Below are 144,179 nucleotides of genomic sequence, written 5' to 3' on the forward strand. Positions count from 1 at the left end.
ACAAAGCCCTCCATACAGCGAGTGTTCAATATTTGTTTTATGACGCGCGTGGTCATTTGTATTATGAAATTCACTGATCAATATCACTATTTTGCAATTACTGACGTTCCCACTTTCCGAAATCGTTATCACCACTGAGAGTATTGTAGACATCTTTATTCCGAGAAAACTTACGTAGGTAACCGATCATTCGTGTTTGTGTGTGTGTGTGTGTGTGTGTGGGTGTTTTTGTTGTTTTTTTTTGCCACGGAGTTTTGCAAGATGTTTCTTGCATGTATTCAAAGTTATCGCTGATGTCATAAGAGAGAGTGTAGAGGCCAATGACGAGTCAATTCAAAACAGGAGATATAAAAATGAGCCCTGGTGACGACTGTAAAATTCCGCACGTGTAAAAACCTGCACTATTCAAGGACGACTAGAGAAATTAAACGCGAAGATTGTGGGGAAAACCCTTTCACTCGGGTCGGTTGTCGGGGTAGCGATGGTCGAACAATCACGATTTTAGTTCGAATGCAGTCTAGCACTTGGCAGCACTTGAGCTGCACCCCAAATATGTTCTCTGCAACCTAAAGAAACAAGAGATGTCAAAGTGGCACACTTCTTCAAAAGTGCTTTTCGCACCTGTCACGAGGCTCACGTCACAAGTAAACAATTCGATTTTGTTGACGTCGGGGTAAAAAGTAAAATTAAATTTACAGCACCGTGTGAAGAAATGACTTTCACTGAACTTTGAGAAGATGGTGCTTTAAACAGGGAAGCTCGCGTACAGAGTTCAACGAATTATTGACTCATTTTTGATAGTAAGTTTAATTGCGTCGAAAGAAGGAAACATCAGGAAATAACCCCAATCAGAGATGGTGATTTGTTTTCTCGTAGTAAAATGGAACACACTGAATGTGAGTGCATATATGCATATAAAACTGAAATATAAACGTGTCTTCCTGAGAAAAGAGCACTTGATTATGAAGAAATATACTTTCAAAGAGATTTTTCACAAATGAGGCTCAAGTGTCAACGAAAGCATGGCATTAGGAACAACTCAAATGCGATGGGAAAAAATAAACATAAAATAGACATGACTGAGAGGCGATTCCTTGCGTAGGGTTGTGAAGAACCCCGGCTGTTGTGCTTAAGGTCCTTCAAGCTGTTGTTCAATGAATTCGGGAAAGGCGGGGTTTACTTAAAAGGAAGGACTGTACTCAAGCCAGTGTAACTTGGAAGAAGAAGAATTCTAAGTTTAAATAAATTCCCTAAGAAAGGACGGAACTAATTTATTATAGGTGTGGCGAGGCCACATTTCTTAAAACAGTATGATTGGGAAGACTTGGAATTCAAACTGGAGCATTCATACCGGGCATATTGAAGAGAATATCAACCTCTCTAGGGGGGGGGGGGGGGGGGGGGAGGAGTGGCAATAAGAGAAACCAAATATTGAAAGTGCGCCTCTCATATCAGATCCGCTTAGCAACAATTCAGATGCCTATGACCAATGCCTTTGCAATATCTCTTGGCTCTCACATCTGCTGTAAAACACGTCCAAATTTTGGATAAAGTTTTAGCTGAGGGTAGTTCTTTAAACGGGACTTCCATTTTAGGCTTGTATATTAAAGCTAACATGCAATTATTTTTGAAGCTTTTTTATCTTTTAAAGCATTTATACATTCTTAAAAAGACATCAGCATAGCACTGGGTCAAGTTTCCTAAACGTTTTCCTAATAAAACAGATTCACCTATAATGCAGAGTCACAAAAACGATGCAGTACCATAGCTGTTTTTTTTTCATCAACTTTTGTATTTTCATCCGGATCACTCTAGGAACCTCTTTTTTGAAACCCCCATTTGTGGTTTAGAGGTTACAACAGAAAGAAAAAAAAACACAAAAAAAATATTTAAATAAAAATTGTATACAAAAGTTATGCTAAATTTAGTATAAAACAATTCGTCTTCGAAAAATAAATACACTAGTATATTTATTTGTGGCTTTCTGTTATGTTTGCAAAAGCTAATTCAAAACTTTCTTTCAATTTCAACCTATATTTTTCTCGAAAAAAAATAACCCTTAAAATATTTCGTACTGATCAAGCACTTCGTTTTCGGGCAGACGCAGTCAGCTACAAAATGGCAGAATATGCTTATCATGTCACTTCTTTTCACTTCAGAAGCTGCATACGAATTCTCCAAATATGGACTATCTTAGTAGGTTTCTATTTTTTTATGGGACATGATAGTAGAACAAATAAAAAAACATGCCTAATGTCTGAATGGTTGTTGAGCGTTCCACAAAGAAATCTTGTAGGGGCATACATAAGAGTTGCTTAGTAACGTCCCGCCATGAGTGCTCGAACAATTGACGGGTGATACAAAAGTGTCACGTAAGCTTCACATCGTCAGAAACTGTAAAACTATTTGCTAAATATTAAATATTTAATAAAGTCCTGCCACTAGCCAAGTAACAATTATCACATGACTTGCTCAACTTGCCTGAAATATAACTTTCCTATTTGCAGTGAAATTTCACCTACGTTTGTGCAAAATAATCCATTAACTCCACGGAACATATTTTCATCATTGGCAATTATTTAAAAGCAACGCATACAGTCGTAAGTGATATGACAATGCCCCAAAGAGGACGTGGTTTTGAAGTCACGTGCTTTTAGGCACGTGGCTCTATAACGATAAAAATTCCCATGTTCTCAAATATAGTGCGAAAACAAGATATTTCTGATTTTTGTCGAGTTTTTTGACAGCTGTTCCTTTTTTATTATCTTTGCACCACCACGTTAGAGGATTCCCGGCAATCCTTGAAACAACTTATCCTGCCGTACCATATTTATTCTTTGTTATACCTAAAACAATGCCACTACAACCACTCCCCCCTCTTTGTAGGCAAACTTTTGCAAACTAACGACTGATTTGGGCGCATCTTTTCCTGTGGAATAATCTCAGAACTCAGCGGTTAGACCGGTGGTGTAGGCAGATTGTATATGATGTATTTGAAATGGAGGTAAAGAAATTGTGCATGAATGTTTGTCTTTTTTTATGCGCTTCATGTACAAGGTGTCCCCCAAAAACGTTTCAAAGTTTTTGTTTTGTTTTTTTCACCCCGAAAATGAATTACGCATTGTCGGACGCTCGTTCTGAACCCAAATGTAGTGCAAGTGGTCCGAACAATTTGTCACTTTTAGCACTAACCATTATCTTATTCAAAATTTGTCCTTTTCTGAAACCTTCACTGGAAAAATGGGGCACATTTTTGCCTGTTTTCTGTAACTCATGGGCCGTCGACCGCCATTTCCCCACTAAACATCTTAGAACCTCAATTATAGCTTTGAAGAAGCCAACGTTTAACGCTGAATCTTTGGCATCTGGTTCGGATCTCCTGCGCTACATTTGGGTGGAGAATTAACGTTCGACTCCGCATAGTTTATTTCTGCAATAGAAAACACCTCGTTTTTTAATTTTTTTTTGCAGGACACTTTGTATATATTAAATTATGAAGTCGCGCAATCTGATAAGATACATTTTATAGTATTTAAAAAAGGATGAAATAGATTCCATCTTCAGCCACTCCGAGAAAAAGAGTCAACTGAGCAAACACTTAAATTATACGAAGGCGAAACGAAATATTTTTATAGCTTCCTAAAAATTGGTCGTCATTGATGACGTTCTGTTTCGTTAACGTATTAAATTAAGTTTTTATAGTGAAATTACTCTGGTCTTCTAGGGAAGCCAAACAATCATTCAATTCTGCATGCCGAACCGCGTGACCCGTTTCTCATCCAGTGATCGTCGCAACGGGCAAGCACCGCACCGGGATGTTCCAAGGCACGCTGTCAGACATCGGGGCCTTCGGTCAGTGCATCGAGACGGTGATACACGACGACTATGTCAACGAGAAGGTCAGGGCGCGCTACTGCAATCTGTACATGAAGTTCGGCAAAGATCTCGCCATCGTCGAACATCTGGACAACATGCTTCGCTTGTCTCCGAAGGATAAGTTCACCTTCGATTGTTTCGCTGGAAGTCAGCCAGGTAAAAGTCATCAAATCGTTCAGCATATGGGGCATGATGTTGGGCGGAAACTAGGGGCTTTAGTTTTGGTGATTCGGTTAATTAGCCTAAAATATTGTGTGCAGAATGAATATACATGCTGCGCAGTTTTTCGTTTCGATCACCATTTACTTGGCTTGTTTTCTAACGCTAATTTTATTAAATTTATTGTATACAAAATTATTAACGCACTGACTTCATTTTCATCTTTATCGCAAGTTTCTTCCACATTACGCAATCACCAAATCCACGACCACATAATTTAAAAGTGAATCTAAACAGTGTTAATATTAACAAACCAATCTTATTTTTAAATATCCGCGGTCAACAAATCTTGCAAAACACCAATAACATGCCTGAACTCAGGAGCTGGGGTCGGGGCAAATGGTTCGCAATGTTTGCTTATACCTATGGTCATTTTACGCCTCGTGCTAGACTTTTGCATTAGGACGTCCATTTACTCATTCACATTAATTCACGACATACCTGCAAAACATGGTCTTCGTTGTATCTATGGTTTTCCGCAAAATGTTCGAATGGGTTCGTCTGTGCACTCTCAAATCTCATCGCAAGAGCTAAGAGTTGCGGAATAAAATTATTCAATATGTCTTGTATAAGCGTGGCGCTCTCTGTCTACTTGGGTAACGCGTCCTTGTCTTCAATACTAAGCGTGCAAATTGCATCAAAACAAGTTTGATGGCATTTTTTTTTTTTTTGCTGCGATAACGATAAAACATCGACCTATTCAATCATACAAATCATATGTCACGAGGACCATAAAAAAATGACATTACGGCTTTTTTCCTGAGATTAATGATCGCCAATTAAGTATCTCTACAGCCAACCTTGATCCATTGGGCACCAACGATCACTACTCTAATCCTGACATACAAAATGCAGGTCGCCAGTGTTGGGAGTCAAAAATATTTGACAATCAAACTGGATATTAGTATTTAGGTCATCAATTAATTATCTATATTACATTTTCGGCCCGAGGTTAGTTGAAGTTTGTTTGTTGCGAGCTCAGGTGTTACATAGTGTGGCTGTCTAAACTAAGTATGCATATATGCATTTTTAATGTTAAAAATGCTGGAGTTCAAAAATGAAATTACTAGCGCCTCTTTCTGGCTGTCTCTGAAACAGATGACAAAACAAAGATGTAGTATAATGCTCTTATGGAACATTAAAAATGCACTTGAACTCAAAAATAAAAAGGTACGCAACATTTGATTATAGAACATAAACACCAGGAGCGCCGCAAGAATATTTACATCGAATAGGGCGGTGTCATCCTTAGATTGACTAGTGGAAAGGGAGCCGGTGAGTCGCAGCACTTCAGTAGACTTCAATCATTAGGAATGATATTTCCCTGTTCTCTCCGAACTATTCACTGTTAAGACAAAGTTAATCAGCATATTTATAACATATTATCAAACAAATGCAGTGCATACCGTCAGCAGAAGTAAAATAGTGCATACGCTCAGCCCATTTTGATGCCGGTTTCCCGGGAACGCTCCTGGTGTCGGTTGCAGAAAAGGTTTTAAAGAAGCTCCGAGCAGTAGCGAGTCCAGACCAGGATGTGGCCCAAAAGAAACAAAGAGTGGCGGTTGTGCCTTACATGCACCAAACGGCACACAATCTCAAAAGAATAGCAAACCGCCTAAACGCTCGGGTCGTTTTTTCTGCACCCGAAAAACTTGCCAAGTTGTGCAAAATGACGGACCCTTACCGCAAACCACCGGTTGGCTGCGTGAAGAAGCATCGCAGCCCATTCGTAGATTGCGCAGAAGGCATCGTTTATGAGATCCCGCTGACGTGCGGTAAAAAGTACGTTGGACAGACGGGAAGATGTCTAAATGACAGATTGCGCGAGCACAACCTAAAAGTGAGCGGACAGCGTGACGGTCATTTGTCGATGCACTGCCATGACTGTGGGTGCAAACCTGAATTTAATTTGTGCACTGTCATCAGAAAACATAGAGATAAGACGGTAAGGGAAATTATAGAGGCGGACCTGATAAGAAACTACGGGGATCGATGTGTCAGCGTGGCGTCGATCGATTTGGCAGACAAAGAGATACAGTTCTTGCGATCAGTGGCGTGGCTTGGGATTGGTTGAATGGCGCGATGATGCAGAGTATTTATACCTTTGATTCTCTGACGATTAAACCAGTTGAAGTTAGCGCATTGTGTTGTCTCGTTCCTACCCTTCGTCCCTGTCGTGAAGCGCTATTATGTTCTCCAAGTTTCAGTACCAACTCGCCCAAGAATCCGCATTACTCATTTTGATGTACTTTGTTTTTAATTACATAGAGTCCTGCATCTCCTTTCAGCATTAGAGCAGCGGTGAGTAAATGAAATGCATTAAATTCTAAAAAAATATGGAAACAAAAACAAACTTGTATAACTGTTAAACACATCCTTCAATATCCTACCTATTCGATTCTTCTATAGTTTTTGAAGAAAAACAGCGCAAAAACATTTTTATGGCAAAGTAAGGTCGGATTTTGTTCTGGTTGTCCGACCTTCCCGATATAAAAAAGTTCGTGTATAAACATTTCTCGACTAATTAAAAGGTGACTGTTATATATATCATGTAAAATTTTTAACCTATACATTTCTCTGGGTTCAACTACTGATTCCCACTTTAAATTATACTGCATGGTGATGACACTTGCCCCGTGTTGGTAATCATTTAACTAGAACGAATCTAGCACACTGAGGCGGCGACTGGAGGAGCAGCTAATTGGACGTCGCCAGACAACAGTGGGTGAGTCCCTTTCCCGTTTTCTTCGAGGTTCACCATGACCAGAGGGAGAGTTGGCTCGAGGACCTGCGGCAGGGTTTTCAAGCTCTTTGGAACGCGCATGTCTGGAGAGGCAGATTCAAGTATAAATTAGGTAAAGCAATTTGTTTTTCTGCTGGCTTTTTGGATTCGCTTGCCTGTAGCCAATTAATCTTTTTTTCTTCTTTTGTATAAATACTGGTCATCGTGGAATCTGGAACGTGCGGGTTTGGGTCTCACCCGGCTTTTTTTTTTTGTTTTCTCTGTCGCCCAACAGGTCTTTTCTTGAGGAGTATAGCTCCTTTGTTGTTGTTTTTTGTTTTTGTATGCTACGCGTCTGTCTCGGAAAGGGGGACAGATGTTGCGCGAACAGCAAGTATACTTGCAACATTCTTGGTGGGGAGGTGTTAAGTAACGAAGGATTTTGGTTACAAATAAGTAAGATTTGTTTTAGAAAAAAGTCTATCTTTCTACAGTTGCCTCGGCATGGTTTTTTATCTGCCTATGTTTGTGTGTGCATTTTTGGGCGTCTTCCGCCCACACGCGCGGGGGGGGGGGGGCTTCGAGCAGCTGTGGAGCTCAGTGGAGAAGAGTCGGACCCCGGTCGTTAACAAACGGATTGGGTTTCAGTTTAGGGCGCCGGAACACCCGTTTTGGGCTTCTGTCTGCACTTGTGGCTTTTAAGCGAGTGTGCTTGTGTCCGGCGTATTTCGTCGCTTAGTGTAGAAACTTCGCTTTTCATTGACGCAATAACTTAACTTGGTGGCGCAAGTCAGACGGCGAAGAAAGCATGTAGTGACTCTACAAAGAATTTGGGTTTGACCGTTGTGGTGTCGAAGGGGGGTCACGTTGACAGCTCGCTGATCATTGGGTAAGAGTGTACCACGTGACAACGGGCAAATTTGAAATGATTGGTCCGTCTCTGGAGGAAAAGGAGGCCCCTACGAGTCTAAAAAAGGGCTACCAAGAGGATTCTCGAGGATTCGGCTTTTGAGATCAGGCAGATTCGGCCCTTGAGACCCATTAAAACCCATACTAAAGTATGGGTTTTAATTTTTGGGAGTTTTGTAATGTAAATTACTGTTGACTTGTTGTCGTTTTGTTTTGCAAATAAACGTGGCCACACTGGCCATCGTAAACCAACCAACGTCGTAATGTGTCCAGTGGGATCGAACAACTTTTAGTTTTTTTGTTTTTTTTCTTATTTGACTTCCTGGGGACTTCCATCGGGCGAAAATCATCATCGGTCATCACCATCCTGACCGGCCCCCTACTCCCCCTCGGAAAGTTGACTCTGATTATGAATTTTTTTCAAGTTTTTTTATTAGAATATTGCGGTGGAGATACCACACAACTGCTGCATATTCAATAAATGGGCGAATAAACGTAAAGTACAAAGTACCTTTAATTTTGCATGAACTTTGTCGAAAATTTCGTCGTATAGAACTAAGCATGCGTGCAACCTGCAGAGCTATCATTTCCACATAAGCTATCCACATTAAATCGCTAGACAGAATGACACCCAAGGATTTTACCCTTGAGTTAGCCTGAATTATATCCTCAGTTATTATATAGGTAGAGCCAGTGAGCTTTCCTTTCGAGTAAATCTCACTTGAACACATTTTTTAACGTTCAGAGTCATATTTCAATTGTGGCACAAGATTGAAATATTGTCGAGATTATCCTGTAGGAAATTTACATAATTCCAATCATTAATTACTCTACAATAAATGCAGTGGGCTGCAAGAAGTCTTATATTTTATTGTATTTCATTAATACCATATATATATAAATACCAGGAAGAGCAAAGGTCCCAGAACAGAACCCCGGGTGACGCCAAATGTAACACCAACGTGATCGGACTTCTCACCATTTAGCACAACGCACTGCTTTCGTTCTCTGAGGTAATCCTGAAGCCAACCTAAAACATAATTATCAATAGCAAGTAAGGCAAGTTTGTAAATTAACAATTCATGGTATACGAGATCGAAGGCTTTTTGGAAGTCTAAAAAGAAACAGTCTACTTCATGTCCAGTATCCATGGCGCCCGCCAAAAGGTGAAAAACGTCAACAAGCACAGTGACACATGATGCTCCAGGTCGAAACTCGTGCTAATTGATTTCGGATAAAGAACATTTTTATGTTCGAGTGAGAAATAAGATTAGTATAAATCACGTGTTGCACGTTAAAAAAATAGGTCGGTAATTTTCCACGCAGTTCATGGATCCTGATTTGTATTAAAAAAATCGAACACCAACCAAGCCCTTCTGTAGGGACCCAACGTTTCAAGGCCAATTCGGCCTCTTCTTCAGGGGCGACTACGGCTATGGCCGCTGAGGAGCAGTGTCCTTTCCTTTTTCTTCTACGGCGTGTGTCTGGTCTTCTTCTGCGGCTCTGCGTTTTTCAATAATGTGACGAAGCCCGTTCACATAGGCGGATGGTAAAGCCCCTAGAGATCTATTGATGTTCTGTGGCGTTGTTTGAATATGCCATGATTCTAGGAACAGTCTTTTTCGAGGATCTGTTTTTCGAGGACTTGCGGTACGTAGATGACTGCTTCTGCGTCCTGGAAAAATCTGAATTGGACAAATTCCTGGCGCACCTGAACACCATCGAGACGGCCATCCAGTTCACCGTGGAGCTCGAAAAGGACGGCACCTTACCTTTCCTGGACCTGCTAGTAAAACGGTAAAAGGAAGAGCTAAAATTCTCTGTATACCAAAAGCCGACGCACACTGGACGCTACCTCCAGTTTCAATTCAGCCACCCAGCCAATCATAAGGCGTCGGTGGTTAGGACACTCTTAACCAGGGCAAAGACCATCTGCTCATCAGAAGAGGACAAAAGAAAGGAGGAACAAACCGTCATTGCTGACCTTAAAAAAAACGGCTACACGAGCAGCTTCATCCATCGCGTTGCCCGCCGTGTAGGCCGAAACCAACGACACGTGCAGCAACAGTTAAGTGAGAATTTCCGCCCAACCTCCCGCATCAGCGTTCCCTACATCAACGGAACAAGCGAGGTACTGGCACGTGTGCTTGCGAATGAGGGTATCCAAATAGCGCACAAACCTGTCTATACCCTTGGACGACTCATGCCACGCCCAAAAGATCGCCCTGGTAAAGAAAGGGCCCAAGGCGTTATATATAAGATTCCGTGCTGGGTTTGCGCGGCCTCATACATCGGCGAAACGAAGAACTTTACAGTGAGAATCCGTCAACATAAAAACGACGTGCGCAAGTTCGATCACGAGCGTAACGCGGTCGCTGAGCACTGCGACGTCAAGGACCATCGCATTGACTCCGACAACGCATGCATCGTTGACGTTGAGACAAATCCTCGAAAAAGACTGTTCCTAGAATCATGGTATATTCAAACAACGCCACAGAACATCAATAGATCTCTAAAGGCTTTACCACCTGAAAATGTGAATGGGCTTCGTCACATTATTGAAAAAGGCAGAGCCGTAGAAGAAGACCAGACACACGCCGTAGAAGAAAAAGAAAAGGACACTGCTCCTCAATGGCCGTAGTCGCCCCTGAAGAAGGGGCCGAATTGGCCTCGAAACGTTGGGTCCCTACAGAAGAGCTTGGTTGGTGTTCGAATTTTCTAATATTAATTACTCCCAACCAGACAGATCTCTGTCAAATGTTTACTTTAAATCCTGATTTGTGTATCGGTACCACATTTGCGATTTTCCAGTCTGCTGGAAGCTTTTGATCCCTTAATGATTTGTTGTAAAGCACATATAAATAGTTTGCCATCTCCACGGAACAATTCTTCAACATAAGTGGACACATATTTTCAGGCCCGGATGATTTGTTTACATCGAGTTTTTTAGTAATAGATCTATAGCGTTGTACGTAATCGCTACGGGAGACATCGCATTTCCCATTACAGATCGCACAGTAAGGTAACAGATCATTGTAGTAGCCTTACAAAAAACAGATTCAAAGTAATTATTTAGACACGGAACTTCACTTTTCTTGTCCACTATCAGCGTTTCGTGTAATAGAAGTGGAGGAGCAGACGCGTCGTCCTTCTTATTTACCTTAAATGCCTTCCAAAACTCTTCAGGCTGCAGTTTTAGTTTTGCGTGTAACTTTTCGCAGTACTTTTCTTTTGCTCTCTTAACTGGCGTTTTAAAAAGGGTGTCACTTTTTTCTGAGCTCGAGCTGTTGGCTGCTCCCCCGTTATCTCTAAATCGTAAATAAGCTCTTCGTTTTCGCTTAATTATTTGCTTTACTTCTTCCGTCAGCCAAGGTTTGTCTTTAGTTTTAAAATATTGCATTCCCGACGGAACGTAATTGTCAACAAGCTCGTGAACTTTGAGCTTACAGATTTCCAGAGCCCGTCAATGCCAATACCATCTGTTTGTTTTAAGAAAAATGCTACAAAAACAACCAGTTAATTTCTTATGGCATCATAGTTTCCTTTGCCATAATATTACACTCTCCTTTCATGACACTTCCCTTTATGTACCGTCGGGTGAGCTAGAGCTGCTGTTACCACTTTGTGATCTGAAATACCAGGTATTACGCAGACGTTGTCAATCCCACCCGGCAAATTGGAAAGTAGAAGATCTAAGATAATTAAAAGACGTGTGCCCTCTGTGTCATCTTAAGTAAAATCAAACATTTCTAGAACGGAATTAAATTTAGAATGAAGTGAGCTGCCCGAGCCATGGGCCTTGCCATTCTCCCACAGCGAATCGGGGAGATAACAATCTCCACTCAAAATAATGTATTCCTTAGAGGCCTCAAGAATTATATCAGTTCATTCCTTGGAAGTTTTGCTGCGCTCGGTTGGGGGACGATACAAAACAGCTACGAAATATTTTTCCAATTTACCAACATTTGGCACCACACTTTTTCTATGTTAACATCCGGAATGTGTATTGGCGTGGTAGGGATATTCTTGTCCACAAGAATGAAAACACCTCCACCATGTATGTTTCTGTCTTTCTTGTATACTTTACAATTATCTTGAAACACATCGCTTGAAACCACAGTGGCATCCAACCAAGACTCTTTGTAACTAAGACAATCACTGGTTTAACTGTCTGAAGTAAGCCCAAGAATTCATCCACCTTATTTTTAATACTGCAGCAATGTATAACCATTACTGTTCCAACGTCACAGTGTCCGTTGGCAATGCTTTCTTATTCCGTTTTGATCTGTTATTTGAACCGGAACAGCCAAAGTTCACAGCGTGATTTGCAGAGTCATTCTGGATGGTGCCATATTGCAAGGATGATAGTATACCTGATGCTGAGAACTTCCGTGGGTTTTCTTGGCTGTTATTGGGCGACATCACAAAAAGTTTCACACTCAAGCTCAAACATAAAGCATTTCTCATGAATATATAGTCGGTCCATTCGAAGTTTCAATCGACAGTCCCGGGTTTTTGCGAATTCAACTAGTTTTCTTCTTGCCAGCCTGAACGGGCCTAGGAAAATCTTCAATAACGGCGAAGCCGCTATCTTTAAATTTATAACCGGAAGCCAGTACTGAGTCTTTATGCTATAAAAAGAGAAATTCCACTACAACCCGCCTCTCATTATTTTTATTGTACGCGGCGATTCGATGCGCCCTATCAATGGTTTGGGATCTAGTTTTACTTTCATTTTGTCGGCGCAAATCTTCACGATAAGGGATTTTGATTCCGCCCATGTTTCTTTTTCTTTATCTTTCAGTCCAAAGAATAGGAGGCCTGATCTGCGTGAGCGGCTTTCTACATTATTACAGCACGTTTTTAGAAGAGAGAGCTCGGCGTGCGCAGCTTCTAACTTAGAATCGTTGTTTTTGCGTCACTAGCGGATCAGCCCGAGGGACAGCGAGTTCTTTTTCGAGCGCGCACACACGTTCTGTCGATTCTGATAATTCTTTTTTGGCATTTGGACGCTCCTCGGAAAGTTCGCTCACTTTCTGTCTTAGTGCCTCATACCTTGTCTCCAACTGTTGAACAGTAGTTTGAAGGGCGGTTACTAACACATTCAATTCAGCATTAGTTGGGCCGGGGTTTCCAGAGCGCAGCTCTTAGGCGCCCGTTTCCGGCTTGAGCAGCGTCGGCATCGGCGTCGGTGTCGCCGTCGCCGCCGGCATAACCGCGCGGTGCATTCTGGGTAAATTTCCCCGCTAAATTTAGCAGAAAAATTTTTCCGCTAGATCTAGCGGAAATATTTAACCGCTAAATCTAGCGGAAAATTTTCCCCGCTAAATCTATCGGAAAAATTTGCCCGCTAAATCTGTCGGAAAAATTTCCCCCGCTTAATTTAGCCGAAAAATTTCCCCGCTAAGTTTAGCGGAAAAGTTTTCCCGCTAAATCTAGCGGAAAAATTTCCGCCATAAATTTATCGAGAAAATTTCTCTGGGGGGTCACGTGACCCCCCTCGAGGTCACGTGACACCCCAGGTCACGTGACCCCCCAAGGTCACGTGCCCCCCCCGCCCCCCCCCCCCCTTCCCCGAGTTCACGTGACCCCCCAGGTCACACGACCTCCCCCCCTCCCTACCGTTCCCTACTCCTTCTCAAGAACTGCGCTCTAATTCGGCGTTACAGGGAGTTGTAAACGGCTTTCACTTCTTTTTCTTCGACATCACCGCAAAGCATTAACAGATCTAGAAAACGCTTCAAAGCTGCTTTCAGGCATGCCAGCACTACAGAAAACAAATCATCGTTTTTTACAGAGTAACATTAAACCGTACCAATCTGTATATAACAGAGTAGAGCGGCAGGCTAGATGACCTCATGGTGGCAGTGCAGCCATGCCCACAAGCCCAGGGGTGCGGTGTCGCCTAAGCCATAATATTGCGTCTAATTTCGCACAGACCACTCCGAAAGCCATTCTCTGTATTCTAGCGACCTAAAGGGGTGAATGATAAAGCAAAACTTATGTTTAGAAATAAAAACCAATTGTGCGATGTGGTTTTCCCGGCACTCAACATCACGCATGTCATGCGTGATGTTGACTGTCGCATCACAGATGTCGTATCAAGGCCGTTTCGAAACTGCTCGGCGTCATCCTGAGCTCCAATAACGGTTTTTCTAGCAGTGAAACGTTTACTTATGATTCGGCGTTATATAATTTTAACTACGATTTGTACACAGCTAGTCCAAAAATATTTTATACTGCGTCATTCGCCGAGGTTCATTAGATCCCAGTTATTTCATCTCTTTCTACTTTGGAAACAAGAAAAAAAAGTATGACAGGAATTTTTAGTCACCGATGAGTAATTATAACTACTATTCCTAAATTTAGACAGATGTGTTTAAAGCTAGGACCGACGCGTCATAGACAACTTCCTACAGTCCACTTCGAGGAACCAGCCTCAATACGCCTCGCAAGTGGGCTCATTTTCGTCTTCTGCGCATGAAAAAGGAAGTAGCGGTGACGCCAGAACGCCGAGCCCTGATTGGCTGATCGCGACCCCCTATCGAGCGTCGTCTGCTCCTTTGCAACGTCGTCTGCTCGCAACGTCGTCTGCGTCTGGCTCACCTTTCCTGCGACTTTCGGAGTGAACTCGACTTCGCCTTTAAGAGAGGGCAGACGAAATAACTCGAGCGGTACGTTGTTTTTGTCTAAAAACTAACAGACGCGCATTAAGGAGGGAAGTCAAAGGACTCACTGGCGAAGTGTCCCGGGGCGCCGAGGTTTGTTTGCTTAGAACCGAGAGGTGGGCGTGTTAGTGTCCGCAAGTTCCTTCCCAAATACTTTTTCCCTCCATTCCGGTGCGGCGAGACCCCTCACTCTTTAACGGCGTCGGCAAGTTGGCGCAGTTAACGTCGTCTGCTTTACGTCTGGTAGTGAAAGCGATGGCTGCTTTACCTTTCCTGCGTCTGTCGGAGATTCACTGCTTTTTCACCGGCGAGAGTCACCGTTGCCTCGGGAAGCAAGGAGATAACAAGAGGAAGAGATTGACCTCATAATCCAAAATTGAGGACAGCGATCAAAGTATAATACGGGAAGGGTTCAGAAGGGTCGCGCGGGCATATTCCATTCAGCACGCCAGCCGGTCGTGGGCAGACGGTCGCCGAGTCGCGGAGTGCCTGCTAGGAAAACTGCCCAGCTCGTTTGGTCGCGTTCGGTAGAATCGTGGCCGTTGGAGCTTTTCCCGGGTGTTTGTGGATCCAGCGTTCTTGTTCGTCGTGGTCTGTTTCAAGTAATTTTTATTTTTTTCTTGCTGCTTGAAGTCGGGACGCGTGAGAAGCGCAGGTAGAAAAATAAACGTCCGTGGGTCGTCGCGATCGCGACGCTGTCGGCCATGCTGATTTGATCGTAAGAAGCTTCGGAGCTGCCGTAGGATTTCGTTTTAACCTGCGCAAAACTTACAAAAATTTCGTTACATGAATACGAATTTGTCCTTAAGTTTTGTCTTACGCACATTTCTGGCGTAAGATCGCTTCGTCAATCTGGCCTCTGCGCTTCCGATAGTCGTAGGAAAGGTAAGACAGACGCAGACGACGTTGCGAGCAGACGACGTTGCAAAGGAGCAGACGACGCTCATATAGGGGGTCGCGATCAGCCAATCAGGGCTCGGCGTTCTGACGTCACCGCTACCCCCTGCGCAAGAAGCAGACGAACTTGCCCTCCGCATACACTCGGCACCACACATCTAACGAAAGCAAAATATCCGCTGAGCTGGATTACTAGAAAAACGACCTTCGTAAAAGGGGCACATTACGTGGTCTACGTAAGACTGGGTGGCCTTCAACATTCTTCGCCCATTCTTTTGTTTTGTTTAGTTTAATATCTCATTTTTACGTGTCATAACCTTTTCGGCTTCGGCGTAAATTAGGACCTACATTGCCCCAAGCTATTTCTTTTTATTATTAAAAACCGTAGCTGAAATTTGGGCAGCCTGCCACATATCACACACACAAAAAAAAAAGACTCGTTATATATTGCGCAAGAGATAAGGCTGTAAAATAGACGATGTTAATAAGAGTGACGTCAATTCATTAGTTAAATAAGTGCTTTTGGTAACAATCGGTAGATTTTGTTGTAGAGCTGATCACTCTTACCGGTAAAATCACCGGCTTGTCATGATGTAAACCTTCAGGTTTAATAGGCGTTCGAACTTTCACTTTCACTGGAGATCCCTCTTCTAAAGACTTTGACGCACAGCTATTCAATTTGAGACACTATTCGCAAACATATAAGAGTTAATTTACCAGAAAATGTTTGCGTCAAAGCATTAACGCCTCCGGTCTGAAACGACGCATGACGTGAGCGTTCTAAACACTAGGCTCGGTTGCGTTCTTTATACATCACTAAAAGCTTTTTCCACTCTTTTTCTATCCTATACTCCGCGACAACTTTTCTTGGCAATGCAGTGGAAGGTACGTCCCGCGTCCCCTCTCCCATTTTGAGTGTACGCAGGCTCTCCTCCTCTCCCGTTCCGGGGAGAGGAGGAGAGCCTGCGCAACACTCAAAATGGGAGAGGGGACGCGGGACGTACCTTCCACAGCATTGCCAAGAAAAGTTGTCGCGGAGTATAGTTCCCTCAATATTTCAAACTGATAGTGTTTTTGGGAATCATTATTGTAAAATATAGCGCACGGACGCTTTTGGGGTGGATGTTCTTGATATTGTTACGACTAAGGACAAAATCTCGGCATGGTTAGACACCGCTCTATTGTTTCCTGGGTGACAGTCTATTTGACAAACTCTCCAAAACCGGATGCATGGGTTGTATCACGCCCCACTACGTTCTCCGCTATACCAAAAAAATAAATTTTCAAAATAATTACGAAATAATACAATGTAACAGACACTTCACTGTGGTAGCCTAAATGTATCTTTCGAATTGCTTAATGTATTGTGTTATTTCGGCATAACGCCTGCGTCAAGCATAACCTCTTCTCAATCATGCCTTGCAACTTTATCGTGCTGAAGTATTTATATTTCAGCAAAAGCTAGAATAGGGATAATATAAGTGGACGGTATAATGACGTTATACATAATATAAGCATTTACTCAAACATGCAAATCTAAATATTGTTTGCGGCTTTATAATTAAGGTTATGGAATTTTACTTCAATAGGAACTATATATTCGCAATCTGAAACAAATTATGAAAATTCGCGGAACATGAAATGATCGAACATTTAAGTAATAATCTCAAACTTCCATTTAAAAAAAAAAAAACAAAAAAACATAACATCACACAATACTCACCGCGTCGGTATCAAGCTAAATAAATATTCACAGTTTAGATGCACAAATTAGCCACCACCATAATATGTTTTATAGTGTCTAGTTAATTCTAGTGATGCGCTTTTTTTGTTCTCAGCTTTCTCACCAGCTTTAGCATAAACGTATATTACTTCCTGACAATAGCGTTGCTTTTGAACAGTTCGAGGTGGAAAAAAGTGAGAGAAGGATAGCGATGGAGTCGCCTTGTCTATTGCGAGTAATGACGACCTTGCACCAACTGGAACACTTGTTTGTGGCACTTAGGCGGAGGTTTTCCCAGTTTCGAGCACTTTCAAAGCAGGATAGGTGGTCCAAAACGAGCCGCCAAATAAACTTATGTTCGCGGTACATCCCAGTTGAGACATATTGTGCTACCTCCGCACAAAGAAGCGTTTCTGCAAAGATTGTCGATATTGATATGATAACATATGACCCCTTTATAATACTTCAGGTCGACAGATGACTCATGTAAGTTTACTATAAGCAGCTCATTTTTCGATCATACCTAGTTTATCGCGAACGGTAGGTTTGGTTCTAAATGTCATCTAAAACCGCTGAGAAAAAAACCCCCCAAAAAAGAAGATATCAGAGACTACATTGGGTTTTCGCACATTTATTCTTGATAAAAGAAGGAAAAGAAGTTCGAAATACTTTACGTTTTGTGAACATCAGTTTAGAGGGGTTGTATCCTACTAAACGGATGAACACATCACTTCGCTTTACCTTAGGTCGCGGCGCAGCCGGCGCTACAAGATTATGGAACCAATAAGGCACCGTAAAAAGCGCACAGTCGTGCTGTTTGTCATGTTTCTGTGAGTGTTTTGTCATCGCTGAACCAATCATCCACAAAAAAGGTTTAGTGACTTACGCTTTTGACGATGCTTGACTAGTCTATTACAGGGTAAGGTCGGCCGCGTCTGGAATTTAGCTGAAACTAAGTATTACACTGCTTAAGAATGAGGGCCAATAATCTTTTTCAAGAACCCAATCAAACCCTGGCTGTAGCGAGTTATTGACAAACGTGTTACTTTGGGGCCGGTTACGCCCGATTTGGTGAATATTGGTTGAGAGACGTTAATGGTGTCCTTAATTAAAATACACAGTTATGCATTAGGCCGGAACACCTTCCCCTTGAAACATCACGAACGACAACCTCACTCAACTCTCCTCATCTGGTACATGAGTTAATGATTTGCTCTCTTGCTTCCACGAAAACGAATGGATGACGTCTTCGGTTCTGAGGAGGGCAACCACCAGCTGCCACTTTTTCCGTGCAAGCCAAAATGACGTCAATGGAGCTTTTAACCTCTGCGAAATCCGAAGGGAAAGAAGAAATGAAAACACGCCCCTCCGGTACATGCGCTCCGCCTCAGAAATTACTTGTACATTTCGAAGCGACCCGGATTCGAAGGCGTGGCTTTGCATAAATTCTCTTTACGGGAGAAGTTGTTAAAACAAAGTAGTTGCGGTATGTATTGCCTCTTCACAGCAAGTCAAACTGAGCGATGTACTTATAGGCGCTAATTTATAATAATTCCAGGGTTGGTCGGTGAGAAATCTGGCATTCAGATTGCGGAAAAGGATTCTGTATATTTAGTGCAAAGCTTTTAATGGTGACATGAGCTTCGACCAATGGTAGAAAAAGCACAACTCTGCTTGAACGCAAGAACGACATTACAGAGTTACGATCGCAATTCGACAAATTTCTGCGTCTAAAATTGTCGTAGTTAGGTTCAATCGCTCGTGAGCAGAGAACGCTACTTTAGTCACATCATTGATATCTGAGTTGTGGGGAACAGGGTGTCGAACCGAAATTTTTATCGGTACGGTTCCGGTTAGGATTCACGGCTTTCGGTTCAGCTGCGGTTCAGTTCCGGGGAGCAGAAAATAGCGGTTCGAACCGGTTTGAACCGTAAAACTGAGAATATATTTCCCGCGTTTCTTTGGCAATAGGCCCTACTCAATAATGAAACGATCGAGTATCTATATAGCTTTTTATCATTTGTAGAATCCACTTTTATTTTCAGGTACCAAAATAAATAGCGAAATTTAATTTTGATAAAACCGCAAAAAAAAAAAGCTAGATTAACATACATTACTCAACATCTTTTTTTTTTTACCTAAGTCGCATATATTTTACCTGAATCTGAAGGTTATCAGTTTGGTAGGTCGCCTAAAATACCCGTTAATGCTACAACCAAATACGATATAGCTTCGCCAATACTGGAAACTCCTCCGAAAACACATAGGAGCGGCGGCGAACGTGACAGTGGCGCCTCTAGCGGACTCGGAGTCTACGGAAGCAGTCGTCGCAATGGAAAAGTATAGGCTCCGCGACGTCCTCGAGCTTTACAAGCCCCGTATCGTCACCCTAACAGCAGAAACAATTTATTACGGTCAGTTCGCTTGCAAAGCGGAATCCACTGATCGCAACTGCAATGACAATCGAATAACAACGCGCGAAAAACAAAGATAGAGCAGTTTATTTAGCGGTCTCAAACGCCTCCCACGGGATCACACGCGTTTGAAACGCGTCTGGGAGGCGGAAAAAAGGCGTTAAGCTACTCGAACTACGCCGTAATCGTTAAAACATGCAAAAACGACATGTTAATATTACCAGAGCAAGCGCACGAGCTGCTGGAGCATAAAAACAAAACAAAAAGTAAAGATAAAAATGAACGTGCAAACACTTACCGATCTTTGCAGAAAAAATGGTGTCGCCATTCCCGACGAAAATAAGAAGAAACGGGAAAGAGAAGCGAACAACGGCGAATAAAAGAAAGAAGCTAGCAAAAAACTATTTCAACGACGACGATCGCTGCGGTGCTTATAGAAAAAAAGAAAGAAAAATGGAAAGCAGCAAATGAATAGCTGGTGGTCGCCACCGGTGTTGAGTTCACGACAAACAAAGCGGAAGCAACAGACGAAACTAATAAAGAAAGAAGAAAGCGACCCTTTTTTTTTTCAGCTGCTTGTTGTACATTTCTTTATTTGCTTTCGCGGCGTAGGTACGAACTAAAAACAAAACAGGGGAAATAAATAACGTAGTGCAGCTCACATTGCCCGGTAAAAAAGAGTCGCAGAAATGTTTTGGTCGCAGGCAGCAATCTTTTATATGTGCTAGCAGTGAGTAACCTTTTTTTGCTTTCGAATTTCTTTTTTCAGTGACTTTGGCGGGTTGTTCGTTCGCTCGCTTGACGAAGCAGTTTAAAAGTGCATTCAAGTACTTGTTGACGTAAGTATCCGTAGGTTGACGTAGGAAGCAGAAGAAAGATTTTCCACCACATCGCACAAACTTGTTCTTACAATGCTAGGCACCACATCGCACAAACTTGTTCTTGAATGCGGCCGGTTGATCAACAAACGATGACCCGTAGCAGACGTGCCGGCCGGAGTACACAAATAAAATTCGAATCAAAATGGGTAACGAGCTTACACTTCTTAATATATTTAATAAATATCAAAAAGCACGTATGACGATTTTGGATTAGAAACTCAATCGAAGGCGAAAATAGGAGGTTATCGCAGACGACAGGGGAAGAAAACAACAACAAGAGCAAAGTTGCAGACGGCCCTCAAAATGCCCGGGCCTAGCGCAGACGAACCGCGGGTAGTAAGCGCCGAAGCGAAGGAAAGGGAGTAAAAACTAAGCCAAACAAAGCAAGGATACGCGATTGTTCACACGTAGGGCAAAAAAAAAAAGGCAAAAAGCAAACAAAAAATATACACAGCAACATGTAAGCAGGAGGAAGAAATAACGCGGCAGAGTGGCGTCGCCTCAAAAATATAAAAGAAAGAAGACTCAAAAATGGAAATAGTGGAGACGGTTCAACGGGTGTCGGCCTTTATCGTAGAAGTAAAGAAGCAGCGAAGCAGCAGATGTTGGTCGTCCCCGCGCTAACAATCGGAATTTGTGCACTGTAAATAACGTGACTGAAATCATCTTTTTTCGCGGGGCTACGACGCTCTCCCCTTCTTCTTTGCAAGCGCGAGAAGTCTGCTTTTTTCGTAACTCCGCTTTTGTTAATCTATAATCGCGTCAGATTTGCATATGCACAACGCCTTCTTTCGGAGAATACTGACATCGCCGTAACGTACGTGGTTCGAAATTGACTTCTGCTTCTTCATCCGGAGACGATCTTAACGGGATTAGCCAGCTCGCCTGTTCGACGAAACGGTTATAAGCAAGACACTCATGAGAAATGGGAATTGCAACAACAAAACGAATTGACTGATAAGAACAATAAAGTTGAAATGAAGCTATGTTCTGAAATGTTTGTACATTTCCCTTTTTCACGAAACAGCGCGAAGGCATACATTCGTGTTTTGCTTGGCTTACATAAGTTGTGACAGAATGTTTTCTTCGGGAGAACTCCGAAATTGCACCCAGAAAGCTGTAGCACCTTTCCCACGCGAAGAGAATGTCCTTCACTCATGAGCTGGCACCCATTTTTTACTTTCAAAGCAGCGAATGTCCGTGACAATTTTTTTTCGTTGGTCACCTCGCACGGAGATAGGCAAAACCAATGCATTTCGGAGAATTTGTCTGCCAGCGGAGACTCCGAGCTCGCCAGGGGCGCTGCAATCACTTTTCGCCCGTTTTCCGCGGGAGTTGCCAGTATTGGCTTCCACGGTATTTGCTACAACTTTGCGTCGCAGTTTAAAAAGTCGAACCCTGCTCTGCTCTTGAACTGAGGAATTAATTACAGTGCATACAATCATGAAAAGGGCACGTCCTCGCAATATATAATTCCTGAAATGTAGTTTAGAAAATGAGTTTTACAATACATATAATCACAACCCAACCGTGCTAGAAGGAAAAATATTTTCAAAATTCCAGGAAAGTTTGAGGACAAACCCTTTCAGCCTGCCTCTTATAGGAACAATGAGCGGCAATCCCAACACTTGCGTTCCTAACCAATCACTCAGCGCCGTAACGCAGGCGAATAATCATGCAGAAAAGTATGAACCCCATACTGACATCTGATCTGGCCTAAAATAACCCGGACCGAAGTGAACATTTTCAACATAGCTTGGCGTTTGAGATGTCAAGATGCCGGTCAATTCAATTCGGAAATAAACATCAGCCTTGCTTTTTTAATATTTTTTGTTAAATAGAATAAAACGAGTATTTCATACTCTGCTCGACACTACAGCTATTTAATTGGTCACTTTGTGGCGGTCTGCGTGCGCAGTCGTCATAATTCCTCCACGCGCCATTTGAACCTTGGTTTCATCCAGCCCACAGAGATATAAAATTATTGTTCATCACATAAAAAGAGCAACAGCGTTCTGTATGTTTGAGAAGTTTAATGTGCGTCAGAGAACACATATATTATTTAAATCAGCTTCAAAATAAAACATTTGTTTAAGGTTCTCCTAAATCCCTTATAGACGTGCCTATCGGGTGCATTTACTTATGATGCATTTGGGGGTGTATTTACTTATGATGCATCCTTTGGTGATCGGCCCTTCAGCTATGTTGTCAAGTCTTCAGACTGCCATACAATATTTTTTATTGTCATCAATATATTTGACTGTAATAAGTTCACATAACCACTCGAGACCGACAAGGGAGGATGATACTCAAGAATACGCATCTGTTGAGTCTGCGGAACGCGCTTTTATGTTCGGTGTTCGGCAGTGTGAAACACTGGGTCGCGGGCAACGCCAAAAATGACGGTGCGCTCACATTATTGATCTGAAGGCAAATAAATACACGGAATGTGCAGAAAGAGATATAATAAATGGTATTCTTCTAAATAATCCCATACAGGACGCCTTACTTCAAAAGTAAATGTATAGGAATGCAGGTTTTAAGCGTAAACCCGTTCGACGGAACTCCGCCTGGCTGCTGAAAAATTTGAGAAATAAAGGCCCTCATCGATCATAGGCCACAACATTTAGGATCCCGACGTTTCAATAGGTATGTCAACGGACTGGGACACTTGAAGAACAACAAAAGACCGAGGACACCTAAGCACTTCTTATGAGTTATGGAGGCAAAATCATGAATGTCGTTCTTCTGCTCCCTTAGTTCGCCTGCGGCCTAGCGGCGTGGACTGCCCCGTTTCGATGGCCGACGGCCGAGTGCGCTCTCTCGTGAAGTGGCCTCGCTTCGCCGAGCTCGGCCGTGCAACCCCTTCGGTGCTTGACCGAGCGGGCTGTGCGGCCTAAAGTAGTGTAAGGTGGGTCGATGCACGACGCACGTGCAACGTGCAGCCCTCAATGGGAAGATCATGGCGGCATAGCGCAGCACTCAACTAGATTTCAGACGCCATGTTGTTCCCAGAAGTGGCGCGCGGCACGTGTATCGGCATTTCTACATCAATGAATGACGCTACGTCTCCCAGGATAGAGGGGCTTTAATGCGGCCAGGCTCGCACCGCTGCACCCCTTACCGGCGGCCGCGCCGCGGCGTGCGCTGCGCTGCCATGGAGAGGGCTTCTATGGAACGTTTTTTTTTTTTTTGAACTACGCCGCACGAGAGCCAATGGGAGCGTCGTTTCTTGATGACACGCGCTAGCCAATGGGAGCCTATCCATCAGATTTCTGCTACGCGCGACATTGGGATGGGGGAAGGCGCCGTTTGGCGCGGCTTCAAAGCTGATGACGTCGGTTCGCTCCATGGGATAGTTTGTGCTTTCGCATTAAACGGGAAGGAAGCAAACGACATACCGTAGATAGAAAAGACGTTGCAGCTCTCAGCGTGCAGATTGTCGCCCTTGCTGAAAATGCCAAACCGGTTTTGAAACGTCGGAGTCCTAACTGTTCAGGACTTGGTTGGTTATCATCGGAATTTCTCTAATAGAGATGCGTGCAACGATGATACTAATTAAACATAAATATCAGAAAGAAAAGAAAATATATTTCGAATTTAAATCATATTTGGACATCGGATTCCACGAGCTCGAAACTTTGCGGAATACATCTTAGGGAGGCTAAAGTTATATTCGGATTTACGTGCACTTGTTTTGGGGTCTCATTTTACAACTCTGTGCTTTATGAGTCATGCGCGCTCTAACATTTTATTAGGCTGCCGCATATCATCGCGGGACTGTTATATATATACTGCACAACTTTACTATTTGGACATCCCCTTTTGCTATACTCCGTTTCAGCTTAAAGAGGCATTGCAAAGGGACGAAGAAAACCAAATGCTGCTTCGAATGGGGTGCCTATCAATGTCATACACGAGCGTTTAGTGACGACATTGATCTAAAGCGTCAGATAATGGGGACATAGAATTCTAGAGGAAGGACTGCCTGAATATTTTGATCCATTCAAGCACGTGACCCTCACTCAAATGTTTGCTTGGAACACCCGTAAATTAGTGCGGCGTTCACATCTTCATAACTGGATGTTAATTTCCAACATTTAGAAAGATTGCGCATGGTTCGTGCACTCTTTTGTCGTTTAGGTTCTTTATTGGTTTAGACCGAGGACGTCATCAACCAAAGCAAAGTGCTCAAAATTTTGAACTTATTTCACCATTATTCTTAAAATACGTCGGATTAATATATTAATTTTATGTTTAATTTGTTGCTGGAGTCACACTCACTAGTTAGAGCGAACGCAATGCAAATTAAAGAAACAAAATGGCCAGAGACGCTTTGCAGGGCCCTTTCAAGTCCGGACACAGCCGATGCTAAAAGCGTGAACATGTGGTCCTGACCAGTGCTTGCACTGCAGGAGCGTGCGTGCTTGGCAAGAAAAATGAAAGCCCGGAGCTCGCTCTTTTAGCTTCTGCTACGCGCACACTTAAGGCTCGTTCACACAGACCCGTTTTCTTACGTTACGTTACGAGAAGTCACCGGGAAATTTGTGCTTCGTATTAAGGGCGGTTACCAATTCAAGGAGATAGCCTGGCAGGCGACATTCGAGACACGAATGTTTCGGTGACGACGAGCTAGGACGGTGAGTTACCGTGGCAAGCAAGGACACAAGGCTCAACGTAACGTAACGTAAGGAGTTGAGCTCGGTTCAACTTTTAAAGACTGGTTCACACAGCACAGTTTTCTTACGCTACGCCTAAGTCGCCGAAACAGTCATGTCTCGAATGCCGGGTGCCAGGCTATCTTCTTGGATTGGTAGCCACGCTTAATACGAAGCACAGATTTCCCGGTGACTTTGAGTAGCGTAACGTAACGTAATAAAACGGGTCTGTGTGAAGGAGGCTTTAAAGTGGAAACGAGTATTGTGTTGAGAACACCACATTTAACCAGAAAACTAAACTGTTTAACGTGGTTTGTACGTGAAGGCTCGTTCATAGAGACCCGTTTCCCGTTCTTTTACGTTACGTTACGAAAAGTCACCGGGAATTATGTGCTTCGTATTAAGCGTGGCTACCAATTCAAAGAGATAGCCTGGCACGCGATATTCGAGACACGAATGTTCCGGTCATGGCGACCTACGACGGTAAGTTGCCGTGGCAACCAAGGACACAAGGCTCGTCGTACCGTAACGTAAGGAGTTGAGTTCGGTTCAACTTTTCACACAGCACCGCCTTCTTAAATTACATCTAAGTCACCCAAAACATTCGTGTCTCGCATTGCGCGTGCCAAGTTGTCTCCTTGAATTGGTAGCCACGCTTAATACGAAGCACAGATTTCCCGGTGACTTTTCGTAACGTAACGTAAGAAAACGGGTCTGTGTGAACGAGCCTTGACATCAGAAATTTCTTTTTGCTGAGAAAATCAAATATCGTGGTGCACAATGCACGCTGAAGAAGGTTCGTGCTAAGTGCAACACAAGTATTCAGAAACAAAAATTATTCTTTCTTGGCGCAGCGTCGTGCGAAACGGCGCGAGCGTCTGACACCACAAAAACTCGCTTTCTGGGAGGAGTGATTTTGCAAACAAAGTGTGCTTGCGGGATAACGCTGTCTGGTCTGCGCCTAAGATGCGAAGCAGAGGAAAAAAAAATGGGTTGTGTGTACGTTTATACAACCTAGAACTTGGTCTGCCTCATCGGGCGACGAGCCTCCCAGCTGTAGATGAGACATTTTGCCGGTGTATTACAACCAATAGCATCGGGTCTTTAACGTGCATCACGCGGTAGTGATACACGACCGCGCGCCGGTACGATGCTCATCAAGATCGAGACGGGCAGAGGTGGGGATTCGCAATTTTCGCGACCTATAGGGGGTGCCTATCAAGGTGTCTGTCATCTGGATTATCGTCGTAGAACAGCACTACGAGGTTGCGACTGCGACGTGTTAGTAATTCCAGTTTTGCCATACATGAGCTGTATTAGAGCCTTAGTTTATTTTTCACGTCAGAAGGATATTTGTAAGCACCTTTGTTGTGAATCCGATCATCCAGGAGCTAGGGAGCGCGATTCTCACACTGCGGTACCACCATCGCTGAGAGTTGCAAATAGGGTGCCTTGATGGGCGCTTTGCTTAGGGTGGAGACATCTGGCCATTTTGTCTCCACTTTTACATTTATTTTTTGTTCGGAACCGCGTGAAAGAGCGTGTCCCTGCACGCGTCTGTGGCGCTGACTGTGCTATGGCGACATTTTGTTTTCGTCGATTTCTTTGTATTTTCCCCGTGAGCGCGTGCTGTTGGCATCAGGTGGCATCACCCTAAACAGGTCATTGAGGCACCCTAGTTGCGAAATGAATCCAGGATCCTGGGTTCTGCAGTGCGAGCTTTAGCTCCACGTGCTCCGAGCTGGTGTGCGCTAGACCACTCGGCTATACTCGGCCACCGATCTCCCCGGAGCCTTTACAACACAGTATGTCTTTAACCCCCCCCCCCCCCCCCCCTCCCCCCTTTTCATTCAACGATGCTCCTCCAGAGAATGCTTTTTAATTCTGAGGTACTCCCTCCTCCGTTTGGGTGTGCCGATTCGGCAAATATATTGGTGTCATTTGTTTAAGGGAAGCTACGGTGGTTCTTGAAAAAAGTGAGTTAGAAGAGAATTCTGATGTATTTTTAACCCGTGAACCCTAATACCCAAACCATTTGCTGCGCAAGTATTGTTAAACGCGAGAAAATGCGAAAGACAATCGCTGTGCGTGACGTCATTAACGGATCTTTTGGCTGCCCAAGGCTAGGAAGGCGGGGCTTCTGCCCTATTTTGAAATTACTCTTATGGCTTTCCGGCACGTCGCATTGAAACCAAATTATGATATCTGTGATTCTAAAAAAACATATTAACGCAATTCAATTGTTGTTGTTTTTCTCAAATGCAGAAGTGCCCCATTTTCCCTTTAACAGTAATCCTCCATTTCTTTTATTTTTCACCCAAGAAAAGTTTAAAGAAAACTGCGAGATATTGAGCGGCTGCCTCCTGGGCCACTGGAATCTTTCTTTTTAGGTGTCCCCGCCGTACACTCTTGTAGTTTTCTTTATTGTTCGATTAATAAACTATATTTACTCCTTTCAATCCTCCTATTATCGAGGAAAACTTCCAAGAGACAGTTGAGCGAAACCGAAAACATATTTGGCTGACTTAGTGATGTGTACATGTTGAATGGTTCCTGCAACAATTTTTGTACTTTCGGTAAATACCACTGAGAACTAATCACTGAGGTTGATAGCTTGCAAAAACACAGATTAGTTTTTCCCTCCTCCGAATGGCAGACCCAAAAAAAAAATAAAGCGAAAGAAATAGCTTTCCCCTCCTCAACTTGCTATTAGAACAAGCGGCGATGTCCGGCTATTCTCATCTTTCATTAAACACGAGCCAAGACGAATGTTTGGCGATGCTGATTGTCAAGAACCCGAGCACTCAACTCGGGCTCATGACAATTGAGTACGTCACGGTGTCATGTCACTCCCGGTGAGCTGCCGTGATGGCATGTGACGTCACAGTGTCAACAACGCTAATACATCTATAGTCTGTTGCAACCCAAGAAGGTAGGGTGAGGGAAAGGAAGGCCGGGGAGGAAGAAGCAGACAGAACGCAGGAGAAGAGAGGGGGAAGAATCCTCTTCTCTCCAGCGTTCCACCTGCTTTCTGCTCCCCGGTCTTCCTTTCCCTAACCCTACATTCATGAGATGCAACGGACTACAAGGACGTACTCAAATTAAGTCGACTTGACTCGGTGAGTCATGCGACTACGTCACAAGGCCAAGTGACGTGACATTATTTGACAGCATATCTTGACACCATGACGTCACGTGACCACGCGACACATGATTAATCGCAGTGCCAATATAAAACCGCCTCGAAAACCCACAGTTGTTCGTACATTGCAACTTACTATATGACAATTTGATCACTACAGAGAAACACAGCTGCCAATTTTTAATTCTCGAACACTCATTTTGTAAAAAAACAAAAAGAAATACCGTCAACCGTTTTGAACCCGTTAGCGTTATATTTTTTCCGGTTCAGTTCCGGTTCAGTTCCAAGATGGCGGCGAAGATTTTGGTTCGTTCAGTCCCGGTTCGGCTAAAAATAACGGTTCAGTTCCGGTTTTCGGTTCGGTTTGGTTCCGGTTCGACACTCTGGTGGGGAGTATAGTTATTGCAGACCTAAATAATACTTTTGTTTATTTTACTAGGATCAAATTAGCGTTAATTAAAAGCTACTATTTCTTATGGGAGTGGCTTACGACCAAGCGTTCAGTGAAATAGAAGCTTCGCCTGGGACTAGTCAATTGCACTTTTAAAAGCTTCGTCTTTCATTGTCTAGCGTTGTAGAAAATAAATTATATTGTTCTCATATTTACTAATATTAATAGAATTGCTGTGTTTCCAAGCAAGCAAGCGTGTAGGCATATACAAAGGGTATTACAGTACGAGTTAACATAATTGATTAAATAGCACTCGAAGTAACAAAAATTAATCGTTCGGTATATTCCTATCGATGGCGTGGGCATCAGTACATGTGTGGCAAATGATGATTATCTAAATACAGTTATTGAACTTTCATAATTTCCTGTTGTAATGTTTATTATATGCCAAATGTAATATCTAGTATGCAGCGATTAGCATCACTGCGTAATACATGCATTGTGATGTCAATTGCCTTATCTTTGTATTCTAAAATTTAATCTGCCTCAACAAGATGCATATGTGAGAAGTAAAATTTCATTGGAAACAATATACAGCAATATTTACATAATGTGCGTTATGTAAAGTTAGGAAAATTCGAAAAAAAAAAACAATTTACTTTTGAGGTTGAAGAGACACTGAAGCGAAATTTTGAGCTAACAAAACAAGACTGGACTGATAAGCGGAACGGTGCCATACCCATAAATATCACTCATACAGCGATATCTCTAAAGAACCTCCGTATTTTTGGAAAATAAGTGCACGATTGAACACTGATCACGAGGCCGACGAGACAAGTCACGGCACGATTATCATTCTCTCTGCTCCTCGCTACGCACAATCGAGCTTGTGAACTGAAGCGAGGAGGAGAGAAGCGAGGTCTGCTCCGCATTCTCAAATTTTAGAGGGGGACAATGACGTTGAACCGCTGAAATATGGCGTATTTTCAACATCACCGATGTGGGGCACGCTAAAGAATGCTGATTTTATGCAGCTGGACGACTTCTCGGTAACTCTAAAAGCAAACAAGACAACGCAAGATAAAACGAAAATCGATAGTACAAGCAAATCAGATTATTGAGCTCTTTTTTTAATTATTGCTCTTTTTTTAGGCTACTCTGCACACATTTTTTTTTAAACAGAGGCCAAGTTAACATGTCGAAAGCTTTCGATCATGAGTTGTTGTTACACAAATTTTCGTCATATGGTTGTTGTTCAGAGCTGTGTTACTGCTTCGAAAGCTACCTATCCTCTCGTCCAAACCGTGTTCCTACTCATAAGAGTTATTCCGACCTTTTTTTCTCAACATCCGGTGTCCCTCAAGGACCTATTCTTGGCCCCCTTTTAGAGCGCAGCTCTTAGGGGCCCGTTCCCGGCTTGAGCGGCGTCGCCGTCGGCGTCGGCGTCGCCGTCGCCGTCGCCGTCGCCGTCGGCGTAACCGCAACCCTCGTAACCCTCGTGAGGGTTACGAGGGTTACGAGGGTTAATCTCATGAGGGTTACCCTCACGAGGATCACGAGGGCCACGAGGGTTACTTACCCTCGTAACCCTCACGAGGGTTACGAGGGTTAGTTACCCTCAAAAGGGTTACCTTCACGAGGGTTACCCTCACGAGGGTTACTTACCCTTGTAACCCTCACGAGGGTTATGAGGGTTAGTAACCCTCGTGAGGGTAACCCTCGTGAAGGTAACCCTTTTGAGGGTTACGAGGGTTAGTAACCCTCGTGAGGGTAACCTTCATCAGGGTTACCCTCACGAGGGTCACGAGGGTTATGAGAGTTACCCTCACGAGAGTTACTCACCCTCGTAACCCTCACGAGGGTTACGAGGGTTAGTTACCCTCACGAGGGTCACGAGGGTTATGAGAGTTACCCTTACGAGGGTCACGAGAGTTACCCTCACGAGGGTCACGAGAGTTGCCCTCACAAGGGTTACTAGGGTTACCCTCACGAGGGTCACGATGGTTACCCAGGTCGTGACCCCCCCTGGGGTCACGTGACCTGGGGATACCCCCCGAGGTCACGTGACCCCCGTTGACGTCATAGGCACTGATGACGTCGTCAGTGACGTCACTGATGACGTCACCGGCATCCGCATCGTCATCGTCATCATCACTGATGACGTCATTAGTGACGTCACTGATGACGTCACCGGCATCCGCATCGTCATCATCATCACTGATGGCGTCATCAGTGACGCTACTGATGACGTCATCGGTATCGTCACGTGGCCCCAGGTCACGTGACCCCCCGACGTCACGTGACGCCCCAAGGTCACGTGACTCCCACAAGGTCACGTGACCCACAAGGTCACGTGACCCCCAAGGTCACGTGACCCCCCGCCCCCCGAGGTCACTTGACCCACCCCCAGTACCCTTCCCTCCTCCTCCTCAAGAGCTGCGCTCTAATTCGGCGTTACAGGGAGTTGTAAACGGCTTTCATTTTTTTTTATCTCAATCTTTTCTTTAGCGATCTAGCGGCCTGTGTAGACAGTGCTGAGTCACTGATGTTTGCTGATGAGATCAAGCTTTTTATGAGTGTGAAGTCTCTTCTTGACTGTCACGTTCTGCAACATATGTCGCACGTGTTGTCCAGTGGTGTTCAGCAAATAGCTTATCACTGAATCCCCTGAAAACAAATGTATTGACTTTCTGCAGCCGTCGCAGTAGAGTACACTATGATTACATTATAGGTGGAGTGACAATCAAGCGTGCATCTGTTGTAAAAGACCTTGGCATGTATCTGGATAATGCATTCAAGTTTACTGCTCACGTGTCGTTTATTGTTGGTAGGGCGACGAAAATGTTGGGTGTTATGTGCCGCATTACTCAACCATTCAAGAAACCGGCCTCCATTATTTGTTTATTTTGTTCCCTAGTTCGGTCTAGGCTTGAGTTCGGCTCTGTGGCCTAAAGTTCGTTATCAAGAACACAAGCATTGACCATTGAAAATGTGCAACACAAAATAATGCGTATTGTTGATGATTGCTACTTCCAACGCCGTTTCTATTTTGACTGCACTTATCTGCTTAATGAGATTTCGTTGATACCATTGACCAATAGAAGAGCAGAGCGCGACTTAGTTTTTCTGTGCCACATTGTAAATAGCGTATGTATTTGACAGTGCTTCGCTTTTACGTGATGTAAATATTCATGTCCCTCCTCGTTTTACTTGGACCCGCTGTAATATCAGCATTCACACCATCTGTAAACCATCTCCTCTGTCACGGGTACAATCTAAATGTATCAATATTGAAAATGCTGAACTTGATATATAGAGTGACATGAAGGTGTTCAGAAACCAAGTGATTGTGCTTGTTGCCGAACTGTAAATGTTGTGTGTTTGTTGCTTTGTGTTTGAAACCTGCAATTGTGTTTTTCTTTTTCTTTTTCTGTTCATATTTATATATTTGTGCACTAAGAGGAGACCTGCATGGTGGTATTTGGGCACGTAAAATAAAATAAATAAATAAATAAATAAATAGAGCTCGAGCATGCTTTTATCATACGTTCAGTATGCCAATATTATTTATGAAAGAGACAACAATATGTCGGGATGCGGTATGATCTAGTAGTTCAGGACATGTATATCTAGCCATAAATTACATTGACATACGCGATTGTTTTAATGGGAATATGGGGGCTGACTAAACAAACGAATACAGAGAGATGAATGGCGTCCGCTACCGTGAACGGGTTTGATCTTCGCATAGATAAATTTCTAAAATCGTAATACATTTCAAATCAAATAACGATAAGCATTGCAGCATTTTCAGCTGGCTTAGATAACTAGGGTTATATTGCGGTAGAAACTAAGCGTTCGGTCATGCATGGTTTAGTTTTGGCGATGCAAATAACATTGTAAATATTCCATGGAGGCACGCTGCTCGACGTTAATATGCATTTATTGAACTTTCATGATACAAAACATTCACGGAAGGCTTTTTTTTTTGTTACTGTTTTAGCTGTCATGCGATTCAGTGAGTGCTTTGAGACCGTGCGAGTCTTGTTGCTGTCGTTCAGGTCTGTGGGAGCTCTAGAAGTGTTCAAATTTTAGCAGGTGTGTTGAAAGGAAAAGCAAGGCACCTGGCAAAAATCAGCGTCATAAGTTAAGAACTTACTCTTGCGTATAGATATTCTAGCTTAAAACTCCCTTTAAATTGTCAACACATGACCATTGAAAGTCATACCCACCCTTGTGGTGTGTACGATCAAGACCAATGGTAACTGCTAACATCCGTTTGCTCTACTGGTGGCTAGTTCCCGATTAGCTAAGTTTGTACAGCGCTCTGTTAATCTTGGAGAGGTCATGGGGAGTGGGAAAAGCTGTAGCTCTCCAGCGGCACGCAGTTCATCTAGAGAGCGTATAGCTGTGCTGCATCTCTGTTGGAAGTTGTTATTCTTGCAAAATTCAACGTGACATTGAGCCATGGTCAAAATAAATGCGAACAGAGCGACGTCCGAACGATACTTAGGATGCCTCATAGCGGCGGATCGGGGGGAGTGTTTCAGGCACAATATCGACTTTTTTTTTTACTTATCGCGACAGATTTTGTTTTTATTATTCACCGCCAACGGCGCTGCCTTTTTGCTGTGCACTTCGATGGCTGAATGCGAGGGATTCCGGTTTTTCATAGTAGCGTCTGTCTTTCCGGTGACTGATCGTGCACCCTCAGGACCTGAGTATTTTGTTCACAAATTCTGCTTAGTCATTTCATTTAATCCATTAAAATTTAGTTTGGAAGGCTTCGCGCTATCAACGTTATCTTTGGGTTGCAAGAAGAGTCAACCTTCGTTGACTGAAACCCAATACACGTCGTGAAATCACTCTATACAGCAGATGACAACGTTCAATTTTGCGTGTTTGTTTCTACGTGTTGTTGACAGCGCGTGGAAGGTGCGCCTACAGATAAACCGGCGAGTTTCCCGCTACATGTAGTGAAGAGTGAAGGTAATTTCACGGCGAAAAACATCGGTAATAGTTTCCCCGGAGATTCGCCATTAAGTTCTGCTGGACTGTTCTGCTGGCTCGAAATGGCGCGGGCTCCGTTGTTTTTATTGCTTTTTTCCATGGTTGCGCGTGAAGTAATGGTAGAGATTTATATACCTAAAACAATGGCAGATCTTTAAATAACACAGTTAGCACGTTTGTCTTATGATGTTGACCAAGCCATCTTTATCGATGATGGTCTAGAAACATATATAAATTCGAATTATACTAACTCTTTCCTAATAAACTTTATTATATGATCAGGACACCGTCAAACAAAAAATACATCGTATAGATATACTGAATTTTACTGGCAAGCTTTCTGAAGTTAAATTGAAAAGCTTGGACAAAATTTAAAAAAATACACGTGCGATAAAATGTACGGAGTATCACGAAGTATAATTACCTGTTGTTATTCTTCTAATAACAACGAAAACAAAAACGTACAGCAAAGATTCAAGCCAAAGCAGTGATCGTTTGATCATTGTAAGTCACTTATTTTGAAATATTCATGTTTCATTCCCCAAAACCTCTGGCCTGTGTTGAAAGGAACGTTTTCAGTTTGCAGTTTTATTACATCTTTTTTCAGACACCGGTGTTTGCAAGGTATCAACAAGACAAGAGGGTCCACGGTGTCAGAATTGGTATCTGCTTTTTGCACGAGTGTAACGAAGAAGACCTGGAGAATCTTATCAAACAGAGTAAGTTCCCCCGCTCTCTTTGCCTTCCTTGAGCGAAGAATATCCACTCAATACAGTTGCAAGAGATTACAGCAACACGTTGACGTGTTATGCTCAAAGAACCGTGCAAGAGATGCTGGTGGTTCGAAATTAATTGATGCTTGTCTTTTTCTTCTTTTTTTTCTCTTTTTTTTTGTTGTGCGTGTAATGTCATAGGCAAGACACCAAGTACCTGTTACGGGTTTGCAAAAACAAATAGTTGTTGATTATGATGATTTCTTGTATCCGACATAGTCCAATAGTAAACCTTTTTTTTGTTTTCTTTTTTTTACAACTTTAGCTAATTTTTTTGGCTTAACGATTTGCTCACATGATAGAGGTTCGTAAGTGGAGAAACCCCAGTACGGCTTTGGTCTGGAAGATGGAAATGGCGCGATAAGAAGGAGGTTGTTAAAAAAATTCGACCGTGCCTTGACACTAATGAGTAGGGTGGGGTTAGATCGGCGAAACTTTTACTTCGCAAAATCGTCCGTAAAAAAAAGAAAAAAAAGACGACGAAATTACAGCCGCTTCGGAGCCAAAGGACGTTCACTGCTAACTTTTCCCGAAAGCAGGGGGTCCCGTCACCTTTTCTGTAGGGGGCATATTTCGTGATCTCGCAACTCTTCACCCATTGCTTCCTGCAGTCTGAGGGGTTTACTTACAATGTCTAAGTGCAACATAATTCTAAGTGGATAGTATAAACAAAAACTGAAAAATAAAGTTCTCTCCAACCTGTGCCACTCGAGGTATTACAGGTTTAAGCCAATTAGAAAAAAAGTAAAAATAGCTAATTCGCTTTTATTTTTTTGTATATAAATGCCAATTTGAAAAAGGGAGAAGCGTTGCCACCCACGTGACCGAGCTTGAAATAACGACGAAAATTTGTATTTGCAAGTTCCTTCTTTTTTTTTTCTTCGTTCTTCTTTTCTTTTTTCTTGATGTTTTTTTTCGGTCTGTGCTTGTATAGTTCTGTACTGTAACGAATAAAAGTATAATTGGCAATTAGTGATTTGATCTAGTTATGTGGTGATGAGTTATAGTTCAATGTAATCATAATAGTTCTTAGCTAAATGTCAGAATAGATATTAATTAATTTTGAAAATTAATTTTTTTAGGAAGTAAAATATTATTGTGTGAGGTCCAGATTGGTTATATAAAACTATTTTGATAGTGTGGATGGAGAAATAGTAAATTAACGATGTAGAAATACAATTATGAGGGTGCTATAGGTTGAAAACTTTTAAGAAGCACAATTGAGATGGTGTGCCTTGGTATTTCACAATCGCAAAATTTTTTTGTTAATAGCTCTTACTTTCTTTAATATTTTTTACTGTAATTGGGTGGATAGGTTCGAATTATTGTTCTTTATCATATATTATAATATTAGCTGTCCAAGTGAAACAATTTTTGGGTTATCTTCATGAATATTACTTCAAATGTGTTTTATGTATATTATACCTTCGGTGAAGCATTCGTTTCAATAATCTTAGAATATTAATCCTTTTTTGTTTTAAAGCAATAACTATTACTTTTATCATTTGAATAAATGCTTAACTCTCTTTTAAGGTAAAGAGGAGTGTGATTAATGAAATAGTAGTTTTAAAAAACAAAACAATTAGTTACTTTAAATGATGTTTTGCTTTGAGATTATGTGAATAACATTTGCGAAAGCACTTGCACCAATGAGTATAGAATGAATCTATTTGATCAGTATAAGCTATTTATACAGTTTTTCAGTCTATACAATTCTACATTATATACACAGTTCCCTTTTCTCCACTTCTATTTGGAAACATGTGGGCAAAATTGAGTTATAATTTTTCTATTGTTTAATTTTTCTTGCTATCTTTTTTGTAAAAATAATGTTAAGGGTTATTAGTACTTTCTCGTCAATGTTATATCTCATGTTTAAATGTTTACCATCTGTCTTTTTTAATTTTTTTGTCAATTAGGTTTAGCCAGCAAGGTTGCATGTATTTTAGCGGGTTCATGTTAAAAGTAGGAGAATAAGTTGTGTCGTAGGTTGTAGTGATGTTTCATTTCAATTGAAAGCAACAATATAAAAAAATTACTATTAAGGTTTTTTGTGCGAGTCCGCAAGATTTGCATCCGCCAGACCGGGCCACTCTTGGTCTATGATGGCGCACCAAGTAGCCCCTACCAACTTTTTAGGGATGGTACGCCACAAACCTTCTCTGTAATTGAATTTTCCCTTTTGGTTTCAGGTTGTTTTGCGGGTCCGCAAGATTTGCATCCACCAGGCCGGGCGACTCTTAGTCTGGGTGGCTCACCAAGTAGCCCCCTACCAGCCCCTAAGGAAAGGCACGCCATCAACCACCATCCATGCCATCACCCTATCTGCCATCCTCTATCTATCTCTTTTTTCTGCTACTCTATTTTTCTATACTCTATTGTTATTTCATATGGGTACAACCTCTTCTTGAATAAGCAACATCACCCGCTCCATTAGCTTTATGGCTTTCACATTTGATAAAATTGCCGATTTAGTAACATTACCAAAAACCGGGTATTTAAGTTGGTTTAGTTCATTACGAAAAGGCAGTGTCCAAGGGCAGGTGGTGAAATAATGTTCGAAACTTACGGTAGGAAGTTCACAGAAGCAATTATTATTATTCGTTATTTTAAATCTAAAAAGATAGAAAGGAAATCCGCCGTGCCCGGTGATAATTTGAGTTAAAATATTTCAAGGTGGAAACATATCCGGTATCTTGTATATAGTTGAAATCCATGCAAACGGTTCTTTTTCTCTACCTAGCCTTCTCCATTCGTCATCCCACTCCTTCCTCACCTCGTTATTTAATTAGTTTTGTCGCTTTTCTTTTTTAATCGTGACACTATTTTTCCATTATAATGTGCCAATTTTGCATAGTGATCCGCCAGATCATTCCCTTCATTATCTGAATGGGCCCTCACATAGAAAAAATGTATCTTATATTGGCTTTGTATTTGTACTATTAGTTGTTTTAATGTTTGTATGGTTTTTGTTTTTGTCTGAATGTTTCCGAGATTTTGAAGCTGTGATAAACTATCTGTATGTATAGCTATTTCTTCCCAATTGGGTTTATTAATTAATATATAGTGTAATGCTTCTTCGAACGCTACTCTTTCGGCATCATACATTGTTGCATGATTTGGAAGTTTAAATTGTGATACATTTTCTATTTCACCTGATGGTAGCATAACCACAAATGCTGCTCCTGGAGAAAGTGAACCATCTGTGTATATATACAGGTTGCAACAAACGGTGGTATTTTTTTTAAATTCTATTTTAAATTTGCTTTAAGGATGGAAAATCAGTGATCATACATGTATTCAGTATTTTGTTTATTATATGTTTGATTATTACATTCTATTTCTTTATTTTCTTGGGAAATTGTAATTTTTTTACTTTCTTTAACGTAATATATATTGGTGGAATATTACGTATTATGGAAAGACTGATATTACTAGATGTCTTGTAATCTCGCGCGATGTTACAAAGAGGAATTCGTTGTATTGAAATTACTTTTCTTAATAAATGTGATTTATTGGTATCTCTCCACCATATACTGGCGCCGTAAACTATATATCTTTCAATACATCTCAAATATAATTCTCTTTGTTGTTTTTGATTAATTCCCCATTGTAAATTTGCAGACATTTACATTTTGAATGCATGTTTTAATACTTTTTCTCTGAGATATACTATATGCGGTATAAAGGAGATGTTAATATCACAGATTACACCTAATATTCAAAGTGTGGTGACTTATTTAATATTATTGTTAATCCCTATTGTTGGTGGTCTGCTTTGTGATAGTCGTTTTCCTGCAGCAATTAACATACAAAACATTTTGAATAATTTAAATTTAGACGATGTTCAGTAGTCTATTGAGAAATTATTTTTAAATTTGTATTTGCTATCATTTCGATTTCACGTCTTGTTTATCCAGAAATAATTAAGATCTAATCGTCTGCATATGCTTGTATATGAGTTGCATGTGGTATTTTTAGACTTGAGAGGCCTGATATCAATATATTCCAGAGCAATGGGCTTATTGGTGATCCTTGGGCACATCCTATCTCTAATGATTGAATCTTTTCTACTGCAGAGGAAATATAGTTTAAAGATCTGTTATGAACAAAAAATATTTTAGTAATTTATATAAATTTGAAGGGCATTTATGTTCCTTTAGGTAGCTTAATACAAGAGGATACCATAATGAGTCAAATGTTCCTTGAAAATCTATAGATATTAGAACAGAATGTTTATCTGCGTTGTTTTTTCTATGAGTATATTTTTATTCATTTATTTATTATTTATTTACACAAATACCTGCTTCGCCGTTAGGCATTATGCAGGGAGGAACAAAAGAAAAACGCATTCAAAAAACATTTTCAGTAACGCAATCGACAATCATCCAGTACTACATTTTCACTCGACCGCGCTTCTCTGCAGTCTGTCATAAAAGACGTCATTATTGATAATGGCTATCAGTTCTTCCGGAAGGGAATTCCACTTCCGGGCGGTTTGAACAAAAAATGAATAACAAAAACAGTCAGTACGATATCGATACTCTGCCGCAGTCTTAGAATGATTCCGCCTTGAAGATACATGATGTGGTTCGAGAATGTAAAGACCCTTTTTAATGCCAGTTTCCCCGTGGTATATACTGTGAAAGAATTTTAACCGCAAAAACTTTCTCCGAAGTCTAAGAAGGTCCCAACCCAGTCTGTTCTTCATTTCTGTACAGATCGAGTACGGACTATAATCGCCTGTGACAAACCTTAATGCCTGATTTTGAATTCGCTCTAACTTATTCGCGAGGTAACACTGAGGCGGATCCCAGATAACACAGGCATACTCAAAAATTGGTCCGATAAAAGAAAAATATAATGTTTGTCTTACGCTACGATATGTATTCTTAAAATACCTCCGAATAAAAAATAACATCTTACTTGCCTTTGCTACAATAGTATCGATGTGGTCATTCCATTTGAGATTATTCGAAAAATTAACTCCCAAATACCTGTGTTTATCTACCCGCTCAAGTTCGTAGTTTTTTATCTTATATGTAGCCATGCTAAAAATAGATCAAGTAAAACACATGTATTCGCACTTTTTTATATTCAAGCCCATTTCCCAATGATCGGACCAGCGTTCTAACGTACCTAAATCTTTTTGCATCATACAGACGTCTGCGTCATTTCCTATAACTTTGTATAATACACAATCATCCGCAAATAGCTTGATGTTTGACTGTATCCCCTCGCAAATGTCGTTAATAAATATAAGAAATAGCAAAGGTCCCAGTACACTTCCCTGAGGCACCCCCGAGATTACAAGTACAGGTGAAGGTTTTTGACCATTTAATACAACACTTTGCTCTCGCTGAGATAAGTAAACAGCAACCCAATTTATAATATTTTCATTAATTCCTATTAATGTAAGCTTATTCAATAACAAATGATGTGGCACCGTGTCAAACGCCTTACAGGAATCCAAGAATATACAATCCACTCGTTTTTTGTTGTCAATGGCGTTTGAAAGGTAATGTGTAAATTCAGCTAGCTGAGTTACACACGAATGACCACGACGAAAACCATATGTTGGGAAGAAGAGAAAACATTTCTGGAACTTAAGAAGTTGACATAATGCGTTTGTAACAGATTTATTACGCGTAAAGCCATATTGTTTTGGGTGAAATAATTTATTCTTGTAAAAAAATGATACATCCTAGAGGTTAATAGCCGTTCTAAAATTTTACCAAAAATTGAGTTAAGACATATAGGCCTATATGAACGAGGGTTATCTGGTGGTTTATCGGGTTTATTAAGTAAAATTAGTTTAGCTTTTTTCCACTCTGAAGGAAAATATCCATATTTTAGAGTACTATTAAAAATGTTTATTACAAAATTCGGGTGCGAAGCGTAGATGGGTTTTATTAAAGTAGTGGTTATATTGCCGCGCGCAGGGTCGCGGACTTGTAGAAAGTTCTCGTTCATTCTTGCTACGGACATAACTATCGTTTATCCCTGCTTTTGTTGTTCTAGAAAGTGCTTGTTCATTCTCGCCCCGAGCGCGCTACGCTCGAACCTTCTCCGCCGAATCTTCGAGATAGTGACTCACTCTAGATAAGAGGCCGCCCGCGACCTTGTCGAGTCAGTCTCGCCCCAGCGTTCGATCCTGCGGTTTCGCGGACTTCGACGCCCGCGACGCTTTGTTATTATCGTTTGTAGTCTTTAATTTTTGGCACAAGTGCGCCATATTTAACGTTTATTTCTTCCTGTTTATCTACTGTTTTTTTGTCACCACCCGTGACATTTTGGTGGAGGTGCGGGGTACGCATGTCCGTTCAGCGCACCCCAACGAGGGCCCGCAGTGCAAATCCAACCCCAAGTCTCCGAGGACCCAACGAAGAGAGGACCGAGAACCGATCAAGTCGCCGCAACCTTGGCCTACCCCCGGAACTTAGACCACTGCCGGACAGGACAAAGAAGCTGTCGAAGCCGACGATGAGCACCACGTCGCAGCCAGACGGAACGCCACCGACGTCCATTGTCTACGTGCAAGCCCCACCAAGAACGCCACCGAATTTCAGTGGCAATCTTCATGAAGATGTAGACGACTGGTTGGGCCAGTACGAACGCGTCGCACGGTTCAACGGATGGGGTCCTGAGCAGAGCCTGCGAAATGTTTACTTTGCTCTGGAACGTACTGCACGCACCTGGTTCGAGAACCACGAAGCGTCAATTTCGTCGTGGCAAGACTTCCAGGCGAACTTCGACGCACGTTTGCCAGCCAGCAGCGACGTCAGAGGGCCGAAGAACTTCTTCATGCAAGAAGCCAAGGGCCAAACGAGACCGTCACAAGTTTCGTCGAGGACGTTCTCCGCCTCATGAACCGCGCCGACCCTAACGCTCCAGAAGAGAAGAAGCTGCGGGTCCTGATGGGAGGAGTGAAAGAAACCATCTTCGCAGGCCTTGTGCGGAACCCGTTCATCACCGTCCAAGACTTCGTCACCGAGGCGACAAACATCGAACGTGCGCTTCAAGCACGCGCCTCCCACTATCAGAGACCTACTAGCTTCGCTGCCCTCTCGCCATACGACAGCAACACCCCGGGCATACGCGAGATCATCCGGGACGTCGTCCGGGGGGAAATTAAGAAGCTCCAGCCTGCGACCCACCAGCCGGCTTCGACGTCAATAGCCGAAGTTGTCCGCGAGGAGGTTCAGCGGGCAATTCAACTGGAGGCTCCTGCCAACGTAGCTGCACCCGAGGAGCCCACCGTGACCTACGCCGGAGTGGCCCGACGGCCACCGCCTCCTCCTCGAGCTTATGTTGCGCCGCCCCGACGTCACTCTCCTGCGCCGCAGCACGACCGACGTCGAAACGACCAGGTTCAGTACGCCGCCCAACAGCCCCGCGCACCTCGGAAGACCGACGTGTGGCGAACGCCCGACCGACGCCCTTTGTGCTTCCATTGCGGGAAGCAAACCACACCTACCGCCAATGCCCATACCGACGACTCGGGCTGCGGGGGTTCCACCCGAATGGCCCACGCCCCCAGTATGGTGAACGCCCTCGGGAAATCGACGAGTACCTGCGACAACCTCAGTCCTCCGTGCCTGCGTCCCGCCGAGAGTTCCGATCGCCGTCGCCACGACGTCCAGCTTCGCCGACGCACCGACCCCGACGTGAAAGCCTGTCACCCCTCGCTCCTCGCCGGGGAAACTAGGTGCGGCAACCCCTGGAGGTGGAGTTGCCGAAGACGACCGACGTCAAGATCCTCCACGAACGTCGGAGGGCCCCCACTCGAACGCTACCAAAAATCGAAACGACGCTCCTGCAACGGTGTCCAATAATCTAGACGTCGTCATCGACGGCCAGGACGCATCAGCACTCGTGGACACCGGAGCGGACTACTCAGTCTTGAGTGGGAGGCTCTCCCGCCGCCTTCGGAAAGTCACGACGCCGTGGGATGGACCTCAAATACGAACCGCCGGAGGGCACCTCATCACACCGGTCGGGAGATGCACTGCGCGAGTGGAGATCCACGGTGAGACGTGCCCTGTGAAGTTCGTCGTTCTGCAAGACTGTTCGAGGGACGTTATCCTCGGAATGGACTTCCTCTGCGAGTATGGCGCCGTCATCGACCTCGGAGCAAACCGGTTGACGCTACGAAAACCTGTTCTAACACCGGAGGGACCCAGAGCGACGTCATCTGCGGTCCGAGTCCTTGCCAGCCACGTAAACCTGCCGCCGCTGTCGAGAGTCTTTGTGCCCGTCGGGACAGAAGAAGCCGACTGCGGTGTAGCACTGTTGGAAGGAAGCGTCCAACTTCTCGTTGGACGAGGGATCGGCATTGCGAGAGGCGTAACCGAGCTCCAGGACGGGCGTACCGTAGCCCTTGTCACCAACTTCCGGCAAGAGTCACAGCACCTTATCAAGGGTACAGCTGTAGGCTACGTCGAGGAAATTCAGGACTCAGCCGCGATCGCCGTGATCTCGGAAGACGCTTCTCCGACGCAGCCCAAGAGAATAACACCATCAGAGCTCGACATCGACCCGTCTCTCCCAGCCCAACAACGACGACAACTCAGTGACCTTCTCGCCGAGTTCAGTGAGTGCTTTTCCACGTCGTCAAAGGTGCGCCAAACGACGGTTGGGAAACATCGAATTGTTACTGATGACAACGCACTTCCTGTGAATCGGCCACCGTATCGAGTTTCAGTGAAAGAAAGGCAAATCATCCAGAAGCAAGTTCAGGAAATGCTTGATGACGACATCGTCCAGCCCTCAAACAGTCCGTGGGCTTCCCCAGTAGTCCTGGTGAAGAAGAAAGACGGAACCCTGAGGTTCTGTGTGGACTATCGCCGGCTGAATGCAGTAACAAAAAAGGACGTCTATCCGCTGCCCCGCATTGACGACACCCTGGATCGGCTGCGCCACGCCCGTTACTTTTCGTCGATGGACTTGAAGAGCGGGTACTGGCAGATAGAGGTCGACGAACGAGATCGGGAGAAGACGGCCTCCGTCACGCCGGACGGACCGTATGAATTTAAAGTAATGCCGTTCGGACTGTGCACAGCGCCGGCAACCTTCCAGCGCGTTATGGACACCGTCCTCTCTGGTTTGAAATGGCACACCTGTCTCGTGTACCTCGACGACGTTGTGGTGTTCGCAAGCGAATTCGACGAGCACCTGAGACGACTGCGATCCGTGCTACAGGCTATCAAGACTGCTGGGCTGACACTGAAGCCTTCCAAGTGTTGGTTCGCCTATGGTGAGCTAAAATTCTTGGGACACGTGAGCGCTCAGGGTGTAAGCCCTGATCCTGGAAAGACGTCCGCTGTCGCCGAATTCCCGAAACCATCTGACAAGAAGGCCGTCCGAAGGTTCCTTGGCCTGTGCGCCTACTACAGACGTTTCCTTCGTGACTTTGCACAAATTTCTGCACCACTGACGCATCTGACGAGGGACGACGTGCAGTTCCAGTGGGGAAAGGAGCAAGAACACGCGTTTGACAAACTCAAGCGAAGGTTCCAGTCGCCCCCTATCCTCGGGCATTTTGATCAGTCTGCGGAGACAGAAATCCACACGGACGCCAGCAATACCGGTCTCGGTGCAGTACTCGTTCAGCGACAAGAAGGAACAGAGAGAGTAATCACTTACGCAAGCCGGGCGCTGTCCAAGTCAAAACAAAATTATTCAACGACCGACAAGGAATGTCTGGCAGTCGTCTGGGCGATAACCAAGTTCCGCCCCTACTTGTACGGGATCCCGTTCCGCGTGGTCATTGACCACCATGCCCTCTGCTGGCATGCCAACTTCAAAGGTCAGTCAGGACGCCTCGCCCGCTGGAGCCTTCGACTGCAAGAATTCGACGTAACCGTTGTGCATAAATCTGGCCGCAAACATAATGACGCTGACTGTTTGTCTAGGGCTCCAGTCGAACCTCCAATCTCCGGCGCCGACGACGATGACGACGCCCGTTTTGTAGGCGCAGTAGACGCTACCGACATGAGGGCACTGCAACGCGACGACACGGAACTTCGCTCCGTGATCGACCACCTCGAAGGTCGAGGAAACTCTGTCCCACGGGTCTTTCCTCGGGACCTACCGAGCTTTGTCCTGCGTCAAGGCGTGCTCTTCAAAAAGAATTTCGGAACCAGCCAAACTACCTGGCTACTGGTTGTCCCCAGCAGGCTCCGAGAAGAAATTTTTCAAGCGTGCCACGACGACCCAACGGCCGGACATCTCGGCTATAGCAGGACCCTTGCCCGGATTCGTGACAAGTACTACTGGCCAAGACTCCCGAAGACTGTTCATCTGTACACACGATCATGTCACGAATGCCAACGGCGTAAGAAACCTCCGACGAGACCTGCGGGATTTCTGCAACCGATATCGACCCCTACTACGCCTTTTCAACGAATTGGAATGGATTTGCTTGGGCCCTTTCCGCCATCGACGTCGGGCAACCGCTGGATAGTCGTTGCCACGGATTACCTTACCCGGTACGCGGAGACGAAAGCCCTTCCGTCGGGAACAGCGGTGGAAGTCGCCAAGTTTTTCATCGAGTCTATTCTTCTTCGACATGGCGCCCCCGAAGTCTTGATAACCGACCGAGGGTCATCGTTCTTGGCCCAGCTCACGCAAGAGATCCTTCGACTCAGCCACTCCAGCCGTCGGCGGACCACCGCGTACCATCCGCAGACCAACGGGCTAACGGAGCGGCTCAACAAGACGATCGCCGATATGATCTCCATGTACGTCGACGTAGAGCACAAGACGTGGGACGAGGTATTACCATACATCACGTTCTTCTACAACACCGCAGCTGAAGAAACAACCGGGTTTACACCGTTCGAGCTGGCGCATGGAAGAAAAGGGACAACCATGCTAGACGCAATGCTGCCCCATCAGCCTGTGGATGACGGATGCGACGATGCCCTTGCGGTCAGTCAGAGAGCAGAAGAAGCACGCCTACTAGCCCGCCTTCAAATCCATGATCAACAGCGTGTCGACGCTCGCCGGTACAATCTTCGTCACCGCGCCGTCCACTTCCAACCCGGAGACCGGGTATGGGTTTGGACACCAGTACGGCGCCGCGGTCTCAGCGAGAAGCTTCTGAAACGCTATTTCGGGCCCTACAAGATCATCCGACGCCTCGGCGATCTTAACTACGAAGTCCTTCCCGACGAAACACACCCATCTGCAAGACGTCAGCCGCGACCCGAGGTGGTGCACGTCGTCCGGCTGAAGCCGTATTACGAACGATAGAACTTTCCACTCTCGTCGACGGGTGAACTGTGAACTGCGGTTCGCGATTCTGCTGCCTTTTTGTTTTGAATTTGTTTTTGTTTGTTGTTTTTTCGTTTTGTACTGCATCGGGACGATGCGCTTTTTAATGGGGGGGATAATGCCGCGCGCAGGGTCACGGACTTGTAGAAAGTTCTCGTTCATTCTTGCTGCGGACATAACTATAGTTTATCCCTGCTTTTGTTGTTCTAGAAAGTGCTTGTTCATTCTCGCCCCGAGCGCGCTACGCTCGAACCTTCTCCTCCGAATCTTCGAGATAGTGACTCACTCTGGATAAGAGGCCGCCCGCGACCTTGTCGAGTCAGTGTTGCCCCAGCGCTCGATCCTGCGGTTTCGCCGACTTCGACGCCCGCGACGCTCTGTTATTATCTTTCGTACTCTTTTATTTTTGGCACAAGTTCGCCATATTAAACGTTTATTTCTTCCTGTTTATCTATTGTTTTTTGGTCACCACCCGTGACAATATTGTCTAGACCAGGGGCACCTTTAGATTTTGATTTCTGTGATATTTCTTCTCCTTCATACCTAGTAAATTCTAGGTCATCACGTTGATCCGGTTCCTCAGTAATGCATGATCTCATAGTTGCTTGTTCAGGTGAATCTTTTTGAACCTCAACTTTTTGAAACAAACATGTCATTATTTGTGTTACTGATTCTTCTAAGTTCGTGGTCAAAGATCCATGTTTTTTTTTAGAATGGGTGGAATTATAACTGGTGGTTTTATTTTCTCAAAAGCTAGTTTATATGCTAATCCAAAAGTGTTTTGTTTGGTATTATTTGTACAAAAGTTTTGAAACGATTTATCTTTCGCATCTGAAATTATATTTTTATATTCTTTCAAGAATTTATAATAAGCGATTTTAAAAGTGTTTCTTAGTTCTGCATTTTTACATCTTTGATATTTCCTCCTTAATGCCCGTAGTTGTTTTCTCTTTATGTTTATTTTCTCTGTCCACCAGGGATGAGCCTTTTGGTTTTTATCAACCTTACGCATGAATTTGTTTCTATATTCTGTTATTTTATGGTGAAAATGTTTAATATTATCTGAAGTTGGAAGACTGAATTTATTGTTGTGTTTCCTATTTGTTTGAACCAACGTTCTTGGTGTATGAAATTTATTATTTGTGTTTCCTCTTTTTTAGTTAATTGTTTTTTTTTTTTGAGTTCTCTTTTCATGAAATAATGAGAAAAATATGTACCTGTGATCACCTAATGATTCTGTGTCTAGTACTTTCCAAAAAACGAATTCTGTTAATAAATTTGATGAAGTTAATGTTAAATCTCTCCAACTTCTTCCATTAATTATTTCAAAAGTTCGTAATGAGTCCGATCTATTTAATGTTATTAAATTGTATGCAATATAAACTCTATTAAATTTTCATTACGCTGATCTGTATTTTCTTTGCCCCATATACTACTTTTTGCATTAAAAGCGCCCCCTATGCCCAAATTACTGTACTGAATATTATGTATATCATCATTTATTTCAAATAGTAATTCCCTAAAATTACTTGAGGGTGAATAGTAAATACAAGTCAATGCTATTTTTCATTCATAACTTCTAAATCCACAATTATTCGTTATCTAGTGATTTTAATTGGAAATGGCATTAATCTTCTATTTCTAACTACTAGTGCACATAATTGGCGGGTATCTGCTGAGAATATGATGTCATTCATTGCACATCCTACTATGTGGTTATTAGTGATATAATAAGGCTCTTGTATTAATATTATGTCTGGTTGAAGGTCAAAAACTGCACGAGACGGATAACTGCCGCCGCTCGAGAGTGTGCTAAATTAATTTGAAGATTTTTTAAATTTTGAGTCGTATTAATGTAAGGACTGAAAACCGATTCCAAATTCACTTATTTATGTATTGAGGGTAATCTGTTTGCGCTCTGATGCGGTTGATGTGGAACGAAAGGGTTCCACACTCACTCGCCCCAATGGGATGGTTAGCGTTAACACGTCCGGACATACAGTCTCTGCACTTTCTCTCATCGTAGCTTATGATCTGACATTCAGTTGCCGCATGGGTCCCGCAACAGATGGTACAGAACACCGCCTTCGAGGAACACATCGCCCCAGTGTGGCCGTACATGCAGCACTTGTCCCATCTTGGCACATAGAAATTTTCATTCGCAGCACACATCGCCCATCGTCGTTTCCTTGATCTTGGGGTAGACCGCACCTATAACTTCAAATATATGTGTCACATTTCCCGATTTATCTTTGAACATTGTTCGGTGATGGAAATCCTGTGGCTGGATATCCAATCCCTCGTTCTCGGTGTTTACTGTTGTCATCAACTCCGCAGGCAGAATGTCTCAATTCACTCTAGACACCCTGAACTGTGGGTTGTGTTTGTTTGGTTTACGCAGTACGAAAACGTCCTTAGTGCTTGGGTGTTCCTCGATTGCTTTGTACAAGAGTTCCAAGTCATTAGCTGTGTTTGATTGCACTGCGATTCCCTCTCTGATCTCTCTCAGGGACACCTCAGTCAGACCCAAGCTGTGTGGGTTGAAGTACTTCTTTAGCATTACTTTGATGTCATTAGAGGCATTCGCAGCTAGAGTTTTTAAGTAAATCAGCAAGGCATGTTTGGGGCGTCCAGTGACCGCAGTTCCCATCGCTCCAGGCTGCTGTGCCGCGGGCTGTGCAGCCGGGAGCGGAGCCGTTCTCGTCGCCTCTCCCACACGACCCATCAGCGCATCTGCGTAGGAGTACACTTGGCCTCTTTCTTTTTATTTTGCTTTTAAGACCTTGATCTCGGTTGTCTGCCGTTGCACCATCACCATCATCTGTGCGAAGTATTGCAGGAGTTGTCTTCCCGTGTCTTTATTTTTTTTATATGTCGTCGGTAACCAGGTGAGCGACACAGTGGTGGATTTCTTTCAACGATGGGTGAGCATCCCCCTCTGTCTCCCCTTCATTTTGTTCATCTGTGGCATGTGCTGGACTACTCATGCTGTTCTAAATTACGTCTGAATGTTTTCAACAAAATTTAGATGAACAGACAGCTAAAAATTATAAGTCGAATTTCAAGTTAGCTTCAAAAAGAACAGATTGACTGCTGTGCTCCCGTGCTGTGCCAAGCCAAAATGAAAATGACAATTTCTCGGCAACTACACAACGTACATTTGTTTTCTTGGTATTAATTTGATTTTAACAACGTACCAAGTCCGGCCCTTACACTTTTCTTTACTTAAATTCTCAGATAAAGTTTGAAACTTTCGTTCGAAACCTGCCACTGCGGCTAAGATGGCCGCAAAGTAAGCAGCGATTTCAAACGCCCATTCCAAGAGAATTATTGAGGTCACTGCCTCAAACGTGGTATCAAAATGATCGCTATAATCTTGTATACCCTGCCGCTAAGTCGTCTCTTGCAAATATTGGCTAGAATATAGAAAACAATTGGTTCGAACGATGCAGCTTACTGTGAGATGGTCTGGCAGGTCGCTTCGTCTTCTTCCTTTCTTTCAAGTGCAACAGAAGGTAATCCTTTCAAGAGAGTGCGGTAATGTAATATGCAAACCAACTTTTTTTTTAGATCTACGTTATCTTGTTGGCCATTGCCAAGAGTGGTGCAATGTGATAGAATTTCTGAACCTTTTCATGCTGAGTTGCTTATTATTTATATGATGAACAAGTGCTGAGGCGCCAGTCTCAGGACATATGGTGTGACATGACATGACACGAATTGCGTCAAGTATGCACAGATTCTGGTACTTTCAATTAATTTAGCCGAAAACGTTTTCCACCAATTTTAGCGGGAACCGTTTTCCATTGTATTCTAGATTTCCCCAAAAGCATCTTTGTTCCACCCGAAGGGTGAAGACTCGGTATTGATTGAATAGTGATTGAGCACTGAATGAAAATACTGTAAGTGAACGATGCAATAGCGGTGAAAACTAAGCCACTTTGTATCGCTAAAAAAAATCCATTTCTTTAATAGACCAACAAAGTAAAATATTCAACCGTTACCGTTTTTGCGAGTCAATTTTGACAGCATTAATTGTAAATGTTAAAATCGCATTAATAATATTACACTGATATCAACATACCATTAAAACGTAGAAATTACAATATTTTGTCTACATATACCCTACGATTAACCGCAGTTTTACATTAGGCGACAAGGAAGGGGGAACCTTTATGGAGGCCACACACTGGGTTTGACGCTAGTCTCCAACCGGCGTCCCTTCTAACCCTAACTGAGTGGACTCTACATTTCCATAGGCGCAGCCTGCACAGGCCAACACCACCTGGACAGAAGGCCTTTACACGCGTCATCATAGTCAGATCGATCGAGGCGAGAGATTGGGCACGAGTGCTGCGTCAGTGTTCGGCTGCGGCTCGTGGCTAATCAGCGCGTCGAAGGTCGGGCTCGGGTCCAATAGCCGACCGAGCGCTATCCGACTGTGATGACGTTTCATAGAGGAAGAGGAAACCATGCGGAGGCCTTCTGTCTAGGTGGTGTTGCACAGGCGCAAATACAGACGCTGCTGGCGCCTAAATTCTCGCCTACCCCGTTCCTTTCCCGTTGTAAGTTTTTATTTTATTTTGCGATTTATTGTTTGTGTATTTTTTCGATGTCAAAAAGAAAGCATTGCACTATATTTAATAAAAAAAATACTTTAAACCATTTTTCGTGTTACGTGCGCGACAAAGCGCTTAGCTAACGAAAAACAAAAATTACAACAGAAGTTAGCCGAAACGAATATTTCACGCCTTGTAGATAACGAGATTACGGATCTACATGGCATTACTTGGAGATAACATTTAGCAAGTGTCAGCATACCAACAATATATTGTATATACCACACGTTGCAGCCTTGTCCGAAAATGACTTATCTTAGAAATATCTTAAATAACACAGCATAACGGCGCTGACAACAGTCACATCTCGACGATCGGACGAAATCCAAGCTTTAAAGCACGCTTTCGGGACAGATTTTTTTTCCCCAAAACCATTATTAAGACAAAGGGACGAGCGCGACCAGGTCGTTCCTCGCCCCAACCCGAAAAGCTATTTTGGCGACGACTAAGAAGGTATCCACTTGGATTATCACTGTGAGTGGGGAGAACAATTATCATTGCTCGCAAAATCGTGGACAGAGGCCTTCGACGTCCTCTCTTCCTTCGTTTCTCGTGAATGTCCAGCAGAAACGCTTGAATGGCACAAGCTTACCAGCATTACTTTCCGCAGTGGAAGGTAACACAAAAAGGGTACGCAGCATGCATAAGGAAAACAAAGTGGAAACTTACAGAAGAGCCCTGAAAACTTGGAATGCAAAGCCGCAAAATACAGAAGTAAAGTATCGCGCTGGGAAGGTTGCCACTGCCCGAGAAAGTGAAAAAGAGTGGCAGAAATGTTCCAGCGATAGGGGGCGCGAGAGTCGCACCAGCTGCTGCCTCATCAGCAACGTGGCGGCAACCTGAATTATTTTCTTTTTAATGGTGTATAGAATACAAGGACTGCGCCTTTTCTCCGGTGACGTCACCGCTGGTGAATGTGCAGAGCGCCGCTAATAGACCCTTTCCGAAAGTCAATCTACCCACCCTGTGCAGAGCCAAACCCGACGCTCTAATGGCGGCACTACACAGCTTCTCCACACCAGAAAACGCGAACGTCTTCGAAGGCGTTGGGCAGAAAGGGGAAAAAATGCTGGTCCTTTGATGTCACCTTGGATTCACGAAATCAAGGGTGCTTGATTTAGCTGAGCATGACCTCCTCTAACCGCCATTAGAGCGGCGATATTGAAGTTTTCGAGACTGCCACAAGGTGGCTCTGACTTTTGAAACGGGTCTATTCCGTGTCCGCCTCATTACACGCGAGTCTGGCAGCGTTCCACAAAGAACGCGAAGCTAGCGCAAGACGTGTAGCCAAGAAGCAGACGTGTACCGTTTTAAAACCGTCAACTTTTTTATCGGAATTAACCCGGTCGCACTTGTCCAAGCGCGACCGGGTTATTGCCGATAATCTTCCAAGCGGCAAAGTCGCACGTATTTTTAGATACGTTGACTACTACCTCGTCCTTTTCACTAATCCTCCGGAAGAGCGCAACACCAAGGTTGTTAACGACATTCAAGCCACCTTTTTGAAACGTTCTTAGGGACTCAGCTTTACACATGACCTTCCCACAAGCAGCGTCCTTTAATTTTGAAACTTGCGAATGACTTCGAGGACAACCATTAGTGTTGGATGTATTCACCAATATCAAAGAAAAGGCCACACCGATTCGACTCAGCACATTCCAAACTCACCAAAAATGGAATCGTGACCAATTGCCTAATAGCGGCGTTAAACAAGTCGTGTCACCATTCAGCCGGAGAGAGCTTCAAAAACCAACTCCAACGACTGCAAAGTTTGGGATCCCGTGTTCATCTTGACAGATGTGTCAGAATGTACATTAATTCATACAAAAATGCAGGACCCAAGCAAAAAGAAGAGTAGCCGACCAGCCATAATGCCGTACATCCATTGCATATAACATAATTTGAAATAGGTAGCCAGCAGGCTTGATGTCGGGGTGGTGCGTTTTGCATCTGACAAGTTGAAACGGCTGTGTCCAAAAATCAATTCTTAACAAGACAAATGCAATGTCAAGCATGTTAACAAGTTTGTGAACTGCTTTAAAGGCGTAGTAAACACGACTTGGTTCCCATGTGGGAAAGTGTGCGTGGGTCAGACTGGCCGGTGTGAGAACATGAGATTGAGAGAACATGCACTGTTTCTGAAGTCATCACTTGCGGGACATTTCGTTCTACACGTACGAGATTCCAAGTGTACTCTCTTATGTCATCGAACAAAAATTCTAAGACAGTTTGGCGATTAAAGATTAACAGGAATTTATGAGGTGCAAGTTCTAGCAGCTAAAGGGAATACCTGCCTGAGTGCACCGTCGGTAGCCTTGTCGGCAAAGGAACTGCACTACTTACAATCTTTTCTTTTTGAGAACTTCGTTTAACTAGATTAATTTTTAGAGTCCTCTTCTTCCTCTTTCTCTTTCTCTCCGTCATTTCATTGGAGTAGGTTTTTATTCCAATTTGTTTTTCGCGAGTTTTTCCTTGCCATTTTTTTGTATTTCATTAGTGTAAATGTTAAATTTTCGCCCTGTTTTTTTTTTTTTTGAAAATAAATATAATTGTTGCTTTCTTTCGTCTTGGTTAGTCTTCTTGTTCACTCCGTATGTATCCTTGCACTTCTGCATTATCTTCCATTGATTCTTCACTAAATATTAGTTGTGAGTCAGCACCAGTCCGTGTCTGTGTCTTCCACGTGTCTTCGTATTTAGCGCTACCTTTATTTTTTTAATGTATAACAAACTAGCCGGTCACATGATCCTAGTACAAAGAACTTTGAGCTTGTAATTTTTGGCTTCTAACGCTATGCTTCCCACTTATAGTCCAGTCTTGATCACTGACATGGAGGTAAAGGTACAAGACTGTGTGACAAACCAGGTTCCGTCTATTGACGACACGCAAGCCGGAAATATGTAAGTACTATGTGTTTTCACCCACCCCAGTTTCATGTTGTTTCAATAGAACATAGAGCATAGCTTTATTTTCATTAGTAACGATGTTCAAAATACAAACGGCGAGCCGGTATAATTATCAGGGGCTTATGTACTTAGCTCGGCAGATGGAGAAGACGCGGTGTAATTCACAACTGGTTATATCTATTTACCCTCGAAAACGTACTTCAGATAAACTAAACTGTTTTGACAAGAACACAAAAAAAGGAAATAAAGAGCAATACCTTTGATACATCATAACCCAATGAAACAGAAAGTGACTACTCACTGTTCTAAGTTTCGCAGTGTTTTTTTTTTGTAAGTTTCTATTTAGATGTTATAGAAAACAATGACCCTGCTAGGCGGTTGAAAACATGTGGTAAATAAACATTCGCGTACGCTCGAAAAACTTTATTCTGATGCGCAGAACGTACAAACGAAGTGATGGTCTTCTTGGTCGCTGCTTCAGATATGGCGTTTCAAACACAAAATACCAGGAGTGCTGTAGGACGACTGTTTCTTTAAAACGTCCCTCAATAGACGTGAGTTGAAGTTCGTAAAATATGCATAAATATGTTTTGCAAAATTAATTTTAGTAAATATATTTTCCCAGTCGCGCAAAAGAAGGAAACATGCTGAAAAGATTCTTACAGCGTACCGAATGTAGCTATATGTCAAGATTTTTGTTATCATTTTTCTAACAGAAGGGCAGGAATATTTACACATTGTAAAGACAACATCACACTCTTGTTAATTGTTTACATAAATACCTTATATGAGTACACCATGACAAGTCACCTTTGAACTAAATTCCCAGGAATTTTAACGATATCAGATACTGAACCTTAGGTTCGCAGCCACAAGAACTACAGGTGGAAGCATGCAGCGCTACAGTATTTGATATATCCACCTGCTTGCGCAGGTGCCTCAAAAAGAAACGCGTTTTGTCCTTGAAGCATTGACTAAAATTAAGTTACATCAGGGATGGGCAAAATACATGCAAATATGTATCGAAATACAAATACAAAATACTTCGTCAAAAACGTATTTAATTACAAATCTAATTGCATTTCCAAAAAAAGCATTTAAGTACAAGATACAAATAGAACCAAATGTATTTGGTCTCCTCCATAGAGTTAGTACAATAAACGCTACAGGCTCAGCTGGCGCTAGTGTATACGGGACTTCCGGTTGCAAATTGAAGCAGACAGCATGCAGTCTACTTTTCCAGTCTTCCTGTGTATTCCTATGGGAAAACGCGCGTGAATTTTGTCTCGTCGCCGGAAAATAACATGAATAACTTTTGTTATTTCGGTTGTACCGGATAGTATGTACTATCGGGGAAAAATGAAATGCGAACAGAGGAGCGCGTGGCTCGCGGTACAGGCAGCGCCGCCTGGAAGTGAGCTTAGGAGCGAGGGTGCGTGGCCTACTCCGACGTGTTCACGCCCCTCCCTCTGCGCTCCCCAAGCTTCAGCAGTGCGCCTCTTAGTGCGCTGAAAGCTACCACCGCTATCTTTGCTGGCTCAGCGCGTGCGGTCCAAAGAAGCTCGCCGCACTCGCCGAGCAGGCAAAGATAGCGGTGACAGCTTTCAGCGCACTGAGAGGCGCACTGCCGAAGCTGGGGGAGCGCCAATCGAGGGGCATGAACACATCGAAGTAGGCAACGCACCCTCGCCCCTAGGCTCACTTCTAGGCGGCGCAGCCTGTACCGCGAGCCACGCGCTCCTCTGTTCGCATTTCATTTTTCCCCGATAGTACCTTTATTATTATTGTGAAAGTGTATTTGCTTTAGTTACACCATTTTTCCTTTACCACTCAACGATGCTAAACTTCGCTATATTTCAGGCCCAAACCTCTGTTCCATGGCAGGTGTGTAGAAACGAGCGACGATTCTATGCAAAATAACGACCGAAAGGAATGTAGAGTGTATTCCAAGTTTGCAAGCATTCTGTTAGTGCTTATATATTGCTAATATGCCTGTCCTCTCACTATATGAAAATGACCCCGTCGTGCATCTTTACGAGTGGTTAAAAAAAAAAAAACGTTCGAAACGTAAAGAATAAAGCACGTGGGCTACGAAAGGTGTGTTTTCTTATTATTTCCTATGTTGGGCAGTTTTTATCGCGCACCTGTTCTCTGGCTTCCCCCTATTTGCAAAGATTTGGAGCGTGCAGGTGATGATTTGAACAGAGAACAAGCATCTTCGCACATATTCATAAGCAGAAAGAATAAAGCAGTACTTATTTAATGCAAATAGGACTATATTACGCGACTTCCAATTTATTTTGATCGTCTGCAAGCACAAGGAGTTACTTACCCAGTGTTACTGCGTAGTTCTTGCCGTCTCTCTGGGTTTCCCACATGTCCTTCGTTCGTTTGGCACGTATATCACCCCATGCTGGAAAGCGTCAATGCCGTGTTCGCGCCAACAGTGTCCGACAACGCACATAAATACACGTACGAAGCGGTTTTAACACCGTTTTTAATGCCACGAATTTCAAATAAAAATGCTGTAACTGACCAATTAATTCGTCTGCGTGACTGAGAAATGTTCCAATGCGCCTAGTAAGTACAAAATATTTGTGATATTTGCTCTTATTATCGAGCGCAGAGAGAAAATACACTCGCTTTTCCCCATAGAAGTGCATTAACGGAAGTCAATTTCTGACTGCTTGCTGTCTGCTTCAAAATGCAACAGCACACTATCGCCAGTTGTGCCTCTAGCATTTATTGTAATAACTCTATGATCTCCTCCAAATACTTTTCCAAATACATTCCTCAAATTTGCGTCAGCGACTTCAGGGCAACTGCAACAGGTTTCTGAGTATCTCATTTTAATTTTGCATCGCACACTCGGGAGTAAATGTGCGAAGCTCTAGTAACGTAGTAGAAATATAATCACAAAATAATGTAATCAGCTTGGACGTAATAGGTGAAGAAGGACAGAGCTTCAAGCAGCTTTTTTTGTCGATTACATTTTGGTATAGACCAACAAAGAACTGAGACGACCAAAACGCGCAGCACTAGCTAGAGAAATTTATTGTTGCAACTCGCACCAGTTACGAAAATCTGGACGACCTGCGCATTTAGAATGTTCCAGGCAAAAATATGGATGGAAATCAGGCTGGAAAGCATCACAAGTTGTCAGAGGCACCAATTTAGCCAGGCTGCCTGTGAACGTCGATTTCGTCACAATTCTGGCCTTGGACTGGCACCATAATCAAAAAGTCATTAAACGATTGTGCTTGATTGGGAGACACTGCAATCGGTGCAGAACGTAGTTTTCTTTCTACTCTGAACAGTGACAATAAATTTGAGGGATGTATTTTCGCCCTCAAAATTGGATTTAATCACAATTGTATTTGAAATACCTCCGTTTTAGTATTTCAATACACACGTCAAATACATTACCCAATTTGTAATTAAATACAAATGCAAAATACACAAAGTATTTTAAATACGTATTTTAAATACTTGTATTTGAAATACTTCCCATCCCTGAGTTACATGAAACGAGCTCATTCTGCAAATAAGATATTTTTGAGGTTTTTGAATGGCAACGTTATAATCTGCGGCCCATGGCCTCAAAACCGTGTCGTCTGTGTATTGCTATTTTTTTACATTCTGACGTACCATTAGGAATATCAATTATATAATGGTTAAACAACAAGGGCGACAGGACTAAGCCTTGATGCACCCCGGCAGTCAGAAAAGTTATAATGTTTTTGCGATATTAAAAAACACTACTTGGGATAGTCCTGAGATTTACCCCTTAAACAGCGAAAAGAATGGGCCCCTAAAATCGAGTTTGTTTAATATAGTGCACAGTATTTCATGATTTATGCTATAAAAACCTTTTGACGCATCCAGGAACTCTGGACAGGTGTACGAATTATCAAATCCTTCGTGTAAGCAGTCGCCAAAAGTTTTTAGTTAAGCTTCAGTTATCCTTTAAGTACCGAAACCGTACTGTAGATCGGCTAAAAAATCAAATCGTTCTGAAGAACTGCTCATTACCTTTAACAAGTGTTTTTCAAGTAATTCTGCAATGCCTAATATCTGTATAGATATTAGGTGATAGTTATTATAATCTCTCGCTGAACCACCTTTATACAGCTGTTTCACAATAGCTGTTTGTATTCCTGCTGACCAATTTCCTGTCTCAATGACATTATTCAGCATTCCTAGACGTGCATGTCTACGAAAGTTTGTTCGTAGGTTAGGTATGCGTATTTTCTCGAGAACCGGTGATTTTCTTTCTTTTCATGACTATAAATAATCACGTAGATCACCTTCAGATATTGAGGGAGTAAATACTGAATTAGGCACATTACGCACAGTCATTACGCACGGTCAGCGTAACATTAGTTGCGTCGTGACTATCGTGGTTTGTCCGGGAGATGCGAACAAAAAAATGTTCAAATCGTTTTTTTTTTTTTTTTTTTTTTTTAACGGGCAGAAATGACCTATACATCATGTCATCAATCGAAGGATGTTTTGAACCCCCTCGAACCCGATAGGATAAGTCCCAAGTTTTCGCGGTATTAATTTCTGAAATATTCACGCTTAGAGGAACGAATTTAGACGCACGCTTTATTTCCTGCTATTTTGAACTCGCTTTTTGGTGGTACATTTGTTGGCGCGAATGTTTGCAACGTTTTTAGAGGAAAGTTTATAGTTTATTGTTGATATAACTTCTGGCGTCAGCCATTCTGGTCAGGTTGGCGTTATTTTATTATCACTTCTTTGTACACAGGGATGAAAATTGAGAGGATAAGTTGACAAACATATCTTCCAATTTCGGTGCGTCCACCGAGTTAAAAAAAAAAAGAAGAAACATTCCAGTCGTGGTTGTGTATTATTTTACCGAACTACAATTGATCAGTTGCTATTTTTTCAACGATTTATTTGAGCAGTTCACTTTGTTTCTTGAGCTCATCTCGAAACCAATAATATAATAAACCGCTCATTTTTAGATTTTTACTGTGGCTTTGGTGGTACTGCTAAGTATGCTTATATTATTTTGGTGAATACCCAAAAAACAATTTGTCGCCCAATATTATTTATAAGTTGGTACCTGTATGACATTTCTGATACCGTAGGCTGCTATTAAATTAAGATAGTCGCAAGCAATAGGGCGTGAGGAATCCATGGTATTTAATCAAAGTTGCTTACGAAACATAACTGACTTATAGGGCTAAGCTCTGATACCGCTTTATGAAGTTATTCAATAGATAAGTTCGCTTCACTTGACGACGGACGATACACTGAAATGAAGACGATAGAAAAATATTTGCAGCTATCTGGAGACCTATGCATTCAGCATGTGTCGTTGTTAAGGCAATCTGACTTGCGTACCAAATGTTGTTTACATAAACACTTATACCCCCCCCCCCTCCCTTCTGCCAGGCGGTCTTGTAAACGCAAAACGAGCATAACCAGAAGTGAAAAAATATTTGTAATTTCCTCATTAATATTAATCTCAGTTAGAATAAAAGCATTCATGATCGTGCTCAAATCACGAACTACCACCATAAACTGATCCCAATATATTCTAATATTTCAGGCAGCACACAGTATTGGGCCAACATAGGATTTGATGTGGCAAAGAATGGCCCAACAATCGTCCAACTGAGCCATATGTTTTCCAATATTGGAATCACACAGGACAATAATGGACTATCAAAGACAATGGTTTTCAAATATTGCTGATACGTTGGCATAGGCTGGTCAACATTGGACTGTCAAAGTCAAAAGCTTTTCAATATTGGATATACGCCGGCATAAGTTGTGCAATATTGGATTGTTTAAGCCACTGGCTTTCTGATATTGGTTATACGCCGGCATAAGCTGTCCAATATTGGACTGTCAAAGCCAATAGCTTTCCAATATTGGATATACGCCGGCATAACCTGTGCAATATGGACTGTCAGTGCCAATGGCTTTCCTATATTGAATATACGCAGGCTTAAGCTAGTTAATATTAAACTATCAAAGCCAAGAGTTTTCCAATATTGGTGATGTCTTGGTTGGTCAATACTGTACTGCCATAGCCAATGGCTTATCGATATTTGTGTCGCCTAGGCTATAGACCCGCGACCCTCTATTTTGCATCGCAGAGGTAGGAAAGTGGAAAAGAGTCATTCATGCGCTCGCTCGGGGCGACAATTTTATTTAGCCAACTTCATGTGGCGTACGTCGCCGGTGCTTTGTAACCGCGATCACAAATACATCCTTAGCTGCCTATAGGACTATTGCAGTTTTTTTGCCGGCTGCTCTCCCTTCGCATTGCCTTACCGCGGCGTTGAGAACTTAATTTCATTTTTAGATTTAATTACTTTTTGTCTTTTCCAGAGTATTTTGTACGTATATGCATTACGTAGCGTTAACGTCTTCTACTTTGTCCGTGCCCCTGCCATGTTTGTATTTCTTTCTGCGTGCTATATTTTTTTTTGTATTTAATGTTTCTGTGCACGTTTCGCCATTGTCGACACAGGCGTCAACAAACATGAAGCCGCCGCTTACGCCGCAACCGTAGTGACTTCTACTTTTAGTTTTACGAGAGTCTATAGCGCTATAAAGTCGTCTATTGCACTCGAATGAAGTCTCGAGAGGGCTGCTTCGACTGCCATTGCACATGTCATCAGTGTAGGCAGAGCAACGACGTAGCAATCGTGACGCGAGAGCATACTGCGCCTCGGTCTGGCCGGCCGCGCTCGCTCTGCGGAGATGTGAGCGTGGGACTTTCGAGCCCCGTTAGGTTACTGAAGCTGCAAGACGCTACTTTGTCGTCGTGAATCCTTTGCCCTTAGAGCGGTCGCGAAGCCGTTGCGCCCGGCGAATACCCTACGCAGCATCTTTCAGAAACCGTTCGCGCGGCATCGCAACCTTCTGTCTGCGAGCGTCGGCGATTCATCGTGTGTTGAAAGCCGGACGATGTCCTGTCCGTGGTGTCTTTTATGTGTAACTCGTTCGAGAATAATTTTGAAGTTTAAAAACGCGAACCTAACATTCTACAAATGATCTTAAATTTATTGATAAAAAATAGATATATACATTTATATATATTTATTTATTTGTGGACATCGTGCACAAAAAATAGTCGCGCTAAGTTCTTGATTATGAATAATAATGTGGGTTGTACGACGTAAAACATAGTGTCTTCCAACTTGCCCCGTTTAGAATCACTTTTGAGCTGGACAGTTCCTTTGGAAGTTCAAAAGCTGGCCTTCAAAGAGCTGTCCTGTTCAATCGGCATTGACAGCAGTGTAGACGCTATGCGTGTTTTATGCCAATTGTGTCTCCGGTTAGGGTCACGTGACTACAGTCTCGAAGCATATGATAAGGCAGAGCACGGAACCTGTCAGCCCCAGGCCACGCATAGCATCCATTGCACTATCAACCTTGGGTACAAGTGACAAATGCTCTCGCTGTGTTCATTGTTGAGATGCCCCTGAAGATTAGCCTTTGTAAGCGCAGCCCCGTTCTGGCCTGGTTCCTTTCTACTCCTCTCGTTTTCTCTCTCTCCCTAAGCTGAAGGCTTGATAGACGGTGAGTACTCGCCGGACCAATGAACCGTATACTTTTTATCGCTTGAATCCGCTCTCTGTGCACGGGAAACGGCAAAAGCGTGATCTCGTGGTTTGACGGATGACGCGTTCGCGGTTGACAAACCCGGAGTGCCTGCAAAGACCAGACCTAGTTTCGCGTGCGATGCGGCCTGCGGGACTGCTGTGCATATCGCTTCTGTGCTAAATGGTATATCGTTAGAAAAGACCTACCCCTATCGATTTCTTTCAAAGAAGCGCAAGACATTCTTGTGAATCGTTTAGTGTTCCGTTCGGCAAACGGCAGCGTGTGCCATATCGTGTTGACACTTCTTGGATGACTTCCTTCTAAATTTTGTGTTAGAGTGGTAGGTCTGCTGTGCTCGTGTCGACATCTACCTCGAATTACATCTTTTAAGTCCGGTATTTTCAACATAAGTGCGCTGCAACCTACTTGGTGACAATGAACTTCTTCCAAAACCGACGCGCCCTATCGCGGCGAAATACCACGCAGTGCACTCTGGGAACTAGTTGGCCACTCAGTTTCGGTTTCGACTGAGCAGCTTCATCTCATGCTATCACGCCGCGACCGAACGCGCTGCTTGCGTTTTCGATTGTCTGACTTTTCACGAACGTACAATACACTGATTCTCGAGCGATACAAAACGAAGACCGGGGCACTTTCCTTGGTTCCCGAAACACCGGATATTATGAGTGCGTGTGCAAACGTAATAAGACGTGGCTTAGTCACCTCACCCCACGAGAGCATCTTTAAGTTCAATTTCAATGATTCCGTCTAGTGCCAATGTACTAGAACTGAAATTTGGTCATCTGGAGCCTTACACGTATTTTGTTTTCCAAATGTCCGCTTCTTGTTGCTTCATTTAGCGAAAAGCAAGCCGTATCCTCACAGGAGAATCAAAGTTGAGCCTAGCGTTGACGCATGAACTTTTAAGGAAACGCAATAAATTCGACCTCACTACTGCACCAAAGTTGCTATGATGTCTTCCTCGTGTCATCATATATCTCCCACTCAAATTTTATGCTGATAGCAGATTAAGTTTTCGCAAACGCTGGGATCGGCTAGCTACGACGGAGGCCCTAACAAGCGTCCTCTACTCCTCGCTAAGCCTTTTTGGACGAGTATTACTGACGCCTAAGATCTGTGCCTGAACGGTGTGTCTGAAATTATCTCGGCATACTCAGGCAGGAAGAAAGCAAACGCATAATAAATATTATGGTCATTAGCAACCGTCAACCGCGCTTTGAATAGTTTCGTTCGTTTGGTTCATGCCCGTCCGCCGCACTTCCGGCGAACGGTGCAAGATTCTTAAAGGGGCCCTGCAATGACTTTTTGACTGGTTTTTTATTTGCACTGAACCTGAGCGTACTGAACGTAGTAACTTAATTTAACTTTTCTTTTCTCAGATTTCGCTTTATTTCAAAAGTTATAGGCAAATTAGAATTACAAAAACAAGCAAAAAATAACCTCCTTCATGACATCGTAGGTCCTGGCCTGAGTGGCCTTGAACTAGAGGAGGAGTAGTGAGCTCATCGAGCGCACACGGCTGCCGCACTCCGTGCCGACGGCAGGAGAGGGCGCCACGAAAGCACGCGTTGGATAGGCTGTATGAAGCGGGCGGCCAGGACAGCTCGCATTGCATTTGCAGCGCGACTAAACACTAATTCGGCATAACATTTCATTGGCCACAAACGACAGCAAACACGGAGTAAAGATCAGTTCAGAACGGGAGCCACTTCGCGCTGACGCACCGCCAAATGGCCAAATCAACAGCAGGGCCCGCGCCGAAGGCCTTCGGAACGCTCGGAACCGGTCGGATTCTTGAGCCGGTTTACGACCACAGCGCCGCCGCGTACATCCGGGACCTTTCTACGCTCCTCGTTTGTCGTAGCCTCATCCCACTAGCCTTTTCTAGTATGCGCCGTTTTTTTCCGCCGCTTGGTGGCGGGTATGTCGACGGGTCATTTCTCGTTTCCGTACTTTCCAAACTGCATTTGTTTCTTTTCTGATCTAAAATAGTGAACAAAAACTACTTTCATACATAATTGAAACGGTTCGCGACACTTATATTTTGTATCTCGACTAAAAAAAAGCTCTTAGCGGCTTTGACCAGTGGCAAGCCCAGGACCAAAGACGTCACATTTTGCGCGCTTTCGGTACCGCGGGTCGCCCTCGTCGGTGGAGGAGGTTTCCGCGTCGTCCGGTTAAAACATGACGCACTGATATTTAGTTACTCTCTCCGTGCCCGCTGGCTTGCCCCAACCCCAAGAGACGTGGAAACCGCAAAAAAGGTAGACGCTTAAATATGATTGCAGGGCCCCTTTAATTCACACAAGTGCTCGACTTTTGCTTTCTTAAAACGGTCTGTATGTGCGAATGTGCCTATGTGATTGCAGGATATCTTTATGCGCATACGGGATGTTGAATATTACTGGAATGGAAGCGGGTGGGGACTTCACTTCCTGCAGTGCTGCGGGTCAGTACAGATAAGAGATAAGAAGTGTGTTGAAATTGAGCTTTTCAATGGCGCTTTCGAGTTTTACCTCGCGTACTCGAGCGTATTAAGAAAAACAGTAATTGCAAAAAGTAATATTTCGTCTATGGACGCACGAAACAAACAAACTTCCTGATCAACAACACCAATGTAAAGGCGCGAGCTCGATGTATGCATACGTATTGGTTGCTACAGCTTGTTGATTCGTACACAAGCAAGATCCCCGAGCTTCGCAGCGTCGAAAATCCAAGCACTGGCTAGTCCATATACCTCGATTGGAACGCTAACAGAAAGGCTCAAGTAGAAAAATGCAACAAGCATGCGTTAAGACCAGCTATACGTCTCGGGCTTGTGCTAAAGCTTCGAGGTCTGGCCATTTTGGTTAGTTTAGAGGCCACAAATGACGCTCTCGGGACCAGAAAACATGAGATAACGACCGTTAATAGTCCACGCTCTGTGTATAATCTCTTGTCGACGTGTCAATCGAAACCAAAACCATGCCACCCTCCTCCCTGGCCAACTAGTTCCCAGAGTGCAACGCGCGCCGTGTTGCATGCAGGGCTTTATGGAAGTAGTCTGTTTTCCGTTCTTCTACGGGTAGTCTTCCGTATAACCTCTAGAATTAGGCAGTGCCTATCTCCTGGAAGCCGGGAGAATAAGTTTCCCGCAATCTTACCGACAGTCGCCTGCTATTATCTGTCTGAAATAATGTCACAACTGAAGGTAGAATACTGACTTCCTTATGCACCCTGCGTTTCGCGAAAACACGTTTCGTGGCCACCTTTTCGTGAATATACACGTTGCGGCGACATTCACGTTTCATCGACATTCGTTACGCGAACTGCACGCTGTAGGGGCATTTCGTCGCGCGTGTATTCCTGAGGCGCAACGTTTCCTGGACATTCGTTATACGAATTGGACGCTGTAGGGGGCATTTCAAAGCGCGTGTATTCCTGGGGCGCGTGCTCACTGAACCAGCCCACCCTTTCACGCCGCTTCATGGTAAGTCTGCAACAATTCTTTGCTAAAAAAAAATGCTATTCTGAGTTTTTTTATGAAACGTCGCTTGTTGATGAAACGATCTGTTGATGAAATGTCGTTCGATGAACTGATTGCACCGCCAATGAGGGCCGGGCGACTACCGGTAGAATTTCGGGAAAAAAATTCTGCCAGCTGTCGGGAGACTGGACACTACCCAACAATTACCCCGGTTGTTGTTTGCTTTGCAATCTTCTCAGTTGTATAACAGCGGAGTAGTACCTCTTCACATATTACAAATTGTTTAGTTTGTACTTGTCTACAGTATAGGCTGTGCGTAATAAACTTTTAGGAGATTTTAAAGATATCCCTTGTGTCTGTGTACCTTCCTTTTTCCAAACAACTTGGCGAGTGCACTTGCAAACAGCTGGGCGAGTGCAACGATGGCCAATAATAAGCGCCAATGACGGCCAACATTGGATCGGGTCGCACTTCCAGTATTGTCCAATATTACGCCGGTCTTTGCCAATGTGGGACAACCATTGCCTGGAACCATGGTTTTGTAATGGCCCAACATTGGCACAAACGATGGGCCGATTGGCTGGAACGATGGCTGAACAGTGGCCCAACATTGGTAGCAATGACTGGGCGAACGTTGGATGGGGTAGCGCTTCCAATATTGTCCAGTATTGAGGCCGGTGTTTGCCGATGTTAGGCCAATATCGGACCAACATTGGTGTGCTACCTGGGATACTTATTCTATTGACATGGAACATACTAAACGAAGGCTTAGAAAGTTTTTCGAAATAATTTGCAAGTAACGAACAGCTTAAGAACTGAGAACAATCCATGGTAGCACCACGATTTTGTCCAAATCTACAGCTCGGTTAATCACCCACAGTGATGATCGCGTGCTTTTCCTAGCGAAGATGTTTCCGTTCTTCACCGACGTAAATATGCATTGTTTTTCCTTTGTCCTCTTCATAATCAACCCGAACAATTCACGATTTTGTAAGGTTCTGGTAAACAAAAAAAGAAAGGTTTGAGAGAGTAGTAGCTTGAGAAAGGGCACGCACCTTGGACCCCGCGCCTTTCAAGATAGTTTTCTTCCTTCGTACTTCTAACCAATATAGTAAACATATAACGCGTTTCTACTATACTACGTGAATTTGTTCTAAGTCGGCAAGCAATATAGGAAATGAGAGTGTCAATAAAGAACTGTATCCTTCTCGACTGCCTTATTCCCGCGGCTGATTTCAGATAGAGAGTGTACAGGAATAATTGGCGAAATCAATTACGTAAAACACGCTACTTGATGCGGCAACCACTTGTGAGATGGCAGTAGTATACGAGATAGCAATGGTATTTGGGTTCTCGTACATGGGTCAAAGCGGCCGCTGCCTGAACGACCCAATAATGGAGGACAAGAAAGCGGTTAATTCTTCTTCTGCCAATTCAGAAATCGTAAAACACCCGAGTGAATCCGAACATTGTCACCCATATTGGAAGCAGACGACTGTGCTTGGCAAAGAAAAAGATCAATTTAGAAGGGTGATTAAGGAGACAATTAGAGTCATTAGTGCCGGAATTCGTATAAGCATGCCGTCTTCGACATGGGACGAGGACACTAAAGAGTTTTTATCTGTTTAATTTCAAGTAGGTTGTGAGTTGGGTAATTTCTGAATATTTTTGCCCTGCGAACACTTGACATTTGAAAACTGCCTTTAGACCTGTGTTCGATACTCATGGTTTCTCGGTGGTGTGTGTGTGCTGTCGTTAAGACGTGTATCAATTGGAATACGACAAAAAAAAAAAAAGACGACAAGGAAGAAGACTCAGTTTGTGTGCAGGCTCTCTTAGTGTAGTGAGTGTCTCTGCAATTGAATTTGTATAATTTGGATGGACGACGGCAAAGAAGAAGACTGTACTGGAAGCAGGGATGGGCAAAATACATGCAAATATGTATCGAAATACTAATACAAAATACTTCGTCAAAACTGTATTTAACTACAAATCTAATTACATTTCTGAAAAAGCATTTAAGTTCAAGATACAAATACAACCAAATGTATTTCGTCTCCTCCAAATACTTTTCCAAATACATTCCTCAAAATTTGCGTCAGCGACTTCAGGGCACCTGCAACGGGTTTCTGGGTATCTCATTTTAATTTTGCATCGCACACTCGGGAGTTAGTGTGCGAGGCTCTAATAACGTAATAAACATATGATCACAACAAAAAAATGTAATCAGCTTGGACGTAATAGATGAAAAAAGTACAGAGCTTCAAGCAGCTTTTTTTGTTGATTACATATTGGTATAGACCAACAAAGAACCGAGACGACCAAGACGCGCAGCACTAGCTAGAGAATTTTTTATTGTTGCAACTCGGACCAGTTACGAAAATCTAGACGACCCGCGCATTTAGAATGTTCCAGGCAAAAATATGGACAGAAATCAGGCTGGAAAGCATCACAAGTTGTCACAGGCACTTATTTAGCCAGTCTGCCTGTGAACGTCAATTTCGTCACTATTCTTGCCCTGGACTAGCACCGTAATCACAAAGTCACTAAACGCTTGTGCTTGATTAAGAGACACTGCATTCGGTGCAGAACGTAGTTTTCTTCCTGCTCTGGACAGTGCCTTTAAAAAAAAGCCGGAGGAGAAAAAAGTGAAAGCCGTTTACAACTTCCTGTAATGCCGAATTGGAGCGCAGTTCTTGAGGAGGAGGAGGGAAGGGTACTGATTGGAGGGTAGACCCCTCCTCCTCCTCCTCCTTCTCCTCCTCCTCCCCTCATTCTTTAATATGCTCCGGGGGGGGGGGTCACCTGACCTCAGGGGGAGGGGGTCACGTGACCTGGGGGGGTGTCGCGTGACTTCGGGGGGGGGGAAAGGGGGGTCACGTGACGTCGAGGAGGGGGGCCACGTGACTTAGGGGGGTCACATGACCTTGGGGGTCACGTGATTTCGGAGGGTCACATGATCTTGGGGGCCACGTGATCATGAAGTGACCTTGGAAGGGGTCACGTGATTCCTCCCAAGGTCTCCCCAAGATCACGCGACCTCGGGGGTCACGTGACCTTGGGATCACGTGACATAGGGTGACCTTGGGAGGGGTCACTTGTCCTTGGGATGACCTTGGGGGTCACGTGACCTAGGAGTGACCTTGGTTACGCCGACGGCGACGCCTCTCAAGCCGGAAACGGGCGCCTAAGAGCTGCGCTCTAATGCGTGATACCGAAACCCAAAGCAAAATTACAGGAAAATTCATCGGTGGATTTTCAGGAAATACGTTATATCCTCGTCCCACTTGATCGACAAACACGATTTCTTCTCCGGTGCCTTCCGCGGCTCGCTTGGCTCGCTCAGCCGCTCGAGCTCCAGATAAGGCCTTGGCGGCCCCTGATGGTTCCCGCAATTCCCATCCCTCCATGGCTCGTAGTGCTCGTGGCTTGCTCGCTGCGCTCGTGTTGCTTAAGGAAATATGCTGTGTTTGTTTTTTTCTGGCAAAGATCTGGTGCGCGAGCTGGTCCTTCAAGACGCCGATGTCTACGCCCCTACATCTGGATGTTTACACCGGCGTTCGAGGACTGACCAAAGTAGGACCGCTAACCACAAGCAGAACACGACGTTCCGGTAAGCCACTCCGGCAGGCAAGGGTCTTGTCATCATGTTCTGTGATAATCGAGATGCCATACTGTCTCGCATGAGAAGTGATGAAAAGACGAAAGGTGAAACAAACTAAACGTTTACTGGGGCGAACTTCTGCCCCAAACAAAACGGAAACAAATGATAGCACTAGAGCGTCGCGGGCGTGGATGGCAGCCTAGCAGGAAGATCGAACACTGGGGCGCGACTCACCGCGGCTTGCTACGGGGAGCACCTTTTGTAGCCGCGTGCGCCTTTGGAACATTCGGCCTAGAACGTTCGGCGCGTAGGACATTCGTAACTCGATCAGACAAAAAAGTTGTCGTATTTGAATCGAACGCCAAGAAGAAACAATCAATAATAGAACATTCCACTGCCTGAAATCGAACCCAGATCTTCCGCGGGACAGGCAACCATGGTAACCATTCGGACACGTACGCGCTCGCTCAGCGACACGCGTGGCAATATGTCCCCCAAAAAACGCCTGTCCTCTATCATTCGAATAAAAGCATCCTCAAAATTGGCGAAAAATTCCTTGGCGCTCCCCTCGAATGCCTCGAACGAACCAAACAAGCAACGATTCGCTAATTCAAGATCAGAAAATTTTTAATATCGATTGTCACGACGGTTAGCGGAAGGTTGCAAACGGAAAATGAAGGCTAGCTGAAGCTTTAATTGAAAAAGAAAGTAATCCCCTTCACTTTCACCGTGTTTGTCGGCGTGTTTTTCGCCCAGAGAGCGGAAGACGTTAACCGGGTCGCCCTACTCCGTTTGCCTGTATATATTTATGTGCTTTGTAGACAACTCTAGTTCTACTAGGAATACGTTCCCCTGTCCCTTTGTTCTACGCCGTGTCGGCAAGTGGGAGGTGAACTCCGACGAGCAGGCTGTCTGTCGGCGTCATTTGTCGCTCGCTGCCGTGTGTCGCTGTCGTGTATCGCTGTCCTTTGTTGCTGTTTGTCGCTGTAGTGGAATTCTGAAAACGCCATACAAATTACCCTTCGGGAAACGCTAACGCTGAAAACTTAACTTAAAAACTTTGGCTTTTATTTTGGTTCCTATATTTTTTGCTGCCTCTTTTTGCCTCGTTACAGGGCCAGTATAAGCGTTACTAAAGGGAGACGTATGTGGCGTTTTTGTAGAGTCATCCTAACGGGGTCCCTCAAAATCCACCAATGTATCTTCCAGTAATTTCTTCACCCCTTTTCTCTACTCTGCCTGTGAGAGGGCATCAAGAACCTTGAATGCGGCCATCCCTATCACTTTTAGAAGGAACCTCGTTCAAATCACTCGTGGAGGGAACCGTGTTCATCGTTTAGCTACACACACAAACACACCAACATCACAGCCCACGCTCCGCTAGTACAGAAACCCAGAGCGAAGAACTACCGGCAACGGCAGTGTGCCAACTGAGCACGCTGCATTCCGACGCGCCGCAGCGCAACACCTCCTCAACAACAAGCCAGCAGTGATGAATGAGATGGACTCATCAAGAAAAGGCCAACGCTGGGCAGAGATGGGATACGACGATAGCGTCCACGTTCGACTCAAACTTGACTTAAAGGTGAGAACTGACGCATCGCTCGTTTCCAATCTATGTCCAGCGTTGGCCTTCTCCTATGACGCCATCTCATTCAGCATTACGGCTTTGTTTTCTAGGAAGTGTTGCGCGACGCGTCCTCCTCTCTGACTCCGCGGCAGCAGTGCGCGTGACATTGAAGGAAACTAAAGGACTTGTTTTGATGAAAACCCCGCAGTGTCTGTTCGTTTGTCAGTGCGTGCGAGAGGGGGGGAGGTTGACCCGTGCGGACGTCAGCGCTTCGGACCAATGGGAGAGTCACACGCGTCACCCTCTCCCCTTCATTCTCTCTCTCCGCCAGCGCTGATAAACCAAAGACATCGCTGGGGTTTTGTTAAAACGAGCATTCAAATATTATCGCATTAAAAGAGCGGAGCAAATTCCACCAGAAAGCGCCTTCAGCCACCGCAGGGCACAAGCAAAGCGAGTAACCGCAAGCCGATAAGTGTGACGTGACCGTAGAAAACGCGAGCCCTACTCTGCTGTTTCTTCAAGTGCTCAGCTTTTTTCGCTAGTTCGGTGTTATTTATAGTATGTTGGCCAGTTAAATGTCAAACTCTATCTTCATATAGACCTTTTCCACAAGGGCGCCGCCATCTTGAATTGACGTCACTTCCAGTATGGGCGAAAACGTAACTTTGCCGTTGCCACGCCAATAGAAGACATTTAGGATATAAGCCTAACCGTCACACATTCTCGTTTTGGCTCGCCTCTATTTTTTTACTAGTTACAGGTTGAAACGTTTTACTTTTTTTTCGTCGCCCATACTGGAAGTGACGACAATTCAAGATGGCGGCGCCCTTGTGGAAAAGGTCTATACGCCAACTCAAATCTTACGTCACGCCGCCGTGGTGGCGCGTCGGGCGCACTTCCGGTCTTGGGCTGAGGGCTGAAGTCGCCATACAGGACGGGTATTCCTGTGTTGCTTTGGAAGAAACCTGACTAAAAACTGCCGTCTCGTCAAAACTCCACGAATGGGGCTGTACCAAAAGAGCCGGTATATATTTCAAGATCAGTTTTCATCTGATTTTCGTCTGATCGGTTCGTCCGAGAACGTAGATAGGTGCCGTGAATAGGGAAACCAGACACCATCGTACCACAGTTGCTTGAGCTGGTTAACGTAGCAGCTTGGGCGAGTTGGTTGCACATGATTACACACACCACAGCGCACTATAGCAAACAACACTCACACCTTACACACAAAAAATAAAGCAAAATTCAAACAAACCGCGCTGACTGACAACTCTTTTTATATAACTTTGTCTTCTTCAACCTCTAGCACCACCGAATTTCCCAAATCACGCGCACCGATCTCCTAGATGCCTAAAAATGTTTTCTCTTTTTCTGTCAGGTGTAAAGATGGTGTACTTATACAGTTGTTATAGTTCCTGGCGATATGTTCTGCTTCGATAATTTCTCGAGTTAATTGGTTTCTGTTCCTACCTAAAATTGTACAGGATGGCAAGTGAACGTCGCACCCACAATCCCGGCAGTGTATGCCTAGATGCCCTGAGTTGGATCTGGAGCTGTTGTTGTTGTGTTCCCGGAGCCTATCATTAAGGCATCGTCCGGTCTGACCAATGTACACTTTCCCGCACGAAAGGGGAAATGAGTACACCACTTCATCGGCACACTCAACGAACCTGTTCTGATGGTTTTTGGTGCAGCATACTGTTCGGTGGAAATCAGGTGAGTTGACTTGTTTACACAAGTTGCCAAGCTTATTGGGAGCAGTAAAGACGACATTGATGTTGAACTTGTTGGCGATTTTCTTGATGCCATGGGAGAACCTGTGGAAGTATGGAAGCACGACAGGTCTCGTAGATCTTTCTCTGGCTCTTGGTGTGATATATGATCTCGTATTTTTTTGTTTTCAAGATGCTCTCAGCAATTGATGTTAATAATGACGTGGGATATCCGGCGGATGTTAATCTGGAAATTTGGGCATTGAAGCTTATTGAAATAGAATGCTCACAAGATTTTTGAAGAGAGTTACTTAGACATAATTTGACGATTCCTCTTTTTACTAGCTTAGAATGTGCCGAATTGTACGGAAGAATTGTTTTTTTACTCCTTGGCTCATATTTCCAGCATATATGAGTGTGTTGTAGATTGAGCCTGAGATCGAGGAATCGGATTGATCTTTCTTCCGGAAGCTCATAAGTAATTTCCAGTGGTTTTAGGCAGTTTTAAAAAGTAGATAGAACACCGGCAATAGGGGTTGGAACATTACTGTTATCGGCGTCAAGAATGATCAAATAATCATCGACGTACCGAAATACATTAGCAACTCTGGTGGAGTCAAGCCAAGTGTTCAAAAGTCTGTCTTGGTGGGCGAGATAGAGATCACTTAGCACTGGGGCAATGCACGACCCAATGCAAACACCTTTCTTCTGTAGATACGTTTTTTCTTTCCAGGTAACAAAGGTCGAGTGTAGATAAACCGAGAGTAGATGTAGAAAATTGTCTTCGGAAATACCCGCAGAATTTTGGAACGCTGTGCCACCAAAAGAATTAATACTCTCTTCTACACATCGCAAAAGACCGTCCTGGGGCAGTTCGTAGTATAGGTCTTTTATGTCGATGGAAAAAGCTTCTAGGTGATCATAACTCTGCTCTGACAGGAATTGGATGACCTCGTTGGAACTCTTAATTAAGAAAGGGTCGTCAATTGTAAGAAGGTTTAGCTTTTCTTTGAGAAAAAGGGCGAGTGATTTTTGACAAGTTCCCTTTTCGGATACATTGACCCTGAAGGGATAGCCTTGTTTATGGGTTTTGGCACTGAAAAATACACTGAGGCTTAGCAACTTGTTGCGATCGATGTGGGTGCAAAGATTTTTCAGTTCATACGACTGGCACAATTGTCTAGCATATTTTTTGGCCTTACTCAGGGAGACATCTTCTTGACATTGAAAAACTGACTCAATCGCTGAGATGGCTTTTGTCCCAAACATGTCTTGGTGCATGGCAGCGAAGCCTCCTTCTTTGTTGGCAGGCAAAAGAAAAAAGGAATTCTCTTGTAGATATTGAACCACCCTCCTGGTAGAAATAGAAGAGGCCTGCGGTACTTTTCGGAGTAGCAGGTCAACTCCTTCAGATGTAACCCGGTCGACTTCCAACTCAGGAACACGGCGCGAGACCTGGCGGACAAACGATAGCATTTCATGCGGTGACCTTTTTGGTTCCACAGCAAATTTCGGACCAAGACTAAGAACACTTTGCACAGCGTGGGGGAGATGAATGTCACCTATGACATGCACAGGATTGCTAGGACATTTCACCTTTTTGGGTGTGAGATTGCGGAGATGTCTCAAAGTAAGTCCGATTGCTCGATCTCAGGCTGAATTTACAACACACTCATATTGCTAGAAATATGAGCCAAGGAGTAAAAAACCAATTCTTCCGTACAATTCGGCACATTCTAAGCTAGTAAAAAGAGGAATCGTCAAATTATGTCTAAGTAACTATCTTCAAAAATCTTGTGAGCATTCTATTTCAATAAGCTTCGATGCCCAAATTTCCAGATTAACATCCGCTGGATATCCCACGTCATTATTAACATCGATTGCTGAGAGCATCTTGAAAACAAAAAATACGAGATCATATATCACACCAAGAGCCAGAGAAAGATCTACGAGACCTGTCGTGCTTCCATACTTCCACAGGTTCTGCCATGGCATCAAGAAAATCGCCAACAAGTTCAACATCAATGTCGTCTTTACTGCTCCCAATAAGCTTGGCAACTTGTGTAAACAAGTCAACTCACCTGATTTCCACCGAACAGCATGCTGCACCAAAAACCATCAGAACAGGTTCGTTGAGTGTGCCGATGAAGTGGTGTACTCATTTCCCCTTTCGTGCGGGAAAGTGTACATTTATCTGACCGGACGATGCCTTAATGATAGGCTCCGGCAACACAACAACAACAGCTCCAGAACCAACTCAGGGCATCTAGGCATACACTGCCGGGATTGTGGGTGCGACGTTCACTTGCCATCTTGTACAATTTTAGGTAGGTACAGAAACCAATTAACTCGAGAAATTATTGAAGCAGAACATATCGCCAGGAACTATAACAACTGTATAAGTACACCATCTTTACACCTGACAGAAAAAGAGAAAACATTTTTAGGCATCTAGGAGATCGGTGCGCGTGATTTGGGAAATTCGGTGGTGCTAGAGGTTGAAGAAGACAAAGTTATATAAAAAGAGTTGTCAGACAGCGCGGTTTGTTTGAATTTTGCTTTATTTTTCGTGTGTAAGGTGTGAGTGTTGTTTGCTATAGTGCGCTGTGGTGTGTGTAATCATGCTTGAGCTGGAAGCACTTTGTGTTAGATTCATTGATGCTTGTGATCGTCAGATTCATTATATTTGCATAAACGCGAGAAAATCGTGAAGTTGTCCGGTCCACCCGCGCGCCATCTCCATGCAAGTTCGCGCCCAAACCGACGGCTGATCGTTCAGACTATTTTCGGCTCGTTTAAGCTTGTTCAAACTATCGTCTGCTCGTTCAAGCGAGAGCAGCCAGTAGACCAAATGTTGCAATAAGAACTAAGCGCAGCCCTCAAACAGTTTGATAGTTCTTTGGTTAAGTAGGCTCGGGTGTACACAGTGGACACAAGATGCTGATTATAGGTACCAATGGTCAGCACCGACTTGCTATCCCTGATTCACTGGGTTCGATCCTGCTTGCGATTTTTAATATCGACGCCGAGCATCGCAGCTACCGTCCGCGCTCTTGCAGTCCCAGCGACATCGCGACTGAAGATGGCGAGCAGAATCTCATCATGTAAATCTGTCATTAGCACCAATTCTGTGGCGTTCACATAGAATGGATCGCCGCACGTCACATTATTTACAAGAAGTTTTGCGGTGTAATGACTCTTGATAATGTCAATCAGGCCGCTCAAGTAGTAATATATTGATAGGAAAGCGTAGAATCAACAATACCAAAGCGAAAAAGAGCAGAGGGACTCACATTGATGGAGACATTCGATTCCCATGGTTTATTGATGCGGGACGTGGCGCTCCTCGCCCACACTCCATCAAGCGCACTCCGCGCAGGTGGCGTGCCTCTACGGACGCTCGATTTCGTTTGTAAACATGAGTTGATGTAAACACTATTACAAAAGACGTCGTTGAAGAAGGAGCCGGCCAGCGCTGCTTGTTGGTTGCCCGAATGCCCGACCTGCTCTTTCTCGCACCTACATACGATCCTTGCGTGCGGCGCTAAAAGCGCACGACGCTTTTTCGTGATGTAGAGCCTGCTGTAGCGGGGACGCTACAGGTGCACCCCTTTTGACAAGTCACTGTAGTCACTTCAATAGATGAGGGGTTTTGTTGGTGTAAACGGTTGTCTGGAAGTTTTGCTGTTGACTTTAAATCTGGACACAGAAGGAGCACAGGAACTCGCGTCCATATTGATTAAAGAGGTTGCTGGTCAAAATGTCCAAGAGACAAAATGTTCATCCAGCTAAAATGGCAAACTTTTCTATAAAACTCCTGTTAAAATGTCCATCGGGACAAAAAGCACACTTGAGTCAAAACGTTAATCGAATCAAAACGTCCACCGACGTAATATGTACAATCGGGTCGAACTGTCTATTGCGTTCAAACGACCATGGAGTCATAACGTCAAATGAGTCGTAATGTCCAGTGGGTCAAAAAGGCCATCGTGTCAGAAGTGACAACCGGCATTCCAATGCACCTGGTCAGCTGCGAATAGATGGGTTGCACTAACTTTGCATCACCAGCCATTTTGGTGGCTCAGCAGCCATTACAGTGGCTGCGCGCGAACCCTCTGCAGCACACAATTTGCATTATCTAACCCTATTCTAACCCTCATTCCTCCGGGTTAACAAGTAAGAATGACCACAACTACGGTCCAGTGACGTCACGTAAAAGCCATGCATTCGTTAATATTATTTTATTTTATTTTATTTTTTGTTTCGTCGGGTTCGCAGGGATAATCTTCGTTTCGAGAACTTTGCTACGTGGTAGAGCACAATGGGTACGATCGCATGGTGCCCCAGCTTAACACAACGCCTTTCCTAGTCAGGAGGGCTGATGAGTCCGGCTTTGCGTAGTGAGTATGCGCACGGTGTTTCTCTTCCAAGAGTGAAGTATGGCTGCTTCCATCCGAGTAATCATTCAGATCAGATCCAAGTCAGCTAGGCTACACTTTGAAGCTTTTTAGCACAAGCCTACCACTGTTTCAAGAACCAAGTTGCAACTGCTCCTAGGATCGGGTGAGTGGAAACTTGGTTTGCTATTTGAGATACTAAAACATTACAGAAATATTTACCCTCCCCAATTTCTACCCTGGAAGTCTGCATTTTCGTATGTGCTATTAAAACAAGTGTTAAGCAGAGCCTGATAAGCATGGTGGACTAGTGAAGTAATTGTTTTAAGAAAACGACTAGACAATAAACCCGGTTTCGGGGTCCCAACCTTTGTGCCGTCGCTAAAGCGATCGAATCGACCTGTGGTTCAGAACCCAAGCAAGCGATGGCAAAGCGCTTTTCTCAAATTTTCTTGCAAGTCAATTAACCCAAAGGATTCCAGAACTGTCTACTATAGGTCTATCGCCTGGCCGCCTCAGCCAGCAGGCCGGCTCAGCCGACAAATCTCCAGTGGCTCATTTTACACGACAGAACGACATTATGGCTACCGATTCATATCAGCTGCCGACACTCACAGTTGCAACCCGACTGCAGACTCCAAAGAATTCACTGTGCTTTAAAAACATTTTATGTTGTAAGTGTGCACTTACGTTTGCAGCAGTGGGAGAAGACCAAAGCAAGCGTTTAATGAAGCAATGTTCGCCATTCCTGAAAGAAATGACGATTACGATGGCATCATTCAAGAGGATATTCAAGCACCACTCAAGAGCGGCTATGGAATGTTTTCCAAGCGATGGCGGTTTTCGCGAAATACAATGCGCAGAGTTAACAGGAAGCATCCTTGATGCCATAAGACCTGGACTCGGTGTTACATAGAATTCACAACTAGGTTTACCGGGTTGGGCTCTAAGTAGCCCAATTCGGCAACTTATTTTTCTAGTTGGCTGTAAAATTTGGTGGTGGGACATTTGGCTATTATTAAGCTATAGTATACCTTTGCACTGGTTTTCCAAAATGAGCCATATTTGACTAATGTAGGAAAATAACGATCAATTAAAGGGAGAAGAAAATGTGATTTTTCATATAACAATAACTGGGAATTGTGTAAGTGTGCCCCCAATTACGTTGGTCGCTGAGCTTTATCTGAGGTTTTTTTCCTTGCTTCACTGTTCACTTTTATTTTCTAGTTGTTGTTCTGGGGGGTAAGGGGGGGGGGGGGAGGAGGAGAACATGGGGTGCGCGGGTGCAAGCGCAGAATTGCTCAGTATAGAAATTTTATATCAACTTTTTTCGTGTGCCTTTTTTGCGTCCTGTAAAACCGCTCCCCCGAAGAAGACAACCACACAAAAAAGAGACGCCACTCGCCGACAACGCGAGACGCTGCAGGGAAGAAAACTATCAGCGCCAACGGTTAACAGCACGCACCTCCCCAAGTCGACACCATCACAACTACGAGCGCAGTCTGAGATGGCAAGGGAGCTAAACTATAGCTGAAGATGTTGTGAATAAATTGTGAAGCGTTAATCCTTCAATTGGTGAGCTGGAAACGATTGAATCTTGAGAGCTGTGACGTAATGCTGTTCTTGCGGAACAAAAAGTTGATTGTAAGCAAAAATATTTCCGTGTCGGATGCCCAAAACTGTGGAACCTAGAAAAGTCACAGATGGAGCAGCGTCTGGAAATGCGGGGATAGCTCCGGTGAAGGCGCGAACGTTACCGATGAAATGTTTCATGCTCTGAGCGGTTGGCCAAGGTTGAAGTCAAGGGGATGGCGGAAATTCAGCTAAGGAATGTCCGGCAAATCGCCCTTTCACTCCCTTTGAGTAGGGCGGAGTTGTTAATCTTTCATGTTTTGAGGGGTTTGCGGTTGTAGATGGTAACGTCAGAAAGGATTTTTGTTGAAAGTTTTGTTCTAAAGCTTCATTTTTGTATGTGTCAAAATACAGATAACAATTGAATTGTACACACTTGCATGTTTTTCGCTATTGAGTCCGTGAAGTCATTTGAGTCGAAATGTTAAATTTTACACTTTTTTATGTTGTGCATTTTGTCTTGTTGGATATTTTCACCTCAAATTCAAGGGACCGACGTACTTGTTTCGCTGTGGTCCGTTCTTATCTGGGCAGCACGACGTCGGCACATCCGCCAAGGACTCGTGGCTGAGATAGTGGCGAGCCGCGCAAAACGACTACGTCTTACTTCTAATCATTATTCCTTACGTACTTTTAGATGCTCGTTGTTTGTCTTACCTAGTTTTAAAGTGCCGAAAACCCCAAAAACGGATCGATGAATATCTCGAAGCCGGGTAAAATTACACAATGTTGAATTAAGGTTTACCCTCTTATAATAATCGACTTTTAAATTAAAGTGGCCAATAAAAACAATATTAAAAGGTTATTCGTTCAGTCTGTTAGCGAACTAATTGTTGTGGTTGTTTCCTCAACTAATATATGGCGAATCTAAAAAATATAGTGTACAGACCTCGGAATACAATTTCTTTTAAATATCACTGCCTCAGTGACAACCTGTGTTTAGAAAATAGAAATGCATTTTCTGTCCAATACTATATTTCATTTTTATCTTTGTTTCAAATAATGTTGTTTAGTATTGTCTTGTTTTTCAAGTTATAAACATTTAAAATACTTCAGTAGTGGTCGCAATTGACAGTTTTCCGTCAGTAAACATGTGTAGAGATTTTCTTCTTTCTTCACTGGTAATGGCTCATTAAATTTGAAGGCCATACAAAACGCTTTAATTAATAAAATCAAAAAGGCTAAATAATGTATAATTATCCTGGATCGTTACGGTACACAAATTCCAATATTTTGGTTCACCCAATGCACAGCGATATATCCCTGATTACGCTTTCTTTAAACTTTATCAACATTCTCGATAGACCAAATAGCCAAGAAAGTATTAATGCAAAGTCACCATTTGCGCAGAGTCAACAATTAGTCCTAAAAATTACGTTAAAAAAAAGAAAATATAGCTTTCCTTTCCAAAACGGTAGTAAGGTATTTAGCGCTATTCCAAATGTCAACTTTGCTAAAACGATGGAGTTATTTTATTTTCAAAGTTTATGAGCATATAGTTCACAAACGTTCAGGTTTTGACGTTTCCCTGACACCTATTTGCCACAAATTGTGATCAACGTAGTTTTTCGCAAAAAGAAGAAAACCGAAGGATTATATTTTTTGCCCATATTGTAAACGGTTGATTATTGCTAATATTATAATATAGACCATTTTATTTGCGCAGATGTTATGCCTTAATGGTCAATTCAAGAATGCTTGTCGGGCCCAAGTTTGGGATGATCCTTTTCTTTATGTAAAGCAATTGTTATTTTTGACGCATTACACATCACGTTTCAAGACAATCATAATCTCAAATATCGTAAACTATGGCAGAAAAAAATTGCGTTTCAAGCTTACCTTGAGAGTCCTTTATATATGCCTGGTTTGGTAGTGTATATTTGAAAGCAAAGACTAGGCTGCTTGCAGATAATGGAGCGAAGGGAACTATATGCGTTAAAAGCAAAGCTCGACAGTAAAACAATCATATGCCCTCCATATGACCCTTTGTTCCTTTCTCAAAAAAATAAACTCTATGATTGGTTGGATAGTGATCGAAGTGTATACAATTGACGTGATAATGCCCCCTTTATTCAGTTCTGGATTGCGGAAGTTTCAATGTTTGCAGGTCGCGCATCTACGATGGCTGACCTTACTCAGTAATGGTATGGGGAATGACTGCGCTCGTGAGCAGGATACCAAACTATATCGCAGGGTAAAAATTGGCTTACCACAGCTATCCTTCCATTGAGGTCGACCGTCCTCTCGTCTGAGTGAGGGATTTTGAAGGCCACGTGCCCTTTGTGTAAAGCCATAATCAAAAGAAGTCCACTCATGCGAGAAAGCACGCCATAGCCCTTTTCGTTTTAATAGTATTTTGCCTTTCGTCTGTCGTTTCTGAAGGGCACGACTGCGAACCTGGGCTCTACAAATTTACACTTTGATCAACTAATATGGGGAGGTGTGTAGTGAATATATTATAGCGTTTTGCGAATTAACAAAAGAACATCTCTTTTTCTGAGATATAACTTGAAAAAGAGGAGTATTACGATGTCTAGCTCACGTTTTGAAGAGTGGTTAATTCCACGCATATTTTAAATTTAAGGTTTTTCAGGTTTGCTCATTGTGGTATGACCTCAGAAAGCAGACTGTGTTATGTTCTAAAACACTTAAGTGGTCTTTTTACGTGTGGTTATTGGCAACTAGGGGACTTGCCATTGTTATTGTAGCTATTTCTTCCTATTATTATCAAATCAACATATCATTTGCCAATTTTTTTTTTTGCGCGCGGGAGATGTTTTTTTTTGTATCTTATATAAATAGAATGGAATGCTTAGGCATTTACCATTTTAGCAGTCTGTAAAGCACAGCGACTAGGAAGGTTTTTAGCCCGAAACTTCTATACAAGACGTATTCAAAACTCGCAACAAAAGGTGATGGAATTCCAACTTAATACTCGTGCATTAACCATACACTTTAATATGCTTCGTTTATATTCGGTTATCAGAATATAGACTCAAGATTTGTTCAATTTTGAGGTCGGCTGGTGTCGTCCCGAAGGCTTCTGACTTTATTTAACAAAGTTTAGCATGTAATGTTGGTAGGATTTTTAATACCGCGTTCTCAAAATGTAGACAATGATTTATCTTGTCTAAACACGTAAGTCACTGTCTGTGCAAGCGTTTTTCTTTTTCTGATTTAAAAATGTATGATATTTATGTAGGCAATTTTTGCTCCCAAGCTACAAACTAAAAAGCATAAAAAGAAATTTCCGCTGTTTTTCCCGCTTTCATAATATTCAATTGCTTTTCTAATATAAGTACCATTGCACACCATAGCCAAGTTACTGAAAATGTAAAAACGACAAGAAGTTTTAATTTAAAGAATATATATAATATTGGTGCTTCCTGAATATCTTCACTCAATTTTGTAAAGTGTGATTTTCGCCTATTCACCATAGCCTCAACCACGATATTCTAGCTGTTTTTTTACGAATCCTAAGCTGCCGGCAGTTGTTGATGCGTGATTTCTGCTTATTAAATTTACTCTATAAAAGAAACGCTCTCCTCCTGGTGAACCAGAACGTTGCAATAACTATGATACTCACGCGATACTATCAATGTCAGTATTTGCTGAGAATACTGTCTGAATCAAAACTTTGACGCATACGGGCACCGATGGAACTCTTGTTTTATGTTATGTTCTAATGAATGTTTAGCACCCCAAAGTCATGTGTAATGTATGAGTAAACTTTAAAATAATAACATCGAACTTTTATTTTTCACTGCCTTCCTCTCCGTGCTCGTCTTTGTCTTGGCTTTAAGCGCAGCGATTGATCTCATCGAGAAATATCGCTATGGCTAAGATGGGTCTCAATATAGGTAAATGGAGAAGGAATTGTTTTTTTATGTTCGAATACATGTTAGGAACATTTTTCCAACCGTAAAACAAATCGTGCATGCTGTATTTTGTGTGTGATACTACAGCGGTATTTGAGAGTGACAATTAAGTCCCCTTTGTTTGATAGAATTATCTTAGGATGCCTTTCAATAAAGAGGTGGCGAACTTTAAAGTAATAAATAAATTCCCCAGAGCACAATATAGTTAGCGATATTCTTGCTCCAGGGTTAGAGTAAACAGTGTGTTTGTGTCCCTTTCTTGTCTTTGTCTTTTGAGCTCAATTTGTTTTCGTAGGAAATACCCCTAAACTTTCCAAAACAAATCTGAAAGTAGCAATTACTTTACATGCCACAAATTTCAACGCTGGTCTAGGAATAATCTCCTTCCTGTCCAGAAGCGAACACCCTTTGAACACACAATCATTCACTTGTACAATCATAATATTGTATTTTCTTGGGAAATAATAATGCCTTTGAGGACTTCTTGCATATTTTGTTTCATTGACACGTGCAGGTTGAAACACAGTAACATAGGCTCCACAGATGATAGTTCACACTTCTTTCGACTTTTCGGTACTTAAATACCCTATTTTATACATCATAATGCACTCCACATTGATCTCCCCCACTTCAAGTATACTCTAAGGAAATTAGCAAATTTTCTCAAGGCTCTCAAAGGAGTCGCGATGTGACTTTAGCATGCGTGAGAGATTGCGCTGTCTGATGCTACTTCGCTAGTAAAGAGCTTAATAGAATGGGCCGTAGTAACGCATATGCTTATTTCCCATGTGCCCGCAGTGAGCACAGCGAGAATTAGCGTGCTATTGTTGTGTGTTTCATGTCTCTGTATATTTTTGCGAACAGTCTTTTTTGAAAAGTCGTGAGTAGCTAGGCGCACCAGTACAAATTAGTAAATGAATATCCGCGTGCTATTCAGAGATTAGAGAGAAAGCCTATGTTTCATCATAAAATTCGAAGACTGCAGCAAATAATTTTTTTAAATTAATCTTATGTCAAAATCCTCTATAAGAAAAAAAAAAGAAGCTCAAATAAAAGAGTAGTTTACTTTCAGCTGAAATTGCCTATCCAACAGCGTAAAATGAAACAAGCAAGCTATTATGCCTAATTGATTTAATGACTTTTAGGGTGACATACCTGTATGAGACTGGAGACTTATAATCTTGCGTTTAATAAGAAAAGCTAGCATGCCTATTTTGTTTTTTGTTGTGTGATAATTTTTTTCATTTTCTTTTATAGTATGAATCTTTTGCCTGCCTTACTTCATTTTTTTCGTTAAACCGCGGGCTAACTTCCGACAACTGTAGTATATTGATATTAATTATATTAAAATCCTAACTATTAAAGTGACACGTAAAACATAAAACCTAGTCCACAGTGAACAATTAAAAAGCATTGAATAATGAGATCAGATTGTCTGAGATGTTCGTAAGGAGTCGTGAGATGAAAGCAAAAGCCCACACAGATGCCTAGAAATTACAAAACAAACAACGCCGTTTAAATTAGCTGCACTCTTTACTTTCGAGTTGTGGGCGTTAGAAACCTTCAGAATGCTTTTTAGCGTGAAGTTTACCAATCGTATGATCTACCGAAGAAACATTCTGAACTGTGAGGTGGCATTCAGATTTTTTTTTTTTTTTTTAAATTATACATATAGATTTTTTTTTTAAACGCGCTTTGTGAATTTATGCTTCGTGCCATCATATGCTGGCAGTTTACTAAGAAATAAATGGGAGCCGCGTTTCCGTTTTTTTTTCACAGTAAACAGAAAAGTATTGCTTACAAAGGCTGGGGGTTAGTATTAAAATGAAATGTTTATACACGAAGTGTTTTTATTTCTTCTAGTTCTTGACAAAATTTCCGTTTTTCGTTTCTAATGAATTCCTTTGTTTTGAAAATACATCAAGTTTAAAATTCTCATAACACGTGATAGTATTTTTTTTTTATCGCAGAAAAAAAGGTCAAGTTCTTAGCGGCCTTCTCTATTCCTGCGAGTACGAGAACTGTGCTGGCTGTAAAGAGGGACAAGTAGTCAGACACATACAAGCTTTACTTCCTGCACGGAATCCGGTTCTTCAGCCTCGTCTGGGTCGTCCTAGGCCACTCGTATAGCACCTCCATCTCCACCGTCCAATCCCATATATTGATACATTTCAATATGCAATGCAGTTCAAATCGCCCATATGTTAGGTTGCAAGGCATACATTTGGTTAGTTTGTGCATGCTTAAGGTAAAGACAGCAAAAAGATAAAAAAAAAACGCTGGATAAGAAACAATTACCATAATTCAGCAATATCGGAGGCCCATTCGACAATGCAGTTTCAGGCGCCTTAAGATAGGTTCGTTTTTTCTAGAAACCTTTTGCTTGGGCCACGAAAGTGGATGAGTCTTTGTTCTATTCCCGCCCTAAAAATAAAGTGCCTCCGGCAAAGCGTTGCTTAGTACCACCAAATTAACTGCGACGGCATATTGTCACGAATAACAATTGATGAGGCGATAAAGACTGAAGAAACTAAACGTTTAATGGGGCCAACTTGTGCCCAAAGGAATAAAAGGGTACAAAAGATAACACCAGAGCGTCGCGGGCGTCGAAGTCGGCGTGACAGCAGAGTCGAACGCTGGGGCGAAACTGACTCCGGCTTGCCACGCGGAGCCGCTTTTGTACACGCGTTGGCTTCTGGAGCATTCGATGTAGAAGGTTCAACGCGTAGAACATTCTAACCTCGAATCAACCTATACGGATCTCGAATTCACCAGAACAACACATTACAGTGTAAACAAAAATGCGTAGCCGCGGCCAGGAATCGAACCCTGGCCCTTCGCGTGGGAGACAAGCGCGATAACCGTTAGGCTACGGCCGCGCTGCCTACTTGGCGCGCGGCAATATAGGCTTGTCATATCGGTGTTGACTACCTTCATACACAGCACTAGATGTGTGCTTACTTCGCTTCTTGTCCTGCAATGTTTTTGCGCTTTTACACCGCACCCATTAGAGAATAATAACAAATAGTTACTGGGTAATCACAAACAAAATGTAAACAAATCGGGCCAGTTGCTGATGGCTATTAGAAAGAGCTTCATGTCGTCCTGCAAAAACTCTAAACATCACAATTTGCTTTGTCTGTTTTATGTTTGTAATATTTTAACGCATATAATGAATATTGTGCAACGTATGGACATGCATTTGTAAGTTAGCTGCACGTGTATTGTTTTATTTGACAAGACACACCAGTTTCATCACATATCAGTATTTGTTGATTAGAAAAAAATTAACATTTGGGAGGCCAAAGTATGAATACAATTGCGGAAAAAAGACAAGAAAAAACAGTTCTTTTATGCACCTACGCAGAGGTTGAAATTAAGTCTGAATTTCTCAATGCGTGTGAAGAATATTGCTAATCTGCACTATTGCATGGTGTTTTGTAGTGCATGGTCACCCGGACCATTGTTTTCTTCATTCGGCAATAATTATTTCTGGGATTACTAGAAGAACTAGACGAGGCGCATATTTCGTTCTTAAAAAAGCATATGGTGAGCGCGAACATTGGCTGTTACTTCTGTTTGGCCGACACAGCATAAAAGGTGGTCTACAATGTAATCAAAGATGGAATTCTTATATTTACGTTTTTTAGCCGCTGATCTACTCTAGTAAGTTAGTTAAATTTTGCTGCAAATGCAGCGCTTGAATTCGGTGATCAGCGGATGTAAGAACATTATAGCTTTCTCTACACACCACGCAACTATTGAAGTTGGTTGGTTAATTATACGTGTGCACGCTGAGCGTGTATTGTTTAATAGCGCAGTATTCTCCACGCATCATCATTTAGAGGGTTTGTGATCCAACGTTGAAATACAAAAGCTATAAAAAGTGTTTATAGATATTCATTTGTTTCGTTTACATGCAAGTAGCCTTCCTGTCTCCTTATTTAAGGCCTTAACGAAAGCGCGTGAGTTGTTTCTGTTTTTGTTTTTTGACATTAAACTCCAGATAATCAGACACACAAAGGCTACTTCCATGAAAACGATACGATTGGATGTACCTCAACACAGACTACGACTCTTTTATAATAAGGTCTTAGCACAAGCTATTATTTAAAATATATCGAATTACTCTGAGTTAATTAGCCAGTAAGAACCATCGGAAAAATATTGTTATCTTGCTCTATTGATATGTTGACAATACCATGTATCCCCGTTCTTCTCTTACGACATGCGCGAGATTTTTATTTTTTGAGTCTTAGAACAAGTTTGCCTTAACAACCTCTATTGACTCTCAAAAAAGAGGAGTATCGACGAAATTGCTTGGAAGCATGCACATGGGAATTTCGGGAAGCGTTGATATAGCACTTCATTATTTGTCATAGCATCTAAGTCTGTGTACCTCTGTCTTCCTTCTCAGGCCGTCTGGCCAATGCACTTCGCTATGGGGACAACATCGCAGGCTGCTTTATAACGGCTGGCTACCTGAGTGTGGACACTTTTTTCTTTCTGTCGTGAGTATTCTGATAATCTTTTATCACCAAGGTTTTTCTTTCTAGACTTGGATTTAGCACCCAAAAATTATAATGATAAAATGATTGTTAAAAGTGAAAGCCGTTTACAACTCCCTGTAACGCCGAATTAGAGCGCAGCTCTTGAGGAGGAGGAGGGAAGGGTACTGGGGGGGGGGTGAAGCGACCTGCGGGGGTCACGTGACCTTGGGGGGTCACGTGACCTTGAGGGGTCACGTGACGATGCCGATGATGTCATTAGTGACGTCACTGATGACGTCATCAGTGACGATGACAATGCGGACTCCGATGACGTCATCAGCGATGATGACGATGACGATGCGGATGTCGGTGACGTCATCAGTGACGTCACTGATGACGTCATCCGTGATGATGACAATGACGATGCGGATGCCGTTGACGTCATCAGTGACGTCACTGGTGACGTCATCAGTGATGAGGACGATGACGATGCGGATGCCGGTGAGATCATCAGTGACGTCACTGATGACGTCATCAGTGATAATGACGATGACGATGCGGATTCCGGTGACGTCATCTGGGAGGTCACGTGAACTCGGCGGGGGGTCACGTGACCCTGGGGGGGTGGTCACGTGACCTCGGGGGGTGTCACGTGACTTCGGGGTGTCACGTTACCTCAGGATGGGTCACGTGATCTCGGGGGTCACGTGCCCTCGGGGGGGTCACATGACCTCGGGGGGGTCACGTGACCTCGTGGTTACGCCGACGGCGACGCCAACGGCGACGCCAACGGCGACGCCAACGGCGACGCCGACGCCGCTCAAGCCGGAAACGGGCCCCTAAGAGCTGCGCTCTAAAAGAAGAAACACAGCACACGTGGAGCTTCAAGTGTACAAATTAGCATGACTACAAATTGGTCGCACACTTAAAACAAAATGTAATAGAGTTTCAACTTTCAAATAGACTTGCCAAGTTCCGGAGAAAAGCTGGGAAGTCTGTGGAGATGTCCAAGCTAGAGGATACGATTGTATTAAATGAAACTTGCATACGCGACACTGGTGAGAGTTTAGACACTAGTTGAATATAAAAGACAGTAAGATGTCTTGTAACGCGACAAGGAACATGAAAATCCAAAGAATTCAGAAGCTGATTAGCACCAGTCAAACCATTTACCACCCTTTGCAATAAAAATCAGATCACGCTCGAATCTTCTATTTGACAAAGACGCTCTTGAGAAGAAATTCATAATCATAATAAAAGTGACGCTGCAAGTGCCTATCATATAAAATGCTTATCATTCTTTTTTGCACTAATTCAACACTTAAAGGCTGTGCACGTGTTAGGGAATTCCAAACAACAAAGAAAAATTCAAGCCGTGAACGAACTAAAGCACAAAATAAACGAATATACAAACAGGGCGTCTGGTCTTTTTAGTCATACGAGACATGATATTAAGAGTTTTCATCGCACGACCAACAATAAAGGAAACATGAGCATTAAATGACAACGCGCTATCAAAGCACACACCAATATCGTTTATCGCTGTCACGCCCTCGATTGGAGTTCCTTCCAAAGAGTAAGTAAAATGCATAACAGTGCGTCGTCTGCTCAAAGAAAGAACCTTAGTTTATATAGGATTTAGGAGCAAATTATTCGCCAAAGACCATTACAGTATGTTATTCACTTCGTGCTGAAGAACATTACAATCAAGAGGAGTAGCAACGCGCATAAAAATATTAATATCATCCGCAAACAGTAGGAGCTCAGCTTTGTTTACACAGGAGGCTATATCATTAACAAATGTTATAAACAGAAGAGCCTCAAGAATAGACCCCTGTGGGACACCTGAAGTTAAGTAAAATAGTTTAGAATGGACACTAGAAATTCGAACATGATTCGTACGACATGACAAGTAGCTTTGAAACCAGCCAAGTAGTTCAGAACAACAACCGTATAACTATAATTTATGAAGCAATAGCTCGTGATCAACTTTATCGAATGCGATAGACATATCGAAATAAATAGCATCTGCCCATCCCCTGTTGGTCACAATTAATGCAGAGAAATGTAGAAAAGGAGCGCAAGTTGGTTTCGACCGACCGTCTCGTAATGAACCCCTGCTGCGAAATCGTTAGTTTTTGATGAAAGTACTGAGTTATTCGTTTATGAATAGCTTTCTCAAACAGATTAGAAAAGCCGAACAATAAAGAGACAGGCCGATAATTACTGACAACCGATGAATCACCCCCTTTTAATATTTGCACAAGAACCGTTTTCATGTATAACGATGAGAACAAACCAGAGCGAAGTGACAAGTTGAAAATGTGTTTTAAAATCGGTGCGAACAAGTCACCACAACCTTTGATTATAAAGCTCGGAATACAATCTACTCCAGTAGATAACTTCGGTTTAAGATTTGTGATACCTTCCTCAATTTCATCCGTATCTACTCTGAAGCCCCAGAAAACATCCTGGCAGTTCACTTCCATGTCAGTAGGTTGAATGGTTGGCTGACCAACTGTGTAGCAATGACTAAAATAGTCTGCAATACGGTCTGCCACCTCTGGTGGGGACGAAAAATACGTAGTGTTTCCAGTAGAACAATCCCGGAGTGAAATTTCATGTGCATTGTTAGGAGTGTGCTGCTTTGCACATTTCCAGAACATTTCGGGGCAGCGGTTCCGACTGCGCTCGACATCATCAAGATGTAACTGTTTATCGCGCGAGTGCAATTTTTTGAGAAGATAACGATAAATTCTAAATTGGTGTAATAAAAGATAAAGCCTGTTTTTGTGCTGTTTTTTTTTAATTTTATGAAAATTATCTTTCGTCTTAAGGTACATTTTTAAATCATTGGAAAACCAGTCCGGGTATTTGAAAAGTTGAGAATTGCGTTTAGGAACAAAAATGCTAATCGCGTCTTGCACAACTGACGTAAACGCTTCTTTTGCGAGATTGGTGTCATCCATTTCAAGAACAGCGCTGCAGTTATAAATATGAAAGGTATTTATACATTCCCAAATAAGTTCCTTTGGGGTACCAGTAGGCTGAGGGTCTGTTCAACACTTGCAACTTTCTTGGCAGCCGTATCTGAATATTGAGAGGTAAATGATATACATCCATCTTTACTAGAGGGATCGAAACAGTACTAAATGATTCGATTGGAATATTTGATAACACTAGGTCAAGAACATTACCAGCGGAGTTTTCGAAAGTGTTAAGCTGATTCAGCCCACAAAATGTATAAAAGATAACAACCCAGCCGACAACACCATTTAACTACAATGTCTTTGCCACGTAGTTCAATCTAAAAACAAGGTTTCGGTTGCGAGTTCAGTTGCGAGTCGGCGGTTGTGTGTCGTGCTTGTTCCTTTTCTCTGTCCTTGTCTTTGTGTGCGCTGTTCTGTTCATCATGTCATCATACCAACTCGCCCAACTTACAACACTTCTGCAAGATAAGTGATTACTTGCGCGGATTGGCTAGATATTACCAAGACTACCATTGAGTGCACTAATGAAACCTGCGCAAACAACCTCTTCACCAGGTGATTGACGCTTGTTTTCAAACAGCTGCAAGTGACGAATTATGTGCTTGAAATGATTTCGAATGAACACTCTTTTATTTTAAGTATTCATAAGGGTCCCGGGTGATTAATAAAATGTACTCTTGAAAAATCTAAGTACATGATCAATTTATGCTCTTTAAACAACTCATCTGTATTTTCTGCAAGTTTACCGATAGAAAAATTAGGTTTTGTAGGACAACACGCTATTATCTAGTTTAAAAAACAAAAAATCGGTCTCTTTCTGTTTTTTTTTAGGCGTAGCTCTTATTTGGTCGAACTAATTTTTAGTTCAGCCCTGCCAGATGAGTTAACTATAATACCATCTGGAAATAATCAAGGTGAGTTTGCTCATAAAATATAATTATTTGCAGCAAAAAACTACCTTGCGGCTTCGAGGAAAAAACACTGCACGACATCGTTAACTACTTTACGCCCGGCATATGTTGTGATTTGAGTATCTAGTTACCTTGTGTATTTGCGATGTCCTAATTAAACCAACATCTCAACGTTAAAACAACACCTCTATAGTGTCGTTCGAAGTACCCCAGTGTTCAAAGCCTTCATCTTACATCATGTAGCGTCTTCCGTCGCTTCCCACCCTAACCAAAGACTATGAGCAAATAAATTTGTTTTCATAGAGTTGTCATTCCAGGCGTGTGGAACAATTAATTTTTGACAAACCAGCATTGTTTACCTCTAAAATATTTCCGGTGTACGCAATATTCTAAACGAAGGGTAAAGCTTATCGATGATATTTGCATTGACATACGATGGGTTGCAATTCGACATTGTGAGTCACGATTGTCAAGTACGCCTTTTTCAGCGGGTTTCTTCTGACGTACAACCTTATGAGAGAACGCGTCACCGGATTGGTTGGGGGATGCATTGCTCTCGTCCGGTGGTGAATAAGGCAATAAGTGCAAAACTAATTACGGTGTAGTGGCTTCGGTGTGCATGGTGTAAGAGTTTTTTATTGTAATATCTACTGTATGCGATTGAAATGTCCAAACATTTTATATACGCAAATTTTCATAAATTTTAGTATTATGCCGTTTAAAATTGGCTCCGAAGGCAGAGACAACAATGTATATAAATAGTTGCTCGCGCAAGAGACACAGTACGGACGTAAGGCATACTTAGTTTAGTTGATATTTTGTTTTGCTATTCTATCCCCTATAGTGGTTACTGCAAATAACATTGTGCAGTATTTTTTTTATTCACGAGAGCAGTAGATCACGTCAATATAATTAGCTGTTATGCGTAGAGCCATTTGCCTGCTTCTCGAGCAGGGGTTGTGACTATGTCAGACCGGTGAGGTTCTATTGGTTGATTGAAAATAATAGTGGGTAGGCGTTAAGGCATCTAGCATTGAGGTCTACCCACTATTTGTTTCAGTCAGCCGATACAGAGCTCGGCGTCGTTCTGAAGTCAACACAACTCCCGCGCTAAGACAAGACGACTTGCTTTCCGCATCCATCGAAACAAGTTTTGTAATAAGTTAATTTTTATATTTATTTTTGTAAATATGTTTGATATCCCTTATAATCCTTTCATTGATAGCCCTGAATACATAATTAGCGTTTTTGTAGCTGCCATTATTATCGTGACTACAGTGGCTTCTTGTTGTAATATCTTGGCAAAGAAAAGAGCGCATTTCCAATACAGAAAAACTTGAACGGCCTTTTCAAAACATTCAAAATAATGATTATAGGCAAAATATTGCGGGTCATCTGTTTTGTGACAAAATAAAACTATTTCGGTGCATCTTTCTTGTTTTCAATGTGCTCATTTATTGTGACGCACCTTGTTAATTACATTACGTAAAATATATTTAGTAGATAATGAAAAAAATATAAATGTAAATTACAGTGCAATGGGCATAAATAAAATTCAATATAAATTACAAATTTTCTACGCTACATCTACTCTCTTTCGAGCAGTATGCAACAGGAATCTGCTTTATCTAATCCAGGAGGAGCTCAATGCAAAAGTCGTTGTACTCTTCATTCCGCAGGGGAACAGTGCTGCTCTTCTTCACTATTATGCGCACGTACCTGTTGCCCCCCTTTATCAATGAACCCAACACAAAAGAGCATTTGGCAATTTTTATACATTCTTTAGAAACCACTACTGGGCGCTTCTGCTTCAGATTCGGAACTTCACGAAGGACCTTCCCCTCGTAAGTGATACACTCGAGTACATAACCGAAACGTTGTTTGTCTAGAGACATACACTGCGCTGGAACATATATTATTAATGCAATTTTATGAATAAAAATAAGGCACGCTCAGATATAAATATTTGATGAACACCATCAGAAACCTAAATTTTTTGCCGTAAGGTATGTTTACTACGCGTGTAGCATTTTCCCACGTACACATAATCACGCCACTTTAATTCAAGATCTAGCATTCACGTACCTACTTCCCAGGTAGCACACCGCGTCGGCCGGTATCGGGACTACGCCGGCCGGTCCCGGTAACAGGATGGCGGCGCCCGGCCATTGGCGCCGGTGAGCTACCGGCCCCGGCCGGCGTCGGGGTTTCGTCTTGCTCACTGGCCAGTTCAGCCGAAGAAGTTACAGTGACTGGCCGGCATCGGGTTTTTGCTGTCTTTGCTGGCCAGTCTTTCCATGGAGGTTCCAGTAACTGGCCGGCATTGGTATTTTGCTGTCTTTGATGGCCAGTATTTACATGGAAGTTCAGTAACTGGCCGGCATCGGCACTTTGCTGTCTCTGATGGCCAGTATTTACACGGAAGTTCAGTGACTGGCCGGCATCGGCGCTTTGCTGTTTAGGCTGGCGAGCCCCGCCATGGAAGTTCCGTTTACTAACCGACATCGTTTTATCTTTTTTTTTTTTTTTTTTGCCGTTTTTACTATGCAGTCAAGTCATTCAGATTCTGACGAACTGTGGCAATTCATGAATAGCGAGTGGAAATATTCGCATAGATCAATCCTTTGCAAATAACTGCCGACGCTGGTGTATTTGATCCCAGCATGGCAAGGCTGACGTGTTTTATTGCGAAAACGCGAGAAAAAAACAATGCGGCGAGGAACATTTGCAGTTCAGGATTCGAGAATCTGACCACCAACGCCATGAAGAATAAATTACACAACGCCGAACGATACCTTTTCAGGAAGCTAGTTTAATTTGATGCACTATACTTAAGGTCGGTGGTATACGCACGTATTTGGCTCTGATAAGAAAATTAAAATAAAAACGGTATAGCGGAGAATCCGAATGAAGAGCAACAACCACAATTAACAAACACGTGGCATGATTGAGCACGCGCTTTGAGTTACAAAAACTATAATTTGCATTGCATTGCAGAATCTGGACAAGAAAGAGATGTGTGTATTGCTTATGACGCTACGAGAGGTACACAACTCTCCTGAGATCGTGTTATTGGTGATTTTAATTGAGTGTGAAAATATGCTATTTCAGTCAAGAATCTGCTGTTTTCTGTGGTAGTTACGATCATCTAACAGAAATATTTCAAATTCTGACATAGCCAGACGATTTGTCCCCCGGTAGCTTATGTTATATACGACATACCGCACCAAAAACAAAAAAAAACAAACAAATATAAAAACATTTTTTTTTTTTTTTTTAACACGATAAAGGCGTTGTGGATGTTTACACTGCCGGGTCGTGAATGTGACCCCTTGACGCTGCGAAACATAAATGTTCTAATACCGAACGATGCCGTTTGTGAAAGCTAGTTTAATTATCCGCACTGTTCTTGGATCTCAGGAATAAAAACATGTATAGGCCTAATAAAAAAGTAAAACTGCGGAGCGCAACCTTGATAAGTAAAATCAGGCGGCAGGCGAGGGAAATATCACTGATGTACCAGAAGAAAATTAAGTACTACTTTCCGTAAGTCAGAAAAATAAGAGATGTGCTTAATACGTACCGCGCTGTGAGCTCAGCTAAATAACTGTCTTAAAATAGCGGTATTTCTGTTTTAACAGTGGGTAAAGTTGACCACCTTCAGACAAACTTCGGCTGCATCACTGTGGCAGTTTGACCACTTACTCATTTTCTCATTTTGCTCTCAATATTCCCATTATTATTACCTTCTTTACTTCGTTGAAAGGACTTGCGCTGTTTGCCTACTACACTGACCCAGAAATTAGCACGGAGGGAGCGAATTATCCCGGCAAAACAAGAGGGCCACGGCTTGTGCATTGCATCAATTTAAATTTGGGCTCGCACTTCTTATTTCCAGATTTTGCGTGATTTTTACCCTAAAGTAAGGGGCCGGCAACTGCAAAAAACATAAAAAAAATATTAAAAAGAAATAAAAAACGTAGTAAAAAAAACAATAAAAATCTTCGCACTTCCGGGATTCGAACCACCGACCACACGATCACCCGCAACGCGCGTTAACCACCAAGACCAAATCGCCAAATCGGAAACGCGTTGTTTTTAGTAGTTTATATGTCTGCTGAGTTCGTTTGAATACATTGTACGGTTAGTTTCGTATGTAATTTTTTGTTACGTGTTCAGGAGGTTCAGGACGTATTTCTAATATTGTGGCAATTTTTGCATACTCAATGATTTATTATTACTGTGTCTTTTAATAGTTTTTTAATGCGCTTTGCTGATCGTTTTATTGCAAGCGTGTTGAAGATACGCGCCAATACGAGCACATAGATTCCGTAAAGTCGTTAGACATCCATAATAGCCAACGAACGCGATCCAATCCAATCCGCAGCCTTGTTTTGCCGGGCTTGTTGGCAGTGTGTGTTTCACGTCTCTGTCTTGAGGTCAATTTACCGATTAGTCGTGATGCGTGGAGTTCAACTTAGTTTCAAATGTGTCCGAAAACGAAGGAAGCGACTGTGAGCCGTGGAACTACGTCGAATCTGCTCAACAGCCAAGATCATGGCACGGTCGTTTCAAAGTAAGTTCCTTTCTTTGTCCGTTAGGGCTAGATTATTCTTTTTTCCGTTCAAAATGCTTGTTATTGTCTAGATCGCTTGCTTTTACCAGTATTACTAATTGTGCGCGAATGGTGCTATGCGAGGCTGTTTTGCTTCGTTCACAAATAGGCTGTGTACTCGGTCGGAACTTTTTGGGAGAGTGGGGGGGAGGTGTTGGACGGCGGCGCCGGCGGCGGCGGCGGCGGGCGTGCGGGCGGCCGGCCGGCCAGCCGGCCAGCCGGCGGGTGGAGGCGGAAAGGGGAGGGGGAGGGGGGGAAGTTTGATTGCCTCCCTCCACCGTATTGTTCACTGGTAAACTAGGATGTCTGGAAGAGCGCGGTGCCCCCCCCCCCCCCCCAAAAAAAAAAAAAAAATAAATAAATAAAGCACTTAACTTAGCGCGGTGCCCCTCCATCGTCTAAGCTCTAGGTTAGACACTACGGGTGGATTCCGTGTGCGTATTTGCGTCCGGAGAGCTGAGCCAGGCAAAAGGCAGAGGAGGATCGAGCAAGTCCGTAGCTTCCGCCGCGCAGTCGTCTGCAAACGGCTTTATTTTCGTGACTCGTTATCAGAAAGAATTGTCAAAAATTGGTGCCGCGATGAATTCATCCCATGGTGATTTGCATAGCATACCGCTCCTGATCGCAAAACTTTGTGCCCACGAAATAATTTTTTGATGCCGCTTCTGGGGAAATTTACAAGCATGTCCTGGATTAAGGTAGTGTCTCGCCAGTTTATGAGAGGTATATTTAGTTCAGTGTAAGTATATAGTGTTAGACATGCCTCACCCAATCCCTGTATTTTTTCGTTTGGTACTGCCTTGAGCGAATGGTGTAGGTTGTAATTGTTTTTAGTTGTTGCATGATTGTAGTAAGGTGGTGAGCTTTACTAATTAAACAGCTTGAAAAACAGTTCACCACAAAAGGCAAGGAGACAAGCAGAGTTACGTGTAAACCATACGCAAGCGCAGACTCTCGACTCGCATGAACAGAGAAGGAAAAAATAAAGAATGCGGAAGGAGCTCAAGCACAGGCCCAAGTGGAATGCGCCGATTCACCCATTAGCAAGAGCAGATTTTAAAACCATAATTTCCTTGTCTGTTAAGGCAACAGATTGATGGCCAATACATAAAGACAGCTTAATCTCTCTCTAAAGTCTACGATGAATTGTCACCTACTTATGCACTATTTACACTGCTCATGTGTCCTCCTTATAGCCTCGTCCCACTAGAGCGACAGACAGCAACACACGACGAGCGACACACGACGCACGCTGTCCCACCTGGCGGACACGACGCAGGACACGGGGACGAGGAAACTTCTTTCCTAGTGGGATTGGAGTTGTCAACAAAACACTTCAAAATACACAGATAAACAGTCTGGCGATGCGGTTTTCATATTTTGCTCTTTGGGCATTAAATGCGCCGACAAACACGGTGAAAGTGGAGACAATTACTTTGTTTCTTGATTAAAGCTTCCGCTTCTCTTCATTTGCCGTTGGCGACTTTCCACAAACAGTCGTGACAATTGACACCAAACTTTTTCTGAACTAGAATACCCGAATCATTCCTTTTTTTTGGGGGGGTCGTTCGAGGAATTCTAAGTTAGCACCAAGGAATTTCACCCTGATTTTGAGGATGTTTAAAACTTCATATCCGAATGATCGAGGGCAGGCGTTTTATGGGGGACAATACGGCATCCCGATCATCACAGAACGTGATGACAAGTCTCGTCTGCCGGAATGGCTTGCCGCGGAACGTCGTGTCCTACTTCGTGGTGAGCGGTCTTTGGTCAGTCCTCGAACATGGGTGTATCCATCCTGATTTAGGGGCGTAGACCTCGGCGTCTTGAAGCACCAAATCGCGCACAGAGTTTTTGCGAGCAAAACCAGCCACAGACAAGCCTTTCGCAACATGACTGCCCAGCGCCAGCAAGCAAGCCGCGCCCGCGACCACTATGAGCAATCGAGAAACTGGAACTGCGGGAACGGGGAGAGGCCGCCAAGGGCTTCTCTGAAGGTCGAGCGGTGGAGCAAGCCACGGGAGGAAGGGTGGAAGGGTGGAAAGAGAGGCAACAGAGGGCACAAGCGGGCGAGGAGGATAAGTTTGTATCCGACAGATGTTCCTCGGTGGGACTGCTTGCTGCGCTTCAAGTCCAACAACAGACAAGAACTCGTCCGTCGTCGATGGTTTGTCGGCGATTGTCGCGGGTGTTGGCCGTTGCAGTGGGACAGCATCGGCGACACGGAACTTTGTGGTGTCGTCGGACAAACATCGGTGTTTGTCACTCTAGTGGGACGAGGCTTTTAGAGAAAACGTGAATAGTTAGCAGATACTGTGAAAAACATACAAGGGAATTATTTTAGGCCTTTATTATTCATAGTATGGGCCACCAATGTGTTCGCACATCCGTCTGTTACCTGAGCTGCCAAGAAAATCGTGTTTACAGTCTTATGCATATGGGTGGGAGTCGGCACGTTCCACTTGGACCTGTTCGAACTTTTGCTAAAGCTCGTTCCGCATTCTTTATTTTTTTTCTTCTCCAATTTGTGAGTTGGGAGGCTACACTCGTATGTAGTGTGTGTATTCCTCTCCTTTATTCCTTGTTTTTTGTCTGTTATTTTTCAGGATGTTCAATCAGAATGAACTCGCCACCTTATTACATGGAAAGGCTGTTGTTAATTCCAAAGTGTCTGTAAAACAATCTACCTGACATCTTTTGCTCACGCCCCGGTTTCTGAAGCTCACATTCTCCGAACACAGCCTTTCTGATTTCTCTGATTCTTTTTCTTTTTTCTTTTATGCTCAATAGATCAAGTTGTGAGTGTGCACCAGTCTGCGTCCTCTGTGTTCCTGTCCTTTTGTCCTTGTCTTTTTGTGCACTTTTTTCAAGTTGGTCCATGATATTTTTTATCGTATATTCTAATCTGTGTTTTCATCTTTATACTTGCTGCAGTCCTTACCAAGTAGAAGTTGGCATTCACTTTCACCATCCTGATGTGAGTGTCCTGAGGCGACACAGAATGACAGCTTCCTCTGCTGAAGGCCAGGCTTGATGGAAGACTGCCAAGGCTGTTCATGGTAAGGTGCTCTATATATTGAGCAATATAATAGCAACTTATTGCTGATAGGATTGTTTTTAACGCAGACTGTGTTTATGGACTGGCCTTTAGCAATTCCGATGCCACTCACGTGGAATGAAACACTCTAGGGGAATTGCGCATCCCATTCGTAAGCGGAATGCTGAGTTTACAACAGAAGTGCGTCTCAACTTGCTGCCAGTATTGCTGTGTGTGTTGTGTTTGTATTTTTATTTGTTTGTTTAATGTTCCCAATAATGGCTGCAGCCTTCCCATTGGAAGTGGCAACACGCAAACACAAATGGACGGCAAGAGAGGTGAACAGCGCCACTCACGCCGTTCGCCACCGCACCCATTGGTTTTCGGAGAGGTTTGCAGTATTGGTCTCTATGGTATTTGGTCATATATCGCACATGAACACAACCAGGGCACTGTGCCTACAATTCAGCACTCGCAAGATTTGCGTGAATACACCCTGCAGCTGGTCGCATTTTCAGAGTAATTTTAATGTTGCAAAAATGAATAATGACATTGGCATATTTCTCGTGCCAAATCCTTCATGCCTGTTCCGAACTCTGATCTCCACGAGATCACAGTAGAGTCGTTTCTGTTGTACAGTAAAACCTCGTTAATTCAACCCCCGCTAATTCGGATAATTTGAACGGTCGATCCGGTCCCGTCAAACATATGTATTAGTCAATGGCAGCAAACGCTCATTAATTCGGAGGGAACGCTGCGCACTATGGTTAATTCGGACAAATTCGGCAGGTGGTGCTAGCTACCGTCTGTTCCAAAGGGTATGACCGCTATCCATCCGAAGTGCGCACGTGGTTTTTCCGGTTTTCCCATGGTTCTTCGCTCTTTCGGTTCTCCGTGTTTCGCACCAGTTTTGCTCTGGATCGCCGTGCTTCAGCGCGTTACTCTCCTGGCATGGAAGCAGCAGAAGCATTGCTGTAACGGAAAAAGGGTAGCACAGCTAGGTGACCGACGACCGGAATGGCAAAATCGCGACACGCGGGGCTTTTGTTCCCGAGCCTGCCAATAGCGAGAGTGACAGTCACGTTTTATGCCTCAACGCGGGGATCCTAAAGCCCGCCATTTTAACAACTATCCTATCCCTCAATTTTTCGCTGGCCACCCCTGCATTGAAAAATGCAACGTGACTGGCACTCTCGCTATCGGCGCTCGGGGAAAATAGCGCCGGCTGTCGCGATTTCGCCGCTCCGATTACTGGTCAGTTTTGCTACTCGTTTTCCGTTGCAGCTGTACTAGGCTAAGTGGCAACGAAAGTGGAAATACTGAGGGCCTTGGAGGGCGGCGTCTCTCGACAAGTGATGGAAGGTTGCGACGTCAAGAGAAGCACTTTGGCTACATACGTAAAAATTGTGGCCGATATCCTACAGGCTTTCGAGAGCGAGAAGTTCAACACGAAAAGAAAGCGGCCTTGGAAGGTGGTGCACCCGAAACTAGAAGAGGCCTTGCTGTACTACATTGTCAGCGCACGGGATGCGTAGCTCCGACAGTGCGAGTGCGGTGGAGCACTCGACCGCGCTAAGGAAAGTTGCCGTCTCCGCCCAAGTGTCGTCCAGAAAGCAGGCGGTAATAACAGATTTCTTCTCAAAATAAAGGAAACGTTTTCGCGCAGCTTTCTTTGTTCTTTCGATATTTCGACCTTCGGATAATTCAGACATTTTTGCCAGTCCCATGAGATCCAAATTAACGAGGTTTTACTGTAGTGGCACGGCAGACTCTATACTTGTTTTGCTTCAATCTTTGTAAGGGGGATGCTGTAATCCAATTCTACTCATCCCTGGTGTACTAGATAGCACCATATTTGCAGAGATAGTCTTCAGATTTTGTAGTTCCATCGAAATATATTTCAGCTTATAAAATATTTGTTATTTGGCTTGTAAATTTTCAAGCAGATCTAGATTGAAGGCAGCAAATATCTTACCTGCAGTCATGGTATGTGTCCGAAGTATATTGCATTAACATAATTGACCCAACCTCTGATTTTTGTTTTCAGTGCCTCTAGCGAATTGTGGATGCTAGGATTGCTTTTGTTTGTTTCACATTATCTACAACACTTTTTTCACCTTTGTACTCAGTGCAGCCCTTGCCGAACGGAAGCTAGCATCGACTAGGCCAATTCGTTCCTGCATCACCAGCCGACCCGAGGATCAGGTCCATGGCAGTCTGCAAAGGTTGTTGATGGTAAGCTGCCTTATATATACAGCTGTGTAATAGCAGCTTGTCCTGGATGACAATTTGAAATGCGTGTTTATGTTTTAGAAAGTGAAATTCGCATGGGCATACTTGCAACGTGAAAGCTTACCAAGCCTGTTCTGATCTTTCATCCTTTTGAGATTTCAGTACAGCCGTTTCTGCTGCACACATACTGCCTACTTCGGCCAGGTAGAGACTTGATATATATGAAGGTAAGCAGGCGATTATCAACTGCTCAATGCTGTCCGTGGTGTTGTTCTCTCCTTATCAGATGACTTACCATGCTTGGTTTGCAAGGCATTTTAAAAGGAGAGCAAGTCCGCTGGTGCATGATGCTCCCAGTACTGAGCAGTCGACGATCGCTTGTTCACACTCGTAGAGATCACGACTGTACTTCAAGCTCGGCAAGTGTGACACTTATGTGATTCAGCCTAGCTGTGGTGTGCTGAGCGGTATATGTAGAGCTAGTTTACTTGAGCACACACAGTGGCTGTGCGGTATAAAACGCGCCCAATTGGCAACTTTAATGCAGTCTCGTGTAGTTCCATTGATGTTTTCTTTTGGCGTGCATGATATGTGTTCACACTTTTTTTTTTCCTCGCTTACCGACAGTCCTAGCTGTCTGCAGAGAGTAAGTGTGAAACATGCCAACAAGCCTCTAAAGCAGTATGCAGTGCAATTTTGGTCTATTGTGCAAGCGAGGAAGAAAACTGCTCGTTTGGCTGTTGAGGCTGCGACATAGACATTAGATAGTTTTATCTGAGCATTGTTACGACCCGCTCCACTCAAAAGGAAAGCACCTGCATGCTCACAACGCTCAGTCAGCAACGACCAGTCGGAGCGCAGATGCCGATGGAGCAGACAACTCCTGCACCCCGATGACCTCTGCCGACTGAGCGTTACGTGCGTGCCTGGTTACTTTCCTGCTCAGTGGCTGAGCGGAGCGGCCCGTAAAAAGCGCTCAGCTAAAACTTTTTCTGATAGGGGGTGGCTGACACATAGATATTTCAGGCAGAAGGATGGCCGACATTGGCTCACATCAATTCTCAGTATGAGCAGCTCTCATCGCAATACGGAAATTATGATTCAAACTTCCTCTACCCCTTTCTGAAGGTTTTGAAGGTGCTCCTAGCAGTATTGTTGGGCTAGACATAATCATACCCAGATCCACTCCAATAAATTCTAAGAGGATGAAGTCAGTTGCCACATAGCTTGTGCAAAGCTAAATCTGGAACTCGCTCCTCCTTCCTGTTTTTCACTGTATTGAGAACCTTGTCTCAGTATGTGATGGGTCTGTGAAGAAAATAGACCAGATAAGCAATATTACTCAGAAAATAGATGTCCCATACATATTAACCTGCACCTACCAGCCACTGTACACCACCTCACTACTGATTTGTTATCTTTCTATTGATTTGCCTGAACTGTTCGCACCTGTAGATATTAATGATGATCACGAGGGAATGTTTCTTGTCATATGATGTCATATGCTTAAAGTAAGTGAGGCTTGCGGGCGTTTTCAAGGGCTATGGGGCATGCCGATGGTAAACACTCAATGTGAGTTTATGGTAGACGCTAATAATATATACTAGTTTCTGGGTAAGTCGCTATTTTTTATTTGGTGAAGTCTGCAGACGAGTTTTAGTCAGGTTGCCATTATGTGGGAACACAGGGGCCATACTCTGCAATATATTATATGTTTACATGTGTCTACCCAATCTCATTTGTATGTGTACAACAATGAGCTGTATTCGCGACTCCAACGATCTATAGGGGGCGCCACCACCAAACAAACATGGCGGCTGGGAACAGGTCGCGTCGGCTCGGCCGGGCCGCCTGAACGGGTAGCGCATTCAATTTAACAGATTTTCTTTTGTTTAATGCTCTATTTTATAGGTATTTCAACTGCGACGGTTAAGTGTAGCCGGTGCAGATAAACTTGCAGAGCATAGTTTTTTTTCCCGGTGCTTTTTGTTCTTTTCATGTCAAACTTTTGTTTCGGAGGTTTCGTTCATTACCGAAACTATGGGCTCCGGAGAGACGGTAATAGACTCTAATCAGTTTTGATCAGGTAAGGAAAGCAGCGATGACTACAGAATTGTTCCACCGACAGTAATTTTCAACTAACTCGCATCACTCGACCATACGACTTATCTGTCGGCGAAATCGAGCTTTTGTGCGTATTAAGAAACAGCTCCAGTCGTCTGCTCGATCAGCAACACAGGCTGCAGGAAAATTACGAAAATTAAGCAAGCTCTTCTTGAGCCAAGCTTGAGCTTCTTGAGCCCCACTAAGCAGCTGATACTCGTATTTCAACTCAGGTTTTAGTGACATTTGAAGTCATTTTGACGAATGTGCGGGTTATGCATTATATTACGTACCATGTCCCACTAAAGGGATATTAGTATATTATTTGGGCTGAAATATGAGCTTACTTGACAAGCTATTAGGTGAACTGCTGAATCAAAGTATATTTGACAGACGGGGAGATACTACCTAAACTCAGCCATATGGTTCTAGCCGGCAGCACGGAGATGATTGCGGACAAATTTGAAGAGAGTCTTCATCGGAGATTCACGCAGAACCCCTCTGCATTAAACTTGACTTCAAATCCTGAATGGAGAAGGAGAGTATCTTTTGTGGCCGGACAACCTGAGCAATGTAGACGAATATTGCTGCTGGCTTCAACGAGGGTATATTATAAATATTGGAGGCGCAATAGATCATAATGTCGTGACAGCTTCTAACTTTGCGAGACGCGTCCCCCATTTTTTGAAAGCAGACAATATCCCTCATTAATCGTATGCAGCGAGGAGGTTTTCGAGAATCAAGTAGATGCGAAATCAGCCCAACTTTTTCGGTGTGGTCCAGAGGCTTTTTCGGTGAAAAGCTGCCAAGATGAATAGCCAATGCACCAACCAGCGTGGGTGGCTCAATCTTGACGCTAATCAAACACAGCCAAATTCAAGAAAAGCAGCTATTGAACCTTCCCATTCACTTGACTGCAGCATTGGGGTTCCCTCCAGTGAAACACCTCGTCTGTTTTACATACCACTTATCAGTTACCGAGTAGTCGTCACTTTGAATGTCATTCGAGCCAGAGAAGAAATCAAAACGTTTTTCCTTGATTCCTCCCCATCCAAGAAATTGAAAGCACGCGATTGTGTGTTGTGGAGTAAACAGGCTTTCAAACACGTGATAAAAAAAAACAATTTACTGAGGCTTCATCACACTGATGAACACTCAGGCAAACTTGAGAAATATTCAGACCTTCATCAAATTACATTGTTTGCCACCGTGTCGACAACACGTGTCCGCGAAAGCCGCCAGAGACGTGGAGAGGCGCAGAGCGACCTGTTCTGGCTGGTTCCCGGTTTTCCCGCTTGGTGCTGTCCGTTTTGCTAGGGTCGCGAATATGTCAAGGATATGATTTGTCATTGTCTCAGTAAGACTAATGAATCGCTATATTTACCTAAAAATGCTGGATCTCTCGCACCTATCGGGACGAACGGCAATGTTAAACTACATGCCAACTACTCCGGCGAGTTTGCCCGTCTCTCGACATGCCCTTTTTAATTAAAGTAGATGATTTCCACGAGCCTTTCTTTGAAGTGGGCCTTCTTCATGCAAGTAGCTAACCTTGATTATGAGATAACTGGGCCATTTTTTGCCGCTTGGTTATCCAGTGTGTTGTAACAGGTGTCCCTTAGGGCAATCAAAGTATTTTTGTTTTGATATAGTTTCCAGATTGAAAATGAAATGAAGACAATTAACGCATTGGTTACAAAAAGTTTTTCTTTTACATGGGCTTCTTGTCTCATGCCTCTGGTTTTCTGGCCACTTGATTAGCTTGGTTTATCTTTTTAGAGGTGATACTTACTTAGTTTTTGTGCTTTTGTTTTGGGTGTTTTTCAGGCTGATTTTCTTTTTTTTGTTCTCAATAGTGTGTATATATTGCGCCGTTGAGTTCAATGAAAATTTGGTTTCGAGTCAGCGCTCTGTCCGTGTCCTTTACCCTGTCCGTCGTCCTTTGCACTGTTTTAACCTTTTAAGCGCTTGCCCAGTTTGGAATTTCTGGATTATCATGTGCAGCTGGTATTGATTTACCCTGTCATTTTACTGTGCTGTTGATTCTCTTTGCAGGTGCTCTAATGAAGGACTCCCCTTCCTGGGTGCATGGTCGACTTGCATCACAAGCTGCATGAAAAGTGTGAAGAACATTTCCTAGGCCCGTGACATGCAGCCTCTTTCATCCAGCGCACTCCTCTAGCGACAAGCCCATGATGACCAGCCACGCTGTAGCTTCACTGGAGCTGACAATAAACAATTACGGTAACAATTTTGTATGTTTTATTTGCTATCATGTGTATGAGCGACAGATGGCTGTGGCAGCCGCTTTACCAATAAGGTGTATACCTATGCCAGAAATTTACTTTCATGTACAGTGCAACATAATTGTTTACACTCATTTGTTGTTAAAATTATTCTTATGAACTACATCATTTCTATTCAGGTGTAAATTGCACACAAAACCACATGTTAGGCTGTATGACAAGACCGGGAACTGTACGATTTTAGCCCGCTAGCCTGGGGTCTTGCTGGTATCTTGCGGTACTGCTGGTAGTGCACCGGGGATTTGTGCTGGCAGCAGCCCGGGAACTCGCTGGGACAAAACAAGCCCGGGAACTGTATGGCTTGAGGCCGCTAGCCTGGGGTCTTGCTGGTATCTTGCCGCGTTACTGGTACTACGCTGGGGATTTGTGCTGGCAGCATCCCGGGAACTGTATGGCTTGAGGCCGCTAGCCTGGGGTCTTGCTGGTATCTTACCGCGTTACTGGTACTATGCTGGGGATTTGTGCTGGCAGCAGCCCGGGAACTCGCTGGGACAAAACAAGCCCGGGGACTCTATGGCTTGAGGCCGCTAGCCTGGGGTCTTGCTGGTATCTTACCGCGTTACTGGTACTACGCTGGGGATTTGTGCTGGCAGCAGCCCGGGAACTCGCTGGGACGCCCAGTGCCGGGCGTCCCAGTCAGTCCCAGTCACTGGCCAGTGACTGGCAATCTCACTGGCCCGTTGTCGCCCCGCGGTGCGTTTCCAGCGTCGCCCCAGTAGGATCTTACCGGCAGACCGGTACCGCCCCAGTCCCAAACCGGCGAGTTGTGCTACTTGGGTTAATGCAACTAACTTTTGCGTCAGATGATAATTGAAAAACACAGCTTCCGACCCCTATTGCCATTGGAGTACATAAAGACATAGTAAAATGCTGCTGGAGACTTGATCTGATTCACGAAATACAAGTGGCCAGCAGCCGCAAGATGCGACTTTGCTGAGAAGTTGAAAAGAACAAAACAATGATATAATTTCGAGTTATACCTGTTTGATACCGTGAAGACTGAGATAATACACTTGGCATTAGGATTCAAGCCGAAGTTATGAGCACGAGCATGTTGCCCTGAGCGACGCTTCTACAGCACGAGCGTGTCTGCTCGCGAGGCATGCTGAAAGCCCGGAGCTGTGGATGGCAGCTTCTCCTACGCATCACTAAAAGTGAAACACCGCATATCCGGGGGACAAACACTTCATTTGCACACAACCGATTTGCCTGAGGAACGGCGGGGGGATAAATTGTTGAAAATGAAGTTGACAAAGAAAGGTCGAATTAAATGCAATTAGATTTAACCAAAATATATGATAATGACCATGCTAAAACGCTCTAATTTTGCATTGAAAAAGTGAAAGCCGTTTACAACTCCCTGTAACGCCGAATTGGAGCGCAGCTCTTGAGGAGGAGGAGGGAAGGGTACTGAGGGGAGGGTAGACTCCTCCTCCTCCTCCTTCTTTTCCTCCTCCCCTCATTCTTTAATATGCTCCGGGGGGGTCGCCCGACCTCAGGGGGGGGGAGGGGGGTGTCGCGTGACCGGGGGGGGAGGGGGGTCACGTGACCTCGGAGAGGGGGGCCACGTCACCCCGGGGGTCACGTGACCTCGGGGGGTCACGTGACCCTGGGAGGGTTACGCGACCTTGGGGTGACCGTGGGAGGAGTCACGTGACCTTGGAAGAGGTCACGTGACCTCAGGGGTCACGTGACATTGGGGTGACCTTGGGAGGGGTCACGTGACCTTCGGGTGACCCTGGTTATGCCGACGGCGACGCCGCTCAAGCCAGAAATGGGCGCCTAAGAGCTGCGCTCTAAAAACACATATGACAGGCGTGGTTTAAAATGCATGAGACACATGAGCACCACATACTGAAATGGATGAATTCACACTTTATGCAGTCCTCGTGTAATCATGGTGTCTTTAGTTCAGAGAATATACGGCCACCTTTGAAACATCTCCACAGATTTTCAGCTGTTCGTGGTGACGGTGTTCATCCTTTAGGTCTTCAAGAAGTAAGTACTTTCTGCAATGGATATTGATATGCCCCACGCTGTTTGCCCGCACTGTATCTACCGGGTGTTTATGAGCGATTGAGAATATTAGTGTTTTAACAGATCGTATTGTTGACTCCGATAACGGCGCTCGATATTCTTCCAAAGCCTTTGCGGAGGCATCGTATTATAATTGGTCATCGAATTCAGAGGTATCAAAACACTCCTCTAAAACTTCATATGTAAAAAAAATGTAAGCAAATAAAAATATTCCTTCGTGATTATATTATTGATCACGCAAGCCCCAATAATATTTAATAAAGCTATGACTTGGGTTTGGGCCAGTTGGTTGTACATAGCTAAATGTGCTGTTGGCCTGCGCCCATTCATGTACGTTGTGTTTCTCCTCATGTTCGTGTAAGTCATTGTCTTCCTCTCATTTTCTGGCCACCCGTATGTCTTGTAGAAGTTCGCTGCGCAACAAATTTAGCAGGCCCCATTGATGAGTTGAAGACAAACATTAGCTAATCATCTACCTAAAATCTCGAAATTACCATTTTTGAAGCATTCGCTTTCGCTGTCTTATTGCAATTATTCATATATGTTGCCTTTCCGCAAAATATTAGAATAGCCGCTGTAAGAAATTTAGACAAATGAATTCTGCGCCACGTTCTTCTTTGGCTAATTGAGGCCCAGAGGAGGCTTATCAATCGAAGCCATCATATATAGAGCGACGGAAGTATCACACGAATGAGGTGTCCACCTCCGCACCTGAAAGATTATGCTCGTAACTTGGAACCGCGTACGTGAAAGAGTGACGTGCACGTGCCTCTTTTCTTACCTTTTTGTGATCATGCGTGAGTCTCGGGCCCAGGCTATTATTAGACGCGCCGCTGTCTCCACAATGCCTCGCAAGAGTAAGGAACTAACTGGAGAGGAGATATTGTAACAGAACCTGCTATTTGATTAGTGCGACCATACTCAACTTCGATTGCGTTTTTTTTTTGTGTGTGTGTGTTTTCTAAATATTTTTGACTGGATTCTTTGATGTCAGGCTACCCGAAAGCAAACATTCATTTGAGACTAGGCACGGATGAAGAAATAAAGTTGATATTGTTTTCGTAAAAAATGTTCCAAATGCCGTGATTCATGATTACAAAGCAAACATTTCCAACTTATATAACAGTGTCACCAGTATATGAGTAGACTTGTCGTCTCCCCTGCGGGAGGCATCATCAGTGCAGCCTAGGAACAACCCGATTAGCTGCCAGCAACCAATCGCTTGCATTGAAGGCGTTTGGTTGCTGGTAGTCAGTCGGGTTGTTCCTAGGCTGCTCTGATGATGTCTCCTGCATAGGGGACAAAAAGTCTACACATAAATTGTTCACATTGTTATATAAGTCGGAAGTATTTCCTTTGTAATTTTTTTCGTGATCATAAATGACTTCATACATATTTATAAAGCAGCGTACACGACTTTCGCTGTATCTAGAATTACTCGAAACAAGCATTGTCGTAACCTTCACCAGCCCAGGTGTTTCAAGGCCTTTTTCAAATAATCATTATTTCCCTCAACTACCATCAGTAGGAATTCTGTTTCAGAACAAATCGTCACTTGCCTATCAATTAAATCATTTTCTTCTTATATTGCTGTAAGAAAGACTGACCGTGGGTCATTAGTTGAACGAGAGCAACAACAGCCGTTATGAACATATATTTACATTGAAAGTGTGCGGCATCATTGACTCATGGCCAGGCCCCGACCCTCCCTTACGTGCCTTCCAGTCCTCGGGATCCCGCTTCCTCTTTCTCTTTGTTGCGATGCCCGCTTTCAGATAAAAAGTTTCAAAACACTCCCCTAGCAAAAAATTAGAAAATGCATATGTCCTGTATGTCAACTTTAGTGTTGAAAAAAATAATGTTTTCATTTTTCCACTGGGCATAGTTAACGTTTCTCTAAACCGGACGGATCGTCGGTGCCCTTATATTATAACTAGGACATTTGTGGTGTGTTTTTTCAAGTCAAATCTACAATTTCCGCGGCATCCAGATGCAATCGCTTCTTTTGCGTGATTTTGCCGGTTTCAAGTGAACTGAATGAAACGCCTCCTGTAGCCGATCCACGAGCTGGAGACAAGGCGCAAAACGTGCGATAGGCCTTTTTCGGGAATCCTTTTAAGCTCTCGTTTGTCACTAATGAATTCTGGTTCTTCTTCTAGGTTTTTCGTTTATTCCGTCTTGTCTATAAGACTGTAAGACTGTTTCTTCCGCTGAATAGCTTGTCTGAATCAATGTTTCCTTAAAGGGACCATGAAATGACCTTTTTACTTTTTCCAGATAACTTTTACAATAAACCGTCAATGTTCACTGAATGCCGAACAGGCATCCGTTTTCGTCTCGGTTTATTAACTTCTACACAAAAAATTATTGAAATATCGACTTTTTCATTCTCTCCAGCTGACCGAAAAACAAGCCGTGACGTAGGTCATTTCCGGAACCGGAAGTTCTCTCGGCAGTAGGAGAATGGGAGTGTTAGCGGCAACGAGTTGGGGTGCGCCGGTAGGTTTTACTGCGCTGATGTCACCGACGTATTTCCAGAATCGGCGCCTCTCATCGCCGCATCGCAGCTGAGCGAAATTCAATGAGATATGTTGCGCTACAGCGACAGAATGGGACTAGTCCCATACGCCGGTATGCCTGTTGGGAAGTGCAGCGAGTCTTCCGGTGAAGACTCCAGAAGTCAACCACCCTGTCATTGTTGGCAGAAGGGCCGGCCCGTGTCAGTCGTTTGCAAAGCGACGTAGATGGCGTTTTTTGCGGCCTCGGAGATGCAGGAGCGAGCCGACGTTAAAAAAGATACGTTTGAACTACGAGTGTCAGCAAGAGCCACGTAAATACCTGTTTACACTCGGAGCGGACGTGCGCGCTTGATGGAAGTGCTGTATTCGCGCTGTTTGTAAGCGCTTTGGGACCGTTCTTTTACGATTGCAACTCGATACTGACGCGACACTCGGCAAAGAAAGGTTGGACCGGGGTTGGACGTATACCTCCCACGAACTGTTATAGCTCGACAGTGACGTGCAGTCTCTCAGAATAAAAATGGCATACCAATAACAAAGTGTACATACCGTGTTACCAAGCTAATCCATACGGCGTTTATTTCAGCTCTATATCACACAAAACAAGAAGATAGAATCGACGAGAGTCCCTTTTCGACGAGTGTTCGTCAACACTGCCTCGAAAAACAAGGGGAAGAGATTGACCTCACCTCTTAATCTAGAATTGAGGTCAGCGATCAAACTATAATACGGGAAGAGTCCACAAGGGTCGCGCGGGCATATTCCATTTAGCACGCCAGCCGGTCGTAGGCAGACGGTCTTGCGACGAAGCAACGCAGCGCCGAGTCGGAATGCCTGCTAGGCCTATATTCTGAGCAGCTCGCTTCGTCTGAGTCGGTGGATCCAGCGTTCTTGTTCGTCGTGGTCTGTTTTAAGTACTGTTTTCTTGCTGCTTGAAGTCGGCACGCGCGGGAAGAACACGTAGAAAAATAAACGTTCAGTCAGTCAGAGTTTTGAGAGGAAGGAAAACAAAGAAAATAAACGTTCGTCGGTCGCCGCCACCCAAGTAACTGTCGGCCCTGCCCTACTGCGCACGCGCAGTAGTTACTTCGTTTACCACACGATAGATGGCGCTTGGCTCTCAGCATTATCAAATTTGGCAATTTTCGCCACACATCTCTAATTATGCTACAAAATGTGGATCTGAATATTATTTAACAAAACTTTTAGGAAACATTCACCGGCTATTTATTGTTTACGATCGCGGTGCTGGTGAGGTAGGCTCTTACCCAATAGGCGACGTGGATTTGGCTGACGTGCTCCATTTCCGCGGATGCATCGTAGTGAACAGGCGAAGGAAGGAAGGCGCAAAAGAGTCCAGTTTTCTTTTAAAGTTCTATAGCAAATAATTTTTTTGGCTCCCTATTTTTGTGTTTTTGTGTTTCTTTTCACACCTTTTACGACGTGCGGTCGATGAAACTCGATTTTAAAATAATTTCATGGTCCCTTTAAGTAGCTAGTTACCTCGTTGCATTTTCGTGTGTTCATTTCTTCTGCTCCTGAATTCTGTATCCGCCCTGCTGATTCTTCGCCTTCATGTTTTGTTCCAGAAACTTCATATGAACCTGCTTCACAATTTTTTTTCCTCAACCAGCTATGACTTTCTTGTACGTGATCATGTAGAAGGTGGTATTTGGAAAGAAGTCTTGCATCCGGCAGTCGTTCATCCGTCCATCGGTCTCATTTTTGGTCCGATCGTTGCGTGTACGACTTCGTTTTCTGGTCTGATTGCTGCACCGTGACGAGAAAATCGTCGGCATAGTTGGGAACTACTTCTGTGACAGTTGCGGGTTTATGATCTTTGCCACCGGCGGTTACAATAACTATTTCCTGACCACCGGCGAACCAGCAAATTTAAAGATCCGTGCAACTGATTTTATTTTCTTAACTAATCTGCGTATAGCACAATATGACACAACGAAATTTTGCCAAGTAGTTGTTTAAAAAAAAAAACAGAGGTTGGTGTAATATGAAAAATATTTTATAATTTCATTTCCTGAAAATGCGATGTAAGTGCGAAAGGCAAATAAACGCCCGAACTTCTGCACCTACGTCGAATTAAACTACGAATTGAAAAAGAATCAGACTATACAAAAGGTGCCACACTCCACGGCTATTATTGCTGAAAGACAGTGTACTCCAACTTAAGTGCTTTTCAACAAAGGAATAATTATATTGCTGAAACACAGATAATATACCTCACATCCCGAGCAAAATGCTTTCTTTGTGTTCTACAGTGATTTTTTCATAGCCTTGATTACAGTTTCTTTATATTTAGCATTTTTGTCTGCCTTGTTAGAATCGTAAAACTCACACGTTACTTATTTGGCAATCGTAGCTTTCTAATCTCTCGATGGTTTCGCCAAGCTGTTGGCCTCTCGTTCTTTCTTCCAAATCATTCTTAATATGACCAAAAGGAGATGTTAATTCCGTGCGCGAGGTAGTTTTTTGCTGGAGGAAACTTTCAATAACGGTATTGCTGAAGGTGTGAATGACTTGGCCGTTCGCCGAATTGGTTGGCGTTTTGTTCACGTTGCCGATCGAGCTTCGGTACGGTGCATCTTGCGAACTCTTGTCGATGATTCAGTCAGGTTCTCACCGTTTTGTTGAGCGCTCTCCCGGGTTTCCGCCCAATGTTGCAAGAACGGCTGACTCGTCCTTGGTTCCATAAGGTCATTCACACCGTTTATTTAAAGACCCCTACATTGCAAGCTTCCGGCATCGTTCACTCAAGCCTCCAACGTTCTTCACCTGCCTTCCTTTCCTCGGGGTCCCCGCTTTTATATAACAAGTTTCAACAAACATTGCAATTAGGGATGACGCGAATGGTAACTTGTAGTATATATTTCTTTGCCGCGTTATAAATGACGGGTGGTATGATCTATACATATTTGGGTGTGTGCATGTGGTGGCCATTTATGGTGCAATGATTTTGCTCACCAGTATATTTTTGGGGAATGATGATTGTTAAGGACGTTTATTATTTTCGTATTTTTGTAAGTAGCTTCTTGTTTTGGTGAGCCATATTCGCCTCTTGTGATGTTTTCATTTATGAGAATGTCTTGTTAATATATGAATATTATACGTATTTTAATACATGTTTTTTCTGTGTTTTGTACACAGACAGATATTGTACTATGTTCTTCCTATCATACTCCCAGGGTAGAATTATAGTGTTTTGAAATATGCAAACAAAATAAATGGACACGGACGGCTAGGTACAAGCAAGCAAACGTTCATGGAAGGCATAAATGCTATTGCGTACTGCAGAAACACAGCCCCATTCCCCCCTCCCCCCCCCCCCTTAGTTTCGGAATGGGAGACACTGGACAACCTAACGTCATCATTCACTATTGCAAGAAAAACTTTTTTTTCCAAAAAGAGCTAGAACATATTTTGTACTCCAGGTAGCATCTGTTCAAAAAAAATGTGCCAAATAAAACTGATTCAATGAAAAATAATATTGAGCAGATTTCACTTAGATACAATTCAAAACATAACTTTTTATTCATACACTGAAGTGAACGTTACTAGAACCAGTCAGTTGGGTAACTGGCATAGAGACTGCTCTGAAAAAGTGGCCCCAATCTGTCCACCAGAACCGAGCTAATGGCGAACACAACGCCACCATTTCTCCCGCAGCGGCCACTCGAGGAACTGCACGTCACTTCTATTTTGGCTTTAATCGGCCATCTTGGCGCCGAAACAGATACACCGGAAGAGGTTACAGGGGTGCCACCCCCGCCTCCACAGCGGACGCGCCGCGAATTTCTACCGAAGTTAAAATGCACCTAGGTCGGGACGCGCTACCTGAAAGGACCGCTGAGGCATGGTTGTATAAAAACAATATTAATTGTTCCGCAAAACCTTGCAAACTAAAGATTATAAAAACATCACGCGCCCTTCATTTTGTACTGAACTCCAAAAAATTTCATACAAAAAGAGTCTTTTCTGTTTGTTTTTACGCACAAACATGCTTTCTAAAAGCTCAAGGTGACCACAGTACAGACAAATGATAAATCGTGGCGCTGTTGTCGTATTTAGCTCGGTCTCGGTGGACGCCAGCGGCCCAGGTTTTGACGGCGAGTTTTCCAACTGAGTGTTCTAGTAACGTTGGCTGAAGTTCTTGGGTTGCCAAAGGCATGGTAGCGCTTTTTTGGACGAGGACAAACGAAAGACAAGACAGACACGAGCGCTGACTGCAAACTTAGGCCCTAAAGCAAGTACCCGTCTAGCGGCCTCAGGGAGCTGCACATCACTTACAGTCCTGACGTTGCAAGTAACCACTGGACGTTTCTTGGGTATGCTGCCTCTAAGACGTGTCAGCGACTGCTGCCAGATGAATTCCGTGCACCGGTCCACGATGCCGAAGAACTCCCGCAGTCGTCGGCTGTCCGAATCCGGCTTGCCAGGGTCCCGAAGAATGGAGCACAGCAGATCCTTGTAGAGACGCACTTGCCGTCGCCATTCAGATCTCAGGACCTTCAGAATTCTTGTGCCATGACCGGCCGACGGCCGCCTGTATGGCTCGCACGCTTACTTTTTGCATACGCTGTAAGCACTTGCCTGAAGAAATTATGCGGCTGTTTGGCGGGTTCCGTCCGTCGGCCGGTCATGGATCAAGAATTCTGAAGGTCCTGAGATCTGAATGGCGACGGCAAGTGCGTCTCTACAAGGATCTGCTATGCTCCATTCTTCGGGACCCTGGCAAGCCGGAGTCGGACAGCCGACGACTGCGGGAGTTCTTCGGCATCGTGGACCGGTGCACGGAATTCATCTGGCAGCAGTCGCGGACACGTCTTAGAGGCAGCATACCCAAGAAACGCCCAGTGGTTACTTGCAACGTCAGGAGTGTAAGTGATGTGCAGCTCCCTGAGGCCGCTAGACGGGTACTTGCTTTAGGGCCTAAGTTTGCAGTCAGCGCTCGTGTCTGTCTTGTCTTTCTTTCTTTCGTCCTCGTCCAAAAAAGCGCTACCATGCCTTTGGCAACCCAAGACCAATACCAACTAGCCCAACATATAGCTTTGGCTGAAGTTCACCGCGGTCGGCGGTGTCATCTCGAAGGAATAATTATTGTATTTCAAATTACAATTTCAACGTATTCTTAACCTTTGGTTAAGAATGCATTAAAGCAGAACAACGAGGCAGAAGTAATTGACTCCGTAAGTGTGACGTCATGGGTCCAAACAAACCGTTGCTAGGGTCGTTGTTATGGGCAAATACACGTGACTCGGTTTCGCTACGAAAACCCGACCGTTCAAAAATCAGGAGTAGGATTTAAACTTCTAAAAATCACAGATATGGAAAGCTTGAATGTCATATATGTTTCGACAGAAGTGTGCCGGTAATCGCGGGTTTCTGAAATATTTACGACTGCAACTTCCGGTCCTCAAGATGCCTGCAGCAGACGACGAATGCAAGAAAAATGACGTCTGCCACACGCCCGACCGCCAAGCCGGCACCGGCGTCTGAATCGGGTGAATAAAGACGATATTCTGATATTGCGTTTGTTTGAAATATAAGTTTCAGACACTTATAAGAATTCTTAGTGGGGTGCGATGCAAAATGTGGTTTATCGAAAGTCCGGGCGTCGATCGAGATGATCGTCTAATAAAAGATCGAAATGCACCCGTGTGGAAAGCACTTCAGGTGGTCGGTAGAGATTCAAAATTTTGTTTCCGGACTCGCGCTGTGGGAGGGTGCTTCGTACCTGGTTGTAACCATCCGTAACCATCGCATGGAGAAAGATTCCCCTTGCAGTTTCTTCAGATTTCCGCAAAACCCCGAAACGCGAAAGAACTAAATAAAAAAAACACAAGGTGAGTTTATTACTGATTGTATTCTCATCGCGGGTTCGATGGAGATCTTCACCGAAAGACCACATCCACTGAATTTAATGTATACAAAAAACAAAACAAAAAAGCGAAATTGCGATAGACCATGCAATATTTTAATAACCTGACAATCTCAATAATAATAATAACAAACGACTTACCTCGACGACGTACGATTTGTTTCTCATGCTGGCCTGCATTACGCCGGTAATGCACTTCAGGTCGTCGTCGTAACTGATCTGCATGACGTGGTTTGATTTTAGGGAATTTTCGCCCCTCTGAACTAAGCTGGGTTCTCATAGAAAAAAAAAAAAAACGCACATTGCGGAGGCCTCTGCGGCCATGGCGATGCACTTGCATGTGTTGCTCGTTTACCGACGCAATTCAATGAAGACGCCCGCTGCAACAGAGGCCAGCAAATTTATCGTGTCGTCTGCTACCGAAGCAAAGCGGAGTAGAATACTTCAGAAATGGCTTCGATCGTAGCAATACGACGCTGAGATGACAAGAACATCTTCATAATTAGATATCAAGAAGTAAGGTTGCTTACAAAAAATTATTTACTTACTTATAAGCGAAAATCTAGCCTCGTGTGGAGTCTCCATGCATTAGTCCATAGCAACGTCCCTAGCAACGGTTTGTTTGGACCCAGACGCCATGTTGTGACGTCATCACTTACGGGGTCAATTAATGGGCTTCTTCTAAAACCGACGCGCCCCATCGCAGCGAAATACCACGCAGTGCACTCTGGAACTAGATGGCCACTCAGTTTCGGTTTCGACTGAGCAGCTTCATCTGATGCTATCACGCCGCGACCGAACGCGCTGCTTGGGTTTTTGATTATCTGACTTTTTACGAATGTAGTACAATACAATCATCCTCGAGTGATACAAAGCGAAGACTTGGGCACCTTCCTTGGTTCCCGAAACACCGGATATTGTGCGTGCGTATGCAAACGTAGTAAGACGTGGCTTAGTCATCTCACCCAAGGAGTGAATTTTTGAGCTCTATATCAGTAATACCGTCTAGTACCAGTGAAGTACAACTGAAATTTGGTCACCTTGAGACCTACACGTATTTTGTTTGCCAAAGGTACGCTTCTTGTTGCTTCATTGGGCGAAAAGCAAGCGGCATCCTCCCAGGAGTATCAAAGTTGAGCCCATCGTTGGCGCATGAACTTTTAAGAAAACGCCATAAATTCGACCCCACTACTGCACTCAAGTTTATATGATGTCTTCCTCGTGTCATCACATATCTCACACTCAAAGTTTATGCTGATAGAAGATTAAGTTTTTGCAAACGCCGAGATCGGCTAGCTACGACGGACGCCCTAGCATGCGCCCCTAATCTTCGCTAAGCCTTTTTGGACGAGCTATTACTGACGCCCAAGATCTGTGTCTGAACGGTGTGTCTGAAATTATCTAGGCATACTGAGTGAGGAAGAAAGCAAACACATAACAAATATTATTGTCATTAACAACCGTCAAATGCGCTTTGAATAATTTAATTTTTTTCGCGCACCGCATAGGGGTTCATGCTCGTCCGGCGCACTTCCGGCGAACGGTGCGACATTCTTCCCACAAGTGCTCAACGTTTTCTTTCTCAAAACGGTTTGTACGTGCAAATGTGCCTATTTGATTGCAGGATAACGTTATGTGCATGCGCGATGTTGAATATTAGTGGAATGTAAGCAGATGGGGACTTCACTTCGTGCAGTGCTGCGGGGCAGTTCATATAAGAGATGAGAGGTGTGTTCAACTGCAGCTTTTCAATGGCGCCTCCGAGTTTTACCTTGCGAACTCAGGCGTATTAAGAAAAACAGTAATTGCATAAAGTTATATTTTGACTATGGACGCACGAAACAAACAAACTTCCTGATCAATCATCAGGAACACAAATGTAAAGGCGCGAGCTCGATGTATTCATACTTATTGATTGCTACAGCTTGTTGATTCGTACACAAGCGAGATCCCCGAGCTTTGCAGCGTCGAGATTCCCAGCACTGGCTCGTCCACATACCTCGAAATGCTAACAGAAAGACTCGAGTACAAAAATAAACAAGCATGTGTCAAGACAAGCTATACGTCTCGGGCTTGTGCTAAAGCTCCGAGGTCTGGCCATTTAAGTTAGTTTAGAGACCACAAAGGACCCTGTCGGGACCAGAAAACATGAGATAACGGTCATTTATAGACCACGCTTTGTGTATAATCTGTTGTCGACGTGTGGATCGAAACCGAAACCATGCCACTCTCCTCCCTCGCCAACTAGTTCCAAAAGTGCAACGCGCGCCGTGTTGCATGCAGGGGTTTATGGAAGTAGTCCATTAATATAAAATACCATAGAGCTCACACTAAACCATTTAATGTGTGACAAAACAACAAAGACTGCGTTTTAATGAACTAATAGTTTATCGACTTTGTGATAATATATAATTAATGGCCACATTATTTTGTGGTTAAACACACTCGCTGCAAGGTACTTGATAGGTGGATCTTGTTCAAAACTAGTTGGAGACAAAATTTATCACTTAGGTGTTTTATATCTACGAGACGATATCACTAGGTACTCAATTTAAACTTTTTATTCTTTACAAGTTAACTAGTATGGCGCAAAGTTCCGTTATCAAGGCTTAACTTATTGTGGTTCATAGTTGTTTGTTGTCTTAATAAGGTAAGTGTTTTATATATTTTATTCAACAAACTTTATCTCTCTAGGAAATTCTGGACTGCCGTTGCCATGTTCAGTGTGCTGTCATTGACTGCCTGCTCCATTTCCTTGTGGGAGGTGCATAACACAGTGTACACTCCATTCGTGCTTCCTACGGCAGATAATTTCAGGTAAGAGCTATACCTCGTTATAAATATAAATATTCTTAAAACAAAAGGTTTATTCATTGTAGTGTCTTCCACATGGCAAGGCACACATTTGGCAAACAGTAAAGAGACATACAGAAATTGTGTAGCTAAAGTAACGCCGAAAAATGTGCCGCAACACAGGTGGCAGGCCCATTCCGGTATGAAGCTGTCGTGCTTTACGCCGTTTCAGACAATGGCCTTTAGTTTTCTGTGCTAGTGTTATGTGATTAACGAATATTGTACTTCCGCTTACACATAAGCAAAAGCTCTGCCGACGCCATGAGAGAGTGGAGGCCAGTAAGCAGCACCTAAAGTACAATGTCACGGCATTTGTTGTTTTTCTGTGCGTGGTCCTGAAACAAACAAGTACAGCGCATGCGCCGTTACCTCAGCGCGAACGTATTGAAGTCTCTGGCTCGGCGCCTACGTAGATTGAACCAAAATATAGGCACGCTTTGCATTGTTCCACGGTGCTGGTATGTTTGGGTAGCTGTGAGTGCATCCCAACAATTGGTAACCTAACCCGTTCTGCCGATGCACTTCAGCCGCAAAGTAGGTGTAACCCCTTAGTTTGAGGCTTGTGCTCAGCGGAATTTATGTATCCTCCGTAATGCAATCCAAAACGATGGATACGTCTCGATCATTAGTGCTTATAAAACGCCTTGAGGCACTGAAGCTGGCTGTGGCTTTCTTAAGACAGCGAACGGTGCGCCAATCGAGAGCCAAAACGCAAGATGTAACATGGTAAGCCGGGAGAGGGGGTAAACGGGGCGGAAAACACAAAGCCAGAGGAAGCTTTGTTTTGTCCGTCCTGGTTTTTTTCCGCTCCGGGGTTACCATGTCAGTATTGAACCATCTCGCCTGCACCCTCGTTTCAGTAGCAAAAGGAAAAGTTGCGCTCCCGTGCTAGGTCTTAAATGGCAAGACAAATGACTGCTTACTGCTCGTGGAAAACGACTATTGACCAGAGGTATTAATCAATATTCACTTCAATTGAAAATTTGCAGTAAGATATTTAAGAAACAAAATAAAATCCCAAATGCCAAATTTAGTAAGGTCATGACATGAGAACTTCATGACCTATAAGCTCGCAATAGAAAAAAAAAAGACATACGATCGGAGGGAGTGACATCACGTACCTATGACATGGTAAACAACGGAATAGTGACAAGCATTTCCGGACTCGTATTATATAGGACTTGAGTTTTTGAACCTATGGAAAATGAAACTTCATAACAAAATGGCGAAGTTTATGCGTACAACACGCTTATGTTTATCCTTATTCTCGTACAACGATAATCATTTTATTCTTGTTGCTTTTCGCTTAAAACGTCGTCCCTACTTTAGCTCGTACTTCCCTGACTTCTTTTCTAATACAATATATCGAATTTTCAGGGTACCGTCGGCACCTTAAATGAGGTTTACCCTAATCCGTCCTACACGGAGCCGCATTCTTCCTTGGCGCTATTACACAACTGCTGCTTATCAAGTACAGCTCTGTGAAAATCAGCAAAGTAGGCGCCTCTGGAAGGTGCCTTATTAGTCATTGAATTAGCCTATCATATCAATGGCTTTCTGGGAATACATCTGTCAGTTCAGTGTATAACACGTTCGGTACCCTCTGATGAGCACAGATCTCAGCGGCTATCGCAGATGCCTCTCTGCATTCGAGCACACTTACCAGAGCTGCGAAGAGAAGCTGAGCTGTGATTCTAGGAAGCATTACCCTTGACAGCAGATAGATACTCGATTTGGAAGAGTGAAATATGATTAGCACAACGAACGTAGACACGACGAATAAAAATTTCTTAGTGATATCACTACCCATTATTGGGTTAACAAGCGGCAATAAAACCGCATAGATCAAACGGCCGCCCTGCGACTTTTCATATTCATATCTTATCCATTTTCTCTAAGCCCATACCTTCAACGGGTGTTTAATATCAGGGGAAATATACTACAGTCAAGAAACGGCACGTATTTGTTTTAGAAATTTAATACTGGCATTTCCGCTGATTTTCTCTTAAATGTTAAAAATAAACCCTTTTTACATTTTGGTTCTTGAATATAGTACGTGAATATAATGTATTTTAACCGCCTCAAAGGCTTTAGTAACAGTAATATATATATTTGGCTCTCCCGTCACACCCCATAAAAAGGTAGACAACTAATACCATGTAGGCCTTCAGAGCTGCACCTAATGATGGTGTGATGATGTAGTGTACTGATGCCAGAGAGGTGCTGACAATGTTTAAATGGAGCGTAGCGGCGAGTGTGAGGGGATGGCGGTGCGGGGTTACAACGGCTATGTGTTGATTAGCAACTGATCTCGCGACTCAGAATATATGGCGGCTTGTGCTAAAGCTCTTTTAATAAATATGAATCTGGTAGAATTACTGACGCACTTTACATGCTTGCGTCGGTGTATTGTGTCGCGTAATATTAATTCAAAGCTTTGAACGTAGAGCTATCTGAAGAACGACCTCCCTGAAATATCATCTACAATACAATCTGAGACGTTCCTTAGTATTAGACATTTAGCATCCGAAGGAGACATGTACGTGGTGTGTTAAACGTAGTGAGATGGTACAGGCTGTGCCCACCACAACTCAACTGATTATCGTTCATTTTAAGCATTTGACACCATCAGCCCAAGCGCTCGTTTCTCACAATCTTTCAGCCTAAACCAAGGTTACATTTCAAGCCTAGCCTAGAAAACACTACCTCCCCTTTCAGTCAAAAAGGCAGAGGGAGCTCAGCTACATCGTTCAACCACCTTTATCTTCAAATTTTATTAAGCCACCCCACATGCTTCGATGCCTTCGGGTGGCTGTCAACGAGCGTGGAGGCCAGAGGAGTTGAGCGAAACGCGTGATGTCTCTCCGTAGGACGCGTTTGAAAAAAACTCTTGGACGAAAATTCGCCACGCGGCTTTTTGTCGCGTTGATGGGATCACTGGGGCTGTAATATTCGCCGTTTTTCAAGTTATATAAATTGGCGAGCCACGCAGGTAATGTTTCCAAGATACGTAATTTTAGTGCTTCGTTGTTTTCGTGCGCTGCAAACACGGCCGTGGTATTTCGTCGTAAACGGCTGGAATACATCCATGTGAATTATTCAGTACTGCCCATTCTTCCGCCGGAGTCCCTGCAATTCTTGTGCTGTGTTTGTTAGATGTGCTTTGACGAAAAAACCGCTCCTCGCCGACGACGAGACTTCAGATGGATGTGGGCAACCCTCTTTCTCGACCTTGTATTTGTGCTGCTCTGTGCTGCCCGAGTCGGATTACACATCCATCAAGGATTACATGCTATCGCTTTTTTTATCAATAATTACACCGCAAGCGTTCTCCTAATAGTAGCCATGGTTCCGTCTCAATCACCACAGTTTTCGTGCTTTAATTTATGAGTTTGGCTCGGCATAAAGCAGTGTTAATTATATTTTGTAATTTCGCTGTCGGTTTACAAAAAAGTAAAACGATTGTAAATGTGCCAATAATGCGATGTCTGTAATATTATTGGTTAAAAATCTTCGGGGAGCGATCAAAGACAACTTTGTTTTCCCGGTTATGTGGTTCATACGCAACAATTCATATCCAACGCACTTGTACGACGTCTGGACAATGCAGAGCAGACGCATCGTAAAGTATTTTTACGATATTGTGCCAACAGTAGACCGGGGAAAAATGACGGTACGCCAATACTTCCGGATATCACTTGGTCAAGCAAAACTGGACATTTGGGCTACTTCGAAACTGTTAGTCGGCCTGTACAATAGCAGTGCACTTCCCTGGCTTATACTTGGGCAAGTTTGGCGCAAGCTTCTGCCAGGCTTGAGCCGATTTGGCCCTAGCTCGCACCAGTCTGGCCCAAGCCAGTGCCGAGGAAGTGTGCTACTTGGACACTGGCTCGATAAGGCCAATTATCGCCCTGCTGCTTGGAAACGCAGAAGATGACAAAGGACCAATGTGTTTCGAGCGCTTATTCAATTTAATTTTATTCTGGAGCGCCTGAAAAACGCTTTTATGACCCACCAGCGAAATACCAAACTTCGGCAGGCCTCCGGGCTTTCTTTGGCACACCTTTGGCACTTCAGTGGCAGGCCAGAGAAAAGCCAAACTTTGTCGTCCTCCTATTCCAAAATTAAAATTTACTTTGACAGCTATGACCCAAGTATGCTAATTACCAAGACACTCATGTCACTAGCATCAGAAAAGCGAAATTTGGCATATCTGAAATCGCAAAATTAGGCGTTACTTTGGCAGTTATGGCTAAAGCCTAGCACTTACTTCTGCACTCCTCTGGTGGACCAGAGAAAAATCAAACTTTGACATGTCCCGAATCCTATATTAGTATTTTCGTGCAGTTATTGCTCAGGTATGGGAAGTACTTTGGCATTCATGTGGTGGACCAGAGTAAAACCAAGCTTTGGTATGTCCGAAATCTCTGACTTAGGCGAAGCGTTGGCAGTTATGGCTCACGTATGGCACGTATTTTGTCAATCCTGTGACAGAACAGAGAAGAGCCAAACAGTGGCGTGACCTAGTATCGCCATAGTAGGGCTATAGTTAGGCAACGTAGCTGGGCACTGACAAGCGCCATGGAGCAAAACTTGATTGCAGCCAAGTAAGGCCCTTAAATTAACCACACTTTCCCTCAAGTTGGGTGTTTCTTTGGCGTGCTACTGGACTGCCCACGAATACATGGTAGTGAATTGCATGAGCTTACAGGAGCGGACCTTAGTTTCTCATTGATAATTTCTAAAGATCACTTACAACTTTCGAGTCTAAGGCAAGTTCTAAAATATTGGCATCTGGTCCGGACCGCTAGCGCAATATTTGATCGGAGACTGGGCGTTTGGTAATGTACAGTGTATTTTTAAAGTAAAACAAGAATCACTTTAAATATTGTTTTTTTTTGTTGTTGTTTTTTTTGGGGGGGGGAGGTGGGCACGGTGTATCATTGGACAGGATATGTATTTGCAGTTCTGCAAGATGTACCATTTCGTCAAGGTATTAGTATGCTCCTGTTGTGTCACGCACATGAACATTTTGCTGGTGAAGCCGAAGTTCCTCATGGATTCCGCATCTTTTGTAATAGGAGTTTCCGGGGCTCCCTGCAATATGAGCATGTAACAGGGGGAAAATATTCTTCCAAATTCAAAAGGATCTGAAGGAATGTTTAATATTCGTATTTGGGTCCTGATAGCATATAATCATTTCAGTGTGCACATTGTCACGAAAAGTGAAGTATTTACCGCCACAATATTCTTAACATATATTTTTAAAATGAATAGTACCAGCTGACTATAGTGAATCACAGCTCGAGAAAGTAGGGCGAGGGAAAGGAAGGTTGGGGAGGAAGAAGGTGAAGAAGCAGAGAGAACACTGGAGAGGAGAGTGGGCAAGCTCCTCCTCTCTCTAGCGTGCCGTCTTCTTTCTCCTGCCCGGCCTTCCTTTCGTTTGCCCTGCCTCCTTGAGTTGCAACATACCTTAGAAAGAATGATTTGTTATCAACATACAACTAATCTTGGGAAATAAACTGTGAAAATACCTTTCATGATTGTAATTGTAATTGTAATCTTTATTTGCTCAGGAGAGCCGTGGCACCGCGGAAAGGCGACAGCCCGTACCATGGAGGCCCGCGGTGCCACGTCTAGTGATGATGATTATGAGATGATATATACAAGGGGGGGAGGACGACGCGGCCTTCTCAACATCGCAAGCAGCGTTGCTTTGGGGTTTGCCAAGACACTTCTACCAGCTGTAAGAAGTGCCTGGGCGAACGGTGATGTCCGGAGGCTTCACCGTGCGTTGCGGTGGGAAAGCCTTGGCAGTTTGATGGTGTTGAGGACGACGTGCTCTTCTGATCCGCCGCACGAGTCTTGGAGGTTCGGCGGCGGTACAGGCCAGTAGGCAAGCGAGCCAAGGTGACCTTCGGTAGGCAGTTCAGTGGACCTTCTGGATGGTAAAGCCGTGGAGATTGATGGTGCGCTCGCTCGCTTCGTTGAAGGCAGCGGCTCCAGGCGGTGGCCCAGTCAAAGTAGACTGCTGCCACCCCCGATGCATTGACGTCCAGGGCTAGAACGTAGCGCCCCGGTCACCCGGTATAGCTTCCTGGCATCGTCGTCGTCGTCATCCATCGTCGGCATCCATCCATCGTCGGCATCGTCCATCGTCGGCATCGTCGTCGTCGAATGAGCAGAAAAGCCTCTTTGTCCGCTCATTCATCATGAGAGGTACAGTACAAGACTGATTGCATATTTTATGTACGCTATCAGTTTCATAATTGAAAAAAAGCAGAATACATACTTACAAATTATTTGTGAATCCTTAGACTTGGTGTAGTTGGTAGTCAATGTTTGAGACATGCAAATACGAAGTCAGAATCACCTTTAGTGCACTTCTAACAAGCCTTTGGAACCTGAAACTTCTGCTTTGACTCAGCAGCACATACCTCACCTCTGTTATTCCTATAGTTCGTTTCACTCTTTATGCGAGCGCAGCCGAAACTATAAACACGATCATGTTGCCTGAACAGTGCTTCAACTGCCGTGAAATTTACGAAGTGCCTAGCTATCGAAAATAGATGTCAACAGGAGATAGTCGAAAGGCCAGAGTATTAGTTGCACACACTTACTTGCTTTCAAGCTTGCAGATTGAATTAATTATTTATTGATTCAAATGTGCTCTTAAAACTGATTGGAATTTTATTGGTTCATGTTCATGGTACATTTATTTGTCTTTTCACCTTGAAATAATTTAGAGACTGATGTGGGTGTTCAGGCAGGATGCTTTTATTTTCATAACATGCAAGAGGGCAACAAATTAGATTAGGTATTGTAAACTGTTTTTATATACTTCACATTTGTGCCACTGCTATACTGTTTCATACAATGCACACCAATCAATAATATAAAGGCTACTGCCGCGGAAGCTGCTACACCTGGCATATCATTCGTTTCATAGCGTGCACAGGAAAGAGACTATGCTCCGTTTCAACGATAACTTCGCGAACTGTGGAGACTGCGCCCCCTCCCCCTCCCCTCCCTCCCGACCCAATAAAGGCGTCGGAGGAATGTACGTGACAACACTCCATGGTCGAGGCCTGTTTATCACCACAGCAACAGCGCCGTCCGCGACGAAAGATAGTTCTATTGTTTTTTTCTTTGTTTTAGTAGTGTTGCCGTCAGACTCTTCTGACTGCCACACGACACGGAAGAAAGACGAAGACATGTTACCTTTCAACGACACTTATTACGGATGGACACTTTTTTGAAAAAAAAAAACACAAAAAGGATGAATTTTGAACGATGTTCGAACAATCCCAGCCGTGAATCGACGCCTTCGGCTCGAAATGTCGCCCTAGCATTAGAATCCGCAACAGATTCGTGGGCAAATTGAACCTGTGGTTGTCTCATAAAAATTTTCCTGAAAAATTCGCTACCCTAGCGGGCGACAATGTTGCCGTGGTAGACGTTCATAGGAAGTTGTGTGGTTTCGCAACAGATGACACTTGGTCAGCGGACGACAGCCGGTTCCGCCGGCCGGGCCTAGCATTTGGCGCAGTGACACGAACGCTCCCGTGATGTGCTGTCCCGTGCCTCGCTGTGACGTTCCTACTGGGTCGAGGGAGCCGTAGCCTCCACAGTTCGCCAAGTTATCGTGAAACGGAGTATACACGTAGTTGTTGGCTTGTGCAAGTAGCTTTGCCAGCATCATATATTATGTCTGAAATAGAGTATATACCTTGAGAAAACAAATAAAGCCACTCGACCTTTCTACTGAGTGTGTTTGTTCATAAATAAAATCTGTTTCCAAGTAGCTCATGCAGAGCAGCTAACATGCTACTGGTTCCAGAAAAGACATGAGACATCCTTGACGAATCTACTGTAGCCGCCAAGCACACCAAAGTAAATACTTTCGTTTCTAGGAAATTGGAATCGACCAAATAATTCAAAGGGAAGGCACACCGCGAACAGCTTTGGTGTGAGTGTGAGACCTATCCGCAGCGACGATACTGAAACCTCGCGTTCCATGGTCGCTAACACATGCGATTATCACTCAGTGTCTGGCATACTTAGGCATTGAGGAAGCAAGAAACAAGTGTGAGGTAGTGGACTGGAACTGCGGATCAAAATGGGACTGTCTTGACATTCTTCACGATAACTTGTGGGAACCCATCGTGTTCCTTCCCACCGCATCTTGCGCTGCCGACGCCGTGTGGCGATAACACCGAAGGGGCGTTGCCGAAGTGGACACTCTCGTGGCCACAGCGGCGCTGCCCGAGGATAACAAGCTAAAAAGAGTGAAAGCCGTTTACAACTCTCTGTAACGCCGAATTGGAGCGCAGCTATTGAGGAGGAGGAGGGAAAGGCTACTTGGGGGTGGGTCACGTGACCTTGGGGGGTCACTTGACGATGCCGATGACGTCATCAGTGACGATAGCGATGCGGATACCGATGACGTCATCAGTGATGATGACGATGACGATGCGGATGCCGGTGACGTCGTAAGTGACGTCACTGATGACGTCATCAGGGATGATGACGATGACGATGCGGATGCCGGTGACGTCATCGTCTGGAGGGTCACGTGACCTCGCAATGGTCACGTGACCTCAGGCTGGTCCCGTGACCTCGGGGTGGTCACGTGACCTCGGGGTGGTCACGTGACCTTGGGGGGTCACGTGACCTCGTGGGGTCACGTGACTTGGGGAGTCACGTGACTTTGGGTGTCACGTGATCTTGGGGGTCACGCGACCTCTGGGGGTCACGTGACCTTGGGGTGACCTTTGGATGACCTTGGTGGTCACGTGACCTTGGAATGACCTTGGGGGTCACGTGACCTTAGGGTGACCTTGGTTACGCCGACGCCGACGCCGACGCTGACGGCGACGCCGCTCAAGCCGGAAACGGGCCCCTAAGAGCTGCACTCCAAAAGGACGGAGAGACGACGGTTACGATTCTCGTCTGCGTGGGACGTCAGACAATGGCTGCCTGGCTTCTTGAGCGAGGGGCTCTGATTGCCGCCGCTAGCCGTTGACCAGACCAGAGCTACGGTCCCCCATGGAAGGTGACTGCCTGACTTCTGCACCGCAGGGCATTCATTGCCCCCGCAAGCCGGCAACCTGTCGCAAGCTGCGCCCTCTCCTCCCCCCCCCCCCCTCCCCTATATGACAGTGCCCGTCCAAACAAACGCGGCCACTTGCCTGGAACCACAGCTTCCCATGGCCGACGTTGCGTGCCGCCAGAACATCGGGTAGCCGACCCATGACGGCGTTTGCGCGTCGCCCGCCGACCGCCTGCACATTGACGAGAGGCTTGCCTCGTAAACATTGTTGGATTAATAAAGAGTTAAACTAGAGCGTGTGTCGTGTCCACTCGAGGAAGGGGCGTTAAAAAACCCACAAACTGAATGACCAATATCTACCGGAGTCTGTTTCTCGATATCAAAGCCTATCTCATAGAAATGACACATACTGTTAGGACGTTCGTCACTTGCACAATGGCTTTTGCTTGACCTAGTCACCCGAGCGAACAAAACAAAAATACATACATGTTAGTCACCTTTAACTCCCGTGTCAATTCCCTGGCGCGCTTGTTAGCTAGGCTTGGGAGGCGCGCAATCTCCGAATTTGTAGCTCGATATGTTTGGTTCGAAGATGCACTGCGTGACACGTATTGCAAAGAGACGGCATTTGGCAATTCACTCGAGCTTGTTAATGTGAAACAAAAATTTTGTACCATCCGAGTCTGTTCCCTTTGTTACACGTAACAGCCATTCAAATTTAATTCCTTTGAAAAAAAGAAATGATTCCGTTTTTTTTGCGGTAAGATTTTGAGTTCTATGCCTTTCTAGTGGCATGATCAAAACCGTTCACTGGAACTACTACACCGATTACGATATATCACTATACTGCACCTCACCTAAGTGCGAACGAAGCGTAAATTACAAACGCTATGACGTGACCAGCACTTTCACTGCGTGAACGCACATACATGGCAGCTATGATCAAAGCTCGAAACTCGCCCATATAGACTTTACTTTGCTCGCATTTAAAAAGAAACGGGGCATAGTTTGTACAGCCTCCGTGTAGTTTCGAACCGAAAGGGGGAGTATACGTAAATGGATAATAATAATTATTATTATTATATTAATATCATTATAATTCTTCTTATTTTTATTCTTAATATTACTATTAACATATATTCTTAAATATCAACAGTGGAGATGGGGTTCAGCAAATCGCGAAACGCTACCTTTTCAGCTGTTTTTCAAATAACAGCCTATCGAATCCGCGACACGAGATTTACAAAAACCATCTAGAAGACAAAATCGGGTGTGTTCGTAAAGGAAACACAAGGTAACAACAAACTTGCCGGCTCAATCGCACGGCGGTCTCATAGTGATCGGCGCAACCGACGTTTTAATCGTGAGGCTAGACAATCGCCTTCTTTTTGATGCTCTTCTTTGTCTTTATCTTGGAATCTTTAAAATGCCTTGAGGAAACGACGGAGAAATCGTAAAACGCACAAAACTGCTCGATCTTGTGAATTCGGCAACTTGTAACCGGGCTACAATGAACAAAGAACACACGGTCGCCGCTATGACACGGACGCCATTACCGGCCCCTCGGTTTGTTTACCACAAGCCTCCCTTCACACACGTGCGAGGGCGGAGCTTAGTGGGACTCGTTCTTAACCTTCTCTCCCGCCTTTGCACTTCCATTTCCACGCGCAGGACACAAAAATGAGCCCTCTTTCGAGGCGTATACAGTCCTCGCCCTGCAGTTGTAAAGGTCGATGGACGTAGACGATTCCACAACCTTCATGGTGAGTTGGTTCATCAAATCGATTTAGGAATTTACCTTTTGGTTTTAGGGGTCATGCAGTCATTGCAGTACTGGCTGCACTTACATTCATTAGTTAAATCAGTTTAAACGATTGTGGAATTACCGACTGTCTTCGAGTAATCTATCGGTCGGTTTTCGTGCTCTGGTGTCGCAAATCCAAAATCTGGATTCAGAACATGTACCTGACTCCTATCTAAAATCACTCATGGAGGAGTGACGTACCCATTTCAGCAGCTTCCTCGTTTTCTCAGTCGCGCGATGTTGATTTGAGTTTCCACTAAGAGACGCGTCTAAAGTAATGACGAATGACGACGTCCGGAACACGTCTACGTCACATTCTTAAGCACTGTAGAGAACGGAATTTTTCCGCCACCTTTATACGTGCTCAATCGGAATTGGGCATTAAAACGCGAAATGGAATCGATGAATACATCGAGTCAGTTGGCGAATGAAAACGGTATTTTTTTTAATAGCAACATACTTTATAAAAAATAACTAGAAGTTATTTTGATTTTCTATAGATTTTGCCAAATTATCATGACGTTACTTCATCATCTAAAGTGTGCCGAGTCTAATATACACGCACGTGTCTTAATCCTGGAATTTTCGAAATGCCTCGAGCAGACGAAGGAGGATTCGTTAGGGGCACAAAACTGTTCGATCTTGTGAACTCAACAAATTCAAAAAGGGCTACAATGAAGAAAGAACACAGGGTCGCCGCTACGGCACGAGCGCAGTTACCGGCGCCGTGCATAGCGCACGAGCACACGGCCCTCTTGCGTTTTAAAGCACATTTTTATTTGTTTCGAAATATAGTCAAACACCCAATATATTCGTTGTATCTTAATTATCGCTCTTATGAACACAATATTTGATGTCAATGAGAGCTATACTTAAGATACAACCTTTCTACATCTATCAACACTGGAATGCAAAAAAGAATGGCTGAATTTATTCTTTTAAAAAATGAAGTACATAGGTTTTCTTACCATTGAAACTCGATTAAACTAAAGGCAGTGAACACTTTGCTGATCTTTTCTCATTAATTTTATATTATCCACTCACGCCGTAACTATATAAACCTTTACATATAAATGAAAGCAGCTAAGACCCTTTCATTATTCTAAAAGTATCATCTGCAAGTATGGGTCACATATCTTCATGTTCAGGCATCCAGATCACAACTTCAAGTACTTTTTTAAACAAAGTACAAGGATACTGTATAAAATAATATTCGGGTATTTTTTTTCAGATAAACCTATTCTATTCGTATGTTTTTATCTCGATTGATTTTTATATGTTTATTTTACTTAATTTACAAATCTAACTAGGCTCATTGGTTGCCACGTGAAATTTGTTTCATAAGATATTTTATTAAGCAGACGGACGTTATATTGGTAGTTTTGTATCACTGGAAAAATGTATAAATACAGTTTTTCAGAATATGCTTTGGTTAGGCCCTGAGGTTTTAAAAAATAGGCCTTGATCGTTTTATTAGTTGTACCCGTAAATTGTGTGAAGGTATTTGTGGGCGTCAAATTCATTGCAGTGCTGTTTAAGCACAACTGAGTCGTACTAATTATTTCCAGAAATAAAAGTTCAAAAAGGCTGTAAGTAAAAATTATCTCCGTAAGTAATTTATAAATTTCCAGATTCCAAAATTATTTTAAAAAAATTAAGATTTCGCAACAAGGTTGAAATTGACTCACAAAATGCGGATAATTGATTCATCCCGCCTTCGGTCGGGGGAAATATAGAAGCGGAGCATGTTGCTCAAACCCGAGGAAGTACAAATAGAAATATACGTACAGGTAAATTTGATAGCTTGTATTAGCTTTTAAATGTGTAATAATTCGTTTATCTATTTATCAACCCCATCAATTCCGGTGCGCAGAGCTTAAAATAACTGTAAAAACCAACAATGTGCCGTACATATCACAACTTAACCAAAATTTCAAATACAAAATATTTTAAAATTGCCAGTGCAGTGTATTTTCCCATAACTACAAATAATGGATTTTCTTTTGTCCAGAAGGTGTATGAAGGAAATAAGCTTTGACGTTAGTAACTGGTAGGATTTCGCGTTACTGAAATAATTGAGTAAGAAGCAAAGGTGAGATTGGATGAAAATAGACTGACTTGATATTAAAAACAATCGCAACAAAGACCGCCAATTGAAGAAAGGTAATCACGTTAAACGCTATAATAGTACCATCGACAGGAATTTGGATGAATATGCGACGATGTGTACTCATTTGATACCTGCCGGAGAGAAGAACAGATGTAAAATCGCTCCGAAGAAGACAACTCAGTTTTACGTCGGAGTTTCAGTATAAACCATAGTAAACATAAACCCCCACCGGGTTTGGGTGCACCTTTGGTGTGAACGTGTTCGTGAGAAATAAATTTACCTTGTTTGCTTTGTTCCGAGTAGTTAATTTTCAACATGGAAGTTATTGCGATCAAGTGTCAAACAAAATATTCGCAAAATAAAATATCCGACAGTAAAAAGCATATCTGAAAGCAAGATGAATGGCAACGTTAGGTATATGAAAACAAAAACTCGTGCATTTATCTACCGCTACACTTAAACCATTAAAACAAAAAAGCTGGCCGTAGCAGCCTATGTAAACTTTTAAGTTGAGATAAAAAAAATAACAGTCAAAATTTTATATAAATAACAAAGTTTGTCACTTTACTCATACTGAATAGAGTGCGCTTCTAGGGTTTATAATTAAATTCGGCTTTCTTAAAGTCTTTGTCGGCTCCGGAACAAAAAAGAAACGCAAATATTTAAAGGTTATCTGTGCCGTTAACTTCCCAAATCAAGTCTGAGCCCACAGCGGATAGCTGAGTTTTGAGTTGAGTGACGATTTAAAGAAAAATCATAACTTCCATTTGTCTTTGATGGCAATCAGTGGTGATTTAAAAACGCGTTTAGGCCTAGCTTATGCGACCATGTGCGTACAATATCTAAAAATGGGCTTAGGAATAATTATTACAGATTTTTCGAGGAGTAGGCGTCAGGCAAGCACTTTCTAAAAAGAGTAGAAAAACTTCTTGCGGAAATGTTATCAATGCACTGGGAATATTTTCGAGCTCTACATGTTTTTATCTGAGAGATAAAATCATTACTGCAATATAGCGCTGTCACTTTAAATGTTTTCTCTACCTCGAACTATATATTAAATAGACATTCACTTAGTCGTCATTGTAGTTATCCTTGTTGCAACAGAAGATCGGTGATGTATGGTCTCCCATATCGTTCTTCTCACGTAAACTTCAAGATTCCGAGAGGAAGTACAGCACCTTCGGAAGAGAGCTGCTTGCGGCTTACTTAGCCGTCAAACACTTCCGACACTTCCTCGAAGGACGTACCTTCGTCATCACCACAGACCACAAACCGCTGGTCTATGCCACGCAGTCATCACACCAGAACCATTCCCCACGTGAACTGCGACAGCTTTCATTCATAGCGGAATTTACTTCTGACGTCCTCCATGCATGTGAAAGGAAAAGAAAACACCGTCGCAGACACGTTATCACGCCTCGAGCTGAACGCTATGAACACAGAAAAAGAACAGTTCACCTACACTGAACTGGCAGCAGCTCAAGCTCAGGACGAAGAACTGCTGCCAGTTCAGTGGGGAAATTGTTATGGGAGGGCGGAGTGGTAGCACTGCCGAGAGCGGCGGTGAAAGCGGGTTTTAGACGATCCAGGGAAACTGTTTCACGACGTCCCTGTATGAGCTCAGTGTAAAACTTCGGTGTTCTGGCTACGATGAGATATGGACCATCGTAGAGAGGTCTAAGGGGCTTTCTGACCGCATCTCGACGGGCAAATACATGTGAAGACTGGGCGAGAGCAGGGTGAATGAAGACTTGCCGAGCACTAGGTTTTCGTGTTTGTACTGGGCGTAAGGAGCTCATTGCTTCTCTGAGTCGTTGGACATAAGATGATGGATCCATTACCCCTTGTGCCGTTGATGGTTCGGCCATGTCAGCAGGTAGACGAAGGGGAGAACCGTACACGAGTTCTGCCACGGTACAACCCAAATCTGGTTTCAGAGTTGAACGTAGTCCGAGCAACACAACAGGTAGGTTGTCGACCCATGCGTCGGGGAGGGGCTGTGCTCGGAGCGCAGACTTCAGCTGTCTGTGGAGTCGCTCGACGAGGCCATTTGCAGCAGGGTGGTATGCTGTTGTACGCGTCCGTATTGAGCCTAGAAGAGATGTTAGCTCGTGGAATAGTGCGGACTCGAACTGGCGGCCGCGATCGGTGGTGACCGTGGCAGGCACGCCGAAGCGGCTGACCCAGGTGAAAACGAAAGCTCGAGCCACTGTTTCCGCGGTGATGTTTTCTAGAGGCATCACCTCTGGCCAGCGAGAAAATCTGTCCACACAGGTCAACAAGTACGTGAAATTCCGTGAAGTTGGAAGTGGGCCAACGATGTCCAGGTGGACGTTCTCAAAGCGTGAGGATGGTAGGGGAAACTTTCCGAGTGGTGTGTGCGTGTGGCGTTGCACCTTTGACTTCTGGCAGGCTATACAAGAGCGAACGAAGTCCCGAATGTCGGCGTTGATCTTGGGCCATGCGAAACGGTTCGTTACAAGCTCTTGTGTCGCGCGTATGCCTGGGTGGCAGAGGGAGTGGCAGAGGAGTGCACACCGCATGACGTAGTTGTCGTGGAACGTAGGGTCGGGGTTTTCCTGTCGATGTATCGCATACTAAGCTGGTGCCGTGATCGCAGAGGGCAACTTCTTCAAGGACGAGGGATGTGCCGGTCTTCCTGAGGGATTCGAGTTTTTCGTCCTGAGCTTGAGCTGCTGCCAGTTCAGTGTAGGTGAACTGTTCTTTTTCTGTGTTCAAAGCATTCAACTCGAGGCGTCATAACGTGTCTGCGACGGTGTTTTCTTTTCCTTTCACATGGCGGACGTCAGAAGTAAATTCCGCTATGAATGAAAGATGTCGCAGTTCACGTGGGGAATGGTTCTGGTGTGATGACTGCGTGGCATAGACCAGCGGTTTGTGGTCTGTGGCGATGAAGAAGGTACGTCCTTCGAGGAAGTGTCGGAAGTGTTTGACGGCGAAGTAAGCCGCAAGCTGCTCTCTTCCGTAGGTGCTGTACTTCCTCTCGGAATCTTGAAGTTTACGTGAGAAGAACGATATGGGAGACCATACATCACCGATCTTCTGTTACAACACTCCTCCGAGAGCGATGTCCGAGGCGTCGACCATGAGGCACATTGGGGTATCTGGAGAGGGATGCACGAGGAGTGTGGCACTGGTGAGCTCTTTCTTCACGTCCTCAAACACAAGCATTGCCTCCGGGGACCATGATAATTTTGACTTCTCGCCTTTGGAGGTAGAAAGCAGTGCCTCTAACGGCTGTAGAAGGTTGGCGCAGTGGGGAAGGAAACGCCTGTAAAAATTTATCCACCCCAGGAATCGCCGGAGGGCACGCTTTCTTGTAGGCTGTGGACAATCAGTGATAACTTTGACCTTTTCTGGAAGTGGCCGGATACCTTGAGAGTCGATGTGGTGACCAAGGAATGTTAACTCCGGTACTCCAAACTGGCATTTATCAACGTTAATGGCGATGCCATACTCTCGCAGCCTGTCGAACAGCGTGATCAGGTGGTTTTTATGTTCCTCCGGGTTTTTGCTTGCTACGAGGAGGTCATCCAGGTAGGCAAAACAGAAAGGTAAACCACGGAGGATCTGGTCAATAAGTTGTTGAAAGGTTTGGGCCGCATTACGTAGACCAAATGGCATCGTGACAAACTCGAAGAGTCCGAAAGGTGTGGTCATTGCCGTCTTGGGAACGTCTGCAGGTTTGACAGGGATCTGATGGTAAGCTTTTATGAGGTCTATCCTTGAGTAAATGTTAGTGTCTTTCAAATAGGCAGTGCAGTCTTGGAGGTTTGGGAGTGGATACCGGTCCGGAATCGTAGCTGTGTTAAGAGCCCTATAATCGCCGCATGGTCGCCAATCACCGCTTTTCTTGGGCACCATGTGCAGAGAGGACGACCAGGGGCTGGAAGACGGGCGTACGATTCCGAGCTGGAGCATATGCTCAAATTCGTGTCGTGCGACCCGGAGCTTTTCAGATCCTAGTCGACGTGGTCGGCAATGAACAGGTGGGCCGGTTGTCACTATATGGTGCGTGACGTCATGCTTAGGCATCTCGCTGATGTTGCATGGCTTGGTGAGGTCTGGATAGTTCTCGAGCAGGCTGGCAAATGTATTGGAAGGAGGCTTGATGAATGTGCGGCTAAGAGTTGGAGTTCGGGACGCCACACCGGAAACTTGTAGGTGAGTGGTCGCGTCAACCAGCCTCTTGTGTGCCATATCCACCAAGATGTTGAAGTTTCTAAGAAACTCTGCTCCAATAATTGCATAGCTGACATCCGCTACCCAGAAGAGCCACTGAAATCGGTGCCGGAGACCCAGGTCCAACGTCAGTGACTTTTGTCCGTATGTTTCAATGGTGGACGCGTTGACGGCTTGCAGTGACGTGGTTTTGGCGCGGTGTCGTTGATCAAAAGATGTGGCGGGAATAATGCTGACCTCAGCGCCTGTGTCCACCAAAAAGCGTGTGCTGACCAGCTTGTCATGGATGTGGAATAGGCGACCGGTGGGCCGATATGGGTCGCTCGCCGCCACTAGCGATCGGCCGTCCCGTTTTCCTGATCCTAGGAACAGGGAGGGTGACAATGGCGGGCCTCTGATCCAAATTGTCGGTGGTACCTGCAGAGCAAGTTGCCCGAGGGTCGAGGCGATGGTGATGCTCAACGGCGGTTGTCCCGACCAGCGTGCTGCGCGCGGCCTTGTGAGTGCCGCTGTGAGGACTGAGACCGGTGTCGCAATCCTCGGCGAAATTCGGCTACAGTGGTCGTCAAGTCCTTTACAGCTCGACGCAGCTCGGCGATGTCGGAGACGAGGTCTGGAGACTGCTGCGTGGCACCGATAGTGGGGCCGGTAACCTCCATGACTCGATCCGCCAGCTCGGCTAGTTCAACGAGGGGAAGCCTGTGGGCCGCCGCTAAGCGGACGCGAACAGAAGCCGGAAGCCTCTGTAGAAAGAGTTCGCGGAGGATGGCGGCGTCGACGGAGGCCGCCTTGTCACCCAGCAGGTGCTGCAGATGACGCAAGAACTGGCTAGGTCGGCGGTCGCCTAGCTCTTCAGCGCTGAGGAGCTGCTGAAGGCGTCGTTGTTCGGAGGCAACAAGACGACTGATCAAGGCCTCCTTGAGTACGTCATAAGGCGTGTCGCTGACCGAGGACAGCAGAATATCTCGGACCTCGGTGGCGGCTTGCGGCGGGAGGGCGTCAATGAGAAATTCGTACTGCCGAGCCTGGGAGGTAATGCGGTGCAAGCGGAACTTGTTTTCAACTTGCACGAACCAGAGCGCCGGGTCCTCGGCCCAGAACTTTGGTAAGGTGAGGACCGCGGTAGCTCCAATTCCCAAAGTGGCGGTCATCTGGGAGGTACTTGCCGTGGGGCTACTTGACAGGGGGGCTCCTTCACCAGACTGCATGACCGTGGACGTCCGGGTCACAAGTTATGTGGGTACCAGTCAGGTGGCACTCAACATATTTTATATACAATATTTACAAGAAAACCGTAACAGTAGAAAACATCGTCCGATCTAGCCGCCGGTCCGCTCGGTCGCCAAATCGCAAAGCTCGTGTCTCGTGGTCTGTTCTCGTGCGCCTCGGCTTCTTTTCTCTCGCTCCAGTGGTACAGCTGGCACGGCTGCTACATCGTCTTTGTACTTCGTCCCGCTTGTGTGAATAAAACAACAATAGTAACCGGATATGCCTAATATATTACTCAGTGGCCTTTTGATAGACAGTCAACTGAATTGGATGTTCGTCGTCATAAAGGAACAATCTCACGCGTCTAAACAATTTGAGTTGTCAATATACTTTTCCATGAAAAAAAAAACGGAATTTAAATAGTGTTTAAGGCGTCTGCGCCTAACATTCTACTCGGAAAAGGAAGGTGCGAAAGATTCTGCATTAAATATTTTTTGCCATGAATATTATGATTTTTAGACTTTGTTTGCTTAGTATTTATTCATACAAACCTACAATAAACAGCTTTAATCTGGCTATAAGATTGAAGTAGTACTGAGGGCAAGTTAATGATGTGGGCTGTGAACGTAAATATTTAGCAGCGCACTGAGATGGAGGTAAGGCGGAAGAAGCCGGAATTCTCCTTATATCTTAACTTTCGGCAAACCCATAAACTTAGCAGGCAGTTTTATTAAAATAAAAATACGGTACTGTATGTGAATTTAGTAACTCAAGAAGAATTGTTTTATGCATTTCAAATCTTTGAACATATCACCAAAACGTTTAATATCACTTCCAACTGCGAAATGTTGTACCACCCAAATATTCCGGAACCCCACACTCAGAAAAATCCTAGAAATACAGAGCCCGCTACACAAAAGATATTTAATGGATAAAAATGTAAAATATGCTATAAAACACCCGTCCAACTTTAGGAGAGATTTTCAATATAAGTTTTGGTGCGAGCTTTATAAATGACAATGCCAGAAGAAAAAGCGTGCGCAGTTAAGTTCACAACTCCTTCTACTGATTGTGGTGTGCGGCATTGGACGGCATGCTCGGTGTCGCATGAAAAACACTTTATATTTTAGTCAAGCGTAATTAGTTTTTATAATTCTTAAAGTTCCTCAGTTATTATCCGCAATAAAAATGTGCGGTGTCGAACAAAAAAAGAAAAACAAAAAAGAATACATTTGTCTCAATGTGTGTCAATGTCAAATTGACTATATATAGACAAAAGGCTGGTAAATTATGTTCGTATATAAAGCCGCATGTTACCTAAATTCGTATATCTCGTCTGTCTGAAAGGATGAGAGGTTAAAGAATGAGAAAATATTTTAAGCTACCTCCTCATCACAGTTTTGTAGTTTTTGCAAAACTCGTTCGAACCGAAAGAATTTCATAAATTACCTCTACTTATCCTTGTCACGTGAGTTTGTAGTGAGTATTAACGCTATTGATCATAAAAAAATATCATCACAGTATTTCAGTTTTAAAAGAAAAACAGAGAAAACTGAAAATCGGTTTGTCGTTCTTACTGTCTATGGCTGTTTATATTGGTGCCATTTAGTCGTCCCCTGATTGACAGGTGTTGTGTTGAACATCCAATTATTTTAATTATTTTTGCCACTGCAACGTGACGTTCTAATGTCTTAGAGTCACTTGTCTACCCAGCTGCTGTCACCGCGTGCCTCAGAGTGCGCAGCTCTCCCTTCCATGCACCCATTACTCCTAAAATTAAACAGCAAAAAAAAAAAAAAAAAAAAACAGGCTAAGGGATTACGTTGGCATCAAACATTAGCCAATCTTTCCCAAAGAAGAAAGAAGACCCGCCTCGCCCACTGCAATGAGAGCAGACAACAGAGTGCGCGCGTCCAAAGTATATTGCTGCTTCTTGACGCCGACGATGACCCGGCCTGGCTCCTGAGCCCGTGAGTAACGCTACTAGCTATTTATCTAGGCTATTGACAGGCGGACCGTCCGACTCTAACTGAGAGTCCGCGACTGCTCAGAGTCAAAGAGAATGCCTGGATTCGCATTCGCAGACTGCACTGTTACCCTTCGCTACACCACTCTGCCATAAACGAAATGAAAACGAAAAATTAGTCGAACTTGTACATGCAATTTTTCCTTAAGGAGGAGTTGCTGGTAAAACGAAGACAACCAAATTCACACCACCTAGGTGACGGGTTTGCCTCAAGCAATGAGAACAAAGAGGTTTTTCTAAGAAAAAATATTTCTGGGTACCCATTCAAAAAATAGTAATGCGGCTACACATCTTACGTCACTCGCTTGCTCAAAAGAAAATTATTAAACGTTCTCATCTTGTGGTGAATGACTCAATGATAAATGGCGATATTAAAACGCTCCTCGTATATGGAAAGAAAAAAAAACAGGATACACGACAGCAAAAGTATTCATGGCTCCATGTTGGGCGTGAAACTATGAGGGATTATCACTACTAACAGAGTTCCAATGGAGTAACAATAAGGTTATCTCAACACCAGCGGATATCAAAAGATACGTCAAACCTAATAGAGCGGGCCCACTTATTTGATATAACGTAGACAATGTTTAGGTCTAAATTAGCGCTGGTAGGTTGGATTAATTCTTCGTCGGCGTAAAATATCGCTACCTTTTCTTACCTTTTCAAATATATGAGGGCAAGAGAAATGTATTAGAGTAAGGACGGAGTACGGGGTCATTATTTAAAACAACCTTCTAAATGAACTACTATGTCCCCAACTAAATTGCCCCCGTTTCAGCAATGTAAGAAGGTCTGACCTGCCAGGCACGAAGTTCTGATGAGAGAAAGGGCAGCAAAGCGCCGAGGAGGCGCCAGAGTCGCCGACAAACACAAGCTGGAATAAAGGGGAAAAATCTCCCCCTGTCGGTCGTGAGCCACATCCTAGTAGACTAAAGGAAGACGCTCCCCTGGGAAGAGAGCGGCCTCCATATAGTGCCACCCTCCATTAGCACCCACTCACACACCTCGCGAAGAAGTTGGAGTTCGCGGCGAATGCGACCAAGTGTTCCGACCCACGGCATTCGCCAATGCCATCGGGGAAGCGAGAACACAAGAATCCACCATGGAGTACGTCGTGAAGTGCAAAGAAGACGTGTCCTGTGTTCTCCCCAAAGGAGCAAGGCAAGAAAGGCCTGCTCATGAGTCCGCAGAGTAAAGGGCCATCCCGAGAGGTATATATGTCAACGTTCCCCGGCTCACAGACAGGTCGGGACCTCGCGTCCTCCAGCCGAGTATTTCCTATAGTCTGCGATGAGCGTCCGCGATGCGAACGCGGTGGTCCGACTGTGTGAGCCATCAAGCTGCTGATATGCGCCACCCAGACCATAAGAAAGGCGTCGGTGTAATGACCACAGAATGTGCAGGGTCTAAAATTTGCAGTACATGGTGGGTGGTGATAGGTCGCTTCACTCTGGCAAAACTTGTTTCTGCGCTGGAGTCCCAGCTTGAGCGGACATATTTCAGAGGAAGTCAACGCATAGGCTTCACCTCCCCAAGCAGATGTAGGACTAACCTGTCAGAATATTTAAGGCCTAAAAAGGAGCGTGTGAAGGCAGCATCGGAATTGGGAGCTGCGTCGACAACTGCTTCGGCCTTGACTTTGTTTGATGTGATGTCATAACCACTGACAAGTTTCCCTATTAACGATAGTTCAGATGTGTCCAAGACGCACTCCTCGCTGAGCTTGTTTTCGGCATCAGAGATCCGGCGCAGGACCTCCCGCAGGTTTCTCGTTCGCTTATGTGGTGTATTCCCGAATATGCTCATGCCGTCTGTGTAGCAGAAGACGGAACTGCAGCCGCGAAGGAGCCTCTTCATCATGTCTCCCAGGCACCGTGTCCTGGCTTCGTGACATGAAGCTTGTTATTTTCGGCCTAACCTCAATCAAACTGCCCTTCTTCTAAGAAATAAATTTTGTATGGGCATTTACGAGCGGCGTTCATAAAGTTCTTATTATTGTCACGAAGGAATACACATTCAGCAACCAAACTCGAGCAGGAGTTGAGACTTTCTCCACGTGTTTGCCACCAAAAGTTACCCACTTTTTCCAGCGATGGACCAGATGCCGGAGGCCATTGTTGTAGAATTCCTCCAGGTGCTTTCCTCTTATTTCGCACACTGGAAGCGTCTTCGCCATTTAACCAAAGTGTCATGAACTGGGGTGATGTTCTCGAACAACGCTACAAGATTTGAATCAACATCCTTGTCATTTCTTCCCTTCAAATAAAAAAAAACGTATCACTGCATGTGCTTCGCACTGACGGGCAGTGACATTTTTGTTTAGAGTCCCTTGCGGCGTTCCAAGCTAGTCTAGCATGCGGTGTTTATACTGTGACGAAACTAGAGGGACTCGCGCTCATGTTAATGTCTGTTTTGTTCCGTTTTTCTTTAAATTTTATGTGCCGATAATACGAACATTATGAACGCCCCTCCTAAATACATAGTACCGTATGCTGGCGTTTGATAATAGAAGCTTATGCTACGAGGCAGCCAGTATATCTGCAGTCTCATTGCCTGCAATTTCCATATGACTCAAAATCCAGAAAAAAAATAACTAATGCCTTTTTTATCCATAAACCCGTGTTCAAATTCGGTACTTACAAGTTGGGTGAGCTTATTTTTGGTTGGTACAACTTAACATGCTGCAGTAATAACACTCTGCGAGTCGACAGAAAGAATAGCTTTCACCACTTTACTCTGCGCTATACCTTTTTTTTTTTTTTTCTAGTTGCACCAATATTCAGTTGTTTTTTTTCAATGAAAGAGCGTAAATTATATGAATGTGGTTTTTACTGCATATTTATATGACACAAACGAGAATAGACGGGACAATTGCCATCAGTGTTTTCTGATCCTTTAAGTAAAAATTTGTTTCAATATTTTTCAAATACTGTAATAGGAATACATGATTAGATTAGAAATTTGGGGCGGTCGTATGCCATGATTGTTTGACTTTGTAAAATTCGCGTAACCAGCCCGTGTTCCGAGATATCTGCTGCCAAATTATCTACGTAATCCGACCTTTTTTTCTCCCACACCGGCTAACCCGCGAAAGAGGGCACTATAGACATACTTTGCTTCATTAGCCTGATTAAAGTGCAAAATATGGGGAAAAATATGTTGGAAATCGGCTGGTTGCGTAAATTCAACAAGATGGAACAATCTTAGCATATGACCGCCCCAACGTTTGTAATACAAACTTCAAAACGTACCGTAATTAAAGAGTTCAATAACAAATTTTAGCTATTTAGTATCATAATGGTGATGACTATGTTCACATCTTATCTCCGCCGAGTCATATAAACACTTACTGAAAGCCGCATTCCCGTAATGTTTGCCCCTTTATTTAGAAATATGGTGCAGCAAAAAAAAAGAAAGCACCTTGCGTATACAAGGTTTGACATATGCCGTACAGCTGGGAAGTAAAAATGCTGTCGACACCATTTAGGTGAGTCACATGGATAAAAACACTTGAACAAGCAGCAGAGCCTGCATACTTTAAAAACGTGGCTTCGTCAGTGTAAAGTTGGTAATAGCCCTTGTACGTTTCTTGCACTGCAAAACATTCCTTTTGTAGAATGTGAGGGGATACATAATGTTTCTTTAATCGAAAACGTTTTAGGAGATGAGCATCTTACGAGTCAGGTTAGTAGAGATAGAGAGGTTTTCAAACAAAGACTCAAGGTCGAACAACAGTAGTTGGCTTATGGTGAAATGTACGACGAAACGTAGATTATCGAATACGTCTGTGGGCTCAACGACTGGGATCCAATAAAGCATTTTAAGCATAAACTGCCTATGTGCACAATACATAGGTGTAGGGCCGGGGCGGTCCCTGCCTGCCGCTATGATCTCTTCAGTCCAGGATCGCCAACGCCCCACAGGGCGAAAATGGGCCGTCCCAAATGCCAGAATCCGGCCAGTACCGCTAACTCTCCGTGGACTCGGCATCGAGGTGCCAGTACCATGTCCTGGCGTGAGCAAGGTGGTGTCCTGTCAAGTTCCCGGAAACTCCGGAAAGATTCCAAGGACGCCGATAAGTTACCGGGACCCGACGGATTCTCGCGTTTGAGACCGGCCATTTCACCCCTCGGGGAGTTGGCCTTCTATGCCGAGACCGGTTTCACGGGAAGTTCCTGGCAGAGGCCGGATTCTGGCCTGTGCTGCGAGAACGGATACATAGTTCCTAAAAGAGCTGTGATGCCTGTATTCGTCACCCTATAGGATAAAAAAGGGGACATACAATATTGTTACCATGAGGTAGTTTATTTTCACTTTCTGTCAAGTTACTGCTCCGTACATTGCCAGGTTGGAGCACAGCAGGCTCGATGAAAGTGGCTGTGTGTCTCCAGGAAGGTGAGATCTTACCAGTTTCTTCACCCATCCGATTCGGACAAGTAACAGCTTAGTTTCTTAACCAGGTTGACGGCGCACTTCAGAAGGCGAGTTCTTAATTGCAGCGTCGGCAAAACAATCGTCGGATGACAAAAACCAGTTGACCGACAGGCCAAATCAATATCTCGGATATCAGTTCTACACAAGCAACTGTCGCTTATTGTGCAGAAAACTCTAATATCAAGTGATTCTCGAAGTCTTTGACAGAACGTTAGTTGTGTTATTCCTCATGAGCTCCTTCCAATCATCTGTCGCTGCTTCAATAAAAAAATTGGCATTCCGCTCACATCAGAGCTGTAAAGGTTTAGAACTAAAGGTGAAATTATTCACATCTGTGTGGGTGGCCTGCAATCTTAGTGAACGAATATATTGTACCAAATAAAACAAACATGAAAACAATGACTAAGCATATTCTAATGGGACCGTTCGGCTGGGCCAGGGCGCGCGATGGAGCGATACCAGTGGCGCCGCGCCGTGGCCCAAATTCGCCCTACTTAGCCGTACGCTCGTCCCATCGCGCTGCCAGTTGCAATGGCGGGCACCGCGTTGAAGTTTTCTGTCCGTTAAAGAACTGCCATCATTTTTTAGAGAGGCGAACCTCCGCGAAGAAAGGTTGCTGTGCGTCAGGTCTCCGGGGTGGAGCAAATAATCCAGGCATAAGAATAATTGTCTTTTGCGAAGTGTGTCTCGCAAGTGCAAGACAGCGTCGACTGTAACATCCGACTCGAGATAAATGCTATTTTTCTTTATGGTTTCGCTAGCTCTTCAAAGTCAGGGCTATTCGGACCAAGATGAGGATGTAATATTGTTTAAATTGTATTTTTGCGCACAGCTGCGCTGTCGCATACACACCTTGAACTCAAGTCGCTTCTCGGAGTTACCGGCTGATGGAAGCATGCCGCACCTGTTCTAATTCATTTGAGTGAAGTTAATGACGAGGCACGCACAGCCTGATCGCAACACTGGGTCAAGTTCTAATAAAAAACCGAAACGGTACGTCAATAAGGCCTCCGCTTTTATTTTTAGCGAGTCCAACAAAGAAATATATATATTACTATACGCCGCAACACTTTGCTGTGTTTGCGCGCATCTGTCGCTGCCGTCAAAGCGGTAGAAACGCAGTTCATGTACGTGCGTCAGTAACCCACTTTTAATTTTATTAGTGAAGAAAGGGATCTCCAATCGACTTGCATTTGCGTTGTTTATTTATTTATTTATTTATTTATTTGTTTATTTATTTATTTGTTATACCCTCAGGGCCGAACCATTACAGAGGGGGTGGGCAACGGAAGTACAAAAACGCTGAAAATGGTTAGTCCGGCACAGATCATGAATAGTAACTTTTTAGTGCTTCTTTAAATAGAACAAAATCGCCAATGGTCGCAATGGGTGAGGGAAGGCCGTTCCAGTCACGAGATGTTTTTGGAATGAAAGATTTGAAAAAAGAATTTGATATGGAAGTGGGTATACCAACTTTGCAGCAGTGATCGAGCGTCCCCCTTTTTTAAACTTATTTTTATGTGACCGCAGAATTATAATTTTGAACACTGTTCCGGTTCACAACTAATAAAAAAATTTGCGTCACTATTTGCTTTGTTAGCTGTTTAGGTACAATTAAACTTGATATATCTTGAGCCTATGTGCCAGGAGAGCATCGTCAATATTCCTTCTCTCTCTCTCTGCAAGAAAAGATTACTTAATTTTAAATTTCAGTCCTGAATGTTTAGTTATGGGCCTTTGTGACGTGCACGGTCCCCGTCCTTTTTATGCTGCTTTCAATTTACACATCTTAAATTGCCAACACATTCTTATTGGTTGACCGAGGAATGTCCGGGTTTGATGTTTTAGAGGTACTTGGAAAGTTATTATGCCTGTTGTAGGTTAACTACACCATTTTAATAATATAAAAAAGAACTAGAGTACGCGTCCCTCAGTGTAAATCTTTTTTAGACTATGCGCTCAAGTCAGTGCTCAATACGGGCTATGATTATCTGCCTCATTGGCCCTCATGTCTTTCGCTGCTTACTCGCCTTCTCTTGTAAGCATCAGGGAACAAAATTGATAGAAATTACTGGAAGAGCGCAGGAGAGCAGGTGCGTATATTGACAATTTGGATCAATTCCCGAGACTGGGGCGAAAAATCTAAAAATATTAACAGTGTATGAGAGATGCCTCTTTCTGTCCACGGTTGATGTTTCTAGTTTTCTTGACCCAGTCTCCACTAATTTATCAAAATGAAAAATTGGCTAGTAAGCAAAGCGAGCTGAGTTCTCAAATTTAAACTTGCTTAATAAATAGTAACTGCATAATCGGATTTATTTTGTCGACACCCACGGGGAACCATCCTAGCTATTACATTATGAACATCTAACATCGCCAACACGCTCAAATTGGTCG

General features: G+C 43.8%; 2 pseudogenes; one reads left to right on the plus strand and one right to left on the minus strand.

The window, feature by feature from the left end:
• Positions 1-6,760: 6,760 nt before the first annotated feature.
• Positions 6,761-79,374, minus strand: LOC120850198 (annotated as a pseudogene).
• A 1,550-nt stretch (positions 79,375-80,924) lies between these two features.
• On the plus strand, positions 80,925-118,340 carry LOC121837305 (annotated as a pseudogene).
• Positions 118,341-144,179: the final 25,839 nt, after the last annotated feature.

The sequence above is a fragment of the Ixodes scapularis genome, unplaced genomic scaffold (assembly GCF_016920785.2).
Source record: "Ixodes scapularis isolate PalLabHiFi unplaced genomic scaffold, ASM1692078v2 PGA_scaffold3__209_contigs__length_174095766, whole genome shotgun sequence".
Classification (NCBI taxonomy): Eukaryota; Metazoa; Arthropoda; class Arachnida; order Ixodida; family Ixodidae; genus Ixodes; species Ixodes scapularis.